Genomic DNA, 144179 nt, shown 5'->3' with positions numbered 1-144179 from the left:
CATGTCTAGCTTGATGGCCCCCTATAGAACAGGCCATGTGCCTGGTATTTCCTTCTACTAATCACCAATCATTAATATTATCACATGATACCTGCTCATAGCCAAATATCCGTTTGCCAAAGGCCAAGTGCCACCCAGTCTTAGATTCCACTAGAAAAGAAAAGGTCAATCTTGGATTTGGGGCCAGTGAGACAACTTGCTTAGTGATAAAAAGGATCTATTTTACCATTTCTTGCAAGCAGCTGCACATACAAAACTCAGGGAACCCAAACCTTCCCTGTGGCAGGGACACCTGCCAGCTGAGTGAAGTGGGTCAGCAGAATGACCATTAACATTTCACCCAGAGGCTTATTCTCAGTCTTGTGGTGCACCTGCTCTTTTGCTCCAGGGCTTGAATAGAAAAAAAAAAAAAAAAAAAAAAGCCCTGTGAACTAACAATGATATGGAGAATCTTGAGTCTGAGGTATTCTGAGTTATTTCACTGTTGGCTGAGCCTGTGATCCCTTGTCATAAAGCTGACAGGCAAACTGTTCCTACAGGCAGACACTGTAAAGTCATTTGATCTGCACCATAAGCATAGAACATTCCAAAGGCAAACTTTTCTCTAACCTATCTACTGCAGATCATTTAGGTGTGAAGGGTTCTTAACTTTTCCCAGAAGAGACAAGATGCTCTTCTTTCATCATTGATACCCAGAGATTTGCTGGAAGTAAGACCACTTATCTGGAGTCCCTGGGTATGCTGTGACCAGATCTGACCAGGTAACATCACAGACAAAATTCCTGCCATTCTAAATGAAAACAGGCTTTCATTCCCAGTGACTATAAAAGCTTTAGGTTCTGCAGTTGCTCTACAGTAGGATCTGTGGCTCTCAAAGCTATGCTCTGTAGTTACCCTTCAGGCATTTTTCTACCATATGCTAGCAGGCTTTGAAGGCGGTACATTCAGCTAGATTATACCAAATGTTTCTGGGTCAATTTACTCGACCCAGGCTCCTTTTTGCAAGCAGACTCCTTTCTCCCTCCATACAGGTCTTTAACAGAATCAATAGTTATGCAGAAGTAATGTAGCATTCTCCTCCTAAAGGTTTAATGGGAGATGCATACACAGATGGGTGTGTGACTAATATTATCAAAAGATATCGAAATAAAAATAACTACTTCCTTATTGAATAACTTTGTAGACGCCACAGAAGAGATGAGAGAAGACAAGCAATGGTTTCTGCTGTACTGTATAGTAACAATCTCCTCTCTTATTAGAGATACAGCTGCGTAGAGAATAGATTTAAAGCTTTGAACTTGCTCAAATAACCACGTTTTATTTTTCAAGTTGTGCTAGAAAGTACCAACATTAAAATATATTTAAAATAATAAATATATGAAAATATAGCTTAAAGTTAATATTTCACAATTTCAAAAAAAAAAAAAAAAAAAAAAAAAAAGTAAAGAATTGAGGCAAAAATGACCAGTATTGCATATGTAAGAGGAAAAACTTGATCTTCTCCATCTCATAAAATGACTGGAATTAGGATTAGGTTAGATTTGCTGTTTTTCTTTGTGTCTGTGTCTGCTTGGTTCTTTATGTTATCAAATCGTAATTTGATGTGAATTCTATGCTGAATTAAAGCAAGAATAGCAACATTCATTCACTCTTAAGATGATGTTGCTTGTTTTTACAGGGTTCCTAACTGAAAACACTTTTCATCCATGACTTAGATAGTGGAGGATGTTACCTGAGCTACAAAATTGAGACCTGGATTTTTAACCATTTATACTCAATTTTAACCATTTATACATATTTTTTTTTATCCATTTATACTCCAGGTTTAAGATAATTTGTTTTTATTATTGTTATTATTATTATTATTTTTATTATTATTTTTATACACAGTCAAATTAAATGGCTGCAGATCTCATGAATTTTCTAATAAATCCGCACTGTGAATTTTTCTCTGTAACAGGACTCTAGGCAACTTTTAATCTGCCTCCAGTTTTTGGAGAAATCATTCTGAACCCTCTAGACCTGTGCCAATTGCCATCAGGCTCAGGGCAGAATTATTTCTTTCAGAAAATATAGATCTATTCCTATGCTATGGTTCTTTGTATGAATTAAAGAAGTGCACTTTTTCTTTCTAACATATTTTTATTTCTGACAGATTATTTACGCACATTCATATTAAACTGGGGCAATCTACCAGAAGTGAACTTCTGCAGAAAGGATGTCTGACAAAAGCCAAATTAGAAAAGTGTCACGTATCTATGTAATGATAATTTTTCTGTGTAATTAGAGAAGACAGCATAGGATAAATAGGGAAATAATAGTAGTACTTTAATAGTAGCATTCTACTAACATCCCATGACTTGAATTCCCTGCTTTACATATAAAGTGAGCCAACTGATTGTTAGAAGCGTTTTTACTGGGGATTAACATTCATGTAAAGAATGAGTGCTTCCTAAGCCTTGGCATATCTGTTTTTAATGATCAACTGGCATGCAATTAGCCAAGAATAATGAACCCTTAAGATCTACATTAAATGTGTATTGGAGACATGTTTCAAACTGTCACTGAAGTCTTTCTTAGCTAATGGCATCAACATTTTTATTCAGAAATATAGAAATAATCACAGGCTCTTATTTTTATTGCCTCTCACTGCAGAAAATCTGATTGGAGTAATTATGTCATCTAGATTAATGCCCTTTGTTTCTTAGAAGCTGAAATTGGTTTCCTCCCCACATTTGCATTCATTAAAACTCATAAGCATTGTCTCTGGTTAATGCCAGTATTCTAATGACTTCTTAAAGTTAACAGCTTTATGGTTTGAGAAGTAAAGCATTAGTTAAAATAACTGTGTTCTCATAAGTTTTCTTACCATAGCAGCTCACTGAAAATTTCACAGCTGATATTGGTGGATAGGAAACAGTTGTGACTCTGAAGATGTCACCACTGCAGAAGAGGTTATTGTGGCTCTGCACTAGCAAAACTGAGCATTTATTTATATATGTGTGTATATATATATATTTTAGTTTTTTTCAAGACAAGCAACTGAAGAATGACTTGTCCATTTGAAATATGATCTCTTCTGCCAGTAGGTGTTGCCTCATTCAGGTAAGCTGCCAAGGGCTTCAGTCAGTTCTATTCTGCTGCTCACACTTCATCCGTGATGGTCACTCTAGCACTGACCTTCAGTTCCTGGATCTCAGGGACTATTTTCCCATGGTTGCAGTGCACTTACATTATAATGTTGCAAACTGATCCCTATGTTGGTTCACTCAAAAAAGTCCTGTGATTACAGTGCTTGGGGATGTTTGGCTGTTTACAAATGCCCACTGTCATAACTCTGCCTAGAAGTGATCATTTCCATTTCTACCAGTGTTGATATAAGATTAGGATTTATGTTTATCAATTTTCTGTTGAGTTTGGATAAATACTTGACAAGAAGAAAGTAAAATAATTATTTGAGTGAAATTAACTGTTTTTTTTTAATCTTCCTGTATTTGTAAATTACACCTCATACCAACAGACTCTAAATCTCACAACAACAGCCACAAAACCAATCAGAAAATTATAACTGGGGAATTCTTTGGGCAAGAAATACAGTTCCAGAGGCATGTCAAGGAACAAATACTAATAGTTAATTGTTACTGTGTTAGTCTGTTCTAGCTAGTGGTTTGGGCTTTTTTTTTTTTTTTTTTTTTTAACAAAACAAAACAAACAAACAAAAAAAAAGAGGCGGCAGCCTTCTGCTTCCTGAGAAATGATAAGACCTTGGATTTCTCAACAGGAAACTCTTATTTTTTAGAAGAATTATTATTTCAACTGTTCTTTTATGCACATTCTTCTGGAAAACCTAAAAAGGGAGGAGTTTCTCCCAACAAACTTGCAAGGATCTGCTCTTTATAAAAGATTCATTTTCTGCAGTTCAGCTGGACTTGTCCTTGTACCAAGACAGTGCTTCCTCATGATGAGAAAAGACAAATAAGGAAAAACAAGTCATCTTGTGCATCTTAACAATCCCTTTCAGAAATCTTAATTTAAATAGCAATTTTCCCTCCATTAACAGCAAATAGACAGCAACTTTGCAGTTGGAATGTGCATAACCTCATGTGAAATCATACTATTCACACTTGGCAGATGTAAAATTGAAGCACAGAAATTCAAGGTGAGTGCAGCTTATCACGATTCTGTGACTGAATAGTTTGTGCAAGATAACGCAGCAGGTCTGTGACAGAGATTTAATTCAGATTTCCTGAATTTTCATCTATCATCCTGACCATCCTCCTGCCTTTTCGCTCTCAACAGTAATATTACCGGAGTGATCCTTTCCAAACATCAAGCATGTATTTGGAAAGGAAGGGAAGGTAGCTGCTAAGGTTAAAAAGGAAGTCTATGTTTTAGAAAGAAAGCAAGCCCCATAAACTCCAGCTGGCACCTACAGTTGGAAAATGAGGTTTCATTTCTTTCAGGGTGCAATTAAAAATACTGCTTGTTGTGGTCATATGCAAAATATGCATAGAGGAGAATAGGCACAAGCTGGGGAAGAAAATAATCGACTAGCTAGCACCACTGAGTCTCAAATACCCTGAAGATTGCTTTCTCTAGAAAAAAGACCGCGGAATTGTGAGGACTTTTGCAATGCTACCAATTCTCTCCTCTTTCTGGGCATAAAAAGAGGCTTCCCCTTGCCTTTGTCTCCATCTCACGATCTGAGACAGAAGCCCTCCTCACAAAAGTAGCACTGTGGTTGGCCTTCAGAGATAGGATTTTCTGCATAAAAAAAAATCCATGCTAATTTCATAACACAACCTTGTTGTGGAGAGACATGCTGAGACTGGAAATCGTGCTTATAAAGTAGCTTTGAATTCCTGTGCATCTCTGGCATGCCATAACCCTACCCAGCCTGCTGCCTCCAGCAAAACAATGCATTTTTATAGAAAAGCCCCTTAGCCATGACTGCAGTTAGGGTCTGTTGTTTTGAAGTGACCTTAGACATAGGCCACATCCATTCACAGGGCAAGAAAAGAAAGTACTCTTTTTTATCTACTCCATACAGAAACAATGGATGAGGGAAGGCAAAACCATACAATTATCACTGACAAGTATACAGTGGAGAAGCAAGTCTGCTGTAAAACCGATATTTTCAGTAGTGGAATGAAACTGGGAGATAAGGCTTAGAAAAGTTGTCCTCTAAAACTTATCAGGAAGTGTGTGTGGTTTTTTTTGTTTTGTTTTGTTTTGTTTTGTTTTGTCGCACACAGAAACCTTGCCAGCCCAGTGAGAATCCAAGAGAACTTAGTGTCCCCATTTGGACTGAAAATGGCCATGATAAACAACTGGAGGGTGCTGATAGCATATTGCACTACATGCATTCTCCACAATATCCTTGCATTGCTCATTTTAAAAGAAGAAAAACATTTCCTGCCTGGATACATAACAGAGGAGGGCAAACGTTCTGGAATGACCTGAGACAAAGGCAGGGTTTTGTTTTGTTTTGTTTTGTTTTAATGAGACTCAGAGAAAAATAATGGTTCAGGATACCAGCAAATAGCCCAGTTGGGCTTTTGCCCTCAATCTCAGAAGGAAGAAAAACAACCTTTCCAGACTCCTGATATTTTTCCCTATATCTATCCTACATCTTATCCAGGATGGCCTGCTAGTCCTTGGAGAATGGTATTGCTCATGCTAGAATTTGGTATCAAAAGGTCTTCAAGTCTTAAGATTGCTTCTTTATGTTGGGTGATGTGGTTGCCTTTTCTCAAGATGTTTCTCCATGGCATAGCTGTAGTTTAGTAGCAATTGTAATCACTGATAGTCAGGCACAGAGCTGACCTCTTCACCAGCACTAAAAAAGTAAAAATACGCCCTACACTCAGATTTTTTTTTTCTAATACTTCTAAAGTATTTTACATAAGAAACTATTTGGTATTTGAAAATGCAGTATTTATTCAAATAAACTGTTTTAAAATATCTTGAATAACATGTTAAGTCATTAAAATCAGAACCAGAAAAAGCCAAGATTTGAAAAATCTATTTGCTGGATTTCCCTGTCGAAAGCGAGGCCTGGTTTTGAATTTTCATTAGTGTGTCATTATTTTTGCTCAGCTGGCTTGCAAAGAACTCTTAACACCACTGTCAAATGCAATAGGATCCAGGGACAATGTTTTGATTGCATTCAAAAATAATTTCTTGTGTAATAGCAGAATATATACACAGGCATCCAACTCCTGACTCCAAGACTAACCTTTCATAGCATATAATATCACCAGTCACAAGAAGTTTCCACTTTCCTCAGCTGTTAGCTCTGAAGAGAAGTAAAAGCAAGAGACACATGTTGGATGATTCTGCTTTCACATCACTTAGAGTCAGGACTAATTCCAGAAAGGTCAGCTGAACTATACTAGCATAATCTTAGCATAAGTGAGAACACAAGCAATATGTAATACCATTGTAATTGTTGGCAGTAAGAGTTCTGCCCTCTTGTGTGATTGTTCTTGTAATTATGACCGTCTGCCTAGTGTCTTTTTTGCTGAATTTCATAATTATGTTAGCCCCTGTTTATTTCTTTTTGTCTGGTGACACCCATTCTCAGACATTTTTTTGTTGTATTCTCCTGATAAGGTTAGGAAATCTTAGTAGATCATGAAATTTGAACAATGTTGTAACACTGAATGAAGATTAGCATTTTGTCTTTCTTTAGGCCAGAATTGCAGACTTTGCTGTAATTCTCTGGATGATTTTATTTTAAAAGTCTTCACAAACAAATTTGAACCACAATTAATAGTTCTTATATTTTTCTGTTTAATTTTCCACTTAAATTTTTGTGAGTCTCTTCACACTTTCTTTAGCCTGAAGAGAACTTTATTGCTAATATATTGTGTGCCACCAATAGCTTCAGGCATGCTTGCTATAGTCATCTTATAAATGATGTTCAGTACTGCATCTTCAGTACTGCACCTTTTTTGCACCATCTCACGCGTAATGCTCAACTACTGTTCAGATCCGGAGCAGGACTCATCTCACATAACTACCCCAAATTTATGCCAACTGGTCAAATCCATTACCCTGGTTTCTTCTGTAGTTAAAAGAGATTTTAACTATATTTTGTCAAGGTACAAATATTTTCTTCATAAGATCAGTGAACTGAATTGCTTTACATCAATTAGAGCTTTCCACTAGACAGCTAGCACGGACTAGGTTTTGGCTTTCCTACGGAAAAGGTTAAATGAGATGAATCTAAATTCTGGTGACAAGAGTTGGGAAGCCCAGGCACACAGTGAATGGGAAAAAATAACACTAGAAATGGCAGTTTCAAGTGGGTAGACAAGAAACATCATCAAAAATTCTTATTTTACCATTTGAAAATATCTCCAAGGCTAATGTGAAAAGGTTAAGAAAAGTAAATAAATAAGTAAGTAAGTAAATAAATAAAGCCTGTTCTTGTAATGTGCACAGGTAGGAGTGCATCTGGTTTATTTTGCACAAGTACAGACACTTAATTGTATACAGTCTCCTACATTCAAATGTGATGAAGTAAAAGAAGACTTCTTAGAAAATCAGGAGTGCAGAAAATGTTACCTAGACAGTAAGTTAGCATGGTCTGTTTGTTTTGGCAAGACAATGCATGGAAAGTATTTTTCAGTTGCTTTTTTTTTTTTTTTTTTTTTTTACAGATACAATGCAGGAAAAAGAAAACACAGCAACAGTGAGAAAAAAAAAAAAAAAAAAAAAAAAAAAAAAAAAAAGCACTGGCAGAAGACTAGAAGACTATATGGAAACAAAGCAACCAGAACCACACTTAGGTCAGTTTTCAGAACTATTCCTGTCTGTAGGAACCAGGCAGCAGTATGGCTTTGTAGCATGTCATTAACTTTTGGTTTCGTGTGTGAACACAGGACAGAGGCTCAGAGTCCTCAATACAACAGAGAGTAAGTTGAAACACAGAGTGCTAGGTCTTTTGAAAGAGAAGCCAAGGACACATCTATTTATATGATACTCAAGCCCCTGATCGATACTGACACAACACACATAACTGCTAAAACCAGTTTTCTTACAATGGTTAAACAGGTAAAAAAAAACAAAAAACACAACACATCCCTTATCCATCCAGTCTGCTCTTCCTTCTTTTCAGAATAAGTGAGGCTTTTGCTAACTGCTGCCACATGCAGTTTTAATGCATGAACAATCGTCTCAGAAAAATATATAACAAACATCAACAGCTACTTCAGTTTGTGATTTAGATCCAATGTCACCCTTCCAAGGCAGAAAAAAAAAAAAAACAAAAACAAAAACAAAACAAAACAAAAACCAACCAACCAACCAAACAAACCTTTTTCATGATAATCTTCTCCAAGTGCTGGTACAGACATAATAATCCTTTGGGGAAAAAAAAAAAAAAAAAAAGTATTAAACTGGAAATACCAATAAGCATTTCACTAGAAGAGCCCAACTGCTGCTATAGGAAGGAAATGGAAAGAATGAAATTTAAAATTCAGCTATCAATTTCCTGAAGAGCTTAATTTTTCCATAGAATCATTTTACCATTCTACCAACTCTCTTGAAAATTTACTTGTTGCCTCCCTAAATGTGTGCCAAGTTATGCAATCAAAAAAAAAAAAAAAAAAAAAAAAAAAAAAAAAGGATTAAAGAACCCTCACTTTAAATAGTTGCTGTTGCAAGTAAACATTTTTTCTATGTCATGTCTTGTAGAATCTGACCCTGTATTAATAGGCACTCTGTGGGATGCTCTCCATTTATAACTTTATGCTCAATTTAGAATAAACAGTACTAATGAAGAATGGTTTGAAGTAGAGGATGCAGTGCAGAAGTGTTTATTCTGGGCCAATGCCCTGTTAGCAAAACTCTTTCCATTTGGTCCTCTTAGACATTTTAGCCTGCAAGTGATCACATGTGGGGAAGAGACATTAGAGAGGACTACAGATTATCTTCTCTTATTTTTGCTCTAAAAGGAAAATGTGTTTTGATACAGACCTCAACTCAGCCAGAAATAATTCTTCCTGGCCCAGTGAATGCTGGATTTCTCATTGCACAAGGTTTTCTCTGTAACAGAAGCTATGGAAAACAAGTTTTCCAAAAGCCAGATGATTAAGAAATTCTTGAAGGACATCAGAATCTAGATATGCCACAGCCTGGGCAACTATACTTTGATTAACTAACTTCTTGAGGACTAAAGCAGGATAAATCCCACCCCACATGCCCACCCACCAAAGTATAAGACATTGCTTAAAATCAGAACTGGACCCTGCACCCCTGATTCAGAACTAGCTGGCATCCAGACTCCTAAAGTTCAGAGATGCCTAAACTTAAAAGGTTTTTAATTAGTTCTTTGTTTATTCACTTGCTTGTATAAACAGTGATCTCTACTCATAGGTCTACAAAGTAACAGCACAGCACGTTAAGCCCATTCACACCCATTCACCACAGGAACAGATCAATATTTATTTCTTTTTATAACGCACTTTTTATATCATGTCTTTTTGCATCTGGAGCCCAGTAACAGGGAAACTATTTCAGGCTGCAGAGTATGTGTTCCCTTTGAGTAGCTTGCATGTCCTTAGAAAGGCCGAAAGCAAGCAAGCAGCAACAAGAGTGGTCATAACTTCACTGCCTACCCACCACACCTGACTTCTTCTTGGCAATGAGGACTGGTATTGACAAAATACAAGAGCTTTCTACTAAATGCACATGGGGGGGGAGGGGGGGGGGAGAGAGAGAGAGAGTGGGTGTCACATCCATGCGCTGCCCCCTTGCCCTCAGCAGCCCTGGCTGTCAGCAGTGGTGTCTTCCCCAGCCACTATACTATGTGCTTGGGTGCAACCTGGCTGCAGCCTGGCTGGCAAGGCCCCAACAGGATCAGTATTATCAGCTCAAAGCTGTTTCTTATAATATCTGTCATGCACATAACAGTTTCAAAGAAAAATTTATGTCTGGAAACTTCTGCATCCCCACTAGCCTTAGAAAGTTAAATCCCTTAGTGCTCAATCCAGATGCCCTTAGGTCAACCAGAAGACTCCTGTTGGCCATAGTAAGGACTGAACTGATAGTGGTGCTTGCTGCCAAGAGCAGCATTCTCTTCAACAGCTGCTGGGTAGCCTGGAAGCTTTCAATCATGAGAAATAACGGGAAGCTGTAACGTTGTGTGCCATAAGAAGCCCCAGGAATTTGTTTAGGAAAAGAAAGCTGAGGAGATATATATATATATATATATATATATATATATATATATATATATATATATATATATATATATATAATCCTTTGTTTTAATCTTCAGGTATCATAACAGATTAATTATGACTTGCAATATTTACTTTTTTTTTCCCAGCAAAGTTCTTTTGTGAAGCTTTTTTGTATATAATCAGTTAGAGTCTGCCCTTTTTCCCCCACTTAACCGCTCTCCTTCCTATTAAAATGCATTAAAAATATATCCTGTACTGAGCTGTTGTTTCATCTCAAGGTAGGGTACTTCAGTGACTTGGAAAGTATTATATCTCACTGGTTTTATGGCAGTATCTAGCTCTCACAGAGATGTGGTTCCTAGTCACCCAGCTTTCTTTGGATTATTGCATGCAGCTAAAGCTTGTTATTGTAGGAAAAATGAAACATCCTTGTCAAACTGCAGCTTGGAGCTTAAAAGATCCTGAGGAGAGTCACAGCCTAACACTGTTCCCATAGCTCACATTATCAGATGCATATCAAGTTTTCTGAGATCCAATTCTATTGTTACCCTTATCCTGCATTAAACAAACGGAAAAAAAACATCCAGACCTGCCTTGAGAACTGGGGCTGAGGAGAAGTGAAGGTAGCAAAGGCTATCTGCAGAAAATTTGGTAACAAATTGACAGCAAATATTAAAATATTAGCAAAAATTAAAATTTTAGCTAGGCCTCAATGGAAAGTGAAATGGTATCATAACGCGTTAAGCACATTATAATTGCTTTTATGCTCTTATTTCCCTCTTTAGACATAGGTCTCCAGTTAAACCACAATTTCAGGACATACCACAACCTCCTCACTTGGAGAAGAGGGCTGGTTCACTATTGGAGCTGGAGGGCAACAAAGGAGTGTGCCCTTCTATCAGAAAATTTGAATGCAAAGATTCAACTCTACTGCTCTGCCCAAAACAAATTTATTTTGACTCTTGGCATTCTGCTTTTCCGTTGCTAACAGTAGATATATTGACAGACAGAGACAGATAGAATATATACCAAAGATAAATATATTTCTCATGTATTGCTGTTTTTGAAAAGACAGTTTTCAAACACCCCTATAAAGACTGATTATCATAGAATAAGCAAAATTTGAATTCAGTGGCAATTAAAAGTCAAATTACAATACACAGATTCATAACCCACCTACAGCTCTGTGGTTCTGGCCACATCTGGCTGTTCGTGCTCAAATTAGAAAACGTGCTCTAAGCCTGAGACACGGTAAGAGGAAGCTTAATGCTGTTTGCCATAGGGTAGCAAACATGCCTCAGTTCATAGCTCTCAAGGTGCATTTGAAGTCTTGCTGTGGAAATATTTCTCTGGCTTACAGCCAACAACAGAATGAATGGTGAAGCACATGTCCTTCTCCTTGGACAACTGTATTAATAATGGGGTCTTCTTGTTACCTTTCCACAAGACATGTTTGAACACCATACCCTGTTATTAGGTCTGTACAACTTTCAGATCAGAACTGGCTGGACAGCCTAAAGGACAGAAAACATTATATTGAAGTCTAGTTTGTATCCATTTAGAAAAAGATGTACTTGTAAGATTCATCATGTTCCTGGACATTTTATGCAGACAATATCTGACGTGATGTATAATCAAGTATGTGGAAAGAGGAAGAAATTTAACATAAGAGCTCATCTGTAGACTAGTATGAATTATTCCTTTTTCTCATGTCTCTTTAATTCTTTTTCTTTTTTTCTTTTTTTGAAAATGTAATTGTTGTCTGGGAAATCTGACTCCAGTTAGCCACCTGCCAAGTACTGACTCGCATCTGTGTACAAGATGTTCCCAGCTCTTCTGCATGCATCTGTATCTATTTGCTGAACATATCGGATCAGCTGCTTTTTGCATGCACAGAAAGAAAGAATAAAGAGCCCCCAGCATAACCACAACCTATGGTTTCTTTCTCTGCCTCCTAATTGCTCTATGCTTATCTCTCCATTCCCCTTGACTGGTGACAAAACTGATCACTGTGTCTCAGAAGCATTGCCTTGGACTCCCAGGTACAACTAAATCAAGTGGCAAACGTCCAGTCCTTGGTTTAGATATGTTGTAGTCTGCTATGACTACATAGTGTCTTGATAACAAGCTGGCTAAAACGGCTCAGTTCCCATTCCTCAATTATCAGGTTAGAGTATTTCTCCAGTGATAGCAGTGTTCAAATATAACAGCATTCATGGCATCGGCCTGGCATTGATGCTGCCTTCACTGAGTGACATGTGGACACACCTGAAATGAATCTGAACTCTTTCATGGGGGGAGAGCAGCATGTACACATGTGCATCACTCATAAATCATTGTTTAGATTGGCTTTGTCCCCTAAATTTGGTTCAATCTTCTGTCAGGGACCTGAGTGCACCTGAAGGATACTGTAGGGGGAAGACAAAGACGGCAGAGAATCACTGCCCTGAGTAAGGCAGTCACTGCACCCGGAGCCCTAACATCTACCACTGGATAAGAGTCAAGCAACCTCTCTTACACATTAAGCCACCCCATCCATAAACTATGCAGACTAGGGAAGAAATTCCTCTAGTAGCTTGCAATTTGCTTCCTGTCAGTCCATTGCTGGTCTACCTGTTGGTTATTCTTGCATTATAGCACTCTCAAGGAAATCTGAAGTTACACTTTCCTGACTCAAATCCATTTAATTTGGTGAGCTGCAAAAGACCCTGGAATTTTCTGGAAGCTAGAAATAGCTGGAAATAGCATGTTATAAGCCTTCTTCTAATAGCAATTGAGAGTTCATTTTATCTTGTGTTGCATCTGAGGAGGTTATTTTCACCAGTATGAAAATCTATCATATTGGTCTCCAATAATTTTCTTTAATTATCAATCTATAGAAACAAGATATTTAAATGAAAAGAAAATGACCAAAGAAAAACACTTGGGCTCCTTTATTCTGCCAAATAATAAAGTTTTTTCCAGAAGAAAAAACTTCAACTCATTGCAACAAAAGAAAATACAGCACAAACTCCTTTACAAGTCAAGTGAAAAGCTATGTACAGTATTTAGTCATATTTTTATTCTTTGTGTCATAGCAGATCCTACCTGTATATTATGTACATGACATGTGATTTGGTGTTCATAATGTGTGTTCATAGTTTGTTAACACTCTTCAATATCTCACTTTGAGAAGCAAAAATGCAAGAGGTTATGCTCCTGCAGCCTTGTGGAAATAACAGTTCTGGCAGGGAACAGAAGCACTGCCAAACTGTGTTATCTGATTGTCTAGTCTTCCTTCTACCCACCTTTCTGTGAAGAGGAATGCTCAGAGTTGCACTGTACAACCAAAAACCAAACTCTTTTACTTTTCAGAGAAATTTATATTTAGACAATATGGGACAGGAGGCCATATTCTCTCTTCAGTGTATTGATGCCCATCTGGTTGTTCAGCAGATATGGGAGGGGTCATTATGGTTGTGACTGTGTTGAAAAAGCAATTACTATGTAGGTATGTATCACACTGTCTAAAGCCTGCCTTTCTCAGTGTTTTTGAAATTTGGGCTTCTCAAATGATTCAAAGGGTAGAACAGTGAAAGCAGAGAAGAATGGAAAAATGAGAGAAAACAGTCTGATGTGTCTTGAAGAACAACATGAGCCTCTGGCTGTTACTAAATCCACTGATGCCATTTGGCAGAGGGTAGCCACATAATGATTCTACAACACACACGACTGCTTCAGAACACCTTCACATTGCTTTCATAGTGCTGTGTTTCAACAGAGTGCAGAGTATTCCTTGTTTAGTTCTACCATGGTCATCAGATCTAGCTATTTCAATAGGAAAAAGCTTCCTAAAGGAGCAAAATCTATTCCCATTATGTTAAGAGTAGATGTAGGAACATTGTTGACACACACACACACACACACACACAAAAACAAACAAACAAAAAAACCACCCTTCTCTGAAAGCAGCATCTACTAGAAACTAGCAAGCAAAGAGAGTAAAATATGAAATTCAACCTGGACAAAGATCTCACAAGTGCAAAGATCCACTGAGGGAGACTTTGGAAATCATTATGAGAATGAAGAAGACAAAGTGAAGCAACTGAGTTGATGATGCCTGAAACTAGGCATCATAATGACATTATGATAGCATTATAATGGCAGTGATAGCTTTATTAGTGGTGTTTGTTTCTGTTTGTTTGGTTGTTTGTTTTTATATTCCTGAATATAACCTACATGACCTCGAGGAAGTATTCCAGGATGTTAGTAATAGTCTTATTACCTGTTGGGACTGCTTGCACTTACCATGCAATTCCTGCTGTACCACCGATCAGCAATCCTATTCTTATCTCATCAGCTGCCCAGCTTTCAACAGCAGCTCCAGTGGTGACATGGCTTGAACTGCTGCTGTGTGCCTTGGAGATAAAAAAAGAACACCCTATCTGACTCACTGAGTTAATATCTATTAGCTCTGCCAACACTGTGTTCAGTGTCTGGGAAGCTGATATAGTAAATTTCTGCCCATATTGGTAATGGCAATGATTCACTGAAGCAGTTTTAAAGATGTTAGGATCATGTAACAGGATTAGGATTTCTATAACTGGCAAAAGAAATAGGGATTTAAACTGCTATAAATTATCCCTGAAATCTTTCTTTTGCCTTGGCTTTCTTTTCCATATTTACTTGGATTTCTGTTTCCAAAGTTCTTTTGTTGTTCCCTTTCTTTTAATTTCCTTCTTTATTTCTTTCTTTAATTTTCCTTCTTTTCTAATTCCTTCTTTTTCCTTCCTTCCTTCCTTCCTTCCTTCCTTCCTTCCTTCCTTCCTTCCTTCCTTCCTTCCTTCCTTCCTTCCTTCCTTCCTTTTCCTTCCTTTCTTCCTTTTTCTTTCTTTCTTTCTTTCTTTCTTTCTTTCTTTCTTTCTTTCTTTCTTTCTTTCTCCCTCTCTCTCCCTCTCTCTTTCTTCCTTTCTCTCTTTCTCTCTCTCTCTCTTTCTTTCAGCACAAACTGAGATACAAGAAATATGTTGATTACACTATGAACCTTTGGTTTTTAACCTGTTGATATTGTACTTCTGGGAGCCTGCAGTTCCACTTTTGCTAATGCAACTCTGAAAAAGTTTGGACCCTGCAGCTATCACGGAACATACCTATACCTATCCCCCTTCTTGAGAACTCATATTACTTTGCTAATGACTGACACCACAGAAGTAACTGGTGTCTAGAAATCTTGTAAGAGATGTGAAGCTACAAGATAGAACAGAAACTCAGAAGAATTAAAGTTGCAGGGTTCAGGCACAGGAAACAAATATAATGCATCTATTTTGGATGGGCCTGAGGGAAGGAAGGAGTCTGAAGGGCAAAAGACAATGTAGGCATGGCGGTGAACTAAAATGAAATGTAAGTGTACCAGGGAGGTGGCAGAAGAGTCTTCACTGAGCAGCTGTCACAGGACCACTAGAAACTGAACTCCTATGGCCCTCCCTGGGAAAGCAGAACTTTTTAAGAGGGATGGGTCCAGGAAATCTGTCCTTCACCACTTGTTCCCCTACCTTTCTCCCAGCAATAGCTCTGAGTATCAAGCAGACACAACAGCAAAACTTGTTAATGCCAAGAGCCTAGATGTGTCAAAAACACAAAACAAAATGAGTCACAACAGGAACATAACTAATTCTAATTGCATATGTAGGAATACTGTTTACATCTGATCCATTTTCCAGATTTATAATTTGTTTTAACCAGAAATCTTACTGGAAAAGCAGAAGGAATCTCTATCCCACTTTCTTGCTTTTGCCCTTCCAGCTATGAGATAATAATCACATTGCATCTTTTCTTTCTCCTTCCACTTGTTCTCAGAAGTTTTAGTCTTCTTATTTTCTGACCACCACACATTTTCCATCTGTAGAATCAACATAATAAAACACCTCTGTACAAAGTTGAACTTTTTCTTCTTCTTGTTACTAGTATTCTATTTTTTACACCAAGTTGCCTGTTGTTCGCATAGTGTCCGGACTTCTATTTTTTCCGCTTAACTAGTGCTATGCGCAGTTCTCTTCCGTGTTTTCATCTTCCCCTCTTTTCAAGGCTTCCTCAGAGCTTCATGTGGTTGTTCATGTTGCTGCCATCATCCCCACCAAGAGGAATAGTGTGTACTTGCCAGAATTGGAAACAGAAAGCTGCAAATGGACCAAGAGTTGTTATTTCCTGTCTCCAGATACAGGTCTTGCATTGAGGATATAGATACTTTACTTTCATGATACTTTGCAACAGTGATCATGAAGTATGTGGAGCTCCAAGAATGAGTCATCAGTGGTGTCTATCTAGTGTTCACTAATTCCCACTATTGTTATCCATAGTTCTACCTTCAGCAGTACTTCTGAATATTAGTGCTACAGTTGGCTATAAAATCATTTCTTAACCTGCCCAGGCAGAATTTTCTTGACTTGTATGAGGCTGGAGATCCAGACCTCTTCCTAAGATGCATTTCTTCCAAGTGAAAACCCCAAAATATATGTTTATAAGAGCCTCCTAATATTTTTTACAAAAAAATAGGCAGAAAGGACCAAAACAAATTATGGAGCTTGGTTCATTCGAGGTGGCTTAACAGCAACAGACAAGACCAATGTCTCAGCAACAACGTACCACCTTGGACTGTAATCAGTACATAGCATTCTTCAAATATTGAAACAGGACAGTGTTTAGATCCTAGGTTTGCTCAAAAATACTGGAATGAAACAAAAAAATGCATTAGAAGAAAATAGTTGGCTACCACTTACATGTCGTCTGTTTGTTTGGAGCTGGGAGAAAAAACGTTACTAGAAGCTGTTGTGAGACTTCTCTAATTATACTGAAAGGGATAGATTGAAGCCCAGGTTAGTTAGATGTAACTATTGCCCACTAACTATAAAAAGGTGTACATTTGTGGCTTTTTTTTTGCAAAAAGTACCTTGTGGCTTCAGTGAGGAACTGGAAAACCTCCTCACCTTGGCGCATCCATGACATCTGGCGCTCCACACTTTTTTCCCACGTGTTATTTTCACTTTTGGCCATGTAATCAAACCTTGTAAAACTCAAAACTCAAAAAAAAAAAAAAAAAAAAAGTCCTAAAGATGCGAAGAACATGCAGTACCAAATAATATTTGAGGCTGGTGTGGTAGAAGAAGAAAATGAATCAACAATTTGTGAATTACAGGTTTGACACCAATGGGGGAAAATGCTGTAAAACACTTCATACCCTCAAATATTCACTATTTCCCTGTCTTTGCATGGGGCCAAGTTCTTGAGCTCTATATGCATCTACTCATTACAGCTCAACAGCCTCAAATGCCAGTGCAGAATGACATTGACCAGTTCCTTTTTAAGTAACTTTACAGGAAAGCCTGAATGTTTGCAGATTAACTCAAGGCTAATCACTGAACTTCCTCAGTGACGGAAAAAATGTTGGTCACGCTTACCTTTTTTTTTTTTTTTCAGTGGGGGAGGGGATGAGGGAAGACGAAAAACATTTGATTTGGCTTGAAGTAAAAGTGCATACTTCACACATATTTCTAACCAACCCCCCAAAACAGTCCCTGGCTTTGAACATGTTGAACAGGAAGCCATTTAGTGTTGGAATGCTTGCTTTGCCAGTCCAAGAAACACACATTCTTATTACTCCTGGGCTATCTAAAAACGTTCAGGGTGAAAAAGTTTAATTTATATGTAAAACCTTGTTTCCTGTTTTGTTTTTTTTCCCCTTGTGTGCCAAGTCTGTTTTTTAAACTGTGATAGGAAACACATTTCCCTTTTTCTCCCTTTCGTCTCACTTTATTTACCCAGCTGTATATTTCACTTCAATTTATAGCTTATACTCTTACCTGGCTTAAAGTCCAAAGACAGAATGAGAAAGAGGGAAAGATGGATGTTGTGTTTTCTTGGTTACTGAGGCCAGGGAAGAATCTGGGTGGAGGTAAAGCTGCCTTTATATCAATATCAAGGGAGTGGTGGATGGAGACTTTACTTTCAGGATGGTCTACAGTATATGTTCAAGAAAGGTGAGGAAGAGGGCACAAGGAAAGAAGAGGCAATGCTGAGCAGTTTTCCCCCATTACTGAATGAACTTCTGCAAGTTTGCACTCTATTTACCTTCTCCAAATGAGATAGTTTTGCTCAGTTTGGAACTACTTGCACATAGAAGCATGAGCAGCTTCTTAAGTTAAAGTAAAATAAAATAAAATAATTAAAACAAAATATAAATAAAATAAAATAATAAATAGTTTACAGATCTTTGGTGCGCCTAGTATAGATAGGTCCATATGCATGTACTCTGCGAGAGAATTAACTCCCCAAAGAGGAAGAAAAGCCTTCCTGAACAAGGACTATTCAGGAACAGTCATTCAAAAGGAATGGGCATTCAAAAACGAAATTGTGCACAGCTATTAAGTTTTCTACAATTAAAACCCAACCATTATGCACATAACTATGCATGTCTATCACACCTAAAGGGGACTACCAGGTCCACTACATTTCTGTAGTTCATTTCTGAAATTTTTAAGACTACAACAGCCTTTGAAATGGTTTGAGGCTTTTCTTTTCTTGCTGTCTCAACATCTTGATATTACCCAGTTAAAACATAATAATAATAAAAATAATAATAATAATAATAGAGAGAGACAATGCACCAAAAAGAAGCCTGAGACTGTGGCCTTTCCCATGTGCTGCCCTGTGTATGAAACGATGCCAAAATGCCACTCCTCTGTTTTGCACTACTCTGCCTCAAGAGGTCAAAGTATTTACATGAATAACCTCCAATTTAGAGTTTGGTATAAATGCAAATGATTTCTTCCACATCTGCAGGAGATCTTTTGCTTCTCTATACCTCTAGTACTAAGAAAACCTGAGATTTCAATAAAGTAGCTGGTGTACCTACAAAATCTCTTCAGAGAAATCCCCATTTCTTCAGTGATGTGGTTGGGACACACAGGCTGCAGAGCACCTATACCTGCAGGAGAAGAACCCCTGACCCCGACGTGGCATTGCTGCTATAGTGTCAAGTATGTGAATGAAGAGATTTGTCCACATTTCTACCAGTATTCCCAGACATACTGACTGGCACACACCAACTGGAGTTGGGACAGAATCCTCAGGGCTATGGGGAATGCAGAAATAATTGAAAAAAGATGTGGCATTTGTAGCATTTTTTCCATTTTCCCTTAGGTCTGTGAGTGGTTGCTTCCTATAGGCTGGCATACTCTAGGAAGCGGTGTGCTGAGGAGGCTCTGCTGTGTGCTGGCCACAGCAGGTCAAGAGCTTGAGGTCTTCTTATTTATTTATTCATTTATTTATTTATCTGAAGAACAAAAACAGAAAATAAAATTGTTCCTCCTCTCCTGCCAGCACCACACAATCATTGCTAGAGAGTCCCTGGAACAAAGTTCACACTGGTTTGAAGAACCATTCTACTTTTTCTCTCTATAGGGATTTTGGACTCAGGGAAGAAAGAAGGTCTAATACTTCTCTGCATATCACCTTGCTCAAGAAGGAAAATTGCTGAGTTCAGTTATTGACTTTTGGATATTGAAAATTCTCGCCCATCCTCTAGTCAGCAGAATAAAAGGGTCTTCCATGGTCTGTCAGAACACTTGCAAAACCAAGTTTAATTGGACTTTTTCTGACTAAATGATAAGAAAGAAAGAAAGAAAGAAAGAAAGAAAGAAAGAAAGAAAGAAAGAAAGAAAGAAAGAAAGAAAGAAAGAAAGAAAGAAAGAGAGAAAGAGAGAAAGAGAGAAAGAGAGAAAGAGAGAAAGAGAGAAAGAGAGAAAGAGAGAAAGAGAGAAAGAGAGAAAGAGAGAAAGAAAGAAAGAAAGAAAGAAAGAAAGAAAGAAAGAAAGAGAGAAAGAAAGAGAGAAAGAAAGAGAGAAAGAAAGAGAGAAAGAAAGGAAGGAAGGAAGGAAGGAAGGAAGGAAGGAAGGAAGGAAGGAAGGAAGGAAGGAAGGAAGGAAGGAAGGAAGGAAGGAAGGAAGGAAGGAAGGAAGGAAGAGAGAAGAAGGTATATTGTGCACTATTTTGAGGGCTGGATGCTAACAACCAGCAGTAAATGTATTTCAGTGGTAATTGAATTCAAGAATTATGGTAGAGCAAACCGCTATTTGGAGCCTGGCTGTGACATATTATTACAATGAGGAATTGGCAGAAGTAGAATGAACTTCTTATCCAACTACTGTGCTTTTCATCCATCATCCCTTTTGTTGTCTGAATAATTATATTTTTTTCTACTTAGGTGTTCCTCAGTCTTCTGGGAATCCTTAAGTACAGCTCTATTTCTTCTCTGTTTTGTGAACTCTATTTCGTTTATGCAGCACCAGCTACATATTGGTCCATATTGGGACAGGCCTTCCATGAGGGATTAATCCTACAACAGGTAGCATGGAGTGACTTGCATACATACTCTCCAGGGCTGCACTGTGCAGCAACTCTCCTGCTGTCTTCTCTGGAATACACAGAAAAACACCGTGGCCCTAAGACACAATTCTTGTATATCATGGCCTTTCAGAACATTTCAGCCTGCTTCTTTGGTGTCACCATAGCATATCAAATTAATGCACACCATGCATTAATTTTCATTATACCAGACATGGTATAAGTCTGTTTGAGCATACCCAAGGGCATGACTTTTCTGGAATAACAGGGGAAAATAGCATAGAGCTGAGCTGGTGGTTTCTGGAAGCAAATGCTCCCCAGAATAACTTGTGGGTTTAATCTCAGAAAGACTAGATTTATTCCAAAGGGATGCCTGGAACCCTGTTATCAACAGAAAAATAAATAAATAAATAAATACAAATGACCAGAGGTCCAGAGCCTGAAAACAAGCTGGGCACCTAAGTGAGAGTGAGAGCACCTGCAGTTCTGGCATTTCTATCTAACCTGTAACTCCCTCAACTCTTTTTCCTAATTAGCCACAGGTGATCCTGCAAATGACAACTGAGCACATCCCTACCCACTGAGAAGCTCTGAGTGATTCTTGAAAGTTTCCAAAAGGTTAGATTATTCAGGAGAGAGAATGTCTGCTTGTGCTTCCACCTACATTCCTTCAGCTTCTGACCTGTATGAAAATGAAAAGTACTTTAAAAAATAACTTCTTTCCAAACTTTTTTTTATTTTTTTATTTTTTTTTTAACAAACAACAACAACAAAACCCACAGATGATTAGAATTTGGGATGGGAAAGACTTCCTCTCAATAGCTCTTATTTTATCCCAACAGAGTCATTCCAACCTTTGTAACTACTGTGCAAGCGGGATGAAGAGCTGGCATCCTCCAGCTGCCTCCTCTTATCAGTGGGGAATGAGGGCCCAGGAGCAATGCTCTGACAGGCTTCCTGCTGTCTCAGTTGCATTAGCTTTGGCCCAACACTTTCAAAAACATTAAGGGCATGACTCTATGCTCAGCAAAGTTGTGGGTAACCATCCTGTTGATTTCACAGAATCACAGAATTATCTAGGTTGGAAGAGACCTCAAGATCATCAAGCCCAACTTCTGACCTAACACTAACCAGTCCTCCACTAAACCATGTTGCTAAGATTTCCATATTTGTTTGGTCTGAGTCAAAATGCACAATTCCTATGAAAGTCTTTGGAGTTTTCACAAAGCAATATCTGGAGAAACAGTGCCCAGAAAGGTTTATGGAGGCTCCATAGAACAGTCTAATGAAACAGAAGGTAAGTCTTCCCAGGCTGCAAGTGGAAGCAGGTGGTCACACTTGGCCTTTGGGAGTCACTTAACACCAGCTAAGGTGTAAAGCCCATACACTTACCCAGGAGTAGGTGTTAGTTGATAAAACCTAGCAAACAATAATCCACATTTAATGGTTAATGGTTTTGCCTAGCTGATACTAGAAAACCTACTGATAAGGGTTTAAAAATCCTGTCAAGCTCTTTGTAAGCTTCCTCAACCAAATGGTTTAGACTAATTATTTCTGTGTTGGCATGAGCCTAGGAAAAGCTGCTTTTATATCAATTGTTATGAAAGTCTGAAAATTTAGCAACTCTCTTGCATGCACCAACTTAATTCGTGTCTGATCTGTGAATCCTGGCATACAGCCTGCCACCTCCAGGAGCTATGTCTCTTATTGAACTAATCCAAAGACTAGCTGTCCACTGAAAAACAAAATACACCTTCCCAAATCCTAATGTTATTTTTTCCCCAATATGCCTTCCTTAAAGTTGACCGTATAATGCAGTATGAAGCACTGAAGAATTTTCTAATTCTGTATAACTCTCTGTGACTGTAAGTCATCTTCAGTCTTACAGATATCTTAATAGAAAAATAGAAGGTTTATTTTTTCTGTTTCTGAATTAAATAACTGCAGGCATTTAATGAGACCTCCCATACACACTGGGATGGTGGAATTATTATAATAGTTTCATGAAGATGATTTTCAGCTATTTTCTGTTCCCTGACAAATTCAAATAGACTGACAAAGATGATCTTTGTTTGTTCTTCAGGTATTTGTGGCATCCCTGTCCATGGCAGAGGGGTTGAAAGTGGATGATCTTCAAGGTTCCTTCCAACCCAAGCTGTTCTCTGATTCTATGAAGGAATATAGCAGAAATTTTTTATTGCTGCAGGTTTAAGACTAAATCACAGTAACTAACATATATTCTGTCTCTTTCTGACTCTTGAACTTCCAAGTAAACAGAGATTAAATTATAAAATATTCTATGTAATAGCTGCACTGTCTGATCTAACTCAATAAACTGAATTATGTAAATACTCAAACATTAATAAAGATGAAGCTGAAACGAAAAGATCTGTGAAATTACAAAAAAAAAAAAAAAAAAAAAAAAAAGCAATCCAAGGTATTGAAAAAATCCAATCTATAACTTACTCTGTGCTTAAGCTGTTGGTAAATTTTGTGTCAATGTCCTCCTAAACTGTAGAAGAAGTAAGTCTTCCAAAATACCTAGAATGGAGCCTCCAACCTGTCTTCCAGCAGCAAGGCATGGTAAAGCACACACAAGTTGTCATGGACAGATATTTGTGTAAAACAGCTCTTAGTATCTGTTCCAGAAGTCAATACCCCAGTTAGGAATTTTCACATGAAATCTAATTTCTGTCTTTGCTGAGAATTAAGTGGATCTCTTGTCCTGTTCCCAAAGAGAAAAGAAGGGAAAATGCTCACTGTTCTTTTCATAACAACATTTTATATATTGAAGGATTATGTTAATGTGTCGTGTCTTAGTCTTCCGTTTTCTAGACAAAACAAAACCAGTTCCTTTACCTTCTCTTTTAGGTCATATTTTCTAAACTTAAAATTTTTACTCTCTTCTGAAATCTCTTGCCAAAAAAATTGTTTCATTATTGTAACTAGGAGCCAAGCAGAGTAACATATTTGCCTCTCTTATCTTGCCATCTTAAAAATCACATTCCTCTTAATGTAAATCACAGCTTAAATGTTTGTTGTTTTGTTGTTATTTGGTTAACCTTTTCAACCTTTTCATCCTTTTTTTTTTTTTTTTTTTCATTGACATTGTAAATGCATCCTATTCTCATCCATACTTGCTTTGTATTGTACCAGCTAAAAGTCCCCCCAGATCCTTTTAACCTTTTGGAAAGTGCTGAATCTGTGGGTAATTTTCATGTAGCTGTGGTTCTCTGACTTGTTCCCTGTGACCTTGAATTTCAACATAAGTTGCACGTCAGCACAGCCAAGTCCTCACAAACAAGTTGCTATGCTCATCTGACCCTAACCTACTGAAAGATGCCCACTGCCTTTTTCCGCAACAGGACCCCTTAGGCCTATTTCTACCCTCACACTTAGTATGCTGCCAAAACCACATTTGCCTCCCTGCATCCAAAAAATGCTGCACTCAGCCATTCTGGGGTGGATGAGCTCAGATGGCACAAAGCACCTAAGGACACTGCAGTACAGTGAGGCAAGAGGATAACCTGGGATGAATGGTTAAATAGTTTTTTAAGTAGCTTAATTATTTCTCACTCATCCGTGTAGTAAATTATTGTAACTCGTTGCATGAAGACAGTGGTGGAACATTCAGTGGCCACAATCACTAACCAAAGTCTTGGTGAACAAAGATGTAGCTGAGCCAATACCAGTGATTTCTTTCTGTGTAAAACATGGGAAAAATAATGTACTTCAATGTTACCTTATTTCCCTGTGGTGGAAAACCAACAAAGTATTATTGGGTGTGTAACTTTTAAATGTATTTTTTTTCTTTTCTGCCAATGTTGTGGGAAGAGTAAGTAGCTTTCAAAGAATCTGGGTCATTAACTTCATTTTCCTCAAATCCCAAAACAGACTTTTTCAATTCTAGTAAAATTATCTTCATTTTTCAAACCTTACTTTATCTGTATGGCTGGTAATTCCCTCAGCTCTGTGTTTCACTAAAAATAAGATTACTTTTATACAGTTAGTATAAAGACATTAGTATGTCTGCAAGAAAAATAGACTTTAGTTATTAATGTATCTATGGAAATTATGTTAATGTAGCTTACTGCATCACCTCTACATCAGTAGTAATTTACATTAATAATTAGAAATGGAAGTTGTGACTAGATTCTGAACAAGAGAAAGTGGTTTTTGATTTGAACCCAAAGGACTAAGAGGCATTTCCATTAATTTTGGATGAACTGTCAAAAAAAACAAAATTAAAACCGATACTGTATAATTTCCTTTGCTCCCTCAAACACTGGATGTTGGTATTATTCCATCCCAATTTTTCAAGAGTTTTTTTTTTTTTTCTACTATATGTAATAATGATGACACTCCTTTTTTCAAGAAGATTTTATATTTTGCATGAGTGAGTATGTGCATGCAGATGTGGAAAATTTCATGCGCATAGTGTGAGACTGGGTTTCTGTCTGAATCAGTCTGTGCTTTATGACGAATTCTACCTTTAGAGATTTCTCTGAGTATCCTCAGTTTCTTTCTAGAACCTAACTCATTCTCTCAAAAAGCACCAGGTATAAATCCAAGAAACTAGTGTCTTTCTGTTAAACCCTTGACTGTTTCCCATAAGTAATATTTTGGGAAACAGGCCTTGATAAACATTTTAGTTTTCTCTGAGTTCTGTGTGTGTCTGTATATATATATATGCAAATATGGGTATATTAATGAGTTCATTGTTTATTAAGGTGAAAAAAAAAAAAATCAATGAATTTGTATATTAATGATCTTGTTTATTCTTATTTCTTTTTGACTTGTGATCCTGGTAGGAATTGGGTTTCTTTAATGTTTTATTTATAGTTAATGCAAACATTACAATTTTCATTGTATTTGCATCAACTCATCCTGCAGAAGTCCTGTAAGTCTCAAAATAAATAGTTTTCTGTGTGTTGTCAAAACTCTATTTAAAACCAGTTAACATTTAAGTGTGGTTCACGTTTACTGTCTTTCAGTGACTTCCCATCACTTGTGCTCAGTTTAGAAGTAAAAGGATGTTGGTGGTTTTAGCAGAATGTAAGGCAGGGTTCTTCCTGGTTCATGTATCATCACCTTTAAACCAGCCTCAGTTTCACTATGGTATTAGTGTAGAAAATTAGGGACATCTTGAGAAGCACAAATGCCAGGAAAGCACCACAAGGTGCAAATCATTTATAATAACCAGACATATTATTTGTGATGGGGTAAGTGGCAGTGCACAAAGGATAAAATGACTAGTGTTTCCTTATCAACCACACACGTAGTCCCTGGGATTGAAAGATAAACAGTATTTTAGCTGTAAATGGATTAAAGTTTTTTTTAAGCCATGTCCTGTTTTCAGAAGACAAAAACCATGGTGTATACCAGCATTTTTAGAGAAACACTGCAGAAGGAAGTTAAATTTTGGTGTAGCAATAAACACACTGGTTGAGAGAAACACTTCATGAGTACCTACTATTATCTACCAAATACAATAAATCTGTCCCTGGTAATGCACTTCACAGTTGTTTTTCTTTTGTGAATACATATATCATTAACCATTACTATATTTGTCTGTGTTAATGTAATGTATCCAGGTTTTAATATCTTGAGGTTTCCTAGAAAACACTGAGGTGAGAATAGGTAAAGTAGTTTCAATGAAATAAAAGACCTTTGCCTTTTCTTAGAATCAGTACTGTCCACAGCTTGCCTTGCTTTCTGAAATATTAGGTTGGTCTTTTTTACAAATGTTTTTCTATGCTTTTGTGCTTCTAGACCTGGGATAGACATGGAGATAAATGTTAACAGTACAAAAGAAAAGCTGAAAATTTGGTAGTGCCAACTGAAACCAGAAATATTGGATATATGACAAGAAAGTCTTATATCATTTCCAGTTCAATTTTGCACTATCAAGATGTTTGAGTCATTTAGATAAGGTCTGTATAGAAGTCTGGGCACTCTGATGTGTGTCTGAACTGAAAACACAAATTAAAATGAAGATGCCAATGTTTTGGGACAAAACTATTTGGCCACTGGGTAAGTTAAAATGTTATAGGAAGAATATTCTAAAAACTCCAGTATCCAGATGTTGTAGAAAACTGTGGTTGTTTGAAATTCCATCATCAATCAGCTTTTTGCTAAATGGATGAATAAACTCCGAATGTGAAAAAAATCTCATGAAGGCAGTCTCTGTCCCTCATCTATTGATGAGCTACCGAAATATAGGTAACATATTATAAGAAAAAGTCCTGATTGAGGCTCCAAGGGGATAGACTGATGCTTAGCTAGGAGTCTTTCTAGTGACCTTGTTGAATTTTGGATCAGCCAGAGAAGTCAGTTTATGTGTATATTTGAAGATCAATTCTATATTATTTTCTCCCCCTTTTCCTTTGAGGAGGGAGTGAGAAAGCAGTTTTGGTGGAGTTCAGCTGTCCAGCAGGGTAAAATCACTGCAACACTATGACTTAGGATCTGCAAAAATACAGAGTAATAGATCGGAGAGAAGGACAAATGTGATAGCAAGTAAGTTAGATGAAACTAGTACATTTTTACGGTTGCAGTTAAGAGTTGTTAAGCAAATGGCAATTGAAAATTTTCATCTTTCTGATATGGGAATGCAGATGTTTTATGGCTGTTGAAAGACAGGCCTTATAAACCACACTGTCAAGTATGAGCATTCAGTTTTTACTTTAATTTTCCCAGCATTCTATCTTTCCACAGGAACAGTACATGTATAATGTTTCTTAGAGGGGTATGTTTCACAATGGCTGCTTAGGTGCCTGAGCATGTCAGAAGACATGCCATTTCTCACAACTTGCTACATATCTCCTACCTGAAGTGAAACTTTAGTCCATTTTTACATCTCAGACTTGAATAAGGAGGAGACATGCATGATGCACTGTTAGGACTCAACTCAGCAGCATATGATTTATTATTCCCAAACACCCACAGAAATGTGAGGCATGTGTTGCATGCTTGAAGGTATGGTAAGGTCTGATTATCAGTCTGCCTTTATTCTGAGTAAAAACATATTATACACCAAGATTATCAGCAAGATTATCCAGATTTTGCACACAATTTTTAAAATAGACCTCTGGTGTTTCTTTCTTCTTCCAATTAAATTCTTACACTGGGAAAACGTGGTGACCCACCTACTTCTCCCCTTCTTGCTGCAGTAAGATAAAAGATGGCAATAGATTGTAGAGCAAGATGAAGTGGAGAAGAGAAGCCCATTCTCCTGTCCCATAACAAGCAGCATCTAGCCAGCACTGCCTCTGCAGATCTTTTCTTCAGGTGACTCAGTCTCCCACATTGCCTGTGATCCTTGAAAAAGGGCTCACGCCAACTAACCGTCCAGATAATGCTGCAAATTCCAGGCTAATCAGGGAAATTGCCTATTCACTTGAACAACAGCCACAGGCCTGGGAGACGCCAGCCTCCAACTGCAGTCATGCCTTGGCTCATTAGTCCTATGTGCCCCTGAAACTCAACTGTCAAAGGGGTGTTGAGCACACAAAGCACTGGGCAGCATCTGAATTAAATTCCTGCGTGGAACCAAAAATAGAACACTTTGAGCCCCTTCTCTGTTGTGAAGAAAAAATGCCTGGACAAAGAAAAAATGCTTTTCTTGGTATTATTTAATGTGTTTTTCTGTCTAAAAAGCTAAAGATTTTTGGCCTCAAGGGGTGCTAGCCTGTTACCTTAGAGACTGTTTCTTTTAGAGGCAGTGGAGTGGCAGAGGGCATGCCTTTGCTGCTTACCTTGGCAACCATGAATTGCTAAATGCTATTCCCATGAATGCAAGCCTTTCACTGCCATTAGCGCTTGCCCACAGGTATAAACATTCCTTCATGAAAAGGTCCAGGGGAATGTACACTACGTCGATAAAAATCAAGACGACAAACAAAAGCATATTATATAACGGAGCAGTTATATAAAATTAGATTTTAAAACAAGACGTGTCTTTAATGACATTGATCCTGGACGCGGTCAAATTTCCTGTTCCATTTATATTCCCTACAGCCATACCAAGCAGTGGCAACAGGGAAGGGAAGAAAGTGAGAAAGCTCGACAGGATATTCTTGTTTCTGTAATTGCAAAATGGAAGACCACTGCGTCTGTACTCAGAATAAACGTGCTGGATGGCCTCACAGGAATAGCACAACTCCAGCAGTCTCACTGCCTGGCACTCAGGCAGATGGACATGGGAGGAAAGTAGAGCTCCTTGGGGCCGTTCAGTGTCACCAGTTCCCCCCGCTCACAGGGATTCTTTATGGTCTAGCTGGGCAAACACTACAGGCAAAATTCTCGACGTGTTTACCTGTATAAAGCCCTTGTGCTGCAAAAACAAGAGATTTGTTGTATTCTTCCTCTAAATGAAGCTGTTGAGCGTGGAGGAATTAAGTCCTAAACTTAATTCCCCCCCTCCTCCTCCCCTCAGTCTCCATTTTGTACACTGATGTTTTTTAAAGAACAACATTTCTATGCCATTATCAAGTCAATTCACTTTCTCAGGTCTCATCAGATAGGACTTCCAATAAAAAAATAAATAAATAAAACCATCTGGTTTGGTTAGATTGTAGTGAAGTGTATTTTAGCAGTAGAAATCTCTTGGGAAAAGATGTCTTGGGACACCACTGTGAGACTTTCCTCTAAATGCCGGTCAACAGGGAGCCAGAAACCAACTAATAGCTCCCATGGGCTGAAAAGCCCAGAGCTCAGCAAAGCGTGAGGACACTATGGTCTTGATATGCCTATACAGCAGCAAATTTGTGCAATGATGTTGTGCTATTGTCAGGCAGCCTGGAGAAGGTTCATCCCGCCTTGGGAAAATCCACGTAGACGCAGTGCTTAGCACCGCACAGAGAAGTCTCCCTACCTTGCATCACACAGCCAGCAGTCAAATGGGCTCTTGAAAGCTGACCGTGATGCAAGGGCAGAAGGAGCAGGCTCTGGATGGCTGCTCCAGAGCAGCGCAGCCTTGAAGAGCTTCAGCATCACTGCTGAATGGTGATCAATGCAGTGGTCAAACCTATTGGAAAATAATGTGAGGCTTTCCTGAAAACAAAACAAAACAAAGAAAATACAAAACAACCAAACAGAACTGTTCACCAATACATCTCCAGCATGCAGATTTTAAAGCCAGATTTTAAAGGAGGGCTTTGGAAGGGCTGGCCAGGTATCTGCAAAGCTTCTGCCCCAGCATCTCCTCTTACCCTCATACCTCCTGATGTAGCCTCCTCCCCCACACACCTGGCATCAAGTGCTTTCAACCAGCACATAGCACGCTGTGAGCACCAGCCGACGACCCAGCCTCCTCTCCTACTGCAGCGGTACAAGCTCAATGCTGCTAATCAGTTAGTGCTGGAGCTTTGGGATTCTGCTGGTTTCACTGGGGAACAGCTGTCCTCTACGTTCTAGTAGCACTGTTGATCGTTGTGCCACTTTTACCCTTGTAAGAATGGGATCTTTACAAATGTACTTAAGTGCTTCTGTTATCCCACCATTTTTTCTGCTACTATATTTACACAGGCTTTTACTACAATTTTGTTAGGGCCAGAAAAGGTTGAATCTTCAGTCAAATCAGCAGACCAAACATTCCTGGTGCATCATTAAGAGAATGAGGAACCACTTCCTTCATCTTTTAGAAGAAGAGTAAATTTTTCAGAAATGCTGATATGGAAATACGTGGAACAGAAATGCCCAAAGCCAGGGCCATGATGCTGTAAGAGGAAACAGGTGTGGTGCTGCCCTGCTGGCCATGAAGCTGCTGGGTGTCACAGCAGACAGCAGTGCTCTCAGGACCTGGCTGAGCCTCGGCCGCTGCAGTGTGCCATGGGAGCATTGCAACGGGGGCAGAGCTCTCGTCCGGCTGCTGCCCTGAGGTCTGCCACACAAGGCAGACCTGTGGGCTGGATCTGCTGTTGGGTCTCAGGGACATTCAGGGGTGTTGTCAGGGTCCAAAAACCTCATCCTAAAGAGATTTCTTATGAAAATGCAACCTGGAAAACTTGAAGAGCACAGGACTTACTCCTGCTTGAATTCAAGTCATCCAAGAGATTACTTGTATCCATCTGCATGCACATAAATCTAACCAACACAGGCCATGCCAGACAGGAAGAAATAGACACTAACAAGTACCTAACTTTTGGTCCCCAGCGCAGTGAATGTCCTCAGCAGCAGTAAATGCAAAAACCAGAAAGCTATTCATGGACTTTCAGACTGAAATTACCTTTCTTCACAAAACAAATCGTGTTGCTTTCCAGGTGCCTGTCAAGTGAGAGACAATGTTAGTTGAAGGACATTTATACAATCCACAATTCCCAACTGAGGAAACTTGAAAAGACATTTAATTTATGAGACATGAAGAAACAGTGAAACAATGTAGTTGTGAAATCCATTAGTACATACAAGTTTCAAGGAATGCTGAAAAAATTGGGGATGCAGAGAACAAGCTTAGCAACTTTACAAACTCAGAATATTTACTGTGTAAAAGCTGTGGTATATTTCAAGAAAACAATCCCTCCAAAATGTATGATATTTTTCCTTGTTTTTCCTTCACTAACTACATGACATTGTTCCAAGCACTTGGATTTCAGTTCAAAGTAGCAGAAAAGGAAATATGTAAATTAAATAGATTAAACAAAATAGTCATGAGCATTTCTGAATTAAATATACACTTAAGAAAAATCTTCTGTCTCATAGTTGTGTCCAAAAACCATTCCTTGGATTGTTTACTGAAGCCCTTAATGTGTGCACTGAGAAGGCCAATATGAGCCCTTCAGGAAAGAGAAAAAGAAGAGAAAGAAATGAAAACAATCAGGAGTACCTGTAAGCATCCACCATCTGGCTGCTGAGCTGGTAGCAAGCAGACTTTAATATTTAGAGACTGTTCCAATTTTTAGTCAAAACCATCACAATTCTGTTCCCTTTGAAAAGTTTGGAGGGCTCAGACTTGGGGTCCCTTCCTTCCTCTTCCCCATGGCACCCTCACCTTCTTCCCTTGCCTGATTCCTTTTTGAAAGTTCAAGCTGATGGTTGCTGCTGTTTCTTTTCTGGCATGGAGGAGCAGCAAGTGTTTACATCAATGAAACATAAATGTGGGCATGTAACACCATCAGGTATCAAACAAAATGAGCCAGATACTAAACAAACCTGGGGACTTGTGGTGAAATAAGGACAAGATCAAAGTTATCTATCTAACACAAGCTTTTCAACTGCTTCCTAGTCATGCCACTGCAGCTCTACTGAGTGACAAGAACAAGAAATTTCCACTACAGGAAACACAGAGAATAAGGTCAGATACTTTTTAGCTGAGTTTCTATTGCATCTCTTTGTTTAGCTGAGTTTCCTGCATCTGGACTGTAAATTCTTGACATAATCTACAACTCCCAGAATAAGACAGTCATGACTTGCCTTGCCATGCTTTGCCTTTCCTCGCCTTGCCATACCTTACTTCCCTCCCCATAAAATTTTCCTCCTTCCCCAAAAGAGGAATTAGGTATGGTTTGGTACCAGCCATGACATTTTGGATTTCAGTGGATGGCTTTCCTCAGCTCTGCAGCCTGTCGTCAGGTGGTCCTAAAGGCAGCTCAGCCCCAGCCTTGACCCAAGAGCACCCACAGGATCACCAGGTCTGGTGTCCCTGGCTGTGGCATAGAGTGTTAGCCTACAGGGTATAATAGTCTGGGTGTGTGAAATCAAATAAATAGGTATAATTTCAGGAGCAGCAAGTACTGGTGGTTTTGGTTCTTTAAGCTGAACACATTCATGTTAAAGGCCAAGTGTTGCCAGTAAAAGGACTATGCAAATTAAGGGATATTTTTTTCTTCTAGCATGGTGAAATTAAAGAAAAGCTAAAATTAGCACTCTAACACAAGCTTCACAGGTCTCAGTTCTGCCACTACAGAATGAATGTGCTGAAATGGAGGAGGGGAGGGGGGGGACCTCTTATTTCTGGCAGAGTTGTAAAACGCTGTGATTATTAGGGAGCAGCAGCAAAGTTCCCTGGAATTAGCTAGCGGTCATGCATCTCTAGCTAATCATGTTTCAGCCACTATGAACAGCTCGTACCCACTGTGAATACACCAGGGGAGCAGCCCTCATCTCCTCCTGCCCAGATTTTTTGGCTGGCTGGACGTTCCTGATTATTTTCTTCCTCTGCTCACAGTAAACCTCCTCTAATTTATCCACCAACATAACATGTCAGCTTCCATTGTAAACCAGTGGTCACAGTTGAAGGTATCAGTGCAGATGGCACACAGTGATCCTCTTATACTGCTGTTCCAAAGTCACCATCAAACATTCCTCATCTGAAAGTAACCGTAGCTAATTGTGCCGCTTATTTATGTCAGAAGTTATTGTGTTACCTAGTCATGGTTAAAAACACATCTTACTCTGAGAGTTTTGGACTAACATGAATTCTTGATGCTAAATACCAGAAGAATATGCTACTAATTTAACTCATCTGGTGGCTTACTTTAATCACTGCCACTATAGTTAAGTCGCTGCTGGGATGTTGGACAGCAAATATTTAACAGCACTCTATCATGCTATGTGAAGGTGTAGGGCACAAATTGAGGAAGAATACCACATCCAGTTGAAGTGGCAGAGGAATGCAGTAGACAGAATGTAACTACTTGCCTAGGAAACTGAAGCTAGCACTTCCACTCCTTTAAAAAATATATTTTTAGACTATAATAATTAGTCTAGGTTTCTTTTCTAGGTGCACATTGCATGGTTAGAAAGTAGGCAGGCAAGTTAGAGTGAAAAAAAAATTAAAAAGCAACAACAGAATGAATGTTTCTTGAATTTCTATTAAATTCAAGCTGATATTAAAAAAATAAAAATGTTGTGACTAAGAAAAGCAAAATGGAAATCAATGGAAAATAAGACTTGTTTTGAGATTTACACATTTCTGAACTTCCAGAATCCAGAGTCAGAAGGCAGAAAGAACCTGAGGTGCTTCTGACCCAGAGAATGCTAGACTCCATAAGAGTGTCTTTTTCTCCATAGGATTTAAGACCTGAAGCTAGACTTTCATTTGGAAGCAGTTTGCCAATTAATTGATATTTTGATGAGAGCATTCAAATGTTCATATAATAACCTGGGAATTTTTGGATGCCCTTAAGTGCTGTGGGGAAAGCCTTGAGTCTATGCTCATTAGAAACAGCAAAGTCTAGATCCAGAAAGAGATTCAGAGGCAGTGCTGCAGGGATGCCTGGTGTTGAGGAAGCCAGTGACCAGCCCTGTGATGCTGGGCTGCTACATACCAGGCACTGTGAAGGACATGCCTACAGGTAACCACATCATTTCTCTGCACTGCTGAGGCCAACTCCAAGCAGCACTCTCTATCTTGCAAACAAGAAAACCATGAGGACATGCATAAATGTTAACTCTATCCTTGGTGGCCCAGGTTTTACATTCAGAATTATTGCAATGGACTTTCCCCTCTTCAAACCAAAGTCCCAATCTGAAGGAAAAATAGCCTAAATTTCAACAGAGAGCACAGATTCCTGGCCGTGCTTTGCAGAATTGACCACAGGACAGTCTCCAGTGGTCTGGTGGACATTTGCACTTAGGTTGCAAGTGGGTGATTACTACTCACCCTGGTCCTTCAAAAGTGGGAGAAATGGGCTCTGCTCTTCCCTGTTTCTTTGAAAAGTTCCCAAACAGCAGGTTACAGGCACTTGTCTTCCCATACACTTGGACAGCCTGTGCAACAGAAGAATAGATTATCTCAAAGCGATGATTTGTACTCTATGTGTAGAGTATGAAGAGGGGCAGCCCTCCAAGCTCACCATAATCCCTTGGGCCCTGGAAGCAGCACAGCTAAAAGAGCCAACTGACTTAAGCATAGCACCATACAGAGGTAGCAACCCTTCTTTTACCCAGAGGCTAACTAGGGTGTGCAAGCCATGCATACACACTGTAGCCACAGGACAGCAGGGATATTTGCTTTCAATCACTGCTCTGGTTGTCAGTTTGCTGTGCTGTCAGATGTTCCACAGGTGTTAAAATGCAGTGTTTTGTATCTCTACAGGCTGAAGACAAACTCATTATCCATTTGAACACTGTGGTATATACCTGCAGCAAAAAAGAAAACTAGAGACTGAGTAGATGAGCCTCAAATACGAAAATCACTTTGATGATATATCATATTTTAGGCCTGCTTCCCTTCACAGTGTTCCAAAAAATCAGCCTTAACAGAGACATTTACAAGCACTGAGCATTTAGAGGCAGAAAAGACCACTTTTATTCCAGGAAATGGAGAGAAACTTTCCATGCACACACACACACTCATGCACTCACAAAAACTCCTCAAGTATAACTTTAAGAGAACCAGCACTATCGCTCGGCTCAGATCAGCCAGAACCACTTCATTTTGATTGAAGAGAGGAAAAACAACAACAGTAAAACTCAAACCACTGGGTTCCACAAATTGGGCCAAGTTCTAAAAATAGAAACACTTTCTTATGGAAATAAATACAGAAAAGAAAGAAAGAAAGGAAAAAAAAAAAAGAAAAAGAAAAAGAAACACACCAACAACCAGCCTCCAGAAGATCTGAACTGTTCCCAAAATTGTCTGAACTTGGTGCCAAGCACACAGGGCAGCCTAATGCTTAGAAGTTTCTCATGCCAGTGCTGGATCTCTGCAGGAATTAAGGAACTAGTGACTGGATGTCCAAGACTGGGAAGTGACTGTGAAAAAAAAAAAAAAAAAAAGAAAAAAAAAAAAAAAAAAAAAAAAACACTGTTTTCTAATGGACAAGCTGCTCAACCATTTTAACTGTTGCTTGAATGCTTGTCTTCAGGCAACACAATGTAAAATCTTCCCTTGGCAAACCAGCTGCTGAGGCTTGCAGCCTGGCATGGTGCTGCAGGCTCAGCCTCCAGCAGCCGGCAGCCTCCTCCCCACAACACAAAGAGAAAGGCAGCAGGTTTTCTGCTCACAAGGACACAGTTCAGCTCCTATGGTGAGGCTGGCATCTTGGGCAGCCTCTGTCCACACGCATGGGGCAGCTCGTCAGGGTGGCACCGAGCCCTGCTGGGTGCACAGCAACCCACTGGCTTCTACCCCAGCGCTAAGCAGAGAACAGCAGCTACACGGACAGCACACACAAGGGTGTGTGACAGAGCTTTCGCCTGAATGTAACAGCATGTTTTCTTTCTACTTCTGAAGACAATTTGGACTGCTTTTCATTGAAATATCTTTCTCCTAGAGACCCCAGTTTATTATGGATGGATTCCAGCACTTACAGTCCTGAGCACAACTCTTTGCTGCTGAAAAGAAACTCGTGACAATGCAGCAGGCAAACAAAGGATACCTTAAAGTGTGAAGTATTCTTTCCACACTCACACAAACACGGCAGAAGTGGCAGGTCAAGCAGCCCCATGAGCTCAGTACGTGCCACACATTTCCTCTCCGATGGAAAGGGAGTGGTTCAAAGGAAGCAGAGCAAAGTTCCAACACAGTTTGGGCGGGCTCTGACTCCAATTTCTGTTTTGAAACCTTGCCTACATTTCTCTGGGTATCACCGATCGAGAACGGATCTGCTTTCTCACAACAAATAACTACTGTCAATTATTTGTACTGCAGCAGGGCCTGAAATCGACAGTCACGGGCCCGAGGTCTTGTTCTGTTCAGTGCTGTACAAACTTAGACATGTTTCTGCAGGGCTGAAAAGGCATGGAGATGTGCTTTCAGTGAAATTTTAAGTATTCCAAGAAGTAATGCCAATTTCTGTTTTCCTGCCTGCACTGTTCAGAATGCACAAAACACAGAAAACAACATTAAGAAAGTAGGTAAAAAAGCAGCTTATGTTTATCCTCTGAGACTCTCTGTTATCTTACTAAGAACCAGGCAGTAATACAGCTCCTTATGATTTTGCTTTCATGTTTTGCCCAATCTCAGGATATACAGTACTAAAAGAACATACCCCTTTCAGGGACAGAATACCAGAACAACTGCTTTCTGCACATTGTAATGACAAGAAAAGAAGGCCTTTAATATCCAGGCAGGAAGACAGCATTCAGGATTTACACAAATCACTGGAGAGCTTTGTGCTAAAATACCTGAAACGCCACTGATGGTCTCCAGCAAACAAGTTCTCAAGGGTTTCCAAACCTGCTTGTCCTTCTATTTCTCTCTAGACCTATGGCCTAGCAGATGTTTGTCCCAGACACTTGAAGATGGGGCCTGCAAAGATCCTGGGAGGGCAATTCTACCTTCTCCTTCTGTAATCCATACCAGCCTCTGGTACTTTTGTGAGGCATTTCGCTTGTTGTCCAATGCAGTCTCGGTGTTTCTGAGTGGTCATTTGCCTTTTCTATTAAAGATAAAAAAAAAAAAAAAAAAAAAAAAAAAAAAGTTAAAAAATCTTAGTAATACAATGTTATTTAAACTTTAGCAGTTTTACTGATGCTAAACAAGCTCCATTGTAACTCTAGCAGTTTCCATATAAACTCCGTATCCAGTTCTAACTTCTGTTTCCTGAAAACTTTTGCTAGGACAGCAGGGTAAGCTATTTTCTTACTCTTGACACAGCTGAAGCTTTTAGAAGGAACATGAAGGGCCAGGACTTTTAAGGAAGCAAGGTCACTTATTTTGTCTTTTAAAAAGGGTTTTTAAGAAGCCAGATCCCAGCTGATTTTTTGTATGCCAAATACGAGAAATATAATATGAGAGAAACAGAAGTGCTATTTTGGGTCACATGAGTATCATATTCTGGACAATCCTTTTATTAGCAGGCAGATAGCCCTTTCTTGCCTCTTCTTTTAGTATTTTCAGACTTCAGCCTCATGCATTTCCACCACTGCTGAGAATGGGACATTTATAAACTTCCTGTCACTAAAAATTATAGGTAAATCTGAACTTGAACTTAGCTAGAAGTACATCACAAAGTGCAAAGCAGCAACTCACATCCTTGTTTAAAACCATGTTTTCAAAGAGAAGGTCAATATTTTTTGTATTATATTTATCTTCTTTCTAAATGCCTGACCCAAATAAGTAATCAAAGAGAATGAAAGCCTAAAGCCATCAGTTCAAATTTCATCATGTGATTCTATCCTGGTGTGTAAGAAAACACTCCATTAACTTAACAAGCAAAGTGTGCATTGGAAATGTTATTCTAAGCATTTAATGGAGTTACATAACTCTTGTGTGTTTGCTACAGATAGTAAAAATAGTCAAGAAACATTGCTTAGTAAAAAATGCCCTTTTATTTAAAAAGTAAAAGTTGCTTACAGTTTTCTCAGACAGTTGTATCAAAATGTTTATGATAAATATTATCAAAACTATTTTACATGTTTAATAAAAACAGTTATTAAAAATAAGCTCTTTTAAACATGGCAAAATAAAAATTGAATCTTTCTTTGGAAAGTTTTGCTTTCCAGACAGCTATCACAAATACCTTTACTTCAGAGTAGAATGTGGTAAAATTTGATTATTCAAGAGTCTTAATGATTCAGGCATTTCCTCCGCCATCTTTGTAAATTTAAGCACATACATAGGTTTTGAAGCTTTCGTATGATTTCGACCACTAAGAGAAGCCCCTTGGAACTAAGACTATGTCTCTACTAGGCACAGCTCCGACGCCAAGGCCAACCGAGAGAGCGAAGGAGCATTTTTAATTACAGCACTACCCTATGCATTTATGATTACTTAAGTGCACTTGACCCCACCAGTTGTCTAATCCTTCCTTTTAACTTCTCCACGGTCTATTAAACATCCCCATTTACAAGACTCTCTGCTGGAATCAAACACTTGCTGGTTGCAATGTCTGTCTTTCCTGCTTACAATGTTCTGACAGCCCTTAACATATTCCAGTCCAGATTTGACCTCTGAACGGTATGCATCTAAATTGAGTTGATCTCACTGACAAAGATCAAGCGGCTACTTAAAGTGTCTTGTGGCTGGATTTTCCAGCAGACCTACAACTTCAAGCTGAAGGAGACATGAAAGGCTGCATGCAGCTGCAAGCAGTATTAGGAGGTAGGAGAACAGTACAAGCCTCACTTTATCTGAACAGCAAGTGCTACAGGGAAAAGGGAAAGGAAATGGGCTACAGATTCTTGGCTCCAGCGTAAGCCCATGCCTAGAATGCATGATGATGACACTCACCCATGCATGATGGATACTCTCCTGTGCACTACTCATGCATGATGATGATGTTATCATAGAATCATAGAATCATAGAATATCCTGAGTTGGAAGGGACCCTTAAGGATCATCAAGTCCAACTCTTGACACCGCACAGGTCTACCCAAAAGTTCAGACCATGTGCCTAAGTTCACAGTCCAATCTCTTCTTAAATTCAGACAGGCTCGGTGCAGTGACCACTTCCCTGGGGAGCCTGTTCCAGTGTGCAACCACCCTCTCTGTGAAGAACCCCCTCCTGACGTCCAGCCTAAATTTCCCCTGCCTCAGCTTAACCCCGTTCCCGCGGGTCCTGTCACTGGTGTTAATGGAGAAAAGGTCTCCTGCCTCTCGACACCCCCTTACGAGGAAGTTGTAGACTGTGATGAGGTCTCCCCTCAGCCTCCTCTTCTCCAGGCTGAACAGGCCCAGTGACCTCAGCCGTTCCTCGTACGTCTTCCCCTCCAGGCCTTTCACCATCTTCGTAGCCCTCCTCTGGACACTCTCCAACAGTTTCATGTCCTTTTTATACTGTGGTGCCCAGAACTGCACACAGTACTCGAGGTGAGGCCGCACCAGCGCAGAGTAGAGCGGGACAATCACCTCCCTTGACCTACTAGCGATGCCGTGCTTGATGCACCCCAGGATACGATTGGCCCTCCTGGCTGCCAGGGCACACTGCTGGCTCATATTCAACTTGCTGTCTACCACGACCCCCAGATCCCTCTCTTCTAGGCTGCTCTCCAGCGTCTCATCGCCCAGTCTGTACGTGCAGCCAGGGTTTCCCCGTCCCAGGTGCAGGACCCGGCACTTGCTCTTATTGAACTTCATGCGGTTGGTGATCGCCCAGCTCTCCAACCTGTCCAGATCCCTCTGCAAGGCCTTTACGCCCTCATTTGAGTCCACAACTCCTCCAAGTTTGGTGTCATCAGCAAACTTGCTCAAAATACCCTCTATTCCTACATCCAGATCGTTTATAAAAATATTGAAAAGTACCGGCCCTAAAATGGAGCCTTGAGGGACCCCACTGGTGACCGCCCGCCAGCCTGACGCAGCCCCATTTACCATAACCCTTTGGGCCCTGCCCGTTAGCCAATTGCTCACCCATCGTATGATGTTTTTATTTAGCTGTATGGTGGACATTTTGTCCAGTAGGATCCTATGGGAAACCGTGTCAAAAGCCTTGCTGAAGTCCAAAAAAATCACATCAGCTGGTTTCCCTTGGTCCACCATACGGGTGATCTTATCATAAAAGGAAATCAGGTTAGTTAGGCAGGACCTACCCTTCACAAACCCATACTAGATAAACAAGTTCTCTGAGTAGAAATTGAAGATTTTATGCTATCTCCCTTCTTTATGGTGCTGCTGGATTCAGTTGTACTAATGGCTTAGAACTTTTCTAAAATACCACGAGGGAAAACAACTTCCCTACAAATCCAGGAGGTTCATCAGTGCAACATGCAGTATAGGACCACTGCATGGAGAGAAAATTTCCTGCTCTCAAGCACATAAAGTAATTTATGAATGTTGTCCTGAAGGTGATTGCCAGCTGACATAAAAAAAAATAAAGAATATAAAATTCCTAACCTTTTCCACTCAAAAGTCACAAACAATGTAGACAAAACCACAGCTTGTGTGGGGAGATGAAGAGGCTAGGCAAACAGCTGTAACATTTGCAGTTATATCTGTGTTTTTGTTATTTATTTACATTTATTTTCCTTTGAAGTAATAGCCTCTTCTTTTCAGACGGGTTTTGCTGCTGATGTCCTTAATAAACTTCAGTAGTATTCTAGCAGGGAGAGAAAGCTCTTGATTGCATTTTCTTGAAAAGCCTGTTTTGCCATCAATATATTGGAAAGCAACCAATAACTATCTTTCTGCAGGGCCTATAGAAACAGAATTAATACAAGAGAAGTCTTTGAAATAATTCTTGCAACATCAGTGTAAAAGAAGCTCATGTGCTTGCCTGGCAAGCTTTTTCGGTCTAATACAGCAAGAATGTACATCTTGAAAAAGATGATCCATTTTCCAGATAATGTTTTTTTTTTTTTATTTTTTTCCATGTTTCTAGAAAAGAATCTATGCGGTTTATATTCTGGTTACCTGAATGAGAGAACACCGATCCAGAAAATACTCCCATTATTTTCAGTGGATTAGAAAAGGTAATGCCTGTCTTGCAAAACTCTTTTAACTTTCCTTGCTCCTCTCATTTTTCTAGCCATCATTTCTGATGTAGACTCAGTGACTCTGATCTTACAGAATGTAAGTTTGCCATTCCTCAATTTCTTTACCTACATCCAGTTTCTGAAGAAATGCATGGAGCTGTCATTCAAAACCTTTGTGCAGTGAGTCTAAGGAAAAGAAACCTCAAGGAAAACAAATATCAAGGAAAACAAAAACAGAGGCTTGATAAGATCTTACTGGGTGACTGAGACCTGGGACAACTAAGGCTTTCTTATGTTCAAGTGCTAAAAAAGATACCTCTTATGGTATGGTAATGGAAGGGAGAGATGATAGGTAGTGACTCATACCTAATCAAAGCAGTGATAATCAATCATAGAATTAAATTTAGGTTTTAACAAAACAACCAAAAACAATGACTTTAGATTTCATTTTACAAAGCAAGTACAAAACTAAGAAATAACTAAGATCCAAACTATCCTGGGGTGTATAGGAGAATAGTTGTTCTGTGGTATATCCTAGCAGTAAGAAAACCACTACCTCATTTCAAGAAATACTTATATATACATATATACAGCACCAACAGAAATAACATATCCCCTAAAAAAATGTTTTCTTCACATGTAACACAACAGACTGAAGAGTTTTAGTTATTCTCTCCCAGTGTTCTCCTCCCTGCCAGGATACAAAACCCTGTGACATTTCAATTCCATTGTGCAGGTAAGAATTTTCAGTACACAGTTGCTTGCCTTGGGGTAACAAAATCAATTTGGTAATTTGGTTGTTAAATCAAGAAGGAAGGAATGTTATTTCAAGGTTTTCTAAGGCTTCTGTGTAATTGTCTGTCCCTTAACTATGTCTGATTTTCTTCCAAACATACTGTAGATTTTGGAATTTGTAGTAGAGATGACAAATTTTTCTAGGATTTATTTCTCCCTTCAAAAGGTATTTAAACTGAAGTACCTGGCTAGTACATGGCAATTACTGCTTACTGAATAAACTATCTTGCTAAATCCTGTGTTGCACCAGGTGTCCATCAGTCACTGAGCTGAAGGAAATCGAGGTTATTTCTAGGGTTTCCACAAAAGATGTGTGTAGACTTAAAACTTCAACACATATTAGGTAAGCAGTTCTATTGTTTCTGAACTCAACATTTGAACAATACTATTGTCTTCCTGTCTGCTTTAAAATGACACAGGGTGTCTGAATAATGACATTTCCCCCTTTCAACAGTATAAAAGGTGATGTCATCTCTCTGCAAGCACACATAAATCTGCTGGAATTACATATTATGAAACATTTGAGGCAAGACATCCAGTATCTCTAGTATGAGATTCTTATGTTGTAGAAATAAAATGAGGAAAGGATTAACAGTATCTAAGTTACTTAATAGCTCAGAAATGTAGGCAGAGATGATCTACCATACAGATTTCTTTGCACTCAGTATGACTAAATCTTTGACTAATTTAAACATTTTAAAAGCATTTCATGTGTATCTCATAATTCCAGGAACACAGCAAGCATGTTGCTGCATTGCCATTTGGATGTTTTAAGTGGTAAATCCTGGACTCCATGTAAGCATCTGCTTCCATTACAGTTGGCTTGGTTCCCAAGAACCAAAAATCTCTGCTTTTAAAAACTTCCTCTAGTTTCTTTTGAATTCCTTTAATAAATCTTATGGAATATATTTCACTTGCACAGAATTACCACATCCATTTTACTCTGACTTCATCCTGAGAGCATCATCTTTCAGGATGAAAAAGCAAATTAATTGTATTTTACACTATTAAACTCAAAGTAAACCGTCAATACACCAGTCTCTGACCTGAATTTCTTCTGTCAGAACCAGAACCAAAATACTGTGTGACTCAACTACTGAGACTATCTTCAGCAATTTCATTCTTTGCTGACTTGTAGATAAGACAAATAATAATTAATACACCATAGTACATCATAACAGCTGCTTTAGCATTTTTTACAGTTACACCCACTAAAAGCAGAGTTTTCTGACAAACTTAGACTGACTGAGCTAGTCTTCTTCCATCTTAAGGCTGAAGAACCTTTGAGAACCTATGGGGAAGATCCTTTGCTGCTATGATTCTTCATTGTTCCTCCTTCCTTTTAGTTCTCACTTTTAGTATTGAAGTGTTCATTGAAAGTTAGACCCTTTCTGCTCTTAGAACAGTGCAAAACATACTATCTTTTACTTAGATAATGACTATACATATCTGTTCCTTGGAAAAAAAATATATTCCAAATTTTCTAGATTCTTTGGCCAGTTGAATTTGTTGCTACTAAATTACCTAATGATATACTTTGCCTGGGAATTTTTCTTCTTCCAGCCATTTTATTATTTTTCAAGGACCCATGCTGCTTTGTTCATTTGATGTTCTCCTTCAAGGAACCAAGCTTCACCCAGCTACAGAAATACAAAACAAGAGAAACAAAAAGTTATCTCGGTTCTTTCATATTTTTTTCTGCTGCTCTTCTTGTTATGTCATGGACCCCAAGAAGACCTTTTTCTTCCAACACTGCTTCTCCCTGTCTCTAAATCCCTTCTTCCTTTTGGGACAGTATTCCCCTTTGAGCCTCCTGTCTCTCTACCTGGTACACACACAAGTGTTCCCTTCTGCTCATCTATGCCGTATCTCATACTCCAGCACCAGTCCTCCTCCACTCCAGTGCTATTTCTTCACAAAAACAGCTCAGTTTAACTGTTTGGCATGCAAAGAAAACTGTCAGATATATTACCTTCTTTCAGCAAGACTTCAAGGTGCAGTTTTAGCATAACAGGCACAGTGAAATTATCAGTCCTTAAGTATTCACTTATTCACGGGAACATTCTTGCATTGTGTAAATGGGTTTTATACGTGTTCCCTCAGTTGTTTTCTTTTCTCCATAGGTCTCAAGTTTAAGATTTAACTGAAATATATTAGATCAAATTGATGAGCACTTTGCTACTATGTGTCTCAGTCACCCTCATTAAAAAAAAAAAAAAAAAAAGTTTTGCCACTGTGTTTAAGTAATTTGGCCTAGGTGATTCATTGTTTATTCCTGCCCAGATTTAGTGCTCACTATGAAAGAATAAAGATATTTCTTTCAAATGCCCAGCAAAACAACAGTAGCTGTTTTCACAGGCTGAGTTTTGTGGTCATAAAGCAGTGTTGATACAGGAATGGAACTGTCAAGACTCAGTTTCTTTCTTCACATGCACAAATGTTCAGCATGTTCAAAACACACCATTTGAATACACAACATTATTTTAAAAAATGCACTTTTGGGAAGCAGCTCAACTGAATGGGTGTGCAGAAGCATAGCTTTGAAGAAGAATCCTATTTTAATGGAGATTGTCTCTAACTTTCCCAGGTATTGCTAAGGCATTCATCACTGCAGCCTGCAAGGTTACAGCAGTACATAAACACAACATGATCATACTGCATTTACAAATCCCAGGTACTATCCTGACTTTCTTAGTGCTGGTTCCACTGGGTCATGATACTTTCTGTTAATCCTGCACACATCAAAACATCTAACTAACTTCAGAAGTGGGACCAACTGGGACAGCTTCTCATGGGGCACCTTGCAATGCAAGACCAAAAGCAGCTTGTACACCAAAAGAAGTTTCTCACTGCATGTGGGCTTGTTAGGTGAGGAGTTCTTGTAGGGTGTGATACCGACTCATGCATAAAGCAGTCTGGTTCTTAATACCTGGACTAAATCATGAAGAACAGTACAAACCATGGTATTTAAATTTAGAGTAAATTGCAATTTTTAGTCATGTTGTTGCTATATTCTCTAATATGCCACATGTGGTGGCTGAACCATCCAACATCTGGCCTGTGAATATGATACTGCCAAAGCTGTACTCGGTGGCTGCCAAACGGCTGAGCCCATGTGTGGCTTCACAGCTTGATATCCAGAGAGCTCAACTATGATTCAAATTCTGAAAAATCATCATGTCTAAGGTTGCAGCATGATTCAGCAGTTTGGAGGAGAGCCTTCTTAAGAGGAAAGAAGAAAACAACAACAACAACACCCAAAAAAAAAGTAAAACAAAAACCACCACAGCTGACCATGTATGGCATAAAACTTAACAAAGAAGTAAATGTCTTAAACACCTTCACCTCACAGCAGAGCTCCATAACTTGACTGGTCAGTACAAAATATGGCTAGTTACAAGCACTGGGGGCTAAATTCTGCTCCCATAACTATGGTGCAAGATAATTTCAATTTCACACAGTCTGTTTAAATATGAATACACAGAAGCTACTCGACACGTCTCTTGCTGGCACTGTTTGTGGTAAGTTTGAAATCATTAACCAGGTAGAGAGCACACTTCTTTATGAAAGAAAGCCTCCAGTGGTATTCCAGGAATGCTGCTAGAGAGGAGGACTCAGTCCCTACCACACAAAGATGCTTGATTTATAAATGAATTAATGTTTGTGAACTGACAAGGAACAAAAAACAGGGTCCTGCACACACACACACAGAGAATGCATTGGAAACCCCAGTGTTGTGCTAATTACTCCGTGTGCTCCAGGGATGTTTACACATACATAAAAAGTGAACACAGCTTGTGAAAACGGGGTGCCTACTGTCCTGGGACATGGAAGAGTTCAGCTGCTCATTCACATTGCAAAGCCTATTCCTCCCAGTTGGCTCCTTGCCTTCGTAAAGCTGAAAATAGCTAAACTGTGTGATTTCCTTCGTGCACTGATGGATCAGGCGGGCCAGCTCTGCCTCCAGCCATGAGAACACTCGGACTTCCTGCTGTGCTTCTGAACACTGCCTGACCAGGCAGGTCACACACCGTCCATCCATCTGTACCATGCTTATTCTTCTGCTGACGATGCCTACGTTGCCTTTGCCAAGCAGAGTGGCTTAACAAATATTCTCTATTCCTTACAAAATACATGCTCGGTCATTTGGGAAATAATAAAATTTTTAAAAAGTGGAATAAATGCTGCCCCTGTTCAGGCTGAACAATTTGTTCAGCAGTACAAAATGTTGCTTTAGGAAAGCTTCCTTTGAATATAGTACATGAGATAAATGGAGCCTTTTTTTCTCATTCCCTTCTCTTTACCAGTAATTGAATGAAGTAGAGATTGTGAGGTAAAATCAAGCACATCTGGGTCAATTAGCATGGAAAGTCAATTCTTTAAAACCTGATGGATGCCTCTGGGAATCGTGCACTTCACAGCACGAATCTCAGTGCAGTGCTGCTCTCTCAGCAACTCAACTCAATTAAGCCATTACGTGGTTCTTTAAATCGGGGAATCTGGGGGAATTGGTTAATTGTCTGCTTGTCATGGTTCCTCCTCAGGGAGCATGTAAACGTCTTCTGTTTCTCCTATAGATGTGCGGTGCACATAAGAACAATCCATTTTAGCTGACTTATTCAAAGCTTATTTCTCCCGTGGGAAAATTAATCTTCCTCCTCAAATACTGCCCTGAAGAACAAAGCTGTCCAGTGGAAACAAACCATCCCATCAATACAGAATAGGTTTTCATTGATTACAGTCAGGTTTATATTTCTTATTCCTTGCAAGTCTCAAGTATTTCTCCCTGCTTTCACTTGATCATAACTTTCACAACCAACCTTCTCAGAATTGTGGTATGGTTTCACCATTCTCTGCAGCTACGAAAAGCTCTGCAACACACATGGACTTACCTAATGCACTATAAGTCACCCACTGCCTTTACAGTCAGCAGAGCCTGAGCAAGCTGTCTAAGCATACACAAAACTCTGCACTCAGTGGGCAGAGCTGACCATCTCTGGAGGACAACTCATCCTGTGACCAGATAGGTGGGCAGAATGACACATTGGGGAATGCTTATCTGCCTCCAAAGAGAGCTGCTCTGAGTCCACTGAACCAAGGGATCCTCTAAGGGGATTGTGAACAACCAGCCTAAGGCAGATATCCCACTTCTAGACTGCAAAAATAGTGAGATTAATCCCACCTGCATCACCCCACCACCGTCACTGTGACAACCACCCTGTAAAGACAGACTGCTGCTCCTGCCTGTCATCACATCAGTGAGCTTCTCTTCACGTGCACACAAGCAGCTGACTTTCCCTTCTTTTGCTTCACATTTCAGACTGATTAACACCCAAAATCTCCAGCTGGCCTCAGTGGGAGACAGTTGCTGGGTGCTCAGGGTTGTGGAAAACAAATCACCCCATTTAGCCCCTAAATATGGATTTAGAAGGCTAACTTTAGATTCAGACTTTTTTTTTTTTTTTTAACTTGGCACGGTACTAAAATCCATCCATGAGGCAAGTTAATTTTTTTACCATCAAAGAGAAGTAAAACAACTTCTCCAAGGTCATACAGTAGGATGACTAGGATTAGTATGCCACAAATTTTGTGTGCTATAACCAGAAAATTATTCTGCTTCCTAAATGTGACATAATTGGGACATAGTCTGATAAATGGAGACTGAGTAAGCCACACTAAATCTACTGATGTGTTCTGTAATGTCTGGATGTGTCCCCAACCCTAGCTATGAAAGGAAATGTAATTATGGTAATGGGAAAGTGCAGTCCGCCCATCATTTGGGTTACCACACACATACGTAACTATTTCAAATATAGAACTGCAGTAACATCTCTTTTACTCTTATCTCCTTTAGATAGCTTTTTCCTTCAGTTATAAGCTTGATGTCTTTTCCTCTGACAGGAGAAACACTATTCTGGTGCATGTGCATTAGCCAAGGGCTGTCATGTCATTCAGAGGAGGTGGTAGGGCTGCTCTGGTCATGAGAGCTGCCATTGGGGCAGGCACCCTCACTTGCCCACGTAGGTCTAACCAGAGTATTTGTTTGGGTGCAATGGTGGGGATGAAGGAGGGAAGCTAGGTCTGAGGAAGAAAGTTCAAGAAGGAGAAGAAGATCAGGAAGCCAGAAAATTATATAAAGCACCCTTGTGTTTTGGAACCTAGGCCAATTTTAAAAATGAGGCATATGGCTCTTGCTGCAGTCTCATCCGTGAATGCAGGGCACTGTAGAGATTCACAAGCCTTATTCAGACAGCCTCGCTTGGCTCTGGGCAAACAGAACAGCACAGCACACAGTGTGGGCTAGCTCACACAGCTTCTGAGATGGCAGCTTAAACCAGTCAGCTCCTCAGGTGTAAAAGGGTAAATTTACACTGGCATCCTTAGAACATATCACTCACTCAGCTTGCATCATCTGGAGGACTTCTTGTCTTCAGAAGTTGTGCAATACGTACGTGTAACTTAAAAACTTGAGCTGCGGCCCCAGAGTACGTGCAAGGGTTCCTGACAACAAATCTTCTGGCTCTCCTGCCTGTCTGCACTCCAGTGACACAATGCCAGGCTATTTTCCTCCTACGGAGGACTGGCAGGCAACCATTTTTGTGCACTTCAGCTTGCCCTGGTTACAGAAAAGAGAGGAAATATTTTATTAACTTTCATCTCCCAAACCAGAGTGTGCTAGATAGCCAGACTTCTAGTTTCACCAAGCTTGGGTAAATGAGGTAGTGGCTTAAGTAGGTAAAAGAGAAGTGGCTTACTGCCAAATGTTTGCAGAAGCGTTAGAAGCATCTGAACTTTAAATTGTTAATATCTTTAGGCTGTCATGCCCCGGTGTTTATCACAAGCTAGAAGAGTATAAACAGAGGCAGCAGTGAATAGCATTAGAGAAAGGGAACTGTGACCTGCACATTGCCACACAAAGCCACCTTCTTGTAAGTGCCTTGTTCTTGTGCTGAGCAACGGCATGTAGCAGCAAAGTAATCCCAGCCTTGCCATGGGCAGCCAGCCCGGCGTTCTGGTGGCAGCTCCTCTAGCATCCAAATGCAGCTGCCAACCAGAGCTTCATGTCCAAAGGGGCTCTCCTTTCATCTTCCACCCTGAGCCAAAATCACACAGTACTTCTGTTCTCTGAAAATAACATTAGTGCTCATGTACATGCACCTGGACCAATTGCCAAACTATTGTAGATTCAAGACACTTTATATCCTTTCTTGAAAACAAAGAAGCAAACAAACAAACATCACCACACAGTATTGCTTCTGCCCTCTGCCTTTCTTATGGCTTGGAATTCATCAAGATTGTGCCTCATTAATCATGTCTGGTAGAAGAAAAATGGGGAAAGACTAGCACAGTCACAGAAAATTCAATCTAACCAAGTCAGCAGTGGCTTGAAAGCTTTTGGATGCCTTGTAATTCACACACAAGTAGTTCCCACAGTCCAATTTCTAACGAAAAGATATTTGCACCCCAAAGTTAGTGCAGGTAGAGGCCAGTAACAGCTGAAAGGGGCCGGTAACAACTGAGTTGCTTCCTGACCATAAGATGCAGGAACCTCTGCAGTTAAATATACCTTATCTGCAGGTGAAGATGGAGCAGATCATTGCATATCCAATGCATGTCACGTAGCCAATGCATGACTGCCCTGCATGTCCTGTACTGCAGCCTTTCATCCCAGTTCAGAGACTCTGCACAATGCTGCCGCCATGTTTATGCTGGGGCTGCTCTGGCGCAAGGGGCTACTTGAAATGTGGCACACACTGAATAAAGACAGGACTTCTTCCATAGCTGTCAGTAGCACCTTTGAAAAGCAGTATGTGCATCGTTAAAAAATAAATAAATAAAAAATAAACACCATAATAATAATAAATAAAAAGGAACCATTTGCAAGAAATAAGAACTTCCTTTTCTTGCCTTTCTTCAAAAACAGCTCTGGCACCCTCCAAGCCCCAGAGTAGCACAAAAATGCTCACATTGGCATTGCAAACACATACGCCCAGAGGAACACACATACACATACCTACACAGACCCAAAGCCCTCTCCCCAGGAATGTGGCCATCTCTTTTCAGGTACATACCAGCAGGAATGCATACACTGAAGAAACAGAGCAGGAAAAGAGCAATGTTTTTTTCACACAGACGTTTTTACTCTGCTTGCAGCAGTCCCCTCCTTTTACAGCCTCAGGCACGGCTCAATTTGGTCAAGCCAAAGGCAGTGGAGGCATGATGCAGATGAGACCACACCTTCCAAGCACCCTCCAATCACACAGAAAGAGAGCAGATGTCAACAAACCCACACCTTTGTGGGACCAGCCCCTTCTTCTTACATGAGGCAGTTTCCACTAAATAAGACCGCTCCTGCAGATGGCCAGCCTGTTTCCACTTGTAAAGGGTGAGCAAGCAAGGCCAACACTTTCCATAAACTCTGAAGCAAGGCTGAGAGGACTGTAAGCAGTTTTCCCCTTCTTCTGCTCAGAGAAAAGATAGCTCCTTCCTTGAGAAGTGCTTTTGTGCTGTGTGTGGGGTATCAAGAGCCAATACAAATCTTCCCTCAGTCTTCACTTCAGGCAGTGAAAAAATTGTTTGCCTACAGAATATGGATACCCATTCAAAAATGTGACTTCTACCTTACACTGACAAGCCTACTTAACCTCTCCACTGACATTAGTTGCCTTCTTTGCCACTCAGCAGAATTCAGACGAGATCCTCTTGCATTTTCTCTTACATCCTTCTCTACACATGCACATCAAAACATCTCCAAAAGCTGATGTTGAGAATTTCCAGCCCAGATCAAATGCAAGAGGCTTGTCCTAAAAGGTAAAGAACTGAACTGCAGCCAAGCTTCAGTATAACTTTTTCCAGATGTCAGAGCACACTCAAACTATCTCTAACATCAGTTCTGTTTTGGGACAACATGCAACATAAGCATCAGTAAAACCTTACTGTCACGGGACAGTAATTTAACTCCTTGGAAATGCTTAAGATGTCTGGGTTAAGAAGGCAAACAACTTGAAGGCATCCAGAGAGGAAAACCACAGTTCTGATGTACACTTCTCATAGCAAGGAAGTCCTGTAGAAACGAAAGAGGCAGACTCCAGCTTCCTAGAATAAGATATATGAGACATCATGAAAGTGCTTGCAATGGCACACACTCTAGCCAAAAAAGTGGTTTTTAATAAAATTGGAAAAGGGTGTATTGCATTCCCACAGAAATGGTAGAAACACAGATGTTGTCCAAGTTTAGAGAAGAAAAAAAAAATAAAAATCCACATTTTTGATGTTTGCACCAAAAGAAAAAAACTCCTTCTTTGAACATTTGATGGAAGAGTATTAAAAGAATTCATTATTATTATCATGGCTCCCACCAGCAATACAAGAGGCCAGGATCTGTCAACATCTTCCTTATAAATCCATCCTTCAATAGAATCTAAATTGGCCTGAAATAGCTAGTTGGGACCAAAATCTGGTTTGTGAGATTTCTGGAAACAAAACTCCATCTGGCTGTTTACAAAATTCTAGTCCGAAGAAAATGAGAGAGACCGTGAGAGCGGAAGAGGGATAATTTTTAGTGGCTAAAGCTATCGTGTTTGTGTTGCTTCACAGTGCTAATCAGAGATCAGCAACTGAAAAGAAAGTTTGGAATTAGTGCTGATGGGCATCCCAAAGCCGGCATGCATGTTCAGCTATCTCCAACATTTTCTTTTGAAGCAGGCAGCTGCCACATAAAACAGGCTGTCTCGTGATATATCTGGAGCTCACATTTCTTATGACATCCTGGACAAAACTCATCAAGGACCACAGCAGGAAAAGAAAGATTCCCAGACATTCCTGATTTTCAGCAAAGAACCATTTCATGCTTAGGCTTAAAGCTAAGCTGTCTAAACCAATATTATTATACTCATTTATTGAGTCAGTTCGTTAGGTTTCAAGGGTAGCACTCAAACCAAAGGATAGATGCCATTTTCCTTTCTGAGCCAGCCTCCAGAAAGTACCTAACCCAAAGCTGTCCAATTCAATGGAAGACAGAGAAATACAGTTTCATTGCAAGTCAGATTTGGTAGATTTTTCATTTTATTGACTGAAAATACTTTTTCCCACCCACCGGTCCTGCACCATTGCATTCTTCAATGGCTTGGTCCTCCTTCACACACATGAAGCCCATCCCAGCTTCCTATTGGCTTCTGCAGTCTCCTTCCACACTTCAACTCCCACAGCTATAAAACAGGAAAAAGACAAAGGCTTTGCAATGTCCATTAACATTTCCCTGTACCAGCAGGCTTAGGCACCAGGCAGAATAGCAATGGGCCCTTGTGCTTCAGCTCCACTCTCCTTTCAGCTGAAACTCCACACAGTCTAACCAACTTACCTGCACTCTGATGAAATATTCATCCCTGGGTTACTTGTTCTCCCCTATTTTCCCAGAGTTTACAAGCTCTTTTACACAAACATTTCCTTAATCTGTGCAGCATGACTGCCAAAATTAGGATGTGAGTGTGGTCCCTTCAACTCTTGGGCTGTGTTTTACTGTTGCATTCCTACAACACTTTGCACAACCAGTATCTTTGCACACTAGTTTACTATTAAAATTGTACAATGCCCTCAATTATGTCTTAATTTTACCAGTTCAACAAATTACATAAATCTCTCATATTTTAACTCTCTGATGAGTTAGATCCTGCAGGAACACAGTCACTTAGCTCTTAGGCTTCCAACAGAATTACTTTGTGAACAGAATCTCTATGACAGTATCTGAAAGAAACTTTGAAACAAAATATTACAAGAGAGAAATTGCAGTTGGTGAGAGACCAATAAACACACTGTAAATTCTGAGGGTTTGCACAAGAAACACTGTGTCGTGAATGGCTATTCCAGAAATGGAAAAATAGAGAGCCTCTTAACATCCAAATAGGGTGAGAAGGCAGCACTCCAACAAACAAATCAGAAGTGGAAAGAAAAAAATGTCTGTCAGCTCCAAATAGTTTCGAAAATGAAAACAGGGATTAAAAAAGAAGAATTAAAACATGGGAAGCCAAAGCCTACCACTTGAAAGAAAACTAAATGCAGGCTACGTCCTGATGAGAAGCAATATCCTGTGTTTTCTGCCAGTGTTAGATAAGATTCAGTGATGAAGATGTGGTTTAAAATAGGATGAGGTTCAAATCGATACACAGAAAGAGAGGTCATGCTATCTCTTTGCTTTTTTACATGCAATTATGACTTTTCTAAACTGTGCATTTTGGGAGGTGGTAGATACAGTAGATGAAGCTCCCACATCAGCTCTTCCTTGTGGCCATCAGAAAAGCTGTGATTCTGAAAGAGGAACTACTGGTAACACCAACAGGTGCTGAATGCTACAGCCCTTTGCTGTGAAAGGCAGGAAAATCCCTGAGGAAATAACCTGTACCAGCTCCTCAGACTCCAGGTACCTGCAACACCACCCACTTTAGTCCTCTCAAAATGTCCCTAGCATGGGATCCTTTGTCACCAATGTCCCCCCCAATGTCACCCTTCCTTGAGATCCCTGAGGAGTCATGGCAGAAATCCAGCTACAACTGCTGTGGAGAGTTGTTCTGTGCAGGGGCACTTGGATGAAACTTTATAAACATAAAATATCCATGAAGTAGTTGTGAAGGGAGGTAAGGCCCTAGTGTGTGAGCATTATCAGAGAATGGCTCAGTAACTTCAGTTCTCCCAGTTGGCTCTTACCAGATTCAGGCCTTTTTGTGCTGTATCTCAGTAACTCCCCCTCTAGTACCAGCAATGATAAAGTCCTGCATACAAGGACCACTTCATTCAAAGCAATGAAGCTTGAGCCAACACTCCCAAATACAGTATATATTCAAGTGCAGGACTCAAGGAAGAGCATAGAAGACATGGACTGATTACTGAAGGTCTCCACAGAAGTCGTCAGTGATTACTACAGGTCTGTCATCCAAAACTGAGCCTTTGAACTACTTAATAAGAGGCCTTGTAGTCCAATCATTCACAACACTGGGACTTGTTTCAGAAATAACTACAGTGACAGAAAACAGTAAAACTGTTACCAAATTTGTTTTTACACAATAGGTTTTAATGACTTAAAATGAATCATGAAATATTTTTGAGTGTTCTCTAATGTGGGCCACAAAATGTTTTTTCTGCTTCTTGAAAAATACTAGTATTCCAGCCCCACTTAAAATTACAAAGATCAAAAAAGTCCCTCAAAGTGAAAAAAAAAAAAAAAAAAAAAAAAAAAAGCATTTTTTCATGCCAGTCAAGACCAGTGGGTTTTGATACAAACTGAATTTCAAAATATACTACCCCAATGCTTTTCCCTTCCAAAATCAGAAAGGAACAATAACATGTTAAAAGAAAGAATTACAAACTTATTGTAATCTTCATTTTACAACAAAATTAATGCAAGTGAGGCCCATGGTCAATTTCATCAGAATGCCTCTTTCTAATGAAAACAAACTTTGATGAAAGCTTTCCAATTGCCCTAGAATTTTAAGGAGAAAAGACTACAGATGTTTCTGGTGAGTTTTTTTTTTTTGAGAAAAATGTTGAGGCTTTTTTCAGTTTTCTCAGTTGAGAAAATTAGAGGCTGTATGACCTGCATAAGATAGATGAAGAGATAATTAAAAAAAAAAAAAAAAAAAAAGGTTTGACATAGAGATTTGAAAGGGATTTTCGTGGCCTGACTGTAGTTCTGACTGGTTTCCTAAGAAGAAAACAAACATCTGATTGCCTTTTATACTCTTGAAAAAAAAAAAAAATCATAATTTTTAAGTGTTGATCATAGCTTATTTTTAGCTCTGACAAACCACAGAAACATCTCCAAAATATTCCCAAGAAACACTGACCTTTCCAGCTTGGAAAGCAGAGATCTTAACAGCATTGTCTATGCTACTGTACAGGTTGAACAAATCTGTAAGACCCCTTGATGGCCCATTGAAAAGCTTTCCACATTTCCCATAAAAAATATACTTCTGGCTAGCAGAAGTATATCAAACCATATTCAGAAACACCTAAAGGAAGTCACATACAAAAGACTGGAGTGCTACTCTGAAGACTGCAAAGGAGATTCATGGGGCCCCAAGCTGGAGGCTGTGAGGAATAACAGTTTCAGAGAAGGCAACTTATTGATGACCCGAGTGAAATGGGGAAAGGCGGTGAAAAGGACTGAGAGTCAAAATGCATTTGGAATCAGAAAACAATGGTCAGGAAAAAGAAAAAGTTGCTAAAATGAACATGGATTTGATATGTAAATCATGTGAAAGTCAGTGAGTGCTTTACATGATGAAGAGTGTCGACACATAGGGAAAAAAGTTTTACCCCTCATGCACAGGAGACAACATTTTACAGTTGGTCATGAGGAATGTGACCACTGCTCTATGGCCAGTCTGCTGAAGCTATTCATAGCTGGGACTGGTTGTATATGTTTAATGATTATCTCAGCCTCACACTTACTCAGTTCGTGGATTGTCATTTCCTGATAGTAATTCCTTTGGGTTGAAGCTTGTTCATATTTGGTCACCCCCTGAAACTGAATCTCTGGGCAAGATGAAAACAATTACTTATGTGGGAGTGGGATAAGGCACTTTCTGCTAAATACAGTAACCACAAAGGTCATGCTCAAAACTCAAAAATAGCTAAATGTTAGAAATTTTGTTTCTGTGCTGTTTAGTAGAGTAAGCCAGGACTCAGGTTAAGTTTGAAGAATACTCATCCAGCACTTTTAAAGTCAGGAGGGCTTACGGTTGTAATTTTCACATATAAAGCTTAAAATTATCTATCCCTTTAAAGAAACTTAGCTGTCATTCCAGTTGTGGAGCAATGTTATATGCCTGTGTACTTCATATGTCCAAAGCTGGAGAACTCAGACTTTTTTTTGTTTTTTAAATGATGTCTGACAGCTAAACCAGAAAGTTTTTAAAGACAACAGTTTAAAATGTTTGTGTCATCACAGCAACAAGCTGGTATCTACTGTCTGCACTCCTGATTCAAAACTTCCTTCCAAGGAAAAACAGTCTCTAGTCAAGAGCATCATAGAGCTTGTGTCTATATTCATATTTGTCCATGAAAGAAGTTTCCCATCATCAATGCTGTGGTCCCATATCACATAAATTATGGGAGCTGTACTGCCTTAACTTTTTGCAGTTTTTTTCTCGCCATCTTCCCTGTTATTCTCATCTTACTTCTCCACAAAACTCTAGCACATTGGTTCATTTAGTCTTGAAGTACCAAATATGCTGTAAGCCTCGCAACTATGTTCCAGATTGGCTTTCTTGATAAATATCTGTGGGACAGAACTTTTTGTTACCTTGGTTTTTATTCATTCTGTTCTAATTTACTTTTTTTTTTTTTTAAATAATTAAGTGATGAGAATTTACTGCTCTGTGTTGGTCTGCAGGAGAAGCATGACAATTTCTGAGCAATAACATAACTTTGGCAGGATTTGTTCAGATTGGTCTTCAAGAAACGAAAATCAGACATCCATTCATCAACTAATTTGGCTTGAGACACAGCATGTGTGGTTTTATTGCTGGAATTGTATCATAGCAAAACAACCTTTTTCAAATGTCAGAAGTCCTTCATGTGTCAGCTCTGAACATAATGTACAATGTATTCTCTGCAGGAACAAACCTGTGACCTACAGCACCAGAAACACATATCTACACCTTTTCAACTAAAAGAATGATTTGATTGCATTACAAATAACTTAATACAAATTACATTAACTGTGCTGTCCATTCATTCTATCCAAGGGTTAAACAGTAATAAGGAGTAGAAATAGAAGAGATAACACATCTAGCCAAAGCGTTGGATAACTTAAACTGTCAAAATGGATTGCTGTAATTTCCCTCAAACTTCAAAATCCTGTTTTGTTGTGTGTTTTTGTTTTTGTTTTTGTTTTCTGAGAAGAATAAAGCAACAAAAACTGAAAAGCCACAGAAAGGGTTATGGAATCACTAACCACATAATGCTGGTTTTGCTGTTGTTTTTGTCTTTGTACATGTATTCATTTTTCAGATGTTAAGGAATATGCATCATGTATAGAATGAGCATCTTGACACGGCACACAGCAAAAACAATCTAACCTGGGCCTAGGATTTTTACATTGTTAGATGCCTTCCTTTTTATTGTCTTTTATATGCTCGCGCATCATGGCCAACTAGCAAATGTTCTGGAAGAAAAGATTCGATGACATAAGCTGAAAGTGCTTTAGGAAGAGTGGGGTAGTAGTGCAGGTAACTTTACATGTGACACTGTGACTCTGACTCAGGTCTGTGTTCTCCAAGATTTTATGATTTGAAGAGTCCAGATAAGTGCAATAAACAGTGGCACAACTTTCAGTATGTTTCTGGCTTGAGTTCCTTCTAGTACGCATGCATCACTGGAACTAAGGGACAAATTCAAAGTTGCTCTGAATTTATTTGATTTCAGCTTTTTCCACTTGCAGTTTTGTCTCCAGTTAACTCTTGAACTTACAACAACTGTTCCTAAGAATAGTCCTGAACCTGTGGTTGAAGACAAGTTTGCCAAATGTATAAATGTTACCTTAGATGTTTATTGCTGAATAAAATCGGCCTTACATTCCATAAGACTTTGAATATACTTAATATACTTCCATTGAAACCTTGATATGTTACCTCCCAACAGCATAAACAAATTCCGTGTGTCTTACTTGGACACCAAACCATTAATTCTCTTTTTTGTGTGTGTATGTTAGTCTGTGAACAAGGTTGTGGAACAGGCACTGAATTTATCAACATACTTAAAAAAAAATAATTGGATTTCTACCAGGTTCATTTAGATGATAGTTCATCAGTCCTAGAATCACAGGTCTACAAAAAAACACAGGTATACAAAAATTTCACCCAAAGAATTTTCTACTTTCATATCTATTTTGCCATTAAAATAAATATATAGATAGATAGATATAAAATAAAATAATAATAATTTAAAAAAAGACTTGCTCACCATCTTTCCTTTGCATTTTTAAAATAACATATTTAGCAAGGAATACACACCATTTTTTGTTATTTCTCATGATAGGTTAGGAAAACATAAATGTCTTTTTTGCATTTTTCCTTTAATTATTCCTTCTTCCTTACTTAGTCTATCTCATGATGGATCTGTACACTCAGATCTGGAGGATTTCATAAAAGAAAATGTGCCTGAACTATTCCTTTCAGTTGCTTTCCTGATTCATAAGTAGTTCCTGAAAATTACTTCATTCTTTCACCAGAAAAAAAAAAAAAAAAAAAAAAAAAAAAAGTAAAAACGTTGACTAAGTTGTTCAATGATATAGCTCCCCAATACAGATTGGGGAGCTATATCATTGAACATACATATCATACAGAGCTTAGAGGGGCAAGTTAAAAGGGAGACTTGCATCCAAAGAGGCTCAGGACAGAAGCATACTGAATTCACCACAGACACATCTCTTTTTTTTCTGGCAAATGAGTTTGCCCATGGGTTAACAGACCTGAACATTGTTTCATGGTGGTAAAATGTTGTGGCGGTGGTGGTGGGAAGGAAGCTGCCAAGTCCACCTCATCCTTGGCCAGTTCATTTACACTGCTCTCTTCACATACCACATTCTCCTCTTCCTTCTCTGTCCCCCAACCCTTCCCACACAAACACATGTATGCACCTCTCTCTTCAGCCGTGTTCTCCCTTTGCCACTCCAGACCGTGTCTGTGTGCCTGAGGGTCCTGGACTAGCAGATGGCCCTGTATCAGGCCCAAGGTGTAAGAACATATCTCCAAGAGGCTAGCTTCCAGCTGCTCCTGTTTTATGTAGGGCATGTGGACTTCACCAGCCCTAGTGGTCCCACAAAAACAACCCCTTCCCATCATGTTGCAAAGTCCTCACTGTCTCCTCTGCCTTGCAGAGATGCCTTGCCTCTGCCTAGCATTTTTTCTTCATTAGCAAATAGTCCAGTCGTGGGAAAAGCCTTTTGTCAGACTGACAGGGAGTTTGGAAGCCCTGTACAACTCCCACATGTCATCTTCCCTTCTGAGGCAGGGAAACAATTCAGTCACATTCCCCTCACATCTGGATAGAAAAGCTGGTTGCAGTGAATAAGAAAAACAGCGTGGTTTTGCGACACAGTGAACCATTCAGCTCTCCCCAGCTGCATAAACCTTCCGGCTCCTTCCTCCAACAAAACCTTTAATTCCTAGCACGTACACTCTCCTCTCACGCCCATTCTTCTCCATGCACCAGACTGTCTAGGGTATTCACTTGGAGTACAGCACTTGCCTTGTATCTGTGACTTCTTGGGCAGCATGGTCCTTTCCAACCTTCTACTCCCCCCTGTGGCAGCTTGATGGCAAAAAAAAAAAAAAAAAAAAAAAAAAAAAGATACAAATACAAAGCACACCTCCGAAGCCATGTACTGTATCATCACACTTTGTAAGTCATTTATGAAGAAAAAAATAAAGATATGTGAAGGCCTAGGCACAGTCTACATGGGTTAAGATTGTAAAATAAGAAAGCTGTTCCTAGGGAATTTGAAATTCAGCACCCTGTATCTTATGAATGACATGAGGAGAAAGACAGTACTTATCTGCTTTTAAAACTCAACTGAAAATTTTGAATTACAAAGTTCCTAACTCACAGGATGAACATTGGTTAGGACTGTTTTACGATTTCCAAATACCTTGCAAATCTTAGGTAATGAAAAAAGGCAACTGATGAACTGTCTTTTCATCCTATGTCATAACTGAATCCTAAATAATCATAAAGATTTACCATGCTATTAAGGTCAGACTTTTCCACAAGATCCATCAAGGGTAACTTCCTCACAAGAAATGCACCACAAATAACTTCATAGACTCAAACTTCATAGAGACCCCACTGTCCAACCCGGTCAAAACAAACATCTAGGTACAGTAAAAGCCTAACCTTGATTTCTATTTAAAACTCTTTAATAAAAATGTTGTACACAGTGTAATATGCTCAGAAACACTTGCCGTTGGTGTGAGTCCTACCACTTTTACAACTTCATGCTTATTACTTAAAAGCCACTCATCACCAAGACGTTTGCTGCAATACAGCTGTAAGCCCTAGACCTGGGACCACTGCACAACTCAGTTTCCTCGACTAGTTCCTGCAGGAAATTGAAATATCTTAGAAATGTCCCCACTTCCCTGACAATGCACATTTCTTCGAGTATCTGCTCTTCTCGTCTCTGCGCGAAAAACGGTCTAACAGAGAATTTCCCACAGACACCAGAGAGATCAGCATTGCAGGATGGTTTTCAGACCTGGTCTGGTAGTTGCCAAATTTCACACACATCTGCAGGTCAATAAGGAAGCCACCTTGGCCGTTGTAGGTTATATCCTAGTTTCCCCGTCTGCGTCAGTGTACAGATGTATTTACACAGTTCACATACCACAGATCACTTGCTGAAAAAACAGCCAGCCAAGCTGGCAGCTGAACCATGGGGAGCCATTTTCCTGAAAATCAAGCACTCTCTAAAATAATATGTTAGTATGATAAAGTCATAGGTCAGCTGATGCAGCGTGCTTATCAAGTTCTTCAGGGGCTTTGTAGACCTGTGCAATAACCCAATCTGTCTACCACCTCAGGAAGGCCTGTGCAAACAGAAAAGCCCGTGTTACACCATACCGAGGTCAGTTAACTCAGGCTGCAGCACAAAGGAGGCAAATTTCACAGACAGTGATATCTCTCTTCCTCCCCAAAGAAAACGGTCTATTCTATTCATCATCCCTGAACGTATAAATATTGGCCCTCCCCCATCACACAACGTGGACAAATGTATCCCACAGGATTCTCCACAGGACTCTAATTTTCCACAGCAGCTACAACATAAATTAACAGCTCCCATAGTCTACTGCAGAGCAAACAGCATTTGTTAATTAAAGTCCCTAATCTGGTCAAGTCTTAACTAAACATTGATGTTTCCCAGCTTGGGGAAAACAAAAGGCAAAACCTCAGAATGTACACTGACATCTCCTGAGAGAAGCAAGGTGAAAAAAATGAAAATGAGATCACATGCATTTTAAAATAAGGAGATCTGATTCACTCCTGCTCGCATTAGACATGATGGAATTGAAGGAGGTGTTCCTCCAACTCTTTTCCATGTTGTTCCTCTAAGAGACAGACCTCAAAGGACTTCTGGTGAATGTTCTGAATCAGGTCTCCAACCATGTTTCCTCTCCATCCAGCACCACTCATTTTTTATGAACTCTGTTAACCATTTATAGGGCAATTGTCAAAGGAGTGGCAGATGACTCATTTCAATCCTACACTAGTTTGACTTACTGTTGCAAGAGGTTGTGAACCTCAGCCAAAACTGAGGAATAGACAACTGAAAGCCTCTTGTCTCATGACTGACTCTTACGAGCTGTGTAAAGGGCTCTGAGCTTCCCCACAGAAATGTAGGACACAGCCAAACTCTACACAATGTAGTGAATGCTGCTCCGTATAGCACTGAAAAGATCCAGGGCAAATTTGTCAGAATACATTCAGATATACTGTACCTAGGGTTTGGTAGATAAAAGACCCTTGCCTTCATGCTCCTTAGAATCATTCTTTCATACAAATAGTTTTACGTGTGCTTTGAATACTCATTTTGATTATTCTACTTCCAGTAACCACGTTGCTGGTTTAAGACCACACACATTTGTGAAACACTCCAGTTATTTTTTAAGAATGAAGCCAAGAGCTGAAAGCAAGGTTCCCAGTGTCTCTAGAAGCAATAACGCATTACAAGTTTGAACATAAAGAACATAAGTTTTAAGGACAATGATTACAGAAAGCAAGAGAACTCAGATCTGCTAATGGGAATTACATTGGATGGGTTTGCTTTATTCATACTGCTGAGTAGGTTTAGCTCGATGGACTTGGACTTCTCAAGTGCAGATATTTTGATGGCCAACAGTGCACTCAATGAAACGACCCACTTGACACTTGCAGAGAATCTGACCTAGTATCTCAAGGAACCTGGACTAGGTCCACAAGTTCAGCAGTGAACATTTCCACAGGTCCTATGCCCTCTATCCAGTGCACCAGCCAGCCTTCTCCTTCCGCTTCACCCTGGAGAAGAGCTAATGACTATTAGCAAATAAAATCTCACTGGCAAGGTTAGCTGAAGCGAGCCTTTGCTGCTCCAGCATGGAAGAGTTGAGCCACGTGACTCACTAACACAGTAAAACAACAGCTCGACGTGGATAACTGGCTTGACAGCTCCCGGGAAATGAGGTTTTCTGTTTTCCTCTGCCTTTGTTGATTCACGAGCACACACATGCCTCCAGAGAAGGACGAGTAAAAGTGCAGCAAGCAGTCTGCTTTAGAAGTGCTCTCTATGCCTAAAGATGCATAGAATAAGTCAGCAGATGACTTCTAAGAAAGATAAACACCAGGCAACCACATTCACAACAGAATAAATCTCTTCATTTTTATTTTGTGCCTACTTCTAAGCTAGCAGAGCAAGCATTGCTCAGAACCTGCATTTTAAGCAAAAGCCTATGAACGTGACTTTAACAAGACCTCTCTGGATTTTGAGATATATCTGTTACGATGCTTAAGAAATATCCTGGTGAGCATTTTGGGAAAGGAACTAATTGGCACACTAAAGCCGAGGCAAGCCAGGAAGAGTCTGAAGCCAGCTACAAGCCCGCGGTGATGATAAACAGCTCAGGGTCCAGGTGTCCATATATGGCCAGACTTCCTATAAGACTGACAGTACTGTATGTGCATTGCGTATGGTTCTTGGATCCCGTTCACATTCCTCGGGTATGTTTCTCTGGAGCTTTTGATTTCCGCTTTGAGGGCTGGCTCAGACCTCCAATTGCTCTTATAAAAAAATATCTGTGACTGAAAGTTGAAAATGTGCAAGATTCTTTCTTTAAGTACACAAACACTCCAAGTCTAGCCACTTTCCTGTAGTCTTGCCAGGTTTTCAGTATGTCTGATACCCGATCAAGTGACTTTCTGGGGGGGAGAAGGAAAAAAAAAAAAAAAAAGAAGAAGAAGGAAAAACACAAGAGAGGAATTTAGCATATCCACACCTGTACGTTTTACAAGACTTCACCAAAGGAACTGCACCAACTGAAGCTGATGTAGACACATGCATACCGTATATAGCTGTGTAAACAAGTCTGCAAGGCCAGTGTAGTGAATTCCTAATTTCAGCAGAAAAAATATACTATCTTAAAAGCATGTGCTGTATAAACACCTGCATGGAAGTCAATATGAGTGCATTTCAACCATTTTATGCCTCAACGCCAAGATGTTCTTCTCCAGCTCGTGGCACAGTGTCAATGGAGAGGACAAGCTAATGACAGCTTAGCCCCTAAAAGAACCACCCTTACCTTCAGGGCCCCTTCGCCCCATGGCAAATGGTGAGTCACATTTCACAGCGCAGAAACCAAAAATGACAATACAGCAAACCTGAAGAGCACTGATTCCTATCTCACTTCACTGGCTGGCACAACTTGTAACTCAGGGGGCTAATTCCCAATTTGTGTCTGTGCAAGAAGTAGTTCTGAGGTCCAAATGCCTGTGTAAGTCTTTTTTTCTCAGGGCAGCAAGTGGATGGTGCTTGCTGTACTTGGCCCACAGTGTGAGGACTAAGGACAGATTTATCCTTTAATTTTGGATTTCCTGGCTTTCCGGTGGTTTGTTACTTTTAAACAGACTTTTTCTGTCGGTGAGATTCTCAGGTTTTGTTTAATAAAATTGATTCTCTGAAAAAAAAAAACACCTCTTACATGGAAAGTTATAAAACATGTCTAGAGCCTCTCTCTCTCTGATGTTCTCCTACCATATTTAGGCATTTAAAAAAGGCATTCTGTTTACCTGGTTACATTTGCATTTTGGTATGCATGTCATACATAGTTTGGTACACATATTATTTACCCAGCACTGAGGCCATTGGAGTCCTTCAAGTAAATAGAGATTTCAGGCTGCCTCATGGTTGAGAACATATATTATTTACCATAACCGTTCCTCTGGGACTTTTTCTCTTTCAGAGCCAATCTCATTTCTTTAATGGAGAACTTCAAGTAGACGGAATGACATCCAAATGACTTAAGCAGCCAAAGTACAGGGTTGGCAGAATATAAAGACAGTTTTACAGTACAATATATCCTACTGGGGCTTTACATGAAAATGTATCTTTCTCCCTCAAGAATACTGTGAATACATATTGCAGTGTCACGCGTGGATATGAGCACACGTGTACAGAGGGATGGAAAGAGGGAGGGATATGGCAGCGGCAGAACAACTACGTGCAGAAGATGCTGTCTTTTAAGATACCCACCAGATTCCAATTTGCCTAACAAGATGCGTGAAGGCAATCTCTCTCGTTAAACACTAACATACTTGTGCGGGTCAAGAGTCAAAACGCAGGCATTCCTCGTGCCAAAGCAGAGGTCAAACAACATGACATCACTGAATATTCACATGGTACACGGGGAGTGGGGGGAAGAACCATCCTTCTAGCCTCAGAAAAAAATAAAAATAAAAGAAAATGCAAAGCCTGAGAGTTATCTGCAATGGTTTAATCCAAACCACAACACGTAGGTTTGGGGTTCGGTCAGATCCACGGCACGGTGCTGGGGCTTCAGCTGAGCACGGTGGCACGCCTGGTTGGCCTCCCGGGACGGTCCGACAGGGAGCTCGTGAAGCAGGGCTGTGCTAAGACTGTGTTGCTCAGGGATGACAGCTGCACGCAGGCAGCGGGAAAATAATAGCCACTTCTTCCATGCTCCAGACTCGTTCCGCTGTGCCAAATATTTCAGAGTAAATAGGCACTCTCTCTATTCATAGAGAGCATCTATTAGGAAAGGAACACATTACAAATATTCGGTATGATTCAGGAGGACACAGAGTCAATTTATACACCCCGCGGGGTAATTATACCTTTTTTGGTCGTAACAAAACTCTCGGAATACGCCGGGACGGGCGGCGGGCACCGGCCGGCGAGGGCCTGGGGGGGGGGGAGGCGAAGCATTCCCGGGCCGCCCCTAGCAACCGGCCGGGCGCGGGGCGGGCCGCGGCGTGAGGAAAACACGGCGATTTTTTTTTTTTTTCTTAAAAAAAATAAAAGGGAAAAGGACGGGGGGGGGGCGGAGGAATGCGGGAGCCAGGGGTCAGGGCCGCTCCGGGGCGGGGCGGGCGGCGCGGCGCGCAGGAATGCGGGGAATGCGGCTGCTGGTGCGCGGCCCCATTCAGCCCATTGGCGGGACCGCGCCGCCGCCGCCTATAAAGGGGCGCCCGCCGCCGGGCTCAGCAGTCACGCAGCCACTGTCCCGGCAGCTAACGGAGCACCGAGCACAGCAGAGCACAGCACAGCACAGCCGGGTCCAGCCGAGCCGTGCCCAGCCGAGCCCAGCCGAGCCGTGCCCAGCCGAGCCGTGCAGCGCAGCTCAGACACCGCCCGCAGCAGCCCCGCCGAAGGGAAGCGCCCTGCCGGGACCTCGCCTCGCAGCCGCCTCAGGATGTCCGCGTCCAGCCTCGCCGCCGCCCTCCTCTTCCTCGTTGCCCTCCTCGGCCCGGTAAGTGCCGCCGCTGCTGCTGCTGCCCCGGGCTACGCCGGGCACGGCGTCGGCGGTGCTGACGGCCGCTGTCTCCTTCTCTCCCCCCGCCGCCGCCGCAGGACGAGGCCCGTGGGCAGGAGTGCAGCGGGCAGTGCCAGTGCGGAGCCGGGCCCGGCCCCAGCTGCCCCGCCGGCGTCTCCCTGGTGCTCGACGGCTGCGGCTGCTGCCGGGTGTGCGCCAAGCAGCTGGGCGAGCTGTGCACCGAGCGCGACCCCTGCGACCACCACAAGGGGCTCTTCTGCGACTTCGGCTCCCCCGCCAACCGCAGGATCGGCGTCTGCACCGGTGAGTGGGGACCGGCACCGGGGGACGGGGACGGGGCTCCCGGCGGCCGGGGCTGAGCCTGACCCCCTCTGCCTCCTGTCCCCGCAGCTCGGGACGGCGCCCCGTGTGTCTTCGGCGGCATGGTGTACCGGAGCGGCGAGTCCTTCCAGAGCAGCTGCAAGTACCAGTGCACCTGCCTGGACGGGGCGGTGGGCTGCGTGCCCCTCTGCAGCATGGACGTGCGCCTGCCCAGCCCCGACTGCCCCTTCCCGCGGAGAGTGAAGCTCCCCGGCAAGTGCTGTGAGGAGTGGGTCTGCGATGAGCCCAAGGAGCAGACCGCTGTGGGACCTGCTCTTGCCGGTGAGTGGGGGTCCCACCGTGGCTGGTGGGATGAGGGGAAAGGGGTGCATGCGTTGGGGTCAGGTGTAGCAGGGTGGGTTGATGTGGGGCTACCCCAGCAGCCAGAGGGCAACAGTAAGTGGGATTGTCCCTCAGATAAATGTGGTTGCTGAAACCCCTCTGGGAAGGGGACAGAGCATCTACCAGGGTGCAAACTCAGATTGTGGCCTCATCCTGGTTGTCTGTCCCCTGCAGCTTACAGGCTGGAAGACACTTACGGTCCAGACCCGACCATGATGCGTGCCAACTGCCTGGTGCAGACCACTGAATGGAGTGCCTGCTCCAAGACCTGCGGCATGGGCATCTCAACCAGGGTCACCAACGATAATGCCTTCTGCAGACTGGAGAAACAGAGCAGGCTCTGCATGGTCAGACCTTGTGAAGCGGACCTGGAGGAGAACATCAAGGTAAAGAGTCTCAACTTTAATGTATGACTTACTAGGATGCTTTCATCAGCTGGCAAAATAGTATGTTGCCAAAAAATGTGGTGTTCTGATAGGTAGTAAGTTTCAGTAGTAAATTTCAAGTGGCTCACCATGAGGTTTGAGTTTTGCCCCAGCAGTGAATATTTTGCAATTAAATGTCCTTATTTTCTTTCACGCATTATTATGATGCTATGTAAACACTTTCTCCTGTTGAAAACATTGTAAGGATTTGTGCATCTGCCTGCTTTTAATATTTAAGCTTAGTGCTACATCAAAGCCTACCTTCTAAACATGTTGTATTCACTTATATCCCAACAGAAAGGCAAGAAGTGCATTCGCACTCCCAAAATCTCCAAGCCCATCAAGTTTGAGCTGTCTGGCTGCACCAGTGTGAAGACCTACAGAGCTAAGTTCTGTGGTGTCTGCACTGATGGGCGCTGCTGCACACCCCACAGAACAGCCACCCTCCCTGTGGAGTTCAAGTGCCCTGATGGGGAGATCATGAAAAGGAAAATGATGTTCATCAAGACCTGCGCATGCCACTACAACTGCCCTGGAGACAACGACATCTTTGAGTCTCTGTACTACAGAAAGATGTATGGAGACATGGCATAAAGCCAGAAGGAGACGCTAACTAGATTCTCAACTTGAACTGATTTGCATCTCATTTTGTAAACATGATTCAATAGCACAAGGTATTTAAATCAGTTTTTTTTAATTTCAACAAACTGCTCCATGTGACCTAAGACAATTTGTCTACTGACCCCAAACGGTGGTTTGAAGAAGAAGGTAAAACGGACAGTGGGACCACAGCAAGACACAGCTTCAGAACATACTGTTCATGAGGTGGTGTGAAGGGGTTAAGGGAAATGCGCAGGATAAGCAGATTCAAGCAAATGTTCCCTTAATATGTGGTACAGTATTTTTCATCTGGTAGTGCAATTGAGAAGGAGACCATTAGCACGTTTGCTGACACTGGTTTTAGTGACAGCAACAGCTGGAATGCAACCCGTTACCCAGCAAAGTGCTAAGCAGAAGGTGTTCTGTTAGTCAGGACCGTAATGTTTCAGCTCTGACACTCTGATTCATATGGCTTGGTCAACAAGAATCAGAATCATGTCTATTAGACTGGACAGCTTGTGGCAGTTAATTTACCTGTAACAAGCTACTTTTTATTAATATTGTAAATACTATGTATATATATTTGTACAGTTATCTAAATTAATTTAAAGTTTTGTGCCTTTGTTTAATGCTTTGAAATTTCAGTGATAGCCTTCTTTTTTGGAACAAGATAGGTAGGATCTAAAGCTTGTCTGACAATGCATGCAAAGCATGAAATAGATACTCTAGTGGAAATTGTTCAGATAGGGCAAAATGATGTGTTGAGATCAAGATGGAGAGTGTAAGACTTCGTGTCTGTATCCTTAAAAAGCACTCATCTGTTGGGCAAAATGCATTTGCCTCCATTTTATTGAACAAGTGACTTTAAGAAGAAGGGCTCTTCTGTAGCTAATCAGTCTTTCCACTTGAGCATTTGTTTCTGTCTTTGACTATGGCTCTTTTTGGACAGTTCATTTGTTGAGAAGTGTGACCAAAAGTTACATGTTTGCACCTTTTTAGTTGAAAATAAAGTATTTATATTTTTTATATAAATGGCTTGGCATTTCATTTAATCTTCATTATGACCTTTTATATTTTTTAAGGGGCTTTGCTCTAAGTAAAACTCAAGTGCTGTATGTTGTATTTGTCCAGAAACACATACACTGGGGAATAAGCTAAATGATTTGTGGTTACTTGTTCTGTTAATAATGAATCAAATGTTACTCTTCAACATTTTGAATGGAGGGCAGGGCCAGGCTTGCTCTGCCAAGCCTAGTATTGCGTTGGAAAGTACAACAGGTTCCTTGGGCATCACGTGGTGCCTTTAAAACAAGCTAGTTGATCCCTGTAGTGTTCAACCCCTGTTATAGTAATCCGTGCAATGTGCTTAATTTCATGTATTTCACTGGTTAAAACTTGTTTTTCAGCTAAGGAAAGGAAATTGTTTTTTAAAGCATCTGCATTGAAGTGGTTCCTGACTCATTTTAAATCCAGAAGTCTGAAATCTGGTAAAATTCTCAGTAAAGAGCTAATGAGCTCTACTATAAAAATCATAGAATAATACAGGTCAGAAGGGACCTCCTAAGATCTTCTGATTCATTCTCCATGCGGAGTAATTCCAACTTACACATGGTTCTACGTAAATTATGACCTTAGTGTGTTATGGTAGACAGAGCACAGAACTCAGATGCCAAATACCTGGATTATATACCTATTGACTGGGGAGCAAATCAGTTTACCTGATGGTTCAGTTTGTAAAATATCCATTGATTCAAGCTCATGCAGGCCCATAGGTGAGAAACATTGTAAGAGCTACACATTTTGGTGATGGTCCAAGCATCCTTCTCAGACAGGAGCAAGCAGCTTAAGGACAGTGAGACTCGCTTTCCTCAGCACCTACAGTTAAAAGGGAAACTGTACTAAGTCCTGTACTAGGTCCTACATTAATAACAGAGTTTCTTTGCCCCTTTATTAAAACTAGGGAATTCTTTGAATTTAAAATTAACCTTTGCACCAGAAGCATTAGTTCTTGTTTTCAGAAAAAACACATACCCTCCAACAAGAATCCTTTTCAGGCAAACAAGTTCAATCTGGAATTTCCTGGTGGTGAAAGAGTGTTAGCTTACAAAAATGTCCATCCTTCTTGAGAAACTTCCAAGCCCATTGATTTCAGCTAGCATTAGCAGCAAATCAGTATAACACCAGCTTTGACTAATGATGGACAGCAGGGCCCTAAACTAATAGGAAGTCAATGGGAGCCTTTCCAGTGGCCTCACCGACTGTGCTTAAGGCCATAGAAGCATTTCCCCTTCCTCTTAAAAGTACAAGGAATTCTCTTGGCATGAGGAAGTGGCTTTCTGTGTCCCATATGAAATATTTTTGGGTAGCCTCTGGCTCTTACGCTCACTGAGACGCTCCAGCATTTTTTCTCTCTCTCTCTTTTTTTTTTTTTTTTTACAGGTTATGAATATGATGCAGCCGTTCAGTTCACCCTGGAAACACTTCAAAGGTTCATACAACCACAAGGACTGGTTGTCCAACTGCTACCGTGTCTCCACCCCCAAGTAATACCAGAACTGTCATTTCTAGTTCCAGCAAGGAGAGGACACACACGGGCTTCATTCGTAACCATCACTACAAAAACTCTCAGGATCGGAAGATCAAAAAGGAGCACAATGTTTCTGTCAGGTTGTGAGTAACACCTTTAGAGATGAGGTATTTATGGTGCTGCTCAAGCCTATTGATTAAAGCCCCACACTATGTTCTTTTAAAATGGTCAAAATTGATATTGAGCATTATAATGAATAGCCATTCCTTATCACATCATCTTCGTGGGTCTCCTTACTAGCTCATGAGACACACCTGTATCTTGTTCCCAGTCTCCTCAGGTGGGGGCTGTATCTCAGATCCCCCAGCTGCACAGCGCTGTGTCCTCCTGTGGCGCCATCCACCAGCTATGCCTGGCATACGAGGCTGCAGGGCTGGAGAGAGGCAGCAGCACCCTGCTTCAGGGAGCGCAGCCTGTAACTGAAGGCACCCACACAGGGGTTCCTCCAGAGCAGCCCATGACAACGGCCTCTGGTTGGTAATGCAACCATAGAGCCACTTGGACCACCATCTGACAAACTATCACACTGCTTCATAGGCCGGAGGAGGAGTATGGAAGAGGCTTCCTATTAGAATATTTTAAAGGTGGTTGCTCCTACTGCCATGAAGTAAAATAAGGAAGTATGCTGCATATGCAAATGTGCTTGGCAAGTTGTTACTCCCACTGAGCCTATCAAGGATCATAAATTTCAGCTACCACTGCAACATACTAATTTGCAGTCCTCTTCTTTTCCAAGGACATAGGTACTCTTCTTGAAGAAGCATGAATTTTACACCTTTTCACAGGCATGAGGTTTTTACCTCTGAAGGTAAAGAAGTTTAAATCATTTGTTGTAAGATCTAGAGATGTATGCATCACACTGTTTGTGAGACTTTCTTTCAAAGGTATCCTGGGAAAAAAGGAACTCTTGTGTGGAATTTATGGTATCTTAAGTGATGGTTACAATGTGGACCTTTCAGCCATAAAGATGTTTCCTAATTTCATTCTTCGTGCCCAAGATATATGGATGCAAGAATAAAAACTTGACTTCAGAAATCCCAAGCCACTTCCATGGGGAGAAAACATTAGTTCACATTCCTTCCAAAATACCTTGTTTTGGGAGTTTGCTTTTAGGTGTTTGAATTTGCATTCTCAGAAAATTCTATGATGTGGGTTTGCTACTGCACTTTTAAAAGACCTTATTCACATATGAAGGTATATACATTCAGATGGCTGGCTCCTTAAAATGGATCTCCAAGGATACTAATAATACAGTAGGTAAAGCACCACTGTGAAGTCAATACTCATTTAATAAATGATACTCGATTAATCATTGAACAGAAGGTGGCTGGAGACCAAAGTATCAAATAATTTGTGAAATAACTCTAAGCCATCGTATTGCAGAATTTTGTCCCATAACACATTTGCATGGATTTGCAGCTTAGCTTTCTAACACAAGACAGATGTGAACAACAGACACAGATTATAGCCCTTTCATATGAAATAGGCTCTACTCTCCAGATGGAAATTTGTCAGATTCCTTAGAGCTAAGAAACATCCAAAAGACACTCGTTAACAAACTCTTCAAGAATGAGCAACTTTTAATGATCCATAACCACACAGGAACAAATAAGTCTTTGAGCAGTGTCCAGTTGTTTGTCTCACAAAGATGGGGGCTCAGCTGAGAAAACTGACTTTTGGACACATCACTAGAAATAGCACACTCTAACTAGATCATTTGTATTTTGTAACGTAGCACATCTTTTTCAGATATTGCACTTGAAGAAAGTACTCTTAACATTACACTGAAAAGGACATTAAATGTAAGAAGGCACAGTAATATTCTTACCTAAACATATAATAATTCAACCATTCTGACTTTGCATCCTACCACCAAAAACACTGCTTAAATGTGGCTTTAACTGATGTTATACTATGCCTGCATATGGAAGTAGTTAGCAAGGAGAAGTTGGGATGAAATACCAGTGTAAGGCTTTGCCCAAAACCCAAGAAGAATCTGAGAGAGGAAGTAGCTCAGTTAACTTATTTTTCCTCTCATTTTCCACTTCTTTCCTCCCTGCAGTTCCTTTGATTCATGCCCTTAAATGGACATACCAAAAACCACCACATTCTCACAGTGTTTTTCAGCCTGACTGGAACCAGGAAATACCAGAAATTTCTTCAGAGAACCTGTTCCCAAACTGTACTAAAGCCTTCAACACATTTAGAGCCTGAATGCAGTTTAGAAGCATGACTAAGGCCCCATCTCCACTGCACGATTGAGCCTTGCTCCTGCACTGAAGGACATTTGCTTGCAGTCACTACTGCTAACCCTGGCAGCTTTGGCTCTCCTCTGTTCTCATCTGAGCCCATGCCACCAGAGCAGCAAATCTGGAGCAATTCTGAAAAGACCCCCCAGAAGCCTTTCCCTGTATATTGTGACAGCATTCCTCAGCTCCTGCCCGTTACTGAGGCAGTGCCAGATGCATTTGCTTAATGGGCAGTAAATCCAAGCCTAACAGTGGCAGTGTTTGTGCTGTGAGGAACAGCCTCGTGTGCTGGACCAGCAGGTTGCTAGCAGGACCACAGGGTAAGCACAGCCTAGTGGTGCCTCCCTTCATTACTCGGCCCCATTAATTGGGCTCCTGAAAGAAACTCACAATCCAAAATGTTTGTTGTTGTAAATTAATCTTAGCATAAGCAGGTATTTAACAGCTTTTAGCAGCTACAAAATATGTTTCCCTGCTCCCAAGCTAAATGCTAAGAACAAGTGTTTCAGCTGCTGTCAGGACTTATGTCAGCCCAGGTAACTGACATAGCTGCATTTGCAGTGGTTTACACCAACCTGACCCAAAGTCCTGAGGCTAAACAATTTAAGGGAATTTCACAGGGCTCTGTGCCTGAGCAGGCTCCCAGGAGGACACAGGTCAGCACCTAGGGCATTTACTGGGCAATAAGCACTTGGGGTAACACAAATTACACAAGAAATCAATCTGTAAATAGCTGAAAGAACAACCTGCTAGGCAAGTGATAAGCCAGAGTATCTGGTAAATAAGCATGATGGACTAGACTTCAAAATACAACTAAAATACTGTTCAACCTCTGGATAATAAAACATCTATGAAGGTATTAAATACAATCTTAATGCACTGTGATGTGCTACAATGTTAATTATGCTGTATTTCTTAAATCACAACATTGAAAAAAAAAAAAAGATATAACAATTGTATTCTTAACCAAAGAAGATATTTAATAGCTTCCAAGGGCAATCATCTCATCACAGGGTTTGTGATCTGGTACAATACCATACATATTCTGGAGGAACTTGCTTTGCCCTAACTCTCAGGCTTTGGTCTCACCACACTTGCATGGCGTTTCTGTGATCCCATAACAGGTATGGCCCAGCCAACTCTCTGCTGCCACACAGCTCCAGACCCAGGTGGAGAGCCCAGCATGAAGATAGGACTGGTAAAACATCAGAAGACAGATCAGGTAAACTGACAACCATCCCTCTGGGGTTCAGCTTCTTACTGTGCAGAATTTTAACTTTCTTGCCAGTGAATCAAGAGCAAAAAGAGAAATGCATCTTTGAAGAAAAGCAGCAGGGAAAAATAAAAATAAAAACAAAAACATGAAGCAGTTGAGAATGGCTACAGTCTGTAAAACCAGGGAATAAAAGTACACAGTCTTGCTGAGAAAAGAGCAAGAGCTTCACAAATTCCCAAGTTCTGCTACCCTAAGTAAGGTCAGTGTTAGAGTTCATTGATCTCAGTGGAAAAGCCTATTTGTTTTGAATGAATTTTCCACACTGTTTATGCAGCAGAGGAAATATGCAGAACAATGGAAATACGTAGAAAGTCACATTTGGCCTTTCTCATTTAGAAATATTTTGCTAATTCTAGGCTTGTTCTGAGGTCAAAAAGGCCAAGGTCAATAAGCTGATGAAGCTTTTAAAATCCTATATGATAGGATTTAATAGGCCAGGTCACCTTATCTTGGGAACTGCCACGATTGTCTCTCAATGGGATTCCCATCAGTGCTGTAGCTGTAATTGCCCTTCTATAGGACACGTCCAACTGAGGATTTTCCACCATGTGTGACTCTAAAACTTTTTTCTAAGATGACATGGAAATTAAGTGTTTCTTTCCCTCCATTGCTCATTCCAGCCACAGCTCGATAGACTGTATCAAGAATTAGTAGACATCATATATGCAGAATTTGAATGCAATATTTTCTCTGTCTTTGCATGGCATTCTCCACTGACCTTATCACAAGCAATTTAGAAACTATATGACTATTTTCTAGCAACTGGACATAGATATATATAATTACACACACACACCAAAAAAAAAAAAAAAAAAAAAAAAAGAATAAAAATAAAAATGCACCTGTAATCCTGGCAGATAAAATCTCCTTGTGCTGCATAGAAGGTTGGCTGTGATAGGCAACAGGTATTTTTTCCAAACAGTTAAAAGTTCTGTCAAAGACCTCTCCAAATAATTAGATTTATTAAAACAGCCTTCAGATGTGTTTGTGCTCTGTGCAGCCATACCAGGAAAACCTGTGGGCTCCCAGGATTGCACAGAAACAACCTGTCCTTTGGTCAGAAAACACAGACTTGCGCTCTGGCAACTGCATTTTATCTGGCTGCTTCTACAAAACAGGAAAGAGGAAAAAGTCAGTCTGACATTTAATTTAATGAGTGCTTTTTTATTTTTTATTTTTTATTTTTGATGAGGCAAATTTTGATGAGGCAAATTTGAAGCACATCATTGTAGGCTTTTCATTATAGGCTGCTATAGGCTGCTATTAATAGATGGTGCAGGAAGCATGGCAGTACAGTCTAATACTTAGCCCAGCTGGCACTAACAGGCCACCAGACCCAGTACCACACCAAGGCTCCCAAGCAGCACGTACACCCTCCTGCGGGTGCTCCCTGGACCTGCTCGGGGGCTGTGAGCAAGGTGCCGGCAGCGGGACGGGGCCGGTTCCCGGCCTCACACCGACCCCGCGTGGCTGCTGGGCGTGCTGCTCCCCGGCTGCAAGCACATAAACCAGTCCTTGCGCTCTTGGCGGCGGTGGGTGTTCATTTCTACATGTCTCCTTTGAAATCCTGCTATTTCTTTGAGGGTGGTGCAAGACAAGAACGGAATACAGGGAATCTTTCCCATTTCCCCATAAAGTATTTGAGCAATAGCTGCACACACCTGTGAGCACCATGTGTTACTTAGATGTGTTTATGCACTCTTCATGTCAATGCCTGCAAGGATGCAGGAAATTTAAAGCAATAAACAAGTGCTCAGCTAATATTGTCTGGAAGAAGCTGCCAGTGACAGGCTGAGGTCTCACTGATCTTCTCTCTCCCCTGCTTTTGGGCTGTAACAGGAGCCCCGCACAGACCCTCCCTGGGCATCCTCTGACTTTCTTTAGCATCCCTGTGGCACCTGGCCTGGATCACAATGACATGCCTCAATACATCACAATAATTGTCACTGGGAAGTGTCCAGAAAATCGTATGAAGGAGAAAACAAGTGTACTTATTGAAGGCAATAATAAAGAAAAATATTTTAAATGTCTTGCTTTTACCTTGCATGTCTCTTAAAAACTCATCAACCATCTGAGGTCCGCATGTTGGGATGAACTTGCTTCTCCTTCTTAGGCGGGTACAGCTCCACACATAGTCATTTGGGATTTGTCAGCCATCCATGGAATTACCTTACATAATTACTCCTCTTTTTCCAGTTAACTAATTATGTTACAAAAAGCTCTTGCATTAAATTGTTGAAAGGGAAAATCATGTCCCTCCTGGCTTCTTCGACATGCTGAGACAATGAGTCGCATCCGTTTTGTGTAGGTCAGGTCTGATGAAGGGGATTTGAGGTCTGATGCTCTGGGTCTAACCCAAACCAAGTGTAAAAAACTCTCTGATCCAGCTCCTTAGTAAAGACCCTTTTCTGCAAAATGGATTTGGACATGCAAGTGGCCAAGAGGGCTGCTGTGTGTTGTTTTCCCCATCATCTCTACCACAGCTGACCCCTCGGCCAAAGCATGGAGCAGAGTCCAGTTTGTGGACACCTACATTACCTAGACTCAAAACAGTGGTGGAAAATGCTGGGTGTTAGGTTCATACAATTCCTTCATTAAAAATACTTATGAAGACCCTTTCAATAATGTTTGAATAACACCTTTAAATAGCAGCAGCTGTTCTTTGGTAGTCACTCAGAATCAGAGAATCACCTGAGATTTGCTTTCATTGCTCTGTTCCTTAACACCACTGGTGCACCTCATCTGCATGAGAAAAGAGGCTTTTTAGAGATACATTTCCTCACATCACCTTTCCTAGGCAAGCAAATGGTCTTCACAGAATTTCAGACCTTTATCACCAACTCTTAACCAATCCAGCTGGAAATGCTTAGTAAGCCTCCAACCTGGCACAGGACCCAAGAGGCTTTGAGATAGACTGACACCACTTTGATAGAGACTGACACCACTGTGTCAGTCATGAGTCAGAAAAAAATTCTTCAATTTTCTGGTACCAGTCTCCTTCTTTGGAAGACCTGGGGACAGCCCAGCTTTGTGCTCAACATCATTACAGTTCTAACAGACCAAATTATTCAGTCTTTGCCAAGAGTTACATCTGGAAGAGTAGGTTCCTTGATTTAAATGTTGAGTCTTTCTCTAAAGGCTTCCATTTCCCCTCTGCTTTTACTTGCTTTTTTTTTTTTTTTTTTTTTTTTTTTTTTTAATGCTGGTACCATTGCTTTGGTCTTCCAAACATCCCCAAACAAAGCCATACTTCAATTGGCCAAGCCTTATTCACCTGCCTGGCCATTTTCTTAGCCTACATGTAATGTGCAAATCCACGACTAGCACAGATTTAGGCTGTAGACATCTAGGTAGTTTAACTCAAATATAGAGAAGACTGACTTCCTAACACTTAGAAGTCCAATACTCACTCAAGGCCTGTGGCAACATGGTGCCTGCTCATCAGCCTTCTCAATCCTATTCTCACCATCTGCAAAGACCTTAGTCTGAGACAAACTGAACTGTGACAAATTTACTCATACAGCTCAGCAACGGCTCCTGAATTCCCAGTATAAAAGCCCTGACCTTTCCCATGCTACAGGGCGTGTGAAGACAGATTGCCTTCTTTATGGCAGCCATTAAGTTTAGGGATCCCAGGCACTGGGATGCCACAGGTGTGACTGGTCTGTGAAACAGCGATAGAGATCAACAGACATGGGAGTCAGAGCTGGGGTCAGGTTTGTTGGGCCTACATGGCAGGAGACCTGAAGCAGTGTCAAAGTGCAAGTAACTACCCAGCTGCATGCTGGTGCTTGGAAGAGCTGTGGCAGCCACCTAAAAAGATGCTGAAAGGTGACAAAACTCAGAGTTTCAAGTTTTTGTTTTGTTTTTGTTTGTTTGTTTTTTTGTTTTGGGGATGGGATGAGGCGGGTGGATGCTGACTAGACTTGTTCTTAGGGGTATCATTGTCACTACACTTCTGAGACCTCTCCCAGAGCATGCAATTGGCACTGTTAACTCAAGCATTGAGATGGAAGAGCCTCAGGTACCCCCAAAACCTGCTCATAGGACCAGTCTGTCAAGGTGCAAGGGTGAGCCCCACAGCCTGATTTTGGGGAAGCCCAAGCATGCTGCTAGAGAATATCTGGTCGAGAAAACAATTTGTCCAGTTCCCCATGGAGTTGAAAGCCCGTAAGCAGGCCATTCAAGGTGAGCTTCCAGGTGAGCTTTTCCCTTGGGACCAAAGCAAGCTTTCTTTTTGATTCTATTATCATAAAATCACAGAATAGTTTGGGTTGGAAGGGACCTTAAAGACCATTCAGTTCCAACCCCCCTGCCGTGGGCAAGGACACCTCCCACCAGACCAGGTTGCTCAAAGCCCCATCCAGCCTGGCCTTGAACACCTCCACGGGTGGGGCATCCACAGCTTCTCTGGGCAACCTGTGCCAGGGCCTCACCACCCTCTGAGTGATTAATTTCTTCCTTATATCTAATCTAAATCTACCCTCCTTTAGTTTAAAGCCATTATTCCTTGTCCCGTTACCACAAACCCTGACAAAGAGTCCCTTCCCAGCTTTCCTGTAGGCCCCCTTTAGGTACTGGAAAACCATTATAACCTTCTCTTCTCCAGGCTGAACAACCCTATCTCCCTCAGCCTGTCTTCATAGGAGAGATGCTCCTTGATCATCCTCGTGGCCCTCCTCTGGACTCATTCTAATGCTTCCATGTCCTTGTACTGAGGGCCCCAGAGCTGAACACAGTGCTCCAGGTAGGGCCTCACAAGAGCAGAGTAGAGGGGGACAATCACCTCCCTTACCTTGCTGGCCACATTTCTTTTGATGCAGCACGGGATATGGTAAGCCAGAAAGCCAACACTATCCAACGATGCCACTCCTTGTCAAAGCTATAGTTGATCTGTGGCAATGGATGTCAGCATGTAAGCCCTTCATGATGGGGTGGCTTTGGCAATTTTTTTTCCTACAGATATGAGCCCCTTTGCCCTCAGGAGACATTGTTCTCCTTTAGCGTACAACCAGTAGTTTTCACAAGCTCTTACATAAGGCTGAAGTACCTTGCCCTGTTTGGCTAACCCCGGGCAGCTTGCTGAAATGTCTACTGCTTCGTTATTTTTGTGGACTCATATTAAACTTCATATGCCTTTTTCTTGTATGTAAGTCTTTTCACTTGTAGTGCTTTGGATTCACCATCATGTCTTTGACACCAAAAATGTCCAGCTTTCACAAGTTTCCTTGTGGCGTGGATCACCTGTTTTGGCAAATTATCATTGCTTTGCAAAGGAGTTATTCTGGTCAATGCAAGAATCTCCACATTTTCAGTGTACAAGGAGCTACACATTAGGAAGCTAAGAAGGCTGAATGCAACTTTCATCAGATACTGAATCTGTATGGCTGTCACCTACTGTTCCAGAGTTATGGCTACCTCAGCCCTCAGATGACAAGGCTGTAGAGACTTCAAGTCATTGGAACAGACACTTGCCTCAGAACCAGCTGGTGCAGATATCTAACAGTTGATGTCTTCTTCTTCAAGTTGATTTTTGATCTTCCAACATGCGTTTTCCTTGCCCTTTATACAAACTGAGAACTTGCCTACTGGCCCAGCCCTGCTAAAACTCTTCACTTCTCCATATGAACAGAATATCAGGCCAAATCCTGTACTCTGGAACCCAAGATCTGCAGCCAGATTTGTTGACTTAATATACAGATTTTACCACCCAATCCATTAGCTGAGTTTCCACTCAAATCTTGAGTGTCAGTTGTTACACCACGACCCACCTCTCCACTCTGAACCAGACTATTCTGGTTATGATGTGTTCTGACCTTGTGGTATATAAAGGAGCAAGGGAAAGAAAGCTACGGACAACCTGATTTATATTACGTAAACTCCAAGATGGCATCCATTTCTGTAAACTACCTCAAGAACAACTACTTGTGGTAAATTGGGCCACATCTGGCTGGTGGACGGTCACTAGTGGGGTCCCTCAAGGCTCCATTTTAGGTCCAGTCCTCTTCAATGTCTTTATAAATTATTTGGAGGTAGGACTAGAAGGTGTTTTGAGCAAATTTGCCAACGACACCAAACTTGGAGGAATTGTGGACTCTGTTGAGGGTGGAAAGGCCTTGAAGAGAGACCTAGATAGATTGGAGAGCTGGGCAATCACCAACAACATGAATTTTAACAAAGGCAGGTGCTGGATCCTGCACCTGGAATAGGGCAACCCTGGCTACATATAAAGACTGGGTGATGAGACGCTGGAGAGCAGCCCTGCAGAGAGGGATCTGGGGGTTGTGGTCGACTGCAAGTTGAATATGAGCCAGCAGTGTGCCCTGGCAGCCAAGAGGGCCAACCGTATCCTGGGCAGCCAAGAGGGCCAACCGTATCCTGGGCTGCACCAAGCATGGCATGGCTAGTTGGTCAAGGGAGGTGATTGTCCAGCTCTACTCTGCACTGGTGTGGCCTCACTTAGAGTACTGTGTGCAGTTCTGGGCACCACAGTACAAGAAGGACATTAAACTGTTGGAAAGTGTCCAGAGGAGGGCGACGAAGATGGTGAAGGGCCTAGAGCGGAAGACGTATGAGGAGCGGCTGAGGTCACGGGGCCTGTTCAGCCTGGAGAAGGGGAGCCTGAGGGGGGACCTCATCGCAGTCTACAACGTCCTCGCAAGGGGGAGTGGGGAGGCAGGTGACCTATTCTCTGTAAAAACCAGTGATAGGACCACGGGAATGGTGCTAAGCTGAGGCAGGGGAAGTTTAGGCGGGACATCAGGAAGAGGTTCTTCACCGAGATTGTGGTTGCACACTGGAACTGGTTCCCTGGGTTTGTAGTCACTGCACCAAGCCTGTCTGAATTTAAAAAGCGATTGGACTGTGCACATTGTCATATTGTCTAAACTTTTGGGAAGACCTGTGTGGTGCCAGGAGTTGGGCTTGATGATCCTTATGGGTCCCTTTCAACTCAGGATATTCTATGATTCTATGATTCTACTGGTCACAGTGATTAAGCAGTCGATACAGAGTCATACTGCATTTCTGTCCTGCTGAAGCAAGCAGTGGGATTTAGCATCTTATATGTTTTGGACAAGAAAAGTAAATTACCAATATCTGCAGTATAATTAGTTCTACTGAAACACAGGATATACAATAATGTATATGAAAAACGCCCTTCCTCAATTTGTCTAGCATAACCTTCCAATAATGTTTTGGATTCTTTGGACTTCAGTAATTCAGTCTTCCCAATGCTCTCATCTCTAAAACTTGTAGTAGGAGTGTTAGCTCATTACAAGAATGCGAAGTATTTCATAAAAAGCTTAGGAAAGACCATTTTCCAAATGGTTTGTCTGGATTTCTACTATCCTGGGGCCATATTTCTTTAGAAAACATATGCTAAGCAAAACAGATCTTTTCCCAGTTACCTCAGATCAGACCAGAAGAGGGGCAGTTATCTGCAAATGCATTTGCTGTTGCATAAAGTCAAATGCATCCATAAATGATCAGTAAACTTTGCACTCCCCTAAACATTTTTTATTTTCAATAGCAGAACCAAGTGTACATAATTACTTTCTGCAGTGTAAAAAGGCCAATTACAGCTTTCATGTATTTTCATCACTATAAGAGTTTAGTCAAAATTTTGCGGTAGAATAAGCCATTTCACACAGCCAGCAGGTACAAGATTTCAAAGTGAATTTGGTATACTCAAGCAGTGCACTTTCTACAACCTGGAAGATCAAACCTTTGGTACAGATGCAGGATTGTGAAGCTTCCAGCATAGGGAGACAAGAAGAGACGCAAATGATTTCTCTTTCAAACTCCAGACAGAAGCTGGTGCTGGAGTATATCTTTGCCCAGGTGCTGTGAACACAGAGCCTCACATGTGTTATGCACACAACCCAAGGGCAATTCCACTGACTCTTGATCAGGGGGCATTGGTCAAGGCTTTGGGGTGACTCAGTTTTCCATCCCACTGCATTTGTTTTATTCGAGCTGAGAAACTAAAAATAAAAAGGATTAAATCTGCAATAAAGGGCAACACAAGGGCAACACATGTTGTGGCCAAGGAGGAATATGATAATTTGCAACAGCATCCTTTAGAATCTGTAGCCAGGCTTCCATAATTATTGCAAGTTTGTCCATGGTCTCCATAGCAGCCTTTCCTGAGGCTGGAGGCCGGAGTGGTGACTCATAGCGGTTCAGTGAGGGACTTGGACTCTTTTCCAAGGGTGTCTGAGTTACAGGATACCAAACCTGGGCTGGTTTCCTGTAACGCAAAGGTTCCCAAACTATGGTAGATGTACCACTCATGGTGCACAAGCCACCTCAGTGCGGTGCTCCCAGACAGCTGGATGTTGCCACAGGGTGTATGAGGGTAGGCTGGAGACGTTGCTGTTGCTGCTGCTACTGGTGATGGCAGAACCCAAACAAAATATTTGGAAATTTCTGCTTAGTAAGTTGCTGGTGTCACATTCACTCTGTCCTTGAACTCCTCAAAAGGGTAAAAATGGCTTTCCACAGTACAGTGATAAAAGAGCTGGATATAATCCTCACCATGCACCCTGGGATGGGTTCCTAGCCCTGTTGTGGTGCTGCTGCGGGCACAGCATTACAGCAGCTGCAGGGTGACCCTGCCATAGGAGAAGCCCCTCATGATGCTGTTGCCCTTCAGCATCCTCTCTGGGGTGGTAGGATAGGCAACTAGTCCCGGCACAGAGGCCTCCTCAGCAAGAGCACTGAGTTTCACTGCAGATCTTGGAAGAAGTGAGGCGAGAAATTAGGCCTTTCCTCCCAGCTGAGTGCTCTAACCACAGAGCTACAGATTTAGGCTTTCTTTTTGTCTTCTGGCCTCCATGAAGCTCATTTTCCTGGAAAAGGGAAAGTGCCCTCCCATGCAACAGAGGAGCAGCTCCTCCCTGACTGCCAGGCCTGGTTTATAACCTTGTATTTAAAGGGATAATTATGTATGTCAAATCTCCTCAGCCTAGGGACAGCCAGATGCCCAGACCACCCACTCTCCAGCTGAGACCAAGCACCCTGGCAGGTGCTGATGGCAAATGGCTCTTGTGCACTGGGTGGATGCAGCAGTTCCAGTGTGTGATGGATATGTTGTGAGCACAGGTACCAGAACAGGCCTCTCTCAAATATAGGCACAGATTTTGCCTCATTTTATTTTTAAAACACTTGGGACAGCCTGGGGTGAGAGCAAGAAATCTATCACATTAGTCAAGAGAATACCTCACAGTTACTGAGAGGGGAGCAGCCAGCAATATGAACCTGAAAACCTCTGAAGGCACAACTCCAAGGACATTTTGTCAGCAGCAAAACCATCCTGAGATGTCCTCTGCCCCCCTGCTCATTCCTGCCCCACCATCCTAAAAATTTTAGTAAATAAACAAGTTATGGGAAAAAAATAAACATCACAACATTGAGATGACACAATTGCACATTGCACATTTTTAAAAAGCAAAGATGAAGAAAAGAAGCAAAACTACTTACACAAAGATGAAATCAGGATAGCTCTCTGCTCTGTCAAGTTGACTTGGAAATTTCTGGCAAGGCCACACTGCACACTCCTCTCAGCAACCACCCTGTCTTGATGACCACATCAGCTTTCACAGCCACTCTTCCATCCAAAATCTTCCCTAGGTCAAACCAGCAGTCAGCTGCTCCCTAAAGTCCTTACCCATCCTTACCCAGGAGCTAGGCTCACCATGCTGCCTCTCAATTGAAATTGGCATTGCTTCATTTTCTGAAGGTGTTAACATCCCTGACATTTGCATTCAGGAGATGATAGCAGTTCTACCAGATGTCAGAATATTTTGTCCCAAGAGGAAATAAGTTTAACTCCCAAATTTACTGATTCATTGGTGTATTTCATTGAGGTTATCTTCTATTGGAGCTTTATTCCATGTCAATCTGAATCAAAACCAACCTTGATAAATGAGATTGATATGGAACTTCTCACCACCTCTTGCCTGAAATCAGGCATCAACAGTCAATAACTACTACAGCTGAGACGAGTTACAGAGTGCTATATATGCGTACTAGCATTACAACTAGTCAGTAGCATTTGGTACAACAGAGGGTCAAGAACAGCATACATCATCCGATGTTTTTATTGGTCACAGGCAAAGTTACAAAGCAGTTACACTGAATAATGCTGTCACAGTCATGTCGTCATGTGAGGTTGCTACAACACATTTAAATTTCACACAGTGAAACTACTTTAGGAAAAAAACAAACAAACATGCTTGTAACAGGTCAAGAAAATACACTTGGTTAAAGGAAAAAAACGGTCCCAGGACATCAGCCCACTCAAACTGAAGTTAATGGGAAAGCTTCTATTGACTTCAGCAGGCTTTGAATCCAGCCTCCACCATGCCCTGACCAAACTGTAAGGTCAAATGCCTCTCTCTGCTCAGTCACAGACCCTTCAGACTTCTAAAATACTTGTGCGTGATGTATTTTCTTTCTTTTAAAACAAGAAGAACATAAATGTGTAATTGACTACGCCAAACTTTATACATAACAGAGGCAATTTTGGCTCGTCAGTTTTAGAGAGAGTGGAAGAATTACAAAGACAAGAGCATGTGTACTAGAAAAGGAGGGAGTTTCTACACTCCTGAGTACCTGTAGCAGCTGTGTGTGACCTGAGAGCTTCCAAGAAAGCTCATGACATGCTTCTTCAGGATTTGCATCTAGCAGTGTCTGCGTTCAAGACAGATAACTTATGTGAGCTGGAATGTGGATGATGTAGCACTAAAGAGACAGCTAAAAATGTAGCTAGGATCTGGCTGTTTGCTGCCAATGGACAACGGAACTGCCTGTGGGCATTTACTGTAGTAATGAGAAGTAAAACCTGTGCCATTAAAGAAGATCATATTACCATTTTAAGGCAACAATCTTAGTGCAAAAATACCTTTTCTTGGAGGAAAAAAAAAAAAAGAATTTCAAAACCACAACTGACATAATCATGCACCAAATCTAAAAAGGCATCTTTGCTTTAAGAAAAAATCTATTTTATTTCAAATTATACTTATATTTGATGAAAAGTTATTTATGAGAGGTCATCTTTCTGTTTTGTTTTTTTTTTTTCTAATTTTTAGGTGACTTGATGCATCATATTCAAAATAATTCTGAGGACGCATATACAACAGGCAAAATATGCATCAAACTCTCCTTCAATGTTGGAGACACTAGAGGGCAGCAACAGACCAACACTTCACTGCTATCAAAACCACCTAGGAGCCTATTCCTTGCTGGGGAAGTCTCAAACATCAGTCTTACTGCTAACCTCAGTATAGGTTCTTGCACCATAATGCTGCATTATTTTATGAGACCCAAGCAACACTCAGAATGTAATTCATGCTTCAAGGAAAACAGGAGTAGAAAGGTGCTGCTGTTTGTATTTCAATGGTCAAGAACACAGTTATTTCCCCCAAAGTGTAAGATATTTGCTAATTATCTGTTTTTAAAGTAGGGTATTAATCATAACCCATACCTCATAAATTTCTCCTTCTCCAGTGCATGTAAAAATATTTTTTTTGTTTGTGTCTCAGAATATGATGATTAAACGCCAATAACACTTAATAATGGACATGGTTTACCACATTCAAGTGGGAATGACAGGAGCTGCCATTCCGTGTTATATACATAGTCCATCAGGAGTCCCTGAGATACAAATATGGCACCCACTCTCCTCCCTACTGGCATTTTGGTCAAGAGATCTCAGTAAATGTTCCAGCTTATTTAAAAAAAAAAAAAAAAAAAAAAAAAAAAAAGTTTTCATTAATTAAAAACAGTCTATTTACAAACCAGTTGTGAAATGGACAACAACATTCCATAGGAAAAATCAGACCTTTTCAAAAGTTGGTAAATATGTTTTTAACTGTAAAATCTCAGATACTGGCTGTTTTCTGTCTTGATAGAAGCTGAGTCCTGTAAGTAATTCTATATCTCTGACCCGAGCTGTGTGAAATTTCATTCTCTCTTCAACCCACAAAGACTCAGACTTGCCATCCTATTGGGAAAGAGGAAGAAAAAAGTGTTTGTAAAATGTAATTTATTCATTGACTTAATGGATGTCAGGGAAATAAACAACATTTTAATGTTTTATAAAGGCAAAACGCAGTCACTGGTGGCAAAGATATAACTTAGAAAGCACTGGCTTCTACAAATAGTTAGAATCTTGCCTGAATTTAGTACATGCAGTTAACATCCTTAAGTACACACAACTTGAATCTGCACCAGTTGAAAACTGGTGATAGTAAGGAGTGCCATGTGAAGTCCAGCATCTATCCACCATCTCCATCATAAAGCTGTTGCTGAGAACTGCATTTGACTTGGGGAGTGATTTGTGTAAATCTTCTCTGTAGGACAGGTCAGCACACTTCACATGCTCTGTTCTGGTTTATAAGGAGAACAGCTATGTTGATTTCCATCACAATGCCAAGGCACCTGAACTAGAAGCAACCAATGCTGTTCAAGACTGTCTACATCTTCTCCTTTTGGATATGTATTTGATCTACAACTGAATCTTCTTTGTGGATGAAACCTTCTCCTAGAAGCTCTTCAGCCTTCGCAGATGTTATGACTAGATACTACTGCTACAGAAAGTTATGTGTTCATCACACTGATTCTCTCAACACATTCTCACTACTTCACTAGCTATAAGTTTTGGTCTTCAAACAGAAAATGCCTATTTTCAGCATATATACACATTTTAATATAATTCTGCTTACAGCATTGTCTTCCCTCCTGGGATGACCATGATAGACCGCAGGGTTTTTACAGTCTTTAATTAGCTAATCACTGATATTCAAGCAAAACAAGTTCAAGCCCAGCTTCTGATGTGTATGGGTACTAAACAGGCTACTTACTGCGCAGCTTTCACTGTTGTCTTCTCTGTGAGGCACAATGAAAGACAAGGCATCCAGAGACCCTTCACACTCCAGAGGAGTTTCAGAAGTATTTTTACAACTAGTCAGCACAATGAAGAAATGACTTGGAACAGGAACTTCTGAGTTACCACGGTGTCTGAAATGCATAAGATCTTTCAGTAAATCTACCAAATCATACTTGTACAAAGAACAACTGGCAATAATCAGCTATATTCTGGCATATTGATTTTACCAATCCATGTATTTAATCGAAAGAATGCTTAGTCCTGGAAGGAAAATTCATCTGTAATCAAAATTGACAGCATATTCCAGATTAATATTCCAGATATCAAGTTTGGCTTGTAGGCTGATCCAAATAATGAGTTTGATGAGGTATAACAACAAAACTGATTTATCATAAAAAAGGTGCAGGAATTTACCATCTGTTTGCTATCTTAAACCAATTTTGCTAGCTGGGACTAACTACTACATTTGTGCTAACAACTTAATAGTGGAACACTGCTAGATACATGGACTCAGGAATATCAACCACAATACTAGGGATAAGACGCCACTCATTCACTCCTAGAGGCAATGTCATAACTTTTCAGTCTAACAGACATTATTCCACATGCAACAGCTTCTCTTACACCTCACTGTCAGGTTTTAGGATGACACATTTCTATCATGCATTTTCTATATGCTTGTTGTTTACTTCTAAGCGTTACACAGCTCTGTCTGTTTAGAGCCATTTTACTGCCTCTCTCTGAACTGTCACAACCTGACAAGGATCCATCTCAGCAAGACGCCTTCCTTGCTAACAAGGATCATAATTACTTTGTAACTTCTAATGGAGTAAAGAAGCAAAGGAATATGATGCAAAAGATTCTCACCTTTTCACCTTTTCTGGGGTATCATACAGTCCATCAAAGTCATAATCAAACACAGGACCACTGACTATATTGACACCATTTCTGGCTGCAGCATATTCAGGCAGCAGGTATTGATGGAAGTAGTTCCATAACACTGAAACACAGCAATGGAAGTGGTAAGCATCATCTCCAAGGTAGGAGATGTTAATATAACTGTGCAGAGTTTTCAGTAGTGTACAGACAGGCATGGTAAGCTAGGAAAATAGTAAATTATATAGGTGTTTACAGTTTTCAAAGGCTGCATCTATCATGGCTAGCATGTACGCCCACATCTCTATTTCATGTGCACGTTTTCAGTTTAGATGTACATGCAAAAAGTCTCCTTACTTATATATTTTTAATTCAGCTTAAGAGAGACCTACCGCTCTGTTCAAAAAAAAAAAAAAAAAAACAAAAAACAAACAAACAAACAAAAAAAAAAAAGGACACTACTTTTGTCCAAAGAAAGTGCCATACTTATTCTTCTTTTCACCAGGAATGTGCTTAACCTCCCTTAGCTGACTGCCTCATGTCCACTCTCACCTAGGAAAGCCCAGGTCTTCATATCTTTTCTGCTAGAGATTTGATTATTTTCCTGTTTCCTTAGTGATTGAGACCCTAAATTTCTGCCTAGAAAGTCTGAGATTAGGAGATGTTCCTAAAATAGAAGTGAATTTAACTCACATAACTATAAAACTGGCATCTAGGTTCTCTAGAAGACACTGTATAAACCTTGTTTAGATAGGTAAGGAAATGCAAGCAAAAATATCAGGCATTAAATGGAGACATCTATATTACAATCCTGTGCAACTAGCCAGTTGATTGGGAATCACAAGCTCACAATGGTAGGTCTTTGTCCCACAAGAGACAGGCCTACTTTAAGGAAATTTTCACAAAGTCCACAGTCTGGGGAGCTCTTATTTCACAGAGACAGCTGTATCAGTGATCTTTTGCATGATTTGGAAGCAAGCAAGATGTCAGGAGTCTTGCATTCAAATGCACAAATATGTACCTTTAAATGCAGGATACATTGGCACAATGTTGCTGGTAAGCAAGGCATCATAGTGAGGTTTCTTTGCATCTGTCATCAAATCTGAAATCAAAAAGGAATTCATTACTTGGATTTGTTACTTTAAAAGCATTAAAACATAACTCTAAAGATTAATGTAATGATGTTAACATGGAGCTGACCTAACTTCACTTCTCAAAGTTGATGTAGGTCTCAGTGGTAACTTCAGTATATGCTGAAGTTTCCAGTTCCAAAAATAAAATAATCTTAGCAGCAACACTAATTGCCCTCGTAACGGTGGACACATATTTTAATATTTTAAAATATCAGAACAGGTTTTTGAACTGAGGGGAAGGGTATAAAATTCACTCCATGAGTGTCAGACCAACTTGTTCTGCCTACAGAATTGTACTGGGTCTGGCTGGGAAGTTAACTTTCCCTGCAGCAGCCCATACAGTGCTGTGCTCTGCACTCGTAGCTAGAACAGCAGTGTTATCACACCAGCGTTGTGTCTACTGCTGAGCAGTGCTGGCACAGCATCAGGACTCTCTCTAACCCTCCTAGGGGGTGAGCAAAAAAGTGAGAAAAGAAGCATCAATAGGGCAGCTAACCTAAACCAACCAAAGGGATATTCCATACCATCTGATGTCACACTCAGCAATAAAAGGTGGAAACGGGAAGAAGAGGGGAGGGGTGGGCTCTCGTAAAAACATTGGTCCTCTTCCCTAACACCGGCTACATGTGTTGAGGCCCTGCTTCAAGGACGTGGTCAAGCATCACTTATTTGTGGGAAATAGAGAGTAATTTCTTTCCTCTGCACTTCTACATAGCCTTTATTTGTTTTGTTTGTTTGTTTGTTTTCCTTTTTCCCTTTCCCCCTCCCTTTTCCCCTTTCCTTTTTTTTCCCCTTTAGTTAATTTGTTTAGTTAATAATAATCTTTCTTTAATAATTATTATTATTTTTTCCCTTTAATTAAATTATCCTTATCTCAACCTGTGAGTTGTTCTTTACTTTACTTTTTCCCCTCCTCATCTAAGGAGGGGGAGTGAGAGAGCACTTGTGGTATTTAGCTGCCTAGCAAGGTAAAACCACCACAAGAATTTGGGCACAAAAATAGGAGCTCTGCTTGACTTTGCAAGTTACACTTGATGTAGATGTTAAAATAACCCACTACTTAATACTTCATGCAGTGAAATGGATGTAGAATACTTCCAGATCACATCAACAGTTCACATACAATGTAACTATTTGTAAACAGCTGAATATTTTTGTAATATGCTTTGAGAACCAGAGTTGAACTTTTCAGACCAAATATTGAATCCCTTTACTAAAGACCACATAGGGCATGTATTTCAAATATAAAATAAACTTAGCATGGCAGTTTTTCACTTAAGGACAAATGCCTCAATTTTATGTTGGGTAGTTCTAACTAATTCCTGTCACACAAAGTGAATTTGCAGTTTTTTAGTTTGCCAGACTTGACTCATGCTTTACACATTCCTTCCAGTTTCTTCCATGAGATGCCATGTTAGAAACATGACAAGTTCAGAAGCTTTCAGGAATCAGTAAATGACCTTGGACAACCCACCAACTGCTGAAGCACCTGCAATGTTTTTCTTTCTCATATGCTAAAAAGAACTGCAATAATTCAGTAACCACTGCTTCAAACTCTGATTAATCAATCAGTAGCATATATAAAAGAACATAGCTACTGCATTACAAATTATTTAAATCACATATACTGTAAACATTTAAAGCCATGTATTTACTTGGAGGAGAAAGGAATCCATAAGATAGCCGAGGATGATTGTTGTAAAACGAACATGTCTGGTTATGATTAAAAGGAATACGAACATCCTTGTGTAAACAGCTGGAGATATCTTCTGTAGCAGAAAGCCATTTTTCCTGTTGAACAAGAAGAAAGTTTCACTGGTAAAATGGACTTGCAACAATCTCACAGGGTGGGGGATTGAAGAACTCTAAATACATAGCAACAGCTGCCTTCAGCGGTAGTGAAGAGACTTCAGATTCAACTGGTGTCCCTGTTTCATCAGTGAAAAACAAGCCCCCCCATCTGCTACATACATTTTGTAAATAGATTGAACAGAACTGCAGATTTCTAGTTTACAGTAGCTTTTTCCAAATGAAAAGTCAGAGGGCCCCATCAAAGATAACTTGATCTGGTGTGAATGTATTTGCCCATTCAGGCTAAGAATCAGAGGCAACCAGATGTGCTGTTAGTCATCTCTTCCCACATGGACACTTGCTACAGTAAATGGTTGCTTCAGGCCACCAAACTCTCAATAAATTGAAGACCAAGCCAACCTTGACAGAGCTTAGTTTGATTTACTTGTAGTAGACATTGGGCCTATGAGGCCCAGATAATTGAACCAAAAAGCATCTTCTACAGTCCTAATTCAAGAATGAATTGGTTTGTACATCTTTTCCAACTTGGAAAACCAACCTGAAAAACTTTCCTTCTTGAGATCTGCATGTATATGTATATTTTAGCATAGGGCCCAGGACAGCAAAGGCCAGATTTATCTCCACCAACACTTTTTTTTTCCCCCAATCAGGATGATCTTCTGACGGAAAGATTGCATCAGGGCATGAATGGTTGTAGATAGTCCAAATATTATATTTTCAAAATGCTCCTACAATGCTATTAGCACCACTTAAAGACTTAAAGGATAGCCCTGCTAAACTGCTATAGCGGACCTATGTTGCCAAGCCATAGACTCACAGGGCCTCAGTACCAGTGGCGATGGTCTCCCCACTTCCTGGTGGATCTGCTCTCTCCACCAGGCAAAAACCACAGCTCATGCTGAGGAACAGGAAGGAATCAAAGCCAGTCCTTACTAACATAGGAAAGTAAAGAGAAGATCATACAAAATGACTTTTTATATCTCATATGTATTAGGACTCAATACTGAGGCCATTTCTCTTTGATATTTTTATCGATGATCTGGATGAGGGGATCGAGTGCACCCTCAGTAAGTTTGCAGATGACACCATGTTAGGTGCATGTGTTGATCTGCTTGAGGGTAGGAAGGTTCTGCAGGAGGATCTGTATAGGCTGTACCAATGGGCTGAGGTCAGCTGTATGAAGTTCAACAAGGCCAAGTGCTGGATGCTGCGCTTAGGGCACAACAACCCCATGTAACACAACAGACAGGCTGGGGGAAGAGTGGCTGGAAAGCTGCCCAGCAAAAAGGGACCTAGGGGTATTGGTTGATAGTCAGCTGGATATGAGCCAGCAGTGTGCTCAGGTGGCCAAGAAGGCCAACAGCATCCTTCCTGACTTGTATCAGAAATAACGTGGCCAGGACTAGAGAAGCATTGTCTCTCTGTACTCGGCTCTGGTGAGGCTGCACTTCAAGTACTGTGATCAATTTTGGGCCCCTCACTGCAAGAAGGACAAATGAGGTGCTGGAGCGTGTCTAAAGATGGACAAAAAAAAGCTAGTGAAGGGTCTGGAGACCAAGTCTTATGAGGAGCAGGTGAGGGACCTGGGTTTGTTTAACCTAGAGAAAAGGAGGCTCAGGGGAGACCTTATTGTACTTTTTACAATTACATTAAAAGAGGCAATAACCAAGTGGGGAATCAGTCTCTTCTTCCAAGCAGCAAGTGATAAGACAAGAGGAAATGGCCTTAAGTTGCACCAGAGGAGGTTTAGATTGGATATCAGGAAAAATTTATTCACTGAAAGGGTTATGAATTGTTGGAACAGGCTGCCTGGGTAGTTGAGTCACCATCCCTAGACTTCTTTAAAAAATGTGTAGATGTCATGCTTCATGACATGGTTTAAGGGTAGACTTGGCAGTGCTAGGTTAACTGTTGGATAAGATAATCTTAGGAGTCTCTTCCAACCTAAATGAGAGGTGTTCAGTAATAACTTATATTCAAGCTTTTTACTTTTCAAAGTTGCTTCTAACCTTTATTCAGTTACTTACATCTTTGTTAATGGTATACGCATTCCACAAAGACATCCTGTAGTCCTTGCTGTACGCATTTACATAGCGGTAATGGTAAAGTAGGCAGTAATTATGTCTCTTCTGCAGAATTCTGGGCCGTCCATAGGGCAAAGTAAGTTTCTCTGTCTTCTTAACTAGAACAGAAATAGTGCTTGTTATGTTTCAGTCAATAATGTTTTTTGAGAACCCTCCTCTCATACACCTACAGTTGCCCTAGTTTCTAATTACCAAAAAGAAAAGTCACAGTAATGGAGTAAATGAAATTAATTTTTGTATCAAAGGTATAGTTTCTGTGATAACGCAATAAGTAAACTGACAACGCCAGTATAAAGTAAAATACCAATATCCATAATTCAAACATACCAAATTCGGTTTTACAGTATAGTTAAAACATTTTGCCATTTAAAATAAGAGATGAATCTAAGATGCAAATTTAAGTCTTAGTTGACTTTGTGTTTTGATATACATATATAATGTGGGATCTGCTTTTAATTAACATTTATATAGGACACAAACCAACCATCATGATTTCAAAGCTGCTAAAGGGACTATTTTAACATAACCCACAAAGTCATATTAAAAGCGACACTTAAAGGGCTATAGAGATCTAAATGAAATACTGGTTAGATCTTCAAATGCATGTGGAATTGCTTTATAATGATGGCTATAGCCACAAAAGCTTTCTTCTCTCTCTCTCTCATGGGCCACACCTCTTTAGAAAGTTTGTATACAGAAATAAATATCTCAAAGTGCTTTATGCAAGATATTGCACAAATCCTTGCCTAAGACACTGCCTGTTTATATTGACTGGCCAACCACCTCATCCAACAGACAAGTGAAGACTTTCCTTTACAACCATATCAGAAAGACACTATGTGGGATCAGAAGAGGAAAAGTTATTAGACATAAGCTGAAGAGTAAAGCAGAGTTAGCAACAGAATTACTTAGTCAATATAATTTATCTTAAAAAGAAAAAAAAAAAAGGTAAATAAAAGTCATAAGAAGTCATAAGAAACACATGCTCTTGCAATCATCTGCTGCTATCAAAAGACGTCTGCAAAAACTTTCAGGTCCTTCCCCTCACCGCCTCCAAGATAGATTTAAATTTCATCAAAACATTGAAGATTATTTTGCTGACTGGAAATAAACAAAAAATAAGTTTTTCAAGTTTCTAGTTCTCTGACGTAAAATAAAAAACTAAGCAAAGCTAGAACATTATGAAATTATCTTAAATAATAAAAATATTACTTTGCTACTGAAAATTGAAGTATTTTCAATTGTTACAGGTCTGGGATTATAAGGAAGGGTATCAAGGCTTCAAAGGATATTTTCTGTTAAGTAGTTCACTGCCATCCACAAAATTGTTTTAAATGAGGAAAAAAAGTGTTCAATTAATGCCGCAGTCTCCTTTCTCACTGTAATTCCACATGACAAAGAATGTCAAGATTATGACATTTACTTCTCTGTCCAAGAAGGAAAAGGCAAACATTTTTTTTTTTTTCATAAAAATAAATATGCAGTTAATACCTCGTTGTTCTCACAAGTTGTCAAGTTACAGCAATCAAAGCCAGAATATGAAAAAGTAATTAATAAACTCTAAATAATCTTAAGGAGCACCTAGCCTGGCTACTAAATTTTCATTATCCGTGCCTTTTATAACTAATAAGTGCACAATTCTTAGAAGCAGATTACTGCTGTTAAAATGAGTGCTAACATAGGTCTCACTCATAATCCAAACCCAGACCCCACTGTTTCAGAAATGTAGATTGAGCACTTTAGGTTCATATCTTAACAAAATGGGACTAAAATGGATTATGTGCCCGGCATATTCCTTCAAAGCCAGATTCAGCAGGGCACTCAGGCTTCTACCTACACATTAACAGCTTGTTTTAGTGAAACTGCTTACCTGCTATGGGAAAAGCACGTACTTCTGTATTTTACTAACTGAATGTCACTGTGTGCTCTCATGGGTGTTAAAATACTGAATGATTTTTAAAGGACTCTGGAACACATTTTAAAAAGATGCCCTGTTTTTAGTGGAAAAGACTCAAGAAAACTCTGCCCACGTTTTGTCAGGGCTAGCTACATGAGTCAACAGAAGGCTTAAATTAGTCCTGAATAAGCAGCAACTATTGCTGTGTGCCTGCCTGTAGCTGGCATACAAATCCAGTAGTTAATAGTGAAGTACAGTGAGGTGTCACCAAATACAGAGTTTATTTGCTTAAGAAACAGGGTTTAGTGAGCAAACACATGGCAAAGGTCTCTATCAGTTTATTTCCCATTCTGACAACCTAATATCTTGATGTCACTTTTTAACGTATTAGTATCAAGGTATTAGTATATTCCATTTCAACTTGATTTTCATTATTCACTTATTGTCTTACTTGCTTCATGCTCTAACTAGTCTATTTTGTTTTGTGAGTCATGAGCACATTTACCACCTTGCAAACTGCAGCTCAAAAATGGCATGAGTGTGTCCATAGTTTTGAAACACAGCAGAATTACGACAAACAATGACTTAACCCTGTGTAACAACCAGATCACATGAACACTCCATGCTTCATTATGAGTGTGCTGGCATCATATTCTTGTCGGATACTTCCCTATACAACAGCTTTGCTTTACCTTCTTCAGTAATCATTACTTCAGTGCTGGAAAATTCAGATAATAATACATGTGCCATAGAGACACGTACAAGAATAAGCATTTATTTGAGAACAAATGGCTCAGCAGGACTGCATCTGAATCCCAAGTATATACACAACATAACTGTAACCCCAGAGTAGTTCAAAGAATTATTATCCCACATATTTGAGATTTGCTCAGAAGTTTAGACATTAAACATTTCATGTTGTTAATCATTCTTACATTTTTGTTATCATTCTATTCTACTAGCTAAAGATCTTACCTTCTGTTTCAGTGAGATTTAAACGCTGTTGAAAATCCCTTACTGGCAAACCCTGTAAGTGTAAAGCAAAAACACTGAGATTCTCCTATGTGTTCCACAAAGCAAATTATGAGCTACTACTACACTTAGAATAACAAATGTTAACACTTCTGTCTTGCAAGTTATCCCTGTACAGAACTCACTGACATCTACAGGAAAGGAGCTATATTCAGAAACATGCTTTTGCCCCAGGCAAATCAACAGCCTTGAAATACACAGCCCAAGGACACAACATAGTCACAGAAAGAAAGTTTCAACACAATTTAGTGAAGCAAGAACTGAATGTTTTCCCCGTCAAAGCTTGCTTCTGCAGTGTTTTCCAGGCTCTTCATAGCTGAATGTGTCTTCACATAAGAAAACTGCAAAAATGAACGTGCAAATACAGGCTAGTACCCACTAGCCCCAGGCAAGATTTCATTTAAATCTGAGACTAGATCAAAAAACAGATATAAAACGCAAGCTGAAAAACTACAGGGTAAATAGATAATCCAGAGTCTCACTCTGAATACAACACAGACATCTGCCTCCACAACTTCAACCATTTCAGCACATACCACTGTCCTGCAGGAACAGCCAAGGCTCACTGGAAAGTTTCTTTGTCCCACAACAGAGCATTCAGAAGGATGGATTGTTTCTTTGGGATGCTGAGGGATATAAATGGGATTCCTTAAAAGATGGTTTAGCTGTCCATGGGTTCCATTGTTTGGGGCTGGTTTCAAATCAAGCAAGTCTACAAAATAATTCAAATAACAGGATGAAAAAAAAAAAGACTGTAACACACTGCTGCTTGTATTGTGATCACAGTTACGTGTGATTAAAAGCATGGGTGAGTCAATAATCCTGCACTACTTGCTATTCAGGACAACTGAAAGGGAAAGCAATGACCCCTTTAAAAGGAAGCACATATATTCTCATCTAGGGCTCAGGATATTATTAGTCTGCTTGCAAGGAGGGACAGAACAAGCACAAAAAATGACAGAGGGTTTACTTCTGAAGGAAAGTGAACTTGCAGCATCCAAACATGCAGTAGAAGACAGAATGGGAATCTCAAACACTTGAAGCCTGTGGCTACACATTTAAGTTTGGGGGCATAAGTCTGGGGGCTTTTTTTTGTTGGTGGTGTTCTTCTGTTTGTTTTTTTATTATCTGAAAATTAAGTACACACACTTCAGTTAAACATCACTAAAGTGTAAAACTGTAAAAGAACCAGCATAGAACATGGGTTCTGCTTAGCACTGAACTCTAAAATGTAAAGCTTCAAAATTCCAACCAAAGTAGACTAACCATAAAAATAATCTGCATTCCAAAACCACCTGTGTAGTTAAAGAAACTTAAGCAACTAAAAGCTGCCTAACACCAATGCTCAGAGGTGCATCGGGCAATTCTGCAAAGCTGAAAAGACCAAGCCCTATTTCATGTTTAATCCTCACTAGGATTTATAGATTTGTTGTTTCTCCATCTACTTCATATTAAATCTATGAAATAATATGTTTCCAAAGTACAGCAGGTGATGAGACAGCCTTGCATCCAAAAGCTCGGTGGTTAGATCACTCACCTAGAGCACAGGAGTTCAGAGCTCAACTTTCTTTCCTACATGTGGCAATTGAACACATTTCTCCCTGCAATGTGCCATTCATATTATGACCTCATTCCCTCCAGAACAAGCTGCTTCTCTTTGGGAAGAATAAATCAAGCTTTCTATAGCAGTCCCTGCTCCAACGAACATCTCAAAAAAAAACTGTATATAAAAATAAATAAATAAGTAAGCCATACCACAGAATCAATCCTGGAACTCACATCCCCAGTTCAACAGCTAAATTACACTCTTATCTTCTTATCATTTTAACTGGAGCATCCAGGAACTCACAATATCTGAGAAACCTCCAAGTCTAGCAGTTCGAACGCTTTGGAAAACATGAGATCGTCATTCAGACAAGAGGATCAGTTGTACATATCTGGTGTTCATGATTTAAGCGCTAATGTGCTGCATAAATTGGAACCGTTTTCTCTTTCTCTAGCTGCCCTTTAAAGAAGGTGCACCTTAGGAACCCAAATGACAAGGGAAAGATGCCTTTCTGCCATCCAGAACCACACCTAAAACCCATAGCAAGGAAAAGGCTTAGGAAGTTGTCTCATTTCACAATTTTCTACCTAAAAGTTAAGTTGCTGGCTTCTAACCCTTTCTGTACAGGATGGAAGAAATCTGTATCTCAGTGAATACACATAAGATGTCTCATCTGTCACTGAACTTGCTTCCATGAGATGCCAGTAGGGACCCTACCCCTCCCCTGAGGCATATACAGAAAGGAATGGGGGCGTATAGGAAGGTTCAAGGAAATCAACCACTACATAACAAGACATCAAAACATACAAGGGTATGCAATACACACTTCCTAATGGCCTCTGTCTCCTATTCCAGCAGAGAATTTAAACACATGGTTTAAATATGGTATACCTGAATATTGCCACTGATCTCAAGCATGTGCAGTGTTCCCGTTAAGTGCTTTCTGGATCAAACCCTTTGGCAACATATTGTCTTTCACAGAAGCAGGTGTTAGAGCAAGCATGGATCCTGGCAAGAAAGAGAAGGAGGCAGGAGATAATGGAAAACAGGTGAAGACCTCAAGGGGAATAAATGAACTCTGAAAGCAGAAAAACTAGTGGTGGGCTTTGGGAGAAACCATGAAACACAGAACGAAGGAGAACAGACACAAGAGAAGGCAATAACAGTCACATTGTATTTGAAAGGGGAAAAACAGGAGGGCAGCCAGGTCTGATTTTCTAGAATAAAACCCACTTCTCTGGTGCACTGAAGACCACAGAGGTGTAAGAAATGGGGAACCTGAGTACTGCAGCTATGCAAATGAAGAGACAGCGAGCTTTAGAGCAAGGCTCTAAAGCCATGGAACTGCAAGCTAACAAGATAGTTGCAGACCATTAAAAGACAAAAAAAAAAAAAAAAAAAAAAAAAAAAGTGCATTTGAAACAGCTGTGATATTAGACAATGAGAATGAACAGGGAAACATCCAAATTCAAGTATTAAAAGATACAATACATAAATTGAACAAGTGACACAGACATGGGTGAATCAGGGAGACAGTTTGTTACATGACTTAAGTATGTCAATTTCAAAAAGAAAATCTCAAATTCAGTTAACTGAATTAAAAACATCTAAAATAATTAAAATTGAAAACATAAAAAAGGAAAACAACAAATAAGAACACACATGACAGAACTCACAAGAAATTGCTCAAGTGCATGAAAAATTGGATGGGGCAAGGGGGACATGACTCAGATTTCCTGGAAACGAGCTGCCTGGCAGCTAAATCCATATCCTCATAGCCATTACTGTGATTGCTATTACTACACTGCCTGAATAAAGTCACCTGAGGGAATAATACTGAATTAAGCTTCTAATTAAATAGGAGAGAGAAAGGGAGGATGCCTTCTTGACAAGAGGGAGATTGTAAAGTAGGCAGTTTTAGTACTGGTGAGCCAGTGGCATGCACAGGGACTGGTGGAAAATAGAGATATAAGCAGCCTAACTTGCACAGCCTGAATAGTTCTCAGTCATTTAGAAGCTGAATCTTTCTCAGAAAAACAAACAGCTTTTAATTAATGAAAATCAGCATGAAATCTTAAGGACGGTTTTCTAATGACGTTTAAAAGTTACTTATTAAAAAAAGATTTCTAACACCCAAAAGATGCTACGTTTTTAATGAACAGAGGAGACCCCAATCAATTGTACTTACCACACATTAAATTATATACTTCAATGTTTTCAAATGGATCAACCTGAGTTCGAAACTTGAATCCTGGTCCAAAACCAATGAAGATAGCCTAAGGTTCACAGAGAAAAGTGGAATTCTCTTTCAGACAGGTTGAAACTGAAAATATCTTCACACTCAGCATTTTCTTCCAAAACCTTACCTTTACTTTAGCAACATTGTATGGGTCAAGTTAAAACATCCTTCTATTTAAAAAGTTTATTTTTCTAGTAAAATGCACTTAATCAGATATTTGAAAAGATATGGGAATAATTTTAAAAAATAGTAAAGGAGTAGTAGGAAAACCAATTCTGTCTCATCGCCTTTAAAAAGATGTCTCCATCCATTTATGAAGTTCTTTGCTCTCCTCTGCTTTTGAAGAAGTTAAGCTCATTCTCCTAAATGATTTAAGTGATTTAATGGAAATGTTGAGCCAAAATAACCATTGCTATTCATGCCCTGTTGTGGTTTAAGCCAGCAAGCAGCTAAACACCATTAACTCTACTCTAGCCGAAACCAGGACACCTGTAGACAATTTGGAAACTTTTAATTTAAGTCTGCAAAAACATCTGTTGGTATCATTGTTTTAAATAGATAAAGGAATGGTGATATCCTAGACTTCTATTTCTCATTTGCAGCTGTTTATTCTTTTTCTTGCACCACTTCCTGAGCTGTGCTGGCACAAGCAACTGTATAGCTATATGGCAAACCTGATCCAGAAACTCGGTCAGTTCAAAACATTTTTTTTTTTTTTCTGCTGGCTCTTTTTCATCTGGTTTAGTTCCCAGACCTACTTAGCTCTGCAGCCATGCAAAGCTTACGCTAGCATAGAGCAGGATTCACTGCAGGACTAAGAGCAAGGTAGCTATAGGCAGCAAATGCTTAAATTCAACTGTTGTCAAGACAATTGTTTTTAAACTTACCCTGAGACATTCAGGTAGGGTTGTTTGTTTGTTTGTTTGTTTTTAAGTAAAGCAGCTTGTGCACATCTGACATGTAAATATACTGAATGAGCAATAGATGCTTTGCATTCTGTAGATCTCAAAGCTCTTTGCAAACCATGCAATTGTCTCATTTCATAGCTGTGTGGCAAAAATAGAGGCTAAAAATTCTAACTTCTTTTTTAAGATGTTAGCATAATGCAAGCTGTTATTCTGCAATTGTTGCTACCAAAATCTGTGGCCTAACAATGTACTCAAGAGGCCTAATCACAACTAGATGAGGCAGGAATATGCTACCTCCTTTCCATTGACCTGGGCAATTACACAGTATGAAATCTATGCTGGTGTGATGTAAGCTACAACAGGATGAAAAAGCCCAATTAGGGATGCTATAAACTGACAATTCCAAGTCTGGCAAGAAGTTTGACTTTATTGTCAAACTACTGAAGAAAATTTATGCAGTCAAACTGTAGCAGAGAGACTGCAACAAGCAGTCATTTGGCATCACGTGGCCCTGTTGGTTTAACCCAGGGTTAGGTATAGAAAAAACAATTTATTTTCTATTGTCAAATCAGGGAAGAAGAGTAAACCTGGAAGGATAAACTGATACACAATTAATACAGGTTTGATTAACAGTTAATAAAATAAGTTGATGTCAACACTAAATACTTATATTTATCATAATGTAAAATAAGTCTTTTAAGAGTAAAATCTATGCTTTACAGGGACTAAATAGGTCTTTTTACAACACTGTTTAACTCACAACTGTTAGTAGATTTTATTCTGAAGATAACTTTTTTGAAATAGAGTATTGCCTTTCATTTTGTTGATAGAGAGCTGAGCTGAGAATAGGTTAAGTGACCTGCCCAAATCAGAGGGAGCTGACTGAGAATATGATTTCATGTTTCTCAAGTTTAATACCCTATATTTCCCTTACATTCCTTATTAAAGAGAAGACGTTAGGGACTCTGTCCTCAATTTAAACATGACTGACAAGCTAAACAGCAGGGCTACCTCAGAACAGTGTTACCTAGGCTATCATGAAACAATAGAATTATAGAGTTGGGAGACCACTTGGTCAACTTATGCAATAAACGGAATCAAAAAAATATATAATCATTTCTGCAAGATGTGTGTCTGAACAGTTCTTAGAGTATTCCTGTGGTGGGATCTCCATAGACTTACAGGTCAAACTATCCAATTCTATAATGATTTAAAAGGAGTTTTCTAATAATTAAATCCATTCTTCTTTACTGTCGTTTAAGACTGTTACTTCTGGTGGTAGTTACTGTGGAGAATGGACTAGCCTCAGAGACCAGAGGAACTGACTGGCTAAGGGATGCTGGCAGCACCATGCTCTCCAGTGGTACGTGGTAGGAGGGAGGGAGACAACGGTAACCCCCCACCATCTTCCTTTTATTATTTTTTTTAAATGATGAGGCCAATGAGACAATGCAAGGAGCTGCCCAGAGAGGTTGTGCATTCCATATCCTTGGCAGTTTTCAGATGCAATTGCATGAAGTCCTGAGTAAACTGACTCTGCTTTGAGTTGGAGATAGGACTAGAGATCTCATGAGGTCCCATCCAATCTGAAATCTCATGCTCTATGATTCCTATATTTAAGGATTTGGAAAGATAAGTTTTCTCTTTTCCTGCATTTAATGTTAAAACAATAAAACTTGGAACATCTTTATATTCTCACCAGCACAGTCAAATCTCTGAGGCAAGTCCTGTATTTTTGCCTGACACTTACACCAATAGAATCCCACCTTGTGTGGGTTACCCAGCACATCACAATAGTATAAAATAAATATAAAAATAAATGTTTGATTTCTTTAATTGCAGATGGAATAGCACCATAGATCGTAAAATAATAATAATAATAATAAACCCAACACCTAGCAGCCACAACATTCATAAACTGAAAGTGCTAAAAATAAGAGTTAACATAAGTTTTCAAGTCTCACCTGCATACTGGGGAAACGATTATCAGAGCCATGGAATCCACCCGTGCAACTTTTAATCTCAAACGGTTTCCTATTAAAAAAAAATAATCCCAATTTATATAACTCAGACTTTACAAACCCTATCAGCTTAGAATACATTCCATGGTGTGTTGTTTGCTTGTCTATTTAAAGTTTTAAGAGGCTTATCCATAGGGAATAGAAAGTCTTCAAGCTCTGGAGAAGAATGCCTTTAAAATTAGAATGATAGTTTTCTCCATAAATCTTATTCCTCTGGAATTCTCAAGTGTCTATTTAAAGTCAAGTATTAGAAGACACATGAACAAAATATTTGTTCTCAGGGTAAGAGATTATAGCTTCACTGGTATTTAAGAAGCAGATCTTTACAGTATACTATATAAGTATTTTCATTTTATTTTTTTTTAATAAACATAGTAATGTAATTCAGAGCATTCAGCTGGGCATCTTATAGTCTAGTAAAAATGAATCTCCAACATATGTCAGATCCACATACATCACTTGAATGCATTCATTTTTAGTAACCCAAATCTGACTTGCAGGACTTGCATGTTTTCAGTTTTACAGAACAGGACTTACTGAATACATGGGCTGAAAAACACTTTGATGATGAAAGCTCTGGAGTATCAGAGGTGTTCAAAATTACATTATTACAGCAGGTGCCCTTATTCTGGGGATTGTAATTTCATTGGTCAGAACATGTAAGCTAATTTCTAACAACAGCATGGTCTGTAAATTCAATGTGGATCACTCACAAGATTGATTCAACAACAGTTGTACACATGCTTACTATTTATGACTCACTTCAGAAATTCCTAAAGTATGGCAAGATGTGCTTGAGAAAAAGGAGACCTTAGTTTCTAACATTTGTCACAAAGCCTGCCACTACCCGCATATTCAATGGGGGAGTATCCATAGTTGTGAGTTTAGAATTGAGCCTTCTCAGGTCTGCACAAACTGCAGAAAAGAGCATAGTTTCTGTTTGCAACATCCCTTGCAACAAGAAACTCAAGGACAAAAATTCCAGGCTACAATAGCTAACATTGGACTCTAAGTGTCTGGAAGACAAAAGCTATGAGAAAACAATGAATTCTTTGCTGTATAACCAAGTACTGAAAACTGCAACTTACCTAGCAAGTTGCCACTGGGAGTTTAAATAAAAGTGCAATGGTTCAATTCGGTCATTGTTGGCATAATGGAAACGCTTGGGTAGAAGCTGTTTCATATAGGCTTTGAAGGGCTGATTTGGTTCTCTGCACTGAAATATTTCAAATTAAAATATAAATGTACATTTCATCACAATTTTCTTTATTTCATGCACAGTTCTTACAAAGCACTTCACTTAAAAAGCGTCTGCAACAGCTTCTATTAAGGACAACGGGACTCCTTTAAGTTTGGAGTCATATGGTCTGGCACATTAATATTTATACTTAGAGAGCAAAAACTAACTGGTTTTGCATTAAATAATTATTAAAAGAATATTTATATGAGATTATAGAAATGAGTTACTCTTCTTATTTTTTTCCTTACAGGCTACAGTCATACAAGAACCAAACTGTATTGCCTATAATTTGTAAAAATTACAGAGACATGAACATTATGATATTTTCAAGTGGTAGTAGACTATCCACTTATTGCACAATAATTGTACATTTCTGTAACACTGGAAGTCACAGACACTCTAGAGTTTTTTAGTTTGGTCACACAGGGACAAACAGATTTTCCAGTGGTGCAGGGATGAGAACAGAAGTCTAGAAGTATAGCGCAGAAAAGCAAATTCCATAAGTTGGAATTGACAAAAACATATCACTATCCTAGCTCAAAGCTGTTTACCAAAAGGGTGTAGAGCAAGCTTGTCCAGGAAATGGAGCTAAGCTTTACATTGATTTGGCCCTCAGTCAGCACAGCCCAGATACACATGTTCTCCAGTTTGAAGAGCAACATGATACAGCATTATGTCAGAGGTGAAAAGAAATGAAAACAAAACCTTAGTTAATACACAACCAGAGACAGCCACATGACACCTCACTGAACTTCGACCTTCCCTTTCCTTACAAGGAACTACTTTTTTTGTGTTAATTTTACAGCATATGGAAGGTCACTGATTCAAAGTCTAAATGCTATTTCACTAGCTTAGAAAATAGCTGGTGCTGTAAAATACCGAGTAGAAGTTAAGCTAGGACAGGTAAGACAACACTTACTGTGAGGTTTCTGACAATGCCTTCATAGTTAACTGGAAGAATCATATGTAAGAATTAGTCACCTAAGTTAAAAAAGATCAGGCATAAAATGAAAGCATTCCCATTATGTAATATATTTAATTTCAAAAAAATTCTGACACAGAAATCATTTTTCCATAATGAAAGCTCTGCAGAGCGAAACATTCACTAAGCTGTCAAGTTATTGTTTTTATGAACTTTTAGTTCAGAGACACTCCTTCCTTGCTTAATTACGGTTTTAAATTTTTCAAGTACTTTAGCTACAGTTAGAAAAATAATCTCAGAAGTACGCTTTCACAAAAGAGGCAGCTAAATGCTGTGCTAATGAAGCTGGATTTTTCCTGCTTGCTAATAAAACTCTAAGGAAAAAGGAAGCAAATAGAACAATCAGGACGGCAGCTTTATCTGGCAAGCGTCCTTAGAAAGAAAAGCCAAGAGCAAGCAAGCCAGGATTCAGATTCTTAGACTTAAGCCAAAAGGGGACATCACATCATTTAACTTGACGTTTTGTATAACACAGGCCCATTACATTTCACACAGTTACTCTGCCCTGAGTCTGATACTCAGTGCCTGACTGAAGTACATAAAGGATTACGCTTGCAAGGGAACCATTAATAATTCCTGCACAGATATACTCAGTGCTACAAAGACAGATACAGTATTTCATGGAAATAGTGCATGTGTCAAAAACAGGAGATACTCTGCTTTTCTTCTCCCTGACCTTGTTTGTCCAAAGAGAACCTGGAACCCACACTTTCCAAAGGAAACATTAAAATTGTTTAGAATACCACCAAGTAAACAGGACTTAAAGTCATTGGGGTTGAGGCATACAAGTTTTAATGGGCTTGGAAAACAATTATCTAGACAGAAAAAGCAATGAAGTGTGAAGGAAGCACTTGTATTGAACATTAAAATCAATTAAAAACTGCTAGTATTAAGTGTTCTGCTGCAATTAGACTGCTTAATGAATAGAAATTTAAAATTTGTAGGCATTCATTGATCTTGACTCAGGTTGATAAACTTCTTTTATGATTATTTGCAGTTTACTCAACTGGTTTGTTGTCAGACCATTAGAAGAATTTTTATATATATATATATATATTATTTTTTTTTAATAACAACAAAATATAATACTTAAAATGATATGTAAAAGATGGTAAAATTTTTACATTTCTTTAAATCTGAAATACAGCAACTCTCTATATAAACTGGCGAATCAGGAAATAATGTGAGACTTGAGTGGAGATTTTGGGGTCTATCTTGAGTACTGAAGATACATTCAAAGGAATGCCCTTCACAAAGCAAAGCATTTGTGTATTTTCACTCTGAGGCATCCCACATAAGCAATTTGTAGGATTTATGTACACTTTCAGACCTGCAAAGTTGAGTGGTCTTTAAAAGTATGGGTGTACCACTCAGTATTTCCCCCTAATTATTACCCAGCTTATCCCTAGATGACCTGGAATATGTATATCGTAAGTTTGTACTCAGAAAGCACAAAACAGTACAACAAAGTAACAGAAATTAGTTTAGCAACTACATACAAGAGAAATACTCATCTGGAACATTATTAGGTCGTAGGCGAGCTGCAGGACCAGGTACTAATATGAAATCTTGAACATTATCCAGGTAGTTGCTCAGATATGCTGTTTTCCTGCAGCTCCCTGCTTCCATTCCTGCACAAGAAAATAAATTTTATTTAAATATGTGAGTATCAGTGTAGAGTACCCTTGCTGATGACACACATAAGTTAATTGTAAAAATCAGAAATGCAATTTCACAGGTCTTTTTATCAGCAACACTGAGATATGGTCAGACCAAAGATTCACTTAGCCCAATATCTTCCAAAAGCAGGAAAAAAAAGAAAAAAAAAAAAAAAGAAAGAAAAAAAAAAAGATTGGTAAAAGATACAACTTTCACTTATTACAGAAATAATTATAAAAACATAGAAAAGCTATCAGAGAAATAAACCAAAGTTTCATATTCACAGCCTTTTAATAATGGATAAGAGAATTAATAACTGAAAGGAAGATGTGGCTTTGATTTTCACTTCAGCAAATCATAGACTTGTTGTGTAGTGTAGTTAAAAGTGTAAAATGAAATATATATATTTTTTAAATTCTCCTTTTGATTTCTTTTATCAGTTGGTAATGATTACAAAAGAAAATTGGAATAAAATATGAAAATGATTTAATCCCTCTCAGTGTTCTCCACTTCTTTTTCCCACACTCACAGCCTAATTCTCACCCACACTGATTATCTCTTATGCCATGCCCATAATACAGAAGTTTATATATATTAGCAGGTTCCTTAACATTGCCACAAACATGCAAGTATAAACTCAGAATATTACTTTATAATAACAGCCCTTCAAAATTTTGATACATTTTACAAAATCAAATTTACCATGATCTGATATAAAAATAATGTTCAGGCACTTATGCAAGTTCATCTGTTTGAGACCATCCATCAGCATCCCAACTATGTTGTCCACCCTCTGTAATGCCAAAATGACCTGCAAGGACAAAAGCAGGCATGTAGTGCCTACTTTAATTAAAAATAATTTGATAAATACTGCTAGAAAGAGTGAATAAGTTTAAACTGCAACAGTACGTGCTAATAACAAATAAGGATTTTTCTTATAGACTATTCAAGGTTAGATGCAGTCCAGACATAGGTGAAGGACACAGGGGAACTAACCAACTGTGCAGCAACCCCCAAACGCACAACGGGGAGCACACAGTTCACATGAGAAGAGGAACTGTGAGGACAGGAAAATACAACATTCTCAATACCACATTAAACTTGCTTTTCCTCTATTCCCACTGCTTTCAGTTCTGAACCCTTTAGATACATTTTTTTTTTTTGCATCTACTGAGAACAGACTCACGTGGTGCATCCGTGACGCTAAATGAAAAGAGAGCCTGAAGCCTGGCTAGCACCTGCACAGCTCAGAGCTACCTCCATCTACAGAAGACTGGATGTATCTACACTATCAGTCCTACTCAAACTTTCTGATCAGTCAAGACAGAAGGATTTTTAAAAGTTCTTGAATTTCTGAGAGCTTTTTCTTTTTCATGTTTCACTTCCATTTGTGGAAGTGAAAAAAATACAAACATACACATACAAAGCTATTTAGTATTCTTGCAAACAACAACACTGACCAGTCCCAAAGACTTATATATACAACAGCTTATACAAGGTACATGTATATCACCCTTGACACCCTATGTCAAGGGTGAGCTTCCCTTTTATCACTCTCTTTCCAAGAAGACATAAAATCTAACAGCAGGGAGATAAGACCAATATTCATCTGAACTTTGCACAGAGACTGGGGAAAATGAATGAAAATCATAGCATGAATGCTTATCCACCAAAATTTGGACTATCATGGATACAATCTCTGTTCTTTACAAGGTGAAACTGTACAAATTTTTGGTGGTGTGTTTTTGCTGTTGGTGTTTTGTTCTAAAATCAACATAAAGGGTTTGTATGGGTCATATAAAACAACATACAAGAGATGGCGATTTTAAAGTTTCTGAAGCAAAATAAAAATTAGACTTACTGAATAGGCTGTTTATTGCATGCTTTGTATTGATGTTAATTATGAACAGGCTGTCTATTCAAAAAATCTTTTTCTAATAAGTATGCTGAACACGGTCTTGGTTCATCTAATGTGATTTATAAAAGTTTTATTATAGAATCAGAGCAAGAGTTCAAATTAAAAGAAGAAAAAAACTATGAAAATACTTACTCCACTGCTTACTGGTCCAAACTTATGGCCTGAGGAATCTGGTTCTTCTAAATACAGAGTGTAAAAGTGTGGTCTATATCAAACAGTACCAAAAATGTAATATTTTACATACACGTTGAGACAGTTTGAAAAGATTATATTTCAACAATGGATATGGAATATTGGAAACAACTCTATCATTCAGAAGCAGGGCACATTAGAGGGAAATAGAGCAACATAACAGTAAAAATAGGTTTTAAACATAAAAACAAGTTTGCATTAAATAGTATTTTAACATTTCTAGAGTAATGTATAATATTGTTTAAAATAGAAATCATATTTACAAATCATTTCATTGCAATACCACACTACCACTGGAACAAGAACTTATGCTAGCAATTGTATACCTACCTTTCATCTTCAGGTAACTGCAGCCAGCGAAGAATAGTTACCACTCTTTCTTCAAAAGGGACTGAGCTGTATCAAAACCATACAAGATCAACTAAATCTTTCCAGGAGCTATACATATAAAACTTCAGTCACACATATTACAAAATCAGTGTTTATTAGCAGAGAAATTTGAATTCAGCTGGGTGCTATTAATGCATCTTTAACAGAATACAAGTTTATCTAATTTTCCGTGATTCTTGAAGAGTTGATGTCCTGTTCTAAAGCTTACTTACATCAATATTCTCCCCACTGACTGCAATGAGATTAGAATATAGCTCTCAGTATTTCTTGTGTTTATTTTACAAACAAAATAATTGATTTTAATGTACAAAGCCATGTGTAGGTTTTCATTCCTGTATTAAGTTTTTAAAAAGTCTTGGTTTGGGGGTTTATGTTTATACAGTTTGAGTACTAGTTCTCATACTATGTCACAAAGTAGATCCTCATCAATTTCTGAAGCAGACCAACAATAGGCATGTTGACCTGTAACATTATGAGGCATCCACAAGGGTAGTAATTCAGCTACCTATCACCGCTTTAACTGAACATGTACAAATCGCTAAAGAAAAGTATAGATAGTAAATCAAGAATCAGGATTTCCATGCTATATTAAGGTGTAGGAAGACAGACTGATTCAAGGAAGATAGAAATGAAAAGCTTTGTTTCCTGGAAGAGGTGTGAGAATATTAAATAAAAGGTGATAAATACATTTATGTAGCAGTTTCATTAGAAAGAAAATGCTTAATTGCAATGAAGACCAATCACTGACTAAAATATCACTGCCTTAATGTGAAATATTTTGAAAATTTGAAATGAAAATAATTTCACACTGGAACAATTTACAAGTAACAATTTAACAGTAAGATGTTAGCTTTCAAGGATAATGCTATGTCAAGACCTGATATATCCACTTTATGAGGGATTTGGATTGAATGACTCTAAACACACCCATAGATGACTTATATAAATATAAATGAAAAGGCACTAAAGCTTCAAGGCTGGCTGCTCTTAGAGGTGTTTTTTCCACATCTTTCCTGTAAAACGTTTGCCAAGAAATGACAAAATGATTAGGCAAAGAATCTACACTGCAGTGGAAGTTAATTTGATCCTATTCTTCTTTCATATGGTGTACAACTATTTACAAACACATGAAATGTTTTATACTTTCTCTGGGACGTGTCCCATCACAATAGTTAATGTAAAATATTCATCCAAGACACAAAATTTCACATACCTATTGTATTTTTCATACAGATTTGGAAAGGTCCCATCAATTGCTACATCTGATCCAGGCCAGAAGAACGTACCAGCTTTCAGACCTTGGTACATAGCTGTTAGCCAAATCTGCAGGACAAGAATAATCATTGTCATTAGTGAAGTTCACTCAGTTGTGAACCACTCCCACCATCTCTGCACCTTTCAGAACGATCAAAAACTAAAAATGTTAAGCAGAGCAAAAGTGACTGTCCTGAGTACATCTCTCCGCTATCTGCAGTCCCAATATACCATCCAGCCTGATTCCTTATTGCAAACACCCACACCCCTTCCACTGCTACAGTGCGGGGAGCCAGGACAGAAGCAGGAGCTACCAGCTTCCACAGCTAGAAGCCATAATGCAATAGCAGAACCACAGCTGAGTACTACAAACCAGGAATTTCTCAAGAACAATGGAGTAAGCAAGAAGAAGCAGGAATGATCCAAGGAGCAATGCATACTCTGAAATATAGGAGCAACAGTTAGGTCAATATTTCTGACCTTAAGGCAGATCCCATGATTTACAGATTTTTCTGTTTTCAGCATCGTTTCCTGCCAGACTCCTGCACCACTTTCTTCTCTGTGGCCTGCAAAGTCTACATTTGTGTTCTTTCCTCCTCAAATATCAGTCCTCCACACATTACTAAAAGGTTGCATCTGCTCCTTCTCAGTTCTTCACATCAGCTCTCACCCAAACTTTCCCATGCCAGTTGGTTTTGATGGCAGTCTCAGCACATTTGCCATAGCAGCATGATTAAACTAAGAGCTTTTCTTTTAAAACTGCATCTTTAGACTCAGTAGTAATTTGGGCAGAATGCAAACCTTTACTACTGCTTATTACTGTAATTGGTCTGAAATTTTCCTTAGAGAACTTAACTGCAAGCTCATGTGATATTAAGAGCAGAAGAAAATCTGCTATCTTTATTAGTAATTTTGTTTGCTAGTTTTCTCTTTAAGGCAAATTTCATTTAAGTTCAACAAAATCTATTGCACTGCTTTGTTCCTAATTCTGCAGCTCTAGTATAGCAATTTTGAATCATGATAAGTAAGTAACGCTTCTTGGCTGACTTAGAAGTACCCTCTGTAACTTTTTTAACATCACTATACAGTCAAGTGACATTAAATAATATGACAAAATACTGCTGTAATGCTCTCAGCTGTGCAGTAATACTTACAGGCTGTCCTTGGTACCACTGTGGATTAAACTTCTCTTCACTTCTAAGGGTGAAGGATGCATTTCTTCTGAGGTCATACATCTTGTTATCAATTATACCATGAGATTCAGGATATAGTCCCTGTAATTGAGAGGATACCTTGTTGCAGTGCTATGACCCTTCTGGCTACACAAACATGTTTGTTAGACAGACACATTCAGGGAATAATCCGCATGTGACCCTACTCCAAGCTCAAGACTATACCTGTACCTCAAATTGCAAATTTAACAGCATCACCTGTTATTGCTACCAAAACCTACCTTACAATTTTTAAATGCTTTCCAGTGAGATTGAAAATAATAATTAAAAGCATTTCAAAGGAGAATTGCATATCAATGGATGAAAGCTCCAGCTAGGGAAAACCATTCTCTAAATAGTTAAAGAAGTTCCGAGTCACCAGCTGCTGGATAGCTTTAACAGACTGAGTGCTCTTCTTTCACACAGACTGACTTCTTTTTAGAATAAAGGTGATAATAACACCATTGGGGCTTTCATGAACACAACTACTAATTTTCACAAGAATGGGGAGCTGAGACAAAGCTCTACATGGTGTTTAGGGATACTCTAAAGTGGCCATAGAGCATGGTTAACACCTCTAGCTGCATATTGACACATGGATACTTGGCAGGATTACACAATTAAAAAATCTCATTCCTGCACTCCTGCTGATTTATCAAAAGCCAGTCCTGAAAAACCGGGAAGATAAGAAAGAAGATGCAGATCGTCAAGTATTTAATTCAATTTTACTTCTCACATCATGAAACTAAGAAGGTTATGTGGGATTCCAACCCTGCATTCAGTGCTGACAACCTCCTTTTTTCTTTTTCCTTTATACACAGGAGGTGAAGATATTCACAAGGTCAGGTTTGGGATACTTCTATCCAGGTTTGGGTACAGTCAATCATGGAGCCAACACTACTATGATACTCAGATATTTCATTTCATGTATGTCTGGGCTATGCCAAGATGCCCTGAAGAAGCAGAACAAGGCTGACAATTTAAAGTCAGGCAGCTCTCACTCCTGACTTTAAGAAGAGACAAATATGCAATTTATTGGAAATATTAATACAAATGATGTTTTGTAAAGTGGCATGATTTACATTTATATGGGAATTCCTGCAGCTGGTCTCAGAAGAACTGGATTACTTAAAGAAATTAGATCTGAGCAGTTAACTATAGTGTTATACAATGACAATCTAAATTATGCAACGAGTATAATAAATACATTTCCATATTCTGGAGGGAAAATACTGCAGTTTTTGTAATCTACGCAGGAAGAAAAAAAAAAAAAAAAACACTGTTGCCTTGGAGACAACTTGATAGTGAACAGTCGTGAAAACATAATATACATGAATTCTTACTGTGACGACGGAGTAATGATTGGGAAAGGTTTTTGAAGGATACACTGGTCTCATACTGGAAGTGAATGTTCCACATTTCTCTAGAAGGAAAAACAGCAAATTTACAGACAAAATTTCTGCATGTTTCTATTATGCAGACATATTTTTTATTATTTTTTCTAAATCATACTTCTAAAAAGTTTTCATTTTTCAGACTTCTGGTGTTAATACTTCATTTTTCTTCCCACATTCATTTACAAGCTGACTGAATGTTAGGAGTACAAAATTTTGATATTCGTAATGACTGACTCCAATGGTCATATGAGCAAGACCTACAGTCCCTAGGCACATGCATTGGTAAAAATGGGTAATAAAAAAAAATAAAAAAATCACACCCTCCAAAGTTGCCCTGGTGAGCATTATGTGAAATAAGCAGCTTGAGAGCAACTAGCTACTTCACCATGGGAGCTCTCAGAGATGAGACAGCACAGCTGCCACCACAGTGGTGCCCTGGCTTTCTCAATCACCCGTCAAATCACTTTTTTTTTGTCACTCTCTCTTCTTTATATATGTATACACACACACATATATAAAGTATATTAATAAAAATAAGCTTTTATAGAATGAATCTCAAAGTTTTCTTTATCTTGACATAAAAAAGTGGTTCTTAAGGAGAAAACTTGTGCACAGTAGTATTTGTTAGCATGAAGTCATTAGCCAGGCAAAAACACTTAAGCAAAGTTCACTTGAGTTAGATTTCCAAAGGCAAATGTGCAGGACCTGATTTTCAGAAAAAAAAAATAGTCTTCATTAACAACATTAAAAATACAACATGATAACCAAAAACTTTTCAACAGATCGTAAAGATCCCTATAGAAAGAAGACCAATCTTCACTGGCCTTCTGGGTTACTTATATACATATATAAGTAGAATAGAATGAAAGGTTTAACAACAGAAGTGTCATGCCAAGGCACTTAGAACTCATTGGCTGGGGTTTTGGGTTAGGTCTCAGTTGAAGAGACCTAACCTAACCTTAATTTCAGCTAATTAAGAAAAAAGAAGCCGAGCCAGCCAAAAAAAAAAACCCTCTCAAATTACATGGGCATTCTCTCCAGCTTTGTGTTCATAAGTAACAAATCATCAGTTTCACCCTTTTTGGTATGGCAACACACTTGATGCATTTCAACCATTTCCAAATCTGTTGTTGATGCTATTTTCCTGAATAGTAGCTTTTTGTTTTTTGTTTTTTGTTTTTTTTTTTTTTTTTTTTTTGCTGTTGTGTGGGTTGGGTTTTGTTTGGTTGTTTTTGTTTTGTTTTAGAGAAAAATACACTTAAAAAATATTTTGTCCAAAGTTGTAGGAGTTATCATTCCTATTTTTGGATTGTTTTCTTAGTTAAAGACAACTGAAGACAAGAGGAGGATTTATTTTAAAATTATTATATCACAGTCTAGAAGAATGTGAACAAGTCTTCTCCAAACCCCATAATACACATAATGGCTCTACCTAGGTTCCCTTAGAAGCCTCAGCACCATTCTGAATTCCCCACCTTCAACACATAACTCTGTGTGTGTGTATAATAAAAGTTACTAAAAGTAAAATTGTGATATTGCCTCATAGGCATTTACTCTAAAAGAAATCTCCATGGAGGCATCAGTTATACCCTAGTGACAGAATTAAAAATATTCCCATTATTTTCTCTCATATGGCAGTATCAGGAAATAAATGAGGAATATAATAGAATGCTGCAATTGACATCAAGTGTTTTAAAGAATAAAATCCATGGATTTAGCAATGTCCTAGTTTAAGAAAATAGTAAGTAGTCACATTAGGTAATGTGAATAACTATTCATGGTTTTATACATCCTGCCATTCATAAATTTTAAGTCCTTATGGACACTTACTAGTTTAGTCTCTCCAGAGTAATGGAGAATGATGATACAGAATAATATTTTTTCCCCAGATTGTTCTTTATTTTATTCTAAAACACTATTAGATGTACTGGCTTTAAAATCTTCAAAAATTTAAGCTTTGACCACTAAAAACCTCCATTATTCTGAAGAGGTGAATTGCCTTTGATAAAGATATTGAAAGATTTGGTTGAGGCAACTCATTTTCTTAGTGGTCAAAATTTATCATGGATTCAGTAGAAACAGAAATACAAGTTTATTATAGAAGTCATCACAAAAAGTTGCACTGCAGTCTAAAATGCACTAAACACTAAAGAATGCAGAAACTTTCTATGCAGCAGTGGACTTCGGAGCCTGGAAGTCCTACAGATGCTTTGTGACACCACTATCTTGTATCTCAGCCAGAGCTATAACCAATTGTAATAGCCAAGCTCTCTTCTCAATGCTCAAGATGTTGAAAATTTAAATAACTACAGCTTATGAAATTGTTTCAAAGCCTCAATTAAAAAAAAAAAAAAAAAAAAAAAAAAAAAAAAAGCTAAAACCTCAAATACATCTGTGAATTGTTATCCTCTGGAACAGATCAAGTTGTAACAACCACTGTTCAAAAAAGCAAGTATTTTTACTGATTTATTTTTAGTCAAACTGAAACCAGTCATACCAGGTAGTAATTTATGAATGACAACAAGATTGGCATATTTTTCAGACACGAAATGTCATCTGTTCTTTACAGACCACAGGAAAATAGAGACAGGAAAAGTAACTAAAGTGACTTAGACACTACAAAGTAGTGGCACTACAAAATCCACAGAAAAAAAATATGTATGAGGAATGACGTTCTCATTTCTTCTGAAAAGTTTGTTATATGAAGGTTTTCTCAGATTCATCACATTTCTACACTACATACCAGCCCTTCCATATCATCTTCCTTCTCTACCTTTTTTTTTTCCAAGTAGAATGAAGTGCTTTCTATCTCACTTTCTGTTTTCTCCAAAGCCATTCCACCTAAATATGAGACAATATACAATACAGAGCAAAAAGCATTCCTACTTCTAATTCCCCCCACAAAAATAAAGTAAGCACACAACAGGAAGTGTCCATCTCCGAAATATAGCAATTGTTGCTTAACTGTTTTTTAAAGGTATTTCTGAAAATCCAAAGCCTAGCCAGCCCATTCCTCAAACCCTCCCTCTCCTTCCCCTTCCACCCCCACACACCTCCATTTCTGTCTGCACAGCTTTTCTACAGTGCAAAAATTTGAATTTCCACAGAACAGTGAGGATTTAAAAGAGTAGTAATAGCAGCATATACAGAACAACAAACCCCACAGATTTTTGAGGTAAAACAGCATGATATTGCTTAGACAAGGGAACTACTCACGTAATTTGCTAATAACAGGTAGGAGTCTACCCCATGTCTGCAAATATTCTGCTCTGAAGCCATCCAATGAAAACAGTAACACCGGAGATTTGGTAAATCTGAACAAACAGAAATTCAAGTATTAAAAGAGAGACTGAGAAATAAATTTCTATCACTTATTTCAAGAAAGCTTTCCCAAGAATCTTGGAGATGTTCCTTAAGGGACTGTAAACCAGGCTGAGGAAGTTAGTCCTCCAAAGCAGGAAGGTTTGCAGGCTGGCACAGCAGCAAGAAAGAGAGCCATTGTGTCCCCTCTCTTTTCAGGCTGGCATAAGTATCCTGACAGAAGAGGTAAGACATACACACACACACACGCATCCTGACAAGGCCTATTTTCACAAACACACACAATAAAACATAAGTCAAGATGCTCACATAATCTGCCTGCGGTCTTTTGGTACTCTGTCTTGAAATCAGTTCCATTGGAGCCTCACCCAATCTTTCCATTTCAAGGTATGAAAAGGGAAAGAGAAAAGGCAATGCTAATCCATGGCTTTCCTTTATTTAGAAGAACTTATCTTCTGACATAAAGTGCACAAAACTCTGAATGTAACTTGTACACTATAATTTCCTTAATCAGCAACTATAATACATATTTTTTCCTTTCATCTTATAAAGATTATTTAACCAAATAAGAACTGAATCTCAACTCCTTCTGTACCAGAAGTACTACCAATATCCAAACTGAAAAATGTGGTCCTATAACTGGAGCACTGTAATAATATTTCAGCCTCGACTTGGCAGACAAATCCAGAAACTGATTTCACTGGAACAAGCAAAAATAAATTCTCTCCTTCCAGTCTCCACAGGACCTATGTTTTCCCAACTTCAGCCCTGTTCAAACAATTTCTCTCCAACTGTAAGTTCTTAAAACATTGCATCACTGATGGAATAGTCATCAGTAACTTCTTCCTTGAAGAAAAAATATCCTATGTTGAACCTATAAATGAGGACATGTGAGGCCGCAAAAGCACTGCAGTGCAGCAACAACCACTGAAAACATAGGTTTGTCTAAAAGAAATTAATATATTTTACATGCCATTTAGAAGCTCATTTTTCCTTTTTGTTTACAAATTGTAAAATGAAAATGTTTTTTAATTTTTTATTGGACTTTAGTTTCCCAAAATAAAACAGTGATGACAGAAGACAAATATTATTTATAAAGTGTTGACAATTTCTTTATTGAGGTACTGCATGAAAAAATCCAAACAACAATTTACCCTGACAAGTAAAACATTCATAAGCCTTATTTTAGTCTAAAACAAACGTGACCACATTAAACTGAAGATTAGTCAGGCAACCAGAACACGTCTATCTTTTTTTTTTTTTTTTTTTTTTTTGATTGTTGAACAGTGGGAAGCTTTTGGAAGAAGTTCAGCTAAAATGACTTCATTAGTCAGAACATAGCCTACCCTACCCCAGATAGAATAAAATATTAAGATGCATTTGTAACATAGAATCACCGAATGCTTTGGGTTGGAAGGGACCTTAAAGACCATCCAGTTCCTACCCTCTTTTAGTTTAAAGACATTTATCCTTGTCCTGTCACTATACTCGCCAACAGAGTCTCTCACCAGTTTCTCTGTAGGCCCCCTATAGGGGGTACTGGAAGGCTGCAATGAGGTCTCTTTGGAGCCTTCTCTTCTCCAGGCTGAACAACCCCAACTCCCTCAGCCTGTCTTCGGAGGAGAGGTGCTCCAGCCCGCAGATCATCCTTGTAGCCCTCCTGCAGACTCATTCTAACAGGTCCATATCTTTCTTATGTTGGGGTCCCAGAGCTGAGCTCTACTCCAGGTGGGGTCTCACAAGAGCAGAGATGTTTGTGGCCTGGTTTTCATCTATATGGTAAATTTAATACCTTCTTTTGGAAAGCTTAGAAGAGACAGTAAGTGAGGAACAAGAAATGAATGACCTTCAGGCCAATATTGAAGTCTTTAGCAGAAAAGAGCAGGGAAACTTCATGTACTACCTTTGTCCATATTCCAGATACTTTTTGCACCACAGATTTTGATTTCTGCAACTTCTACAAATACTTAACTGTTTTCAAACAAATTGATTCTTTGCAATGTAGAGGTCTAAAAAATTTCACTGCAAAATTTCTTGCAATAAAATATGAACTTCAAGGCAAAGACTGTTCAATATTACCTACCTATAAGTCTAACTTAAAAACAAATTTAAAATAACTCCTTAGAAAGGAACTTCATGTAGTTGTGCCTGGCTTAACATTTATGAGTAAACCAACTACTGAATACATGATTTAGTTGTCTGCAAATCCACCTACTATCACCTCATGCACATAAATTAAATTTGGCAAGATAGACCATTACCACAGCGAGAGATATTGGCACTTTTGCTCTTTGTATACCCTCAAATACATAACTCAAACAGTCAATGTTTGAGACCTGTTCCATAGTCAGGGAAGTGAACCTTAAAAGGCTGTGTTAAACTGCATTCTTTGGAAGAGCTCCAGTGCAATCCCCTTTGAGTAAAACCCTATTTCACAAGACAAACTGATCTGAGCTCAGTTCTGAGACAAATCAGTGATTTCTGTGACTTTTTCTGTTTGTAGCTTAGCTTTTGCTCCATCAAAAATATGTTATCGTGAGCAAGCAGACAGAGGCCCAAGCTTTGGCCCTGCCAGTGATTCATGCTGGCTGTGTCCAAGCCGTATGACAAGGCTGTTTCACAGCTCTTGGATAAATATGTATGCCACAGTCACATCCTGACTCCAAACTGAAGGAAATGCAGTGGTAATTATCCACTCCTATAAACTGGCTGCTATGGAAACATAACGCAGGCAACACAAGCTTGCTGTGGTCTAGCAGGTTCACCAGCCTGGATGATTGACAGACCAGAACCGTGGACCATGCTGCCAAGCTGACCTGCTTCCCAGAAGGCTGGTTAGACCACAATTTAAAAAAAAAAAAAAAAAAAAAAAAAAAAGAGGAAATGAAAAAGAAAAAAAGTCTCCACAAAAAGCTAAACACACTACACAGAGAATTTCCTACTGCCCCCAGGCATACAGTGCTGCCTATGCACAGCCATGAAGCATAGGAAGTAAAACGTTCTTTTCCATTAAATGTATGTAAGGCCTCAACAAGAAGCACAAAAGATACAATTATTAAGGAGAAAGTAAATAACAACCTTCAAATACACAGGAGAGAACTGCAAAGCATTTTTTTCCAGCTCACTGAAGACAACACATGTATTAATAGGCTTAAATTACAGCAAAAGAAACTAAACACCAGGAAAACCATCTAGTTAAGCAGTAGGATAAAGTGCTTAAGAAGATGTGAAATCTCAGAGTAGTATTTCCCTCCTGAGACAGTGGGAAGGACTAGATGACTCTTGAAATCTTATAGCCCCTTATAATCCTATTAAATAACACAGAATCTAGTATTGGAAAGATTTAACGTGTACTTCATTTTAAGCATCTGAGCCGTCTTATTAAAATCAGTGGGATTTCTCAGATTAAGTACATCATCGAACACTGCATTTTTTGTCTCCTCTGTCGCATATGAGCAGTCCCAACTAAAATTTTAACAACAGCACATTGTATTAATATGCACAGAATCAGAATCAATATCCTGAGGCTTCAAAATGAGCACTGAGCTAAAGTCACCTGCACTCCTACCTACTCCACCACAGGAAGAAGTGAATTGTTTACAGACTTGTCAGTTCTGGGAGAAGTCTGTGTGCTAACAGTCTGAGATGAGCCTTCAGTAAACACCATTCAATTCAACTTTGACCACACATCACCCTTTCCTGGGCTCGGTTTTATTGCAACATTTATGGTTTTGCCAGGATTAAAACAATTTTAGTCAAGTAACTATGCATTCCTTTCATGCACTGAACAGGAACAAAAAAAATACAACCAAGTTAACTAACAGGAGTTGCCATTTGACATTTGTACTATTGACAGTGGTTCTGGACAACACTCTTGTTTATCTGCTCTTTGGGGTATCACTCCCTAATCACGCATTCAAAAAATCAGCATCCTAGTTCATCCTAGTCAGTTCCTAGCACACAGCCCTGTATTAAATCCTCAGAAGAGGAATTAATAATAAAAGCTTTAAGAACTGGCTGACTACAAACCTCCTATGTGGAAGTTTATCAAGGATTTGGGCTCAGTGTTAGAAAGAAGCTCCAATGTCTGTCTTGAAGCACGTTCTGAAGTGTCAGTGTTTGTTATTGTTCCAAATCAGAATGAAAAGTGCTCATTTGGTATAAAAATATTCCATAAGGACATATGCCTTGCTTGACAATATTATAACTCGAATAAATATAATATAATTTACATATCTTAGCATAAGTAAAAAAAAGTAATGACATAAGAAAAAAAAAGTACGTTTACTTTACTAAAAATATTTCATTTCAATAATAATTTGTGGGGGGGGGAGGAGGGATGTTTGACATTTTTCAGACAAGAATGTAACTTAATTCAACCACATAGCATGTTTTCAAACTTTATGTTCCAGTGGAACACTTTTCAGTCAAGAATGGTTAAGTCACTTCTATTAATGCCTGATTCATTCAAGTACAGTGTGCAGTCAACTTAAGCTTTAACGTTAATTTGAAGATCCCATAGCAATAACATCACATGAAGTGCAGGCTGATTTTCCGGCTGGGAACTACTTGAGTCCAAGTGCTACAGCCATAAACTAGATGACCTACTCCTCAGACAGGGCACATGCAGCTTACAGAAGCAGGCCTGACAGCTCACCCACAGAAGTACAAGGATCCCATGTGCAATGTTTTACACCTTCTAAAGAAAGTAGCTCAGTTTGCAAACAATTCTGTCCCAGTGCCAGTGACAATGGGACAGTGATCTGCCCACTGTTTGCAGCTCTGGTGTTGGAACAGGCACAGAAGGGCAAAGGTCCTTAGAAGTGACTACAAAGACAAGCAGTCAGGAGTCTGAGATTGCTGGGTGGGTCCCAGAACATCCGAGACAGCATGAGTTGGAGAATATGTAGGACAATAGTGAGGCTGGCACAAGGGAGAGCTCCCCCAACCGTAAACACAGCTGTGAGAGATGGCAGGGAACAGGCACATCTTGCAAGTCATGCAAGTGCTGGGATATGTGAGTGCTGCTGGGGTAGAGCAATCTGATCTGTTAGTATGCACGACCAAATACTGGCCAAACAAGTGTACTCGTCTGGCTGGCAGCTGCTCCTGCTGTGGGTAAGAAAGGCAAGCAGCTCCCATGAGGGCACACAAGGGAAAATAATCTCAAAAATGAAACGTAAGCAAAGAACATAGCTATGGAAATATACAATATCCTCACCCTTTTGGACACTGAGGTTCAGTAATGTCCTCACACTCTTCTTCAACCCAGCTTGCCTCTCCTTAAAACAAATGAGTGCAATTTATTTTTCAAGACAGTAAATTCCTTTGTTGATCAATGCAAGTTTTTAACTTCATTAGGAGTTTTTAAAATTATACCACATCCTTGCTCCTTTCAAATAAACACAGGTACATACAAGAGAGACTGCAGGAATGTGCTGAGGGCATTTACCTTTACAAACAGCATTATAATTGACACAGCAATCCTTTTTTTCCACACAATCATCTGCACAGGAACAATGATATTCTGGTTGCCTCTTCTCTCCACACCTGAATTTATTACAGGTCCATATATGAGCTACAAATAGATGAGAGAGGGGGACAGTACAATGGTTAACACCAGTGTAAGTGCAGAAGTAACAAACTGAATGGTAAGCTTTGTCTCAAATGTGTACTCACAGAATATCAATCCTGAGGTATTTCATGCATGCATAATGGTGCAAGCTTTGGGAGACAGAAACAGCCGCGGCTAAGCAATTCAAGTGCACAGCCAACTGAAGACAACTATTCAGCATATGCTTATAAATACCACAGATCATAAAAGGTCAACAGAAAGAATCTTTTTACAGACCTCTTTAAATATGGTAATTTTTGTGGATTTGATCTGGCATACTATAAACAAGCTCCACAACAACTGCACCAAGAAAACCCCCAATTTAAGTCTGAATTTGGAATACCTGGAACACACTGAAAAACAGTAACTGACTCTGACTTCCACTGAAGACACAATGAATTTTACCAATCACCATCATGCATTACAGCTTTTTTCAGCATCTCTTAGACACGGACATAAGTCTGTTATCATACAAAACTACTATGTAAGGTGACAGAAAGACCTGCAGACTTCAACTTCATTGCTGTTTTTAGTAGCAAAGCAAAATCCAGAAATTTGAGTAGAGGACAATCATTATTCAATCTTCATACAAGACTAGCAATTAGAAAACTCTAAAAGAATTCTCAGCTGGTTAACAAGACATATGTACTTAATCTCACTTCCATGAATACTGAACTTGAGCAACTCTACCAATGTCATTAATCTTAACAGCTCTGAGAGAAAGCAGAATATGTTATGGTTCTGGTTACATGGTATTATTTGGAGATCATTTCATTCTCCACGGACATTCAGACTACTGAATTAAAAACCATCATTCAACATATATGATATCCCATCTTTACTGGTAAGACATACTTTCCTGTTTGTAAAGAATTCTTTAAACTGGTATGATGAAACAAAGCAGAAGCATGCAAGTATCATAATATGCAAAAAGATCTATGCAATGTTGAGGACCTTTGAAAAATAGTCAGCTGAAGCAGACGTCTGAGCTCAGTTTAAGCATTTGGTTCTAAAAACTCAGCATTGAAATTTTTTATTTATGACACTATGTTCATAAGTTTTACAAATACTTATAAAGATGGGTAAGAAGCAAAATAGTTAAATGACAAGAACACCATGCATCAAGCATTAAGACAAATCTACATTAGAGAACAAAGTCAAGTTCTGTCCTTAGTGTTACTACCCATACTAATATCTTTCACCATAAATTTTTTCCACAGTATTTGTCACACCCTTGCCCATCAGCCTTCCAGCTTCCTGGTAACTCACGACAACTTCTTTGTGACCATTCTCCACCACTGCAGTCTGTTTTGTTGTCGTGCCTTCTCCCAGAGGCTGGCACATTGTCTTTGTGTCACGCCCAAGCTGGGCAGAGGGCTTGAGCAGCACGTTACTGTGTAGGGAGGGTGCATTCACAGAGCTGCTCTGTCCTTCCCCTTTCTCACGTGGGTGATGACAGACAGAAATACACAACAAGCAGAATCCACTCCTGTTCCCGGCCTGCCCCAGAACATGCTAGCTGTGTATTTGATGCAAGGGACAATACAATGGATGTCACTGTTCTCTCACTCCCAAGCACAGAAAACAAAAAGCTAGCTGAGACCTCCAGTCACAGTTCTTCCTGTGCTTTTTAAGGGGGAGTGCAGCAACACAGTCCTTCACAGACTCTCTCACCACAGGGTAAAATACAAGCTTTGCTGGTGTGTAACAACATCTACACACAACCCTGAGGTTTCCACTGGGGTCCCCAGGACTGCCTTCGCCACTGCACTTCTGCCTGCAGTTGCAACAGAGTGGGCAGGAAGAGGGGGAGACCATTGGCAGCACATCCACCGTGCAGCTCAGCCTCCCCTCTCTTGCCCTTGTGGCCCATTTAAAGTCAGGATTACAGCCATCTGACCACAGCAGAGCTTACAGTGCAAGGCCCTCCCATGTCACGCAGTATGAGAGTTTGCCTCCATATTTTTTTCTATCCTTACCTGGTTCTATGCACGTTTCCTGGTAATCTAAGCAGCAGTTTCCATGCTTGATGCAATCTCTGTCACAACGGCAGCTTCCAAAAGACCTTTCAAAGCATCGGCCTTTGCAGGTTTTCACTGTAAGATTGGATAGTGTTATCAATTAATATGCAAAGGGAACAAGTATGATCAGCATATGGAGTGACACAGCCGGTCATTCCACAACTTACAAGGTGGCTGCAAAAACTAGCAGCAGCTGAAGACAAAGAAGAGTCTTGATCCAACTAAATACCTTTATTTTCTCTTATTGAGTGGAAAGTATTTTTCATCACGTTGAACAAAAGGTTCTGTTTTAGTAGGAATGTGGCGTTTCATTCGTGGCAGAAGGCAGTGGAACAAAGAACTACAATTCTAGTTGTGACTGAAATTGCCTTTCTGCATCACCAGAAGATATTGGTACAGTCACTCAGCATATGGAATATCTCCATCAAAGAAAATATGAACCCATGTCTTCAGTTAGTGCACCCTAACAGTGAAATATTTTGCAAAAGCATCCAAGATCTCCATTTTGGAGGCTGATAATGTTCCACTTGCTATAACTAATTAAACATGAATTGGAATCCAGACTGCACCTGCACCTCTCCCATGCCCATACCTTCTTGGCATTACTGTTTTCATGCAAAACACAGCCACTTCAGCACAAGCAATTGAAGAAGCCCAGCTCCACATGGCACTTTATTATGTTTGAAGTACTACCCTGAGACACAGGAAAAGTTGTTCTAAATCAGACATAGAGATATGAACTCGAGAGTACTGCTCATTGGTTTATTTTTTTTTTGTTCAGTTTTAATGTGAGAAAGGCATAGCCTTCTTCCACTAAAAATTTCTGCAGGACTGTGTGTAAAACAGATTAACTTTGTAATTTTTCTAGATCTTCATCATGAATAATGTTGTTCCCAAAGTGAAGCTTAATTTCTTAAAACATGTTTCTTAACCTTCTACCTGAAGAAATTTCAACAGCAAAAAAATCATGTATTTTTCAGGACAGAAAACAGCCAAAGGAATTCCACAAGGAACATTTTCAGACAAGAATTCTAACCAGTAAAAAAACAACTTTTTTTTCATAGTTGACTGGAAAAGATGAAAAAATAAATGTTCCAGGACAACATGGAATAGAAATTGTTGCGTGTTGTGTTTTTTTGTTTTTTTAAATAGTGAACTGAGAAAAGTCAGCCACGTGACATCACCACAGTGACAGCTGAGATACAGGGAAGCTGCCAGACCAGTCACTGACTGCCAGGATCAGTTTACCTTTCAGTGAAGTACACAGGTACTGAGTACACCTGAGGTTTGTTTCCCAGTATTTTCATACCACTCTAACTGAAGCTATTTCAATCAATACATCCAATCCTCTTCATGTAACAAGAAAGGGTGACGTTCTGATAATATTAAAAGTAATTTACAGAAGAGGGAAAAAAAAAAGGAATTGCTTAGAAATATTTTTGATAAAAGACATGTCAGTTACCATCCTTTGAACAGCTCGGCTTCAGGCCAAATATACATCCTAGGATTGTCGTTAACATGCAGACACAAAGTACCTGTGGGACAAGAAGGAAAAGAAAACAATCTTCAGTGATCACTGAATGGTTCTGATAGCCCTCATTTCCTCTATAATGATGAACAATTGTACTGAAATTGATAAACATACAGATTCAGGGGCTGATCTCACCACTCTCACAAGCAGTTTTCACTCAAAGAAGCAGTAATGTTTGCAATTAATGACCCATGCATGAAAGTTCTCTAGACTAGGCCTGTGGATGGGAAGGGAAGGGAAGGGAAGGGAAGGGAAGGGAAGGGAAGGGAAGGGAAGGGAAGGGAAGGGAAGGGAAGGGAAGGGAAGGGAAGGGAAGGGAAGGGAAGGGAAGGGAAGGGAAGGGAAGGGAAGGGAAGGGAAGGGAAGGGAAGGGAAGGGAAGGGAAGGGAAGGGAAGGGAAGGGAAGGGAAGGGAAGGGAAGGGAAGGGAAGGGAAGGGAAGGGAAGGGAAGCTTATGTTTAGACACGTATATGTTTTCTAAAGAACTTTATTTCTTCCACTTCTTCCTTCCTTCTGGGCTGTTCTAAGAAAGTGAACCAAGTTATGCCATTGACCACAGACTACAAACAAAAGCCTTGGCCCTTAAGTGATACCTATAATTTTCTTAGGCAGGAAAACCTTTTCCCACTTCCTAGAATGTAGCTCAGTGTTGGTCTATACTATGGCAAGCAACTGCGGGATGTCACATTAGACCGACCACAGTGTCTTACACTGACCAGAAACTACCACCATGCTTACTTTGGATTCTCAATATATTCAAGTTATCAAACAAGCACCATATTGTTCACGCTCAGTATTTTAACACAAGATCTAATGCCTACTCAAATATAGGGCAAGATTACTTCTAAGCTCATAAGCACTGAATTTGGTCCATAAACTTTAGGAATAGCGTGTATTTTTAGGCATTGGAATGGAATAGTGTATACTTTAGGCATTGGAATGGGCTGCCCAGGGAAGTGGTGGAGTCACCATCCCAGGAAGTCTTTAAAAGACATTTAGATGTTGAACTTAGTGATATGGTTTAGTGGAGGATTTGTTAGTGTTAGGTCAGAGGTTGGACTCAATGATCTTGAGGTCTCTTCCAACCTAGACAATTACGTGATTCTGTATATATTATCACTACATTTACAGAAATTAAAGGGAATCTAGGAAAGCCAGCAATGCATTCAACGCTGCTATTCTGTCCAAATGTAAAATGTAATAAAGTGCTTTGTCTTTCAGGACTTTTTGCAAACTACCTTAAGAAAAATAATGCACAAGACTTTCTTATTCAGAAGTATTTGGTGAGGTAAATACAGCAGAGAACATACATCACCTTTCTGGTCATCCTCTTCTGACAAAAATGACTTTCAAACAACCGTTTGAATTTTCAGACAGCCTTTAATAAACTTAATGTACATGCCTACACAAAGTCTTTATATTTTTTCTACTTCTCCATCAGCAAAAGCTGCCGAATCAGCCTTTTGAGTGCAATGCAGCAAAAACTCACAGAATCAGAGAATGGTTGGGCTGGAAGGGATCTCTGGAGGCCATCTGGTCCAAGCCTCCCTGCTCGCGCAGGGTCAGAAAGAGCTTGTTGACCAGGACCTGCTCAGACAGCTTTGGAAGATCTCCACGGAGGGAAACTTGGTAACCTCTCTGGCAACCTGTGCCAGTGCTCTGTCACCCACATGGTACAAAAGTGCTGCCTGGTGGTAAGACTGAACCTCCTGCATTCCAGTTTGTGCCCACTGCCTCATCACGTTTTAACTCACCACATTTTAAAATGCACCCAACTGTTTCTCAAATGCACCTTTTAAAACTATGAGTACATGAATAACTAAAGACAATACACAGTTCATAACACAGTTTTATTCACTAAAGATTACAAATATAGCATTTAAAAAATAGGAAAATAATAAGACAATAAGAAAATTTGCATTATCAACACACCTGCCAGATATACTACAAGTGATGAAAAGTAACAAGTACCCACTAATTCAGTTCTCAAGAATGACAGAACTGCAAAACTCTACACTTTTTTTCCCTTCCTTTTTTTTTTTTTTTCCTAGCAAAATAACGTGCAGTAACAAGATTTTTTATTATTTTTTTAAATCAGTATCAAAAGTATTATCTTCCATGGAAATTGTTCTGGACCTTTGAAATCTTCCATCTGAAATACCACCTAGATAAGTACATGCACAGTGAGGTAAGTAGCACATCAGATGCTAGATTTCAAAGCCCAGAAAAATCAGTGGAAAGAGTGAAAACTTGGAGAGTTACTGTTCCTTTTGTTACTGTTCCTTGTAAAGAGTGTTACTGTTCCTTTTATTTATATATTATTATTCAGAATATAGAAGCTTCATTTGGTTATAAAAAGCCAACTTGAATATATTTTATTTCAGGGTGATAACGTATTGATTTCTCTACTCCTAACGTGCAACGCTACCAAGCTCGAAGAGTAGAATGTCCTCTGATATGTAACCACAAACAGGCCTTAAACAAAAACCACTCTATCCTGAGTGTAACTCTAATCCTCAGATTTGGGGACCAAGCATTACAAAGACCTATTTTTGTATTGTGTTCCAGATTTTTAGTTTTACACTTTCCTGAACATGCTTAATTTCAACTAGCAAAGGCATGAAAGTATTATGTTCACTATGGCATATGAATCTCTTTTGGGTTTGAAAATGTTAATGCTTTTGATGAATTAGTTCAACTCATGTTTCCTGTAAGCAATACTCTGGAAACCACAGTGCATCATAAATCACAGCACATTGCCAGTCCTCTGCTTGTCTACTATAAAACAGTTCTGTTCTCAAATTTTTTGCATAAACAAGAAAAACAAATATGGTCATGGTCCTTACCTAGTATACTATGTCCACCTATAATAAAAGAGCTGAAAAATTGTATTGAATCAATATGTTGGATATTCAGGCCTTTGCTTTCTTAACACTAACCCTACTACTTTAAAATTTAATCTTAAAAAATCTTTTACTGTAGAATTCTAAAGCTCTTTTTTCTTCAGAGCTTAATAAAGAGACTTCACAAGGATGGCAGCTTAGAGCCGAGGCATTTGATAACATTCTGGAACAGCCAACTGAAACCTCATACACTAAACCATGTACTTATTTTGAACCAAAGCTTTACCTTGAACGTAAATGATTTTAGTCATCTGGATATTCCCCACACATATGGCACAAATGTTATGCTATACTAACTAAACCCAGCCAACAGCAGTAACAGGTCCTGCAGGAGTTGTTACACTAATAGTTGACACCTTGTCAGTGAAAATGCTCCAAGATAATCAGTTCTGCAGATGACAACAGAAGACAGCTCTTAAATAAGATTGCCCAGGTACAGAGTCATTGTGCTACTATAGTCCAAAGGTGTACTAATTTACTGTGCTGTATGGGACCTTACTGCAGCAGATAGGTTACTAATACAACCTGAACTATTTTGCATATGACTAACTCAAGTTTGGGATGCTGCAATGTGCTGCATAAAGTTTTTATTATTATTTTATGTTTTTAATTTATGTTTGTTGCTATATAGAAACAAGTACCTGCACATATTGCTTAAGGTTTCCTATCAGGAACCTTTTTAGAACCTTGCAGCATCATGCTGCAAGCACCAGACTCAGCTGTCCACCACACCTCACCTGTTCTCTCTCTCATTCCTCACCATCCCACCACCCTGCAAAAGAGCAAGAATTGAGAAGAAAAACGTGCAAAAAGAAAGAGTATGGGAATCCAAAACATAACAGGAAGGCAAATAAAATTAAAGAACCAGACCTCATTATAGACAAGTGTAGCACATGAGCTTTTTATGCTCTGTAACTTGAGAGATTGCTAGGACAAAATGTCAGATTTGGTTTTAATACAAATATTTGAGAAAAGTTTCTAAACCAACACACTAACAACTGCAGAGGAGAAAATGTCCTGTTTTAAAAATATTTTCTGAGAAAGTTTGTTTTGGAATCAGAAACATTGTCATCTAGGGATGAATCTCTGTTCCATCACTGCTTCCTTTATGTGGGAGGACACAATAAAAGCTTTGCCTTGTAAACATTATGGTGGTTGGGAATAGGTGGTTGTGTGTCTGGAAGACTGCAATCCCAAAAACATTTCAGAAGCTTTTTATTTTGAGCTGGGCAAATGGCAATATGATAACATGGTTAGAGAGCAGATTTTTTCCAACACTTCTCCATAGAGCTGAAGTTAAAGAGAATTTCACCAGGGGTTTCAGAGAGCTGGTAGAAGGGCCACAAAGCCAGCACACATGCAGGCTGCATGTACCAGATTCCAAAGAGACTGATAAGCTGCACAGCAGTTCTTAGTGATACACAGGGAAACCTCTCACCAGCCTTAGCTGCTGTCGCCTGTCCTTTGTAAAAGAACAACAAAGTTCTTCTGAGATGGTCTGTTTCCTCTTCACTTTTCCCTAGTTTCATTCATCACTCCTACACTCCCTCCACTCTTCTATTTTGTATTTTCTAAGGCAAAGAACACATGAATATTTCTTTTAAGGAATAACCATTGGGGATTACCTTTCTTCCTGTGTTGACTGACCTTCCTCACTCTTTGCCTATCATGTACTCAGCTGCTTTCCATCTTCCTTTTTTAATCTCTGGTGTTCCATGTCAATCCAAGGTTGAAGACACATCCATTAACTAACCACTATGTAACTAATAAAGAAGCTGTGCAAATAGTGGATTTTCATTCTAACCTCCATGACTGACTCTGGCAGTTGTTGTGTCATGTCTGTCTATGAAGTGAGCACGTCTAGACTGGGTTGGTGCTGCCAGTATTACAAAACCCATGGAATTTTCCAAAACCACGGGGATCTGGATCTGTGAAGGGCTTACTATTTTTTTTTTATTATTATTTTTTTAACCATTTTGTGTGCCTAAAATAGATGACTGAAGACCTGGACTTTAACACCAAAAGATCTTTGAGAAATAATTTAATTTGCTGAAGTGTAAAGAACATAGTAATATATACTGAATTTCAAGTAAGAATATAGGCACCTTCTGTCTTTATAAAGAGCATTGTTAAAAGTGCAGAAAACATTTTACAGATTAAAAAAAAAAATACTTATCTACACTTGCCAAAGGTAGCAGAACATTTGCTCATGCTTATAAAAGCTATTTTTAAACAGGGATAGCCCTCACCAATTCAGCTTTATTCACAAACAGGAGGATATTTAAGACTTTCTACTAAACTGAAACGAAGTGGATATTTTATCCACACCAGCACAGCCACGTAGATAAATAGGTCACCAAAATGAAGTAATCAACACTGAAACAAGTTCATCATACACATCCTTCTTCCTTCCTTCATCTCCATTTTTCCACGTTAGTAAATATTTTTATGTTCTCCAAAGACTTGCTTCTGTTGATCCACATTCTGTGCCTGGAGCCCACAGGGGAAAAGGAGCAGCAGAGGCTTGCAGATCCTGGTTGTCCTTAAACACTGAAAGTGACTGAATTATCCTGAAGTCAGTGGAGGCAAAAGTTGGGGTTTGCTCCCAAAACCTCTTCAGAACTACACAAAGGATTTACTCTTTAAAAGATTGTTTTTCTTCGCAAACAGGCATGCAGAAGGTCTACCCATGCTGTTTCTATGGAATGATCTCAGACTGTTATTATATACTATTGCAGCCTAAGGTCATTCAACAGACAGGAAAGTTTTAAAGGCACCTTACAGTGGCATGACGTGAGCTATCATAAAAAGCCTTCAAGGAGCTTACCAAAGAGCTGTGACTTGACTTGGTGGGGGGAAATATCAGCAGAAAACATTATCATACTACAGCTCTCAAAGTACCTTCCAAAACTATTTAAGTGTCTAGTTTTAACAAGAAAGAGACAAAAATAAAACAGAGTTAGCAGCTGTCAGCTCAGTACTAAAATATTTTTCTTATTTGTTGCTTATGCAACCATATAGGTACAGTATGTTCTCTGGGAAAGTATTTAATACACAAGCTCACATCAAAGCACATACATTTTACCACTGGCTGCCTTGTTTTTAAAAGTATTTGCCATGTGAGAATTTAGAGGGAGACAAAATTACAAGTATATACTTGTTTAAAAAGAGAAAAAACAGGAAATTTAACTTCTCTCTAAAGAAATTAAATTACCAGAGAGCAGCTGACTCTGCTATTAAATAAGCAGGTAGATTTTTAGTTGTTTGTTTTTTTGTTTGTTTGTTTTGTTTTGTTTTTATAAAGACTTAAGGATAAACAGGACTGAAAAGTGTTCCTGAGGGTAAAAGTACCTTTTAAAAAATTGTACCATACTTTCAAAAACGATTTTAATTACTTAGCACAGCAAACTATGAACACAATAGACAGAGACAACTATCTACTTTAGTGATAGTGACACATGAGAGCATGGTTACATAGAAAAAGAAGAAGTTGTCAGCACTGTGTCATGCCAAATTTACAGCCCAAGCAAGCTGCACTTGACCTATGAATAAAAGCACAAGAGGAGAGGAAAATCAGGCCTTGAACCATCTTTATGCTCATCCTCTTCTAAAAGTCTCTTTTCAAGACTAAATCTAAAGCTGCTTTTATATACAGTACTGTCGTAAGATCTGTAACAAGTGTACAGAGGGGGCTGCTTCAACTGAGTACTGATAATGCTACCAAACATACCAAGTAAGCCCACGGTCAACTCCATTTTTTCTGCTGCAGACTTTGGAGCTACTGTCGTGGCAGCAACTTTAGACTTAACAGGAAGACATGATGACCTTACAGAGCAAGTGAAGAAATTCTTCAAGATGCTGTAAAACCATAGGGAGTGGAAAAAATTAGAGATCCACAAATGGGTACAGGAAGAAGACAGGACAAATAAGGTATCAGAGTGATTCACTATGACCCTCTACTAAGCTCACTGATACCCAGTCACAGGCACATCTTTAGCCCTGGTTCCTTTCAACATTTTCCAAAGTGAAAGGCTGACAGAGGCCATTATTTACCTCTGCATCCTTTGAATGTAGTCCTTCAAAAAAAAAAAAAAAAAAAAAATCAAATGTTTGTTACTTCACAACACTGAAACTTTGTATTTCAAACAGAAGAGCACTTAAGAACTGGACCATTTTATCCTGTCAAACAGAAAGAGCACCATAAACAACACAATTTGCTATAGCTGCTTACACAAAATCAAAGTTATACATTTTATGATTCTAATAATAAAAAATTAATGTCTCAATCAAATTTGTGCCCAAATACTACTGCATATTAAAAAGCATCTATTTAGATCAATTTGCCTATAAACTTTTGCACAAGCGAACTGCAAAATGGTACATCTGAGTTTTTTCCAGTTCTAGAAATATTACGTCTTTTCTCATTAATTCTCCTTTCTTCTTAGCTATCTTACTCACTCAGTGCTGAAGAGCTAAGCAATAGCCAATAGCCAAAAGCCCTTACTCTACTTTTTGGAATGTGCCCTCCACCACACTGCATTTACAACAAGATCCACTCCTGCCTTATAAGAACCCTTACGGAAACTTCTTATGTAACTGACCTGTGCAACATCTGTGCAGGAAACAAAAGTTTGGTTGTTTTGTTTTTCAGTGCAGAAAAACAAAAAAAGCTTTCTTAAAAAAAAAAAAAAAAAAGCTTTGTGTTGATATATTTCCTGTGTTATTTTCAAAATTCCAACACTGATCATTGTAAAATAGGTTCTCTGAAAATAGCATGTACTAATGTTTCATTCAACTGGAACACTACAGCAATGCACCACAATGACAAATTCAATTACAGCATTCTTTAACACAAGTATTTAGCCAGTTCCCACTGAGTATGGTCACAGTGATGTTTACTGGTATATTAATTTCTATACTAATGGCTCCATAGCAGGAAACTCTGCAAGCCTTCCACATTTTCAGAACCTTTAATGTGCTCCATTCCTTCTTTCAGCTGAAATCAATAAAAATGTACCTTTCCACAGTAAGTCAAAACAGAACAATTCAGCCATTGTGTAATTCTATTGATATTAGTGAAAAAACACCAAGGGAAAGTGTTGAAGAGCTGAAGCTGGAAGGAAGCCTTGCATAATTTTCTATCTTTGACCTCACCTAAAATCTAAGAGCTTTAACACAGTAACAGACATTTGTTCTGATTTCAAGTTAATACAGAAGGTTAAAGTTTAAACTCTTAACTGGTCTCTTATTGCTTTAGCATCTAAGAGGAGGTGATGCCAGGACCAAGACACTTCTCCCTGCTCCCTGGAGTTGGCTGCCTGTGCTGGGGTCCAACTCTCTGACATTGGTGCAGCTGCTGAGAGCACTCTTTGGGAAATCCCAACCAGCCTTAAAGACAGTTATTTGACAAAAAGCCAGCAGAAGCCTCAGCAGGGTCTCTCCCAAACCTCTTTTGGGAGCTGCATTTAGGCAGTCTTTGCCCTTGTTCCCTGTCTGAGCTGGGTTATGGCCACCCTGCAGCCTTGTCCATTTTGGCTAAACACCTCATTGATCCAGATCCTGACCCCTAACTCACACACTTGACTTTATTCCCTGACCTTGGACCTGCTTCATCACTACAGACCCATCTGACAGTCTAGACAACTAGCCAAACATGGTTTGTGTTCCCAAACCTGCTTTGCTCACCATGTCCCTCACTGGCAAGGCCACTGCCTGCGTTGGCCTTGTTGTCCTACCTACAGGTTTACGTTCTCCTCCAGCACAACTTGCCCTTGTCTGGTCCCTGACAGTTACTGCAAAATTAAAGAAATGCTCAAGTGAGCCCTCTGAGCACACATGGCACTAATCACAGCCCCAGTCACTCATTTGTGTGGTCTGAGCAGACCAAATGGCTGATACTAGCACACTACAGTCTAATCCATCAGCAGATAGTCTAAACTAAAATTCCCAGGCACAATGTGGATGTTTTCAGCCATGAAAACAGCCAGGGATGTTGACAGAAGCGCGCACGTCCCACAGCTGGATGTACTTAGGTCGATCCCCAGCTTGGCACTGTGGCTGTAGCCAATGAAACCAAAACCACTCACACACTACGCTCAGAGGTGAGACAGAAGCCTGCAGGATGGTTTTCACCCTCCAGCTCAGATACATGAGGGTATCTCATGGCCTGCCCTAAATGCCACCCTGTTCTGTCCATGCTGGCAGCACTGCCTAACCTACCCAGCTCAAAGTTAGCTCAAGTATGTTACAAAAGCTGCAGTCACACCTGGCTGTTGCCTAGCCAGACACAAAGTGACTTTGTCTCAGGTCAGACAGCAACTCTGAGACACTGCAAGGATCAGCCTAGCCTGCAGTAAAGTTCAAACGAGTCCCAAGTACAATTACTACACAGGCAGTCCCTGTTCTCCCCGGTGAAGATTTCTATGTAAACTTTTGGTTTGGAGGGTTTTGTTTGTTGTTTAAATACAGACTAAACCTTAATTCCTGCAAGTGCTTCTTCTTTGGATCACGTTTTTATTTAGTATCAGCTTCTGTCATCTGGGGTAGGATATGCTGGTGAGCACTGTGAAGCAAAGCACAAGTTAAGCATGAATACAAGTTATCCCCGGGGAAAAAAAAAAAAAAAAAAAGTCTTCACAGTTGGAATGGCTGAAGGTTTCTTAGCTTTTTACAGCACAAGAGTGAGATGATTTCTCTTTTCAATACCCAGCATAGATGTAGCCACATGAAGAAGAGTAAGGCAATTATGGGTTTACTACTCCACATGCATAATGAGAACTATTTTCAAAGCCTTCCTTAAAAAATGAGATGACTGAAGAACGCCACTAAAAAGATTATGATCTTAAGTTTGGCCAAAATCTGACATTTTGTTTAAATGGATTAAATGAAGCAACAATTAATGTATTGTTTATACATCAATGGCTAACAAGTATATGTACTTTTAATCAGATGCATTTACACAATATCAACAGCAAATGCAGTAAGAAAACTTCCAACAAACATCATTTTTTACTGCATCTTCAGAATTCAAAACATATACAACTCTCCAACTCTAATGGTTGCTCTTCTGATGGAACACAGGAAAGACATTTACTGTAAGAGATCCTGTTTCCAAACACTGAAATGGAGTTTCCTACTAAATATTATCATATTGGAGACTGGCCAAGATCTACCTTAATATTTTCTAAGCAAATAGCACTTCAAAGGCTACATATACTGTGGACACCCTGTCACTGTCATTTTTACTTTTTATATTGCCAAAGGACATTTGGCACCATAAATAATAATAATAATCACTTGGCAAACAATCACTTTAATATTACCGTTAAGCTGCGGGGAGTTTCTTGGGCCCCATTTGAGCCTAGTCCAACACTCTCAGAGGAGCAAGTAATTTCAGTAAGTGCCACTTTTCCTTACTCAAAAATGAGAAAAGGAAGGCATAATGCAAGACAGTACAAGAAGGCTGAAATTGAATAGTTTGCTGAGAGACAAAAAAGATTAGAGAAAACACTTCATGTGGAGCCCACACCTCCCAAACTCAGGCACAAAGTACAGTACCCTCGAGTCAGCTGGATCCACTGCCAAGGAACTGGAACCCACAGAATACCTGTACTAAAGTTTCTTAAGACAATAATCACAAAATTAGGGGTCAAGCACTTTCCTGGCATTGAATTTCCTCTCCTCTCAGTTACATTCATGCCTGAGCAATAAACACACAGGGAAAATCCATGGGTGTGGAAGAGCTTTCTGTGCTGTCTCCCCCCGGAACAAAGGCCCCATCACAGCAACTGCAGAAGGCAGAGAAGAGTTCATCAAGCCACCACATCCACATCAGGAGCTGAAAGTCTGCACGCAGACTTTGAAGGGTCAGGGATTCACACAGCTGAGTCCTGAAAACCTCCAAGGATACATGGGACCTCTGGGCAGCCTGTTCAAACACTTAGTTATCCTCACTAGGATGGTTCCCCCTTACACCCAGTAAGAACCTCTCTTGCTCAATTTATGACCATTGTCTCATGCCCATGTAGCCTAGGTTCATCTTCTTGATGACATCCCTGGAATTGTGGGATGGCTACTGTTATGGGTGTGATCTGATCCCCATCCAAGGTATCTCCTCCCCAGACTGAACCCATCCACCTCCCTTGGCCTCTCATCACAGAAGAAAAGCTCCAACCCCAACCACTTTCATGGACCTCTACTGAACCAACTCCAGTTTAATTGATCTTTCCTGTACTGGAGGGGCCAAACCCAGGCACAGTATTCCAGATGGGCTCTAGCTGGTGATGACAACAGGGAAAGAAAAAACTTCTGATTTATCACACTTAACTTACACTGCTTGGCAAAAAGCTCAACTGAGAATGGTACAGAGACTCCCAGGGATGTCACAGAATCACCGAATGGTTTGGGTTGGAAGGAACCTTACAGACCACCCAGTTCCAACCCCCCCCTGCCATGGGCAGGGACTCTTACCACTAAATCAGGTTGCTCAAAGCCCCATCCAGCCTGGCCTCAAACACCCCCAGGGATGGGGCACCCACAGCTTCTCTGGGCAACCTGTTCCCGTGCCACACCACCCATCTCCAGCACGGAAGCATGCTAAAAGCCTGCCTCACAGGCTTCCATCTGCAGATGCTTACAACATTTTATCCCACCCAAAAATTTGGTCTAACCCTGAAGCTGATAAGGAGCTCACTAACCATCCAAAATAAAAGGCAACCACATCTACAGGAGTTCAACCACACATCCTGTATTGGTCCTCACGGCATCTGTACTGGTCTGTACCCAGCTTTAAAACTGAGAATGGCTTCTGGGAGCGCATACCAAGAGTCACACTGTCTGAACTTGGCACAAAAAGCTGTTTAAATTCACAGGGTATTACACAAGCTCTATCCACCCTCCCAGTGAACTGCAGAAAGCAAATGAAGAAAATTTCAGAACTCTGTTTTGTGTTTGGCACATGCCTAAAACACTGATCTTTAAAAACTGAGCTAACCTTTTTGGAAAAAAAAGTAAAAGGAAAAAGTGATCCCAGACTTCCACAGTAATTTTACTCTTAATGCTCCATGAAATGCTTCAGTAAATCTTTAAAAGAAATTATCATACTTTCAAGGTCTCAGCCCAGAGTTTACCTGAATTTTTCTAAACATGAATTCTGAAGCTGTAAAAAACAAACAACAACAACAAAAAAAAAAAACTCTAAAGAAACTTTAATTAGAAAGTGTCATTAAAATGAGTTTTCCAGCTCTGTCAAAGGAAAGTCTAAGGCTGTTAACAAGAAAAGTCATCTATTTTGTTACATTCCGCCTCCTCTCCCTGACACTTCAGCTGTTTTAAACAAATAGAAAAATTATTTCAGTGAAATGAGTGAACCAGACCAAAATGCAATGCCTGAGAAACACTGGCAGGTTTAAATTGAAAACTTCAAACCAAAGAAAGAATTACATTGCTCATGTGCGGGCAGCAAGCTGCTCAGTCCTACAAAGGCCGCAGGTGCACCTGGAGGGGCCACGAACAGCTTTGAGGGATGAAAGAGCTCAGAAAATGAGCAAAACAAAAGTATGCTTGGAGATTTCAGAACTGTATAGAAGGATCATCTCTCATGGCTGCTCAAGATATTTTCACTCTGTTGCCTTCAGAGAAGCACGATGGGTTAGTAAGTCCTGCAGGCCTGTCCCACCAGCCAGGGGATCCTCTGTGCACACAGCGCCAGAAGAGTGACCAGCACCGTGTGAAAACCTACAGCTGAGCTAAAATTATGCCTGCCGCAGCACAAACTGCTAAAAGTGGATGTGATTCTATACCACTTCCTCAACTACTCACATCCTCCCCCAGCCATCATACGCTCCAGTAACAATAGCTGAGCACCACCATGTAGCATCGAGAGGCTTCTGGAACCAGAATCCATAGGTTGGCTCTGTGTGGCACAACCATTTCTGCAAGGGAACCCTGCAGATCTTCTGTAGCAGGGAATTTTCACCCCATGGGCAGAAGCCGGTAACACAGAGGGCGTGCTCCCAACCTGCACAGACGTCTGTGCAGGTTGGGAGCACGACTGGCAGGCACACGACAGGAAGAGGGGAATATGAACAAGTCCCTGCTTCCCAGAAAGATTTGTTGTTGTAGTTGGTTTTAAACAACAAAAATAAGAGGGGAAAAAATAAAAAGCATAATCCAGGCACTTACCTGAAACCATCTATACCCAAATAACAGTAGTAGCAGTGGTGCATGCAATTCAGGTAAATGCAGGCAAAGGAAGTCTACCTATGCCTACTTTGAACAACATCACTTTTATTGTTTTCCACTGCATGACCCAGAACACCAAGCAGGTAGGCTAACCCCTTTCTTACCTTGACACTGGAATGACACTACTAACACATTGTAAAACGCAGCAGCTGGTAATAAAAAGAACCTACATTTCCAACTCCAGTTTTTCACCATTCTGACTTCCTAATATGATGTTTGAGCCAAATATACTCTTGTTTTACTCAGGCCAATATCACCTACAATATTTAGGAACTTTTCCAAGTTCTCTCTGAATACTCTAAATTGTCACTGCCTGCAACAGATCTGAAAGCAATGCTACAGGGTTCATGGTCGTTTATATTTAGAGCTTTCAAATTATTTCTGTACAGACAATGTATACTTCACTTGAAAACTTCAGTCAGCACAGGATGAATGTTTTGCCAGCTGGTCTGGAAAATAAGGACTTGACTCAGAAGTGTGCATAAGTATGCACAAAAGTTTAAATTTGTGCTCAACACCAGTCCTGAAGTGACTGTTTATATCTAATTATTTTGTTGTATGAGAGTCTAAAAAGGCTAGAGCAATTGCATTGGGTTTGAATAACATGTGATTTTTCACTATCACTACCTGTTTTGAGGACTGGAAAATGATGGGCTGTTTTCATCATCATGGCATTTATTGGAACAGCCTGTCCCTCCCAGAAGGGGGCAAAGTTACGAAACAAGCTACAGCCCTTCACTGGTGAAAAGTCTTTTTAAATGGAAGTACAGTTGCCAGAAAGACCTCCGCATGGAAACTATGATAGAACCTTCAGTGAAATTTGCTATTTTTCTTATGATAAGGTTCTGACAAGCTTGCAAATGCCAGGTACAGCCTGTTATGTCAGGAAGCATGACATAAGTGTAGCTGCAATGGCGTGGTGACCAGCTCATTGGGAATAGTAACCACAATACTGAAAGGTCAGGAAGTATATAGTTGCTACAGTGTGGCAGCCAGTTCATTTGACACAGTAACCAGCTTACAACAGTACCCCTAAGGTTGGAAAAGCACCTTAATCCTTATGCTGTAATGGATAAGAGGACAGCTTACAGGTGTATGCTCTATACATATATAATGTGTGTGAAGCAATAAAGGCTGCTGCGGTTGCAGAGTAGCTTCCTTCCACGAGTGCCCCGGTTTAACCTTGACAATGACTTTAGCCTCGCAATGATCACACCAGGCAGTCTGGACAGTCTTATTTCCACAGCCCTACAGGAAGGATAATTATAATACAGCAGCGTGGCTAAAACTGGAAGCTGACCTACCTGCTAACAGCGGCTCTGCACGCAGGTCCAGCAGCCCCGGGCTGCGAGCGGCTGCAGGGGCAGCGCAGTGCGAGCCCAGCACGCAGCCAGCTCACTCCTTCCCCCGTCCCTTCGGCTCCCCACGGCTTTGAAACCCCCCTGTGCAGATTTCCCCGCAGCCCCCCGCCACCACTCACCAGCGACAGCACTTTGTAGGTGTTGGGGTCCTTGCTCCTGCCTCCCGCTGCCTTCTCCGGCTCCTCGGCCACCTCCAGGGCGGGCAGCATGGGCACTGCCGCGGCCCCCGCCTCACCGTCGGCCACCCCCGGCCCCGCGGGGCCCTCCCGCCGCCCGTTGCCCGCCGCCGCCACCATGGCCACCGTCTCCCCGTTGCCCTGCCCGGAGCCCCCCGCTGCCGCTGCCGTCCCCCCGCCGCCCGGCATGCCGACACCACCTCCACCACCGCTCTGCTCTGCCCGCCGCCCGCTGTTATGAGCCGCGGCCCGGCCCGGCCCAGCCCCGCCCCGCCCGCCAGCCCCCGCCGCAGCACCGGCTCGGGGCCGTGCCCCGGGGCTGCCCGCTGGCGGCGGCGGAGGAGGGAGAAGAGGCAGCGGGAGGGCGCCGTGGGGCTGCCCTGCCCCGCGTGGAGGTGGCTGCGGATGCCTCCTGCCCTCCCCGTGCCCGTCTTGGTGCAAATTGGGGGTCGATGTCCCACGGGAGGTCGGGGGCAGCAGCATCGGAGCGGCACCATCCTAGGTGCCCTTCTACAGACCCTTCCACGTCTTGGGGTTAGCCACGCCAACCTGGTTCAGCCTCTCCCTTCCTATTCTCACAACCTCCATCTCCTGTTTGATACCGGAGACAGACACCGTCAGTTTTTATCAGTGACCCCACTTGCCAGTTTGTTCCATGTTTGTAGGTACAGCTGTTACTGTCAGTTTTACACAGTCTATGAGCCAACCAGGTACCTGCAAGCTGCCTGGAATACCTCGCTCATTTCTCCCAGAGATGTAGAAGCACTCAGTTGCACTTGTTGAAGTGAAGACAAAGTGTTTCAGATCAATAGTTGCCAAGACTGCTCATGGTTGAAATCACTAAAACTTAGCAGCCTGGCAGAAGAGGACCCAGGGACTGAGGTGATTGAAGATGAGCCCGCAGTGTGGCCTTGCTGCAAGGAAGGCCAACCTGGGCTGCGTCGGGCAAAGTATTGCTGGCAGGTGGAGGGAGGGAGGAGAGCTCTCTACCCAGCACTGCTGAGGACACACCAGTGGGCACAGTGCTGGGCTCGCCCATGCAAGAGAGACATGGGCTTGCTGGAGAGGGTCAGTAAAGGACCGATGGAGATGACAAAGGGACCGGAGTGCCTTTCCTATGAGGAAAGGCTGAGAGAGCTGGGACATTTCAGCCTAGAGAAGAGGAGGCTCAGGAAGCATGTCATCATGTATATTAGTACCTGAAGGGAGAGTGCAGTGACGATGGAGCTGAGCTCTTCTTGGTAGGGCACAAACTGGAACACAGGAGGTTCCCTCTGAACACCAGGAAGCACTTCTTCACTGTGCAGGTGACAGAGTACTGGCACAGGTTGCCCAGAGAGGCTGTGGAGCTGCCCTCCTAGGAGATCTTCCAAAGCCACCAGTGTGTGGTCCTGGGCACCCGGCTCTGGGTGTCCTTGCTTGAGCTGGAGGTTGGAGCAGGTGGCCTCCATAGGGCCCTTCCAGTCTCAAACGTCCTATGAAATAACTCACTTTCTATTATTTCTTAAATTTTATGTATAGCTATGTATATTGAAATTGGATTTAGTCTTTCAGTTGTAATGTGATGATGGGTTTGAAATCTTAGGGCTTGAGGATTATATGGCAGGTTTATTTTAACAATCAATATACTCAGAAAAGAGTGGCACTTGCATGGTTTCTGATGAAATCCATGCTTTCTGAAATATAGGTACAGTGAAATGAAAATTTCCTTTGAAAGTGATTTTAATCCCTTTCAAAATGTTGCCTCTCTGTTTTCTATTTCAGCTGAGTCTCATAGTCAAAGAGCCACTACAACTATCCATTAAAAAAAAAAAAAAAAAAAAAAAAAAAAAGTAAAGATCAAGAATTTACTTAATGTTTATAGAATTAATGGTCTGAAGTACTACTGCAGCTCCCAAGTATATCAAGGGTCACTGCAGGACTGACTACACGTGCCTGTTATCATCTTCTGAGGCAGGACTCTGATCTGTTGCGGTTCTGTAGGTGTAGTCTTGAGCATTTCTATTCTGATGGCTCACTTGATGACAGAGAAAAGGAGAAAGCACCAGGAGCTGTGGGTATCAAGCTCTTGAGTCTACAGTAAGATTCATCTTTATTCCATTAATGCAGCATTTCAAACAACAGTGCAACTAAGTGACTGACATATGTTTATGGATTTTGACATGAGTGATAAAAAAATATATACATTCAACAGATTTTCTGATAATTTTAAAAGACTCATGAAAACTGACAGAGCAGAAAGGTTTCATTCACTGAATGTGTTTTTAATAACTAGTGCAACAAAAGGCAATGATAACCTCCTCTTTTTAAAAATGAGACAATATTGCAATAATATGGTTTTTAGTTAAAAAAAACAAACAAACAAACAAACAAAAAAAACATAGCTTAGTTTCTTTCAGTACCAAATACTATGTCAGGAAATAACTTTTTTTTTTTTTTTTTTTTACAGAAAATTAAAAACTTTCAGCTGATTTTTTAAAGAATTAAAGCTTCATTTTTCTTTTTTTTCTTCTTTTTTTTTTTTTTTTTGTATATAGAAATGTATTTTCTGATTAAGAATAAGTCAAATAGAAATCTCCCTTCTTGTACTGTGTAAGTCATCCACTCAGAATTGCAAACAGCACATTCTGTGTACTGATGATTCAATGGAAATGATATATAATTAGATCACAGACAAAAATGTGTCTTTTTTTCCATTTAAAGAAAGGCTATACTGCAGCTGGAGCTAATTTCTAAGTCATTCATTCAGTAACAATCCATAAACAGCTACTTTTCTATGTACACATATTTTTGAAACACCCTCAATTTTATAATTTCTTTCTATGCCAATACAAACAGCTAAGGTGCTTTAGGCTAAGCATGGAAAATAATTAACCCATGCTGAAAATAATTAACCCACCAATACGGAGAACATTCATTTCAGCTGACTGAGAGGGAGTCAAGGGTACTCTAGGCAAGAGTAAGGGAAAGCCAAGTAGGGTTAAGTTTTGACATTGATGAAATTATGTGAAATTACTTTTCTGTTGAATACCGGGAGAAGACACTAAAGTGTCTTTCAAGCGTTAAACCTTCAGAAATCTACAGTTGCTTCACCTCTTCAAGAGGAGATTGTGAAATACCAGTTAATACCACTTTAATAAATCTGTGACAAAACACATAATTGTGCAATGGATTAATGGTAATGATTATGAAGTTTGCAATTCCAAATCAAAGCCTTGGCTGTGGCCACTTCAGCAGAGACTCAGAAAGCTTTGGAAGGAGCCAGGACTTCCACCAGTGCAGCAGTTGGCCCAAGCACTGACTGATTCCAGCTTCCTCACCAAACATAAAGGAGAACGGCATTAAAAACTGCTTTGTGTTTCCAGGTCTCTTTTGCTAAGGAAGTCATCAGAGTTTATCAATTTTAATTGTCATCTGGCCATGAGTTGCAGCAGGGAAGAAAAAAAAAAAGTAGAAGATGTAGTGAGAGGGAAAGGTAGACAAGAGTTCTCCACACGGTTGCACCTCAATGCTCCTGTCACTTGTTGTTTACATTTTTTTTGTCCGGATGAAGTCCTCAGTGGATGCCTGTTTCTTCAAACGAGTGGAGCAAACACCAAGTACCTGCCAAACCCTTGCCTGTCCCCAGTTTTTGAGGGGGCTGTAGTGCAGACAGGAACCGCAGCTGAGTGGCAGGGTAAGCACTCTGCACGTCACTGCGTGACTGGACTGTCCCTGGCCAGGTCACAGAGACCCTCACTGATCTCAGCAGGGGAGACGTTTAGCTTGTGGGCAGAGGAGTACCATGACATGAGGTGGCCTGTGATAATCAGCTCCAGACTGGCTGGGGCTTGACCCTTAAACTGCAGCATGAAGCCCCTGCCAGTGGGTGGTGGTGCTGCTGGCAGCTGCTTCTTGTGTCATTGTCTCTGATCCTCAGCAGAATATCTATAGCCATATGAAGGACCAAAAACTCCAGACTAATAGCCTGGATCAGCTTGTTAAAGAACATTACATCTCACTGCCCCTTATGAGAGCTAACGAAGCCATGTTTCTCAGCTCCCACTATAAGGACTTCTCTGGCATTCTTGTATGAGTTGCATTGTAAACCAATCTGAAAATTCACAAAGAAATTAGTAATTTCCATAGTTTCTGAATTATCATTGTTGGAAGTTTTATTCAGCTCTCGAAGGATGTATAAAACTGTTTGTTTTTTGTTTGTTTGTTTGATTATTTTTTAATTAAAAAAATCCCTAATAAAGACAAATGAAGCCAGAGGTTTATCTGAAACTGTTTCATTGTGTCCAGCAGTAATGCCTCAGATGAAGTCAGAAATTCCACGGTGTTTATGGACACACCAAACCATGTGGACTGAGCTGTGTTTTTCAGACTTATATCTGTAAAGCCAGCATCAAGGGATGGTACATAGCTGAACAAGGATCCAAGAATCCAAGAATCCAAATGCAAGATAAAGTTTCAGGACACACATTGCAAGACTCAGAATCTAAAGTTTCTATCACACTGTTTGGCAGGAAAAAACTTAGAACAATTCAGCCTTTTATAAATATTTGTTTCAGAACATGTTAATTTTGCTCTCCAAAATGTCCCCTTTTTGATAAGTACAAATAAATAAATAAATAAATAATTTTTTTGCGAACAACTGCCCCTTATTTAGCAGTTGTTCGCAAAAAAATTATTTATTTAAAAATAATAAACTGATCATATAGTATTTTCTGTAGTATTGAAAAAATAGCATAATCATGCCTGCATTCAGTATTAGTTTGGCATAGATTATTGCAAAGTTAATAACCATTAATCCGACTGCTGTTAGATTACTGGCAACAATATAAACAAACAAGCCTTTAATTTTAGCTGTTGTACTTGCTTTGCAGTGATAGCCTGCCTCTAAGCTACATAGAAATCTCATTATTTGATTTCAAAACCAAATGTCTAAAAACCTTTACACAGTAAAATCCTGACACAGAGACTATGTGTTGACAGTGTTTGGTGTAAAGCACCAGTTATCACCTAAGAAAATACCTGTAAAATGTTTGAATACTTTAATGGTACCCAAGCAAACATTCATTGCAAGACAATTATGCTGTTATTATCAGAGCAATCTCCCTAGAAAGTATGTTTTCAATGTCTAATCTGCCAACCGTATCTAAGAGGTCTGCATAAGGAAACCTGTTACCAGGAGGAATACCTTTGTACCTACAGTGGAAAAATTGCAGAGAGTTCACAAACCAGAAGAAAAAAATAAGAACACTGTATTGGAGTAAGTAGTCCAGGGAGTTCCTGAAGACGTGATG

At 39.9% G+C, this 144179-nt stretch overlaps 2 protein-coding genes and 2 long non-coding RNA genes across 5 annotated transcripts; 1 reads left to right on the top strand and 3 right to left on the bottom strand.

Annotated features, from left to right (window-relative positions):
• Positions 1 to 22322: 22322 nt before the first annotated feature.
• Positions 22323 to 29740, bottom strand: LOC309876069. The gene is made up of 3 exons (XR_014317116.1): positions 29446 to 29740; positions 23037 to 23295; positions 22323 to 22738 (listed from the first exon to the last, which is right to left on the bottom strand). It is a non-coding gene; the product is annotated as an uncharacterized lncRNA (long non-coding RNA).
• A 6313-nt stretch (positions 29741 to 36053) lies between these two features.
• On the bottom strand, positions 36054 to 49842 carry LOC309876068. 2 transcript variants are annotated; one of them, XR_014317114.1, is made up of 5 exons: positions 49736 to 49842; positions 48116 to 48279; positions 43188 to 43303; positions 36642 to 36895; positions 36054 to 36326 (listed from the first exon to the last, which is right to left on the bottom strand). It is a non-coding gene; the product is annotated as an uncharacterized lncRNA (long non-coding RNA). The 2 variants fall into 2 exon arrangements; XR_014317115.1 differs by lacking the exons at positions 36054 to 36326; positions 36642 to 36895 and adding an exon at positions 40355 to 40589.
• A 15120-nt stretch (positions 49843 to 64962) lies between these two features.
• Positions 64963 to 70601, top strand: CCN2 (cellular communication network factor 2). The gene is made up of 5 exons (XM_082756132.1): positions 64963 to 65173; positions 65275 to 65500; positions 65588 to 65839; positions 66074 to 66285; positions 66622 to 70601. The coding sequence occupies exons 1-5, from the start codon at positions 65117 to 65119 to the stop codon at positions 66916 to 66918; spliced, it is 1044 nt and encodes a 347-aa protein (XP_082612258.1). The 5' UTR covers positions 64963 to 65116; the 3' UTR covers positions 66919 to 70601.
• A 12522-nt stretch (positions 70602 to 83123) lies between these two features.
• On the bottom strand, positions 83124 to 139044 carry ENPP1 (ectonucleotide pyrophosphatase/phosphodiesterase 1). The gene is made up of 25 exons (XM_082756127.1): positions 138832 to 139044; positions 124138 to 124210; positions 122634 to 122750; positions 120493 to 120618; positions 120262 to 120322; positions 114936 to 115033; positions 111666 to 111745; positions 110266 to 110385; positions 109071 to 109180; positions 107798 to 107863; positions 107408 to 107480; positions 106060 to 106168; positions 105198 to 105329; positions 103636 to 103667; positions 102565 to 102692; positions 101420 to 101489; positions 98497 to 98584; positions 95299 to 95474; positions 94706 to 94757; positions 91777 to 91931; positions 89593 to 89728; positions 87826 to 87906; positions 86796 to 86928; positions 85903 to 86059; positions 83124 to 85043 (listed from the first exon to the last, which is right to left on the bottom strand). The coding sequence occupies exons 1-25, from the start codon at positions 139006 to 139008 to the stop codon at positions 84876 to 84878; spliced, it is 2718 nt and encodes a 905-aa protein (XP_082612253.1). The 5' UTR covers positions 139009 to 139044; the 3' UTR covers positions 83124 to 84875.
• Positions 139045 to 144179: the final 5135 nt, after the last annotated feature.

Source organism: Aythya marila (genome assembly GCF_965140915.1).
Source record: "Aythya marila genome assembly, chromosome: 3".
In the NCBI taxonomy this organism is placed as follows: domain Eukaryota; kingdom Metazoa; phylum Chordata; class Aves; order Anseriformes; family Anatidae; genus Aythya; species Aythya marila.
Note: the sequence above shows the minus strand (reverse complement) of the source record. Positions and strands in the feature narration are given on the sequence as shown.

Bases quoted from the DNA above. Each gene is read 5' to 3' on its own strand.
- CCN2 (XM_082756132.1), top strand. From the start codon at position 65,117: ATGTCCGCGTCCAGCCTCGCCGCCGCCCTCCTCTTCCTCGTTGCCCTC. The intron at 65,174-65,274 runs GTAAGTGCCGCC...CCGCCGCCGCAG, and splicing joins TCGTTGCCCTCCTCGGCCCG to GACGAGGCCCGTGGGCAGGA. The intron at 65,840-66,073 runs GTGAGTGGGGGT...TGTCCCCTGCAG, and splicing joins TGTGGGACCTGCTCTTGCCG to CTTACAGGCTGGAAGACACT.
- ENPP1 (XM_082756127.1), bottom strand. From the start codon at position 139,008: ATGGTGGCGGCGGCGGGCAACGGGCGGCGGGAGGGCCCCGCGGGGCCG. The intron at 124,211-138,831 runs GTGAGTGGTGGC...CTTGTCCCACAG, and splicing joins CCTACAAAGTGCTGTCGCTG to GTACTTTGTGTCTGCATGTT. The intron at 115,034-120,261 runs GTGAGGATATTG...CTGTTTGTTCAG, and splicing joins GAACCTCAGTGTCCAAAAGG to ATTTACCAAATCTCCGGTGT.